Source organism: Monodelphis domestica, chromosome 5 (genome assembly GCF_027887165.1).
Source record: "Monodelphis domestica isolate mMonDom1 chromosome 5, mMonDom1.pri, whole genome shotgun sequence".
Classification (NCBI taxonomy): Eukaryota; Metazoa; Chordata; class Mammalia; order Didelphimorphia; family Didelphidae; genus Monodelphis; species Monodelphis domestica.
Genome location: NC_077231.1, coordinates 263,251,160 through 263,379,825, shown reverse-complemented (window position 1 = coordinate 263,379,825; position 128,666 = coordinate 263,251,160). Strand labels below are relative to the sequence as shown.

Below are 128,666 nucleotides of genomic sequence, written 5' to 3'. Positions count from 1 at the left end.
CAAATACCATCCTTCCTTGTAAAGTTGAGCAACAGCTCCTGACGGAGGAAGCTTTGAGCCCCAGTTTCTTGAAGAGCTGCGGAGAGAGGGAGAGATAGGAAATACCTGCTGAGGGCTGAGCCTATGGTGCTTAGGGAACCAAACGCAAATTGAAACTAGGGTCTCTCTCAGAACTTGACAGATCACCAAAGAAGCAAGTCTGCGAGAGTTACTCAGACGTCCGACTGCTTTCAAAAGTTGGAAAACATACTCAGCCCCGACTCTCGGGGGCAGAGAAGGATTTAAGGCGTGGAGAGAATGTAATTCCCCTAAGCCTAAGTGGAGAAGAAAGCCAATGTCTGCTTGTGAGTGTCGAAAGTCTGGGGGGATGGGAAGAGCCCCGGGTGCGGAGGAAAGGTTCCTATCTCAAGGGAGGTTTGGGGATGGAACGGGGTGGGGGTGGGGTGGAGGGTGGTTGGGGTGCATGTGTGCGTAAGAAGTCAGGAAAGCTGCAGAGCTCGCCTTCTGGCTGAGGGCTCCTTAGCTATCAAGGACCCTTTGTAGCGAAAGCAGCCCCTCTTTGCTTTTGTCCCTCCTGTCTTCCCTTCCCCTTCCTTTGCAAACTAGAGATTCTCTACAGGAGTGGAGATGGAGGTTCGTTCGGACAATGCGTGCGGCTTCAGCTTTGCCCAGTTCTCACTGCCCAGCGTTCAAGGCTGCAGGCTAAGACTGCACGGAACGGAGGAGGCGCAGGAGGAGGCAAGAGGAGAGGCCATTTTGCGCGTGCGCTGCTCTACTCCTTGGTAGCCTTCGGAACTTCCGATTCGGGTCCCGCCAAATTTGAACGGGAATTTACAAGGCTGCATCTGCAGCTGGAAGATGGGAAATCGAAGTCGCCTGGCAGAAACCCCCTTTGAGGCGGCCAGAGAAGAGGGAGATGGGGTTCCCTAAAGTGGAGGGCGTCGACGGGGAGCTTACCTGCACTTCCACCCCACCCAGGAGCGCCAGCCACTTCAAGCCAAAGACAAAGAAGAAACAGACAAGAAGGGCTCACCTTACAAAACCCCTTTCTCTTATCTTCCTGCTGCCGGGTTCTAGGTTTCCCTGCTAAGATTTGTTGGCCGTGGTGCTAAAAAAGACCGTGCCAGTAAGCCCTAGGGGCTAGCGGATCTCCCTCTTCCTAACCCCTAAAGCGTATGGTGGACTGCAGGAGGTCGGGGTAATTCGGCTACTTGGGGAGAAGAAAAGTCCAGTGTTATAGATCTCGAAAGTGCAAAGGAGATTTGGTCTGGCACCCGCAGTGCTTGTTCCCTTCGTAGTTACCCGCTGCCCCCATACAGAACGTCAGAGAACTTCAGGAAAAGAATCTTGTCCCCTCCCTGAAAAGCAGATTTTTCCTAGGGAAAAACGGAGAGTCAGGCGATTTTCTGCGGAAATTAAGCTGTGAAGATGATTAATCTGGACAATTGCTACAGTTCATCCTCCCTTTCTCGCTGCTCTCGAATTCCCATCACGGCTAATAACACCCACCAGCTTTCGGTCTTGCATAAGCTCTCCTTTACTTTTTTGGCTCAAGAGTTGGGCGTTTGGAGTTTAGGTTCTCTTTGGTTATTGGCGGTGTAAATGTGGGATAGTTCTTAATTTTTTTTTTTAAATGTAATTGCTGGACTGCGACTCGAAGTGGTAGAAGAAACAGCCTGCCTGCGGGCAGGTTTCATTTAGCCGAAGCTACCTTTCAGGAAATTGGCTTAGTAGGACCTCAACAAAGAGGTGGAGGACAATAGAAGTATTCCCACGGTGATGAAGGGTGCAAGGAGGTTGTGGAGCCCCGAGGATATTTAAACGGTTGGAATCTAAAATTTAAGGAAGACAAATCCTGGCTTTGTAGACTGGGCAGGCACAAACGGGAACGTGGAATAAGAGGATGCCGTATATATCTCTTTCTCTTCTTTCAGCCTCACACAGTTTTCTTTTAATCTTCTATTTACCCGAATGGGATTTTCACTTAATGAGTACTACAGGAGCCGAAATACCCTAAGAGACGAGAGGCAGACAGATTTGGGAATGGGTAGAGGTGTAGATAAGTCAAGGGAGACAGCCATGTCCAGAATTAGCGTTGCCAAGTTCATGTATAGACTAGATCTTAGGGCCTTTAGGATTACCAGATTCCCAAGAGCAGCAAGTCATCAACCCCACATATGCGTACCTGGAAAGCGGGAGAAGAAAGGCTGGAGGGAGACCAAAGACAAAGGGAGAGGGAAAGTAGCCTAGAGTCGGCTAATGCTCAAAGGCTGTACATTTCTTTTTCCTTGGCTCAAGCTACTGAAGCCGCCATTTGGTGGCTGGATGATCGTGCCGTAGTTGGGTACCGCGCTGCTGAATGTCACACCTCCCACACCAACACGGAGGTTTTTTGTTTTTGTTTTTTTCTCTTTAAATGCTGTTTAAAAACAAAACAAAATAAAACACAGACTTTCCTTTTACTTCCCTCTTCGACGATTTCTGATGTTCGCCATAATTAATATTCAGCTGCCTGGGTGTTCCTTTTGCTCCCAGTTCCAATCTCCCTTTTGTAGTCCACCTATTTACTCCAGAGTCAGCAGGATTCTATAGCTCCGATTGCGAAACTAACGAACCAAACTTGATCTCATAGGGTGGGCTTGGGAGAAGGGGAAGATCCTACCTACTCCCTTTCTCTCCCCACAATTCCCCAGGAGCAGATAGAAGTGCCAACTTTGGACCATATTTGGAATCACAAGCTACTATAGAGCTATGTTCTCTTTTGCTTTTCTTCTGAGGGAAGACACCAAAATTTACCTTTTTCCTGGTAGCTTAGAACCCTTACTTTCCTTAGGAGAGTCTATTGCAGCTTGTTGCCTTTCCTTGTCTCTCTCTGCTTATTACTCCCACTTTTACTGTCCCTTCTAGTCTATCCCCAGCCAACGCGTTGTAAGTCTCCCCACCACGATTCTACCCCAAATTCATGAAAAGAACAATAGAGCCAATAAATCCCAAAGACTTGGGGGGAGGGGTAGCGAAGAAGCACGCACGATGTGAGCAGGATGGTTTGAAGGCTTTCCTTTCTGCCCTAATGCAACCAAGATACAGAAAACCCAGATAGACCCCATTCTGCAACAGTCAAGCCAGGGGGCTGTTCCCGTCTATTCACAGCTACCTAGCCTTCCTTCTCTGAAAGTCTTCTAGGAGATTTCCATCAAAATCCCTAAACAAAGAGGAGTCGAGGGCGGTGCAGAATCTAGAGTCTGAGGCGGGATATGGGTAGGTAAAACCGGGGAGAGTCTTCAGGTTGGTTGTTCTTTGGGCGGGAGAAGCTAGAATAAGGCTTGAGAACCGGGAGGCATCAGACCTCTCCCGGAGCGCGCAAAGCGGCCATGTTGCAGAGGCCGCCAACATCCATCATTTGACGCCTAAGAAGCATTCCACACCCCAAAACTAGGCCTTTGTCCCGCCTCTGCTGCTGAGAGACCGTGAGGAAGACTGAGCCTGGGAGGTGGGTAGCTGCTACCCCTCCCAGAGCCCTCAAAGTAGCAGAGGAGACTGAAGCTGCAGAGCCTCAGATCTCTCCTGCTTCCTCGCTAGCTCTAGGCGCAGCCACCTTCACGCTAGGTGCTGTACTGTTGCAGGCTCTTCAGCTGATTTGTTGCCAATAGCAACCATGCGACGGCGATTTGTAGTCAGGGCTGTAGCGACAGACGCCTGTTCTAGGCAACACCTCAGGGTCGAAGAATCTGATGCTTTTGGGGATGGGCATCTCCTCCTTTTCCCCTTCTGCGCCCACCCCCCATCCCCTGGCACCTTCAGTTTTGCTCAAAATCCAGCCCCATCTACTTCGGCAAAGCAAAAAAGGCAGACAAAGGAGCGGGCGAGCTGGTATAGCTGCAGCGCTGTTTGCGCCAGGCGAAGAGGCTGCAAGCTCTTGGAGAGAGGGCGAACCTAGTCATTGTCACCCCCCAAGAGCCCTTGCCCTTGTTACTCTAACAACAGAATTGCCTTTTTAATTATCTACTATAGAGAATGTTTGGTTTGAATATTCGACATAAGGAGTATGGCGAGGAAATGCGTCAAGTCAAAACGCCAACTCCCTTTTCATGAAGCATAGACACAAAGGCAGAGTACTATGTCTTCGCCGGCGCTGGAGAGCTGGGGCTTTCTCTTGGTTTGGCAGCACACGGATTGCTCTCCCTTCTCCCTCTCTCCCTCCCCAAATCCTCCCTCTCTCCCAAACATTTTACCTAAAATCAAAAGGGGACCCTTTTGCCATTGTTATCAGCAAATACTCGACAAATTTCATCCATACTTAGCTCCCCGCCCCCTTCCCTTCCCCCCGCCCCCCACCGAGTGATGCATGCCTTTGGTACAGTGACTGACATTAACACTTAGGGAACTTTCTGTCTTTTCTATACCCTATGATGCTTTCAGTCATTTACAGGACAAGAACTCCACCTCGATCCTTGTGTCAGATGGCTCTGGCATTATTGTAATTAATTTTAGAAAGATTGATTTAAACTACAATTACACCCAAATTCTGTGGGTTTTTAGAAATTATTGATTATGACACTCCTGCTACCTGCAAATCATTGGAATTGGCTATTAGGATGCCAGAGAAACTACAACTGCATTGCTAGATGACCTTCACTCTTAATAATTCCATATGGTTTAACAATCATTGTAAATGTGCTTCTTAAGAAATAATAGAATGTTCCATCAATGACACATACATATGACTAATGCCCTTTTATGGAATGTTTTCTGGTCATTTCAGAAGAATGGCCAATGATAATAGACATTCATATAGAGATTGGAGGCTTCCAAAGCATTTTACAGACATTATATCATTTGTCCCTCACATCCATTCTGAGGTAGGTGCTCAGGTATTATTATCCTCATTTTATAGAATGAAGAAATTGAAGCTGACTCAAGGTCTCATAGTAATTGCCAGCGGGAGGATTAGAACTCGGTTTGCTTCTCACTCCAAACCCAGAATTCTTTCTATGCTGCTTGTGCAGATTACAAAATAGTATTTAATTCTATGATTTTAAATGATTAAAATGATTTTAAAAATCAAGCAGCATGGTGCTTTGAGATCTACAAAGTCGGCTGTGACCTGTGCTAAATTCTTTTCCCCTCAGTAGCATGTATCACAAGTATCTTCCTCCCTACATAATTTCCATAAGTTTACATTTAAACTCAGTGTCTATGTTAGGTGTAACTGAAGCGTATCTGACAGATGACAGATGCTTTCAGAATCCTAAGTAGAGGAGTTAATGTTACAGGAAAAAAAACTTAGCAGAGTTACTCTGCCTTTCCATACAATAAGCGAACAAAGAGTTAATTTACCTTGGACAGTGATTTGAGAATTTAAGATTTCTATTTCTATTATTTTTTTTTATTTCTGTGACATAAACTAGCATGAAGTTCAATTGACAGGAGGAACCTAGCCCTCAGTGCAGGTTATTGTAAATCCAACACTTGGGAGTGGAATGATACACCTTAAACATATTTTTAAAAGTATAAAGATTGAGAATGGACACTGTGTCAACAAAGCAATGATAATTCTTTAAATGGTCCAAAATTGAAGTAAAAAGTCATGCTCATGTGATAAGACACAATTTATCTAAAAGAAGAAAGGTGTTACTATTATAAATTTTCAGTTAGAATTATATGAACACCTTGTTGCATTGTATCTCCTAGGGACATATACTATAAGCAAAGCTAAAACAAACAAACAAAAATTCTCTCCCTTTTGAGAAAGGAAGAAAGAAAGAGGGAGAAAGAGATTAAGAAAGAGAAAGAAGTCCAGCAACTTTCTTGGGACTGAGTTTAAAGGATTATCTGACTGGTTTTCAATGAATTGAAGAATAAGATCAAAGTGTACTCATATTCATGTGAGTTAGTACTTAGTTAGTAGTTAGTAGACTTGAATGACGGTTGGTTTCATTGTTTTATTTTAATTTCTACAGCTTTTAAATCCACAGCCCTAAGTGTGCAGATTTTCTATTCTATTTTGTGAAGTCAAAAGGCAAGGAACTAGATCTGACAACTGTTTCTTATCCATTAGTGAATTTCTATTCCCTCGACTTTTATCAGAATAAATTACATTTCTCTAGATCCATAACATGATTACTTTTCTCATCTCTCTTCTCAAATCTCATCCCATCAAACCTCTCCCTTAAGTAAAACCTACACTAGATTCAGGCAAAAGATTCTAAAAATATACACAAATGAATTTTTCCAGTCAGCCCTGGTGATGTTGAGAAGGTGGTTTGGCCATTAATGAGCCATACTAACTTATGTTGTGAGTAATTAGTTGATGAAGTATGTTTTTCTTTTAACATGATTCATCATAGTATGTTTTCTAAGGTAACTGAAGGTCTTAGAGTAAGCTTGGGAAAATGTGTTTACCAGCTGTTTCTAGGTGGTAACTTGCATCTTGACAATTTTCCCAAAATATTTTTCTTTAACAAGGGTTCCCCTCACAATCTAGTTTGATTACTCCCATAATTTTTTAAAGTGATGTCAGCAGCTTAAACATCTCCCCTCCTTGATTTAGCGTTCACTTATTTAAATACTTGACTTTTAGAGATGTCCAACCTTTAATGGGGTCTATCTTACTACTGAGAGAATTGATACTATAAGTACAGGTTAAATTTATGAAAATTAATTAAATTTAGGCAAACTTTGAAAATGATTGAAAATGATTGAAGGACATTTAAATGAACTTTGAAGCTGTGTGAGCAGTTGACATTACCTATTCACTGAAGCCTGATGCAAGCAACAAAGAATTGTTACTTTAATGGTGTTCTATGATAAATTTGTAGAATATCCTCTAGTAAAACCAAAGGTTTTAACTCTTAATTTCATTAGACTGGTGCTATCTCTATTAAACTGTCTTGCCATAATTCATATTATGCTTAGTAAATATTAAGTCAAATGAGATGCAATGAAGTTCCTTGAACTGAAACAGGGTCAATTTTGCATACTGCTAGTATGTATCTTTATGTATCTGTGTTATACTCCTTAAGCACAAGTATGTATTCATTAGTCAATTTGTTTAGAATTAATAACAGAAATATTTCTTGCTATTAAGAAAATGCATTCAGGGACTTCAATATTAAAACATAACTTAAGACCTTTAGCCTTGCATTCTGATTTTAAACTACTATGTAATACCTAACCAGAGCAATCCATTCCTTTGATAAACAACAATTTCTAGAACCATAGTCTTTTCCTTCCACAAAAGCAATTCCAAATCTGTGAAGTCATTCATCACATTGACCTCTGAAAGCCTTTCTGTCATATAGTTATCAGTCTTTCCTTATATATTGTCCCAAAGAGAAATTGCACAGCTTCATTCTTTTTAATACCAGTATAAGTTGACTTTGGAAAGAAGTAACATTTTAAAAATGGAATTCCAGTTAAAGGGCTAAGGAGGTGGGAAGCAGTAAGTAATCCATATATAATTTTCTTAACTATTTCCCCTGTAGGAGCTGGAAATGAGGATAGTGTAGGAAGGAGTCCATGTTTTGGAGATATTAAAATCAACCCAAAAGTTAGGTACAAGCATTATTTCCACCTAAAGAAAAAGAGACATGTGTGTTCTAGTAGATCTTGGTTTACCTTTAGAAATACTTGAACCCTTCCTATTTCGCTGAGGTAGGGGTGAGGAGGTTGACAGGGATGGAGTGAGATGCAGGGAATCATTTGGTACCTAATGTTCTTTTGACATTTTTGAGGATAAGGTAAGTAGAAAGCTCAGAAGCTTTCCCTTTGCACATTGGAGATAAGTTCACCAAGATAAAGAGGAGGTGATCGATTATTCTGCACCGGGTAATAAATCAGCCACAGTGCGTTTTCACTTGGGGCTCAACGTAGCAACTCACGTCCAAAAAAAAAAAATTAAATATTTAAGATCCGCACATGCGCACTGAGCAGCATCGGATTGCTGCTCTCTCCTCTTTTCTTTCTTTCTTTTTTTCCTTTACAAATTGGATCCTGGGCTCACCTTCCTTGCTCCCTCACCCGCAAGCTCAAAGTCTGTGGGGTATGTCCCTTGGAAAAGGAATGTGTGACTCCTCTAATAGAACGGACAGTTTTAAACAAGTGCACATCTTGCTTTCCCGAAGAGCAAGAGACTTCGCAGTACTCCCTTCTCTCCGACCCCAACCCCGGCCCCAAACAAAAGTTTCTTCAATTCTTGGGACAAAGTGTTTTTGGGGAGGAGGGGTTATGTTGGCGGGGTGAAGGGAAACCCGCCAACTGGAGGGCCGCTCAAGCTGACAACTCAGTCAGTCTCTGGGGTAGCAGCCAGCGGCACCTTCTCCTGGGCTCCCCTGGGGCCTCGGCTTCCGTTCACCCAGCCACGCCTGGAACACCCATAGGTTTTTAACCCGGAGTTTCCACGGGCCCGGGGAGGCACCTACCCCCAGGGGAGCCTCCACTCCTCTCCCCGCTCCCTGCCCCCCAGCAACCCGGGGCTTTCCGGCGGCCGACTTCGGAAGTGCCACGCTCAAGGTCTTTCTCCGCCCCAGGAGGGCGGCCTGAGCCTGAGCCTGAGGCCCAGGGTGGGGAAGCTGGGCCCTGGGCAGAGCTGTTTTCTGTGACTCACCCGAGCTCCCCTTCCCTCCCCCCAACCCCCAGGTTCGAAAGAAAAGACAGCACAGCTGGAGGGCAGGGGTTCCAAAAGACCCCCATCTCCGGGGTTGGACGCCCCATAGCTCTTGTGCTTCTCTTTCCTCCCCCGGCCGGTCCCGCTCCCCTTTCCCCACCCCACCCTCAGTTCCCCGGGCCCCGCTAGACCTGCAGGGTTGGGAGGAAGGAGGAAAGTCGCATTTCCTCCCCAGCGTGAACCCCTGAAAGCTGGGGAAGCTGCTGCTTCTCCGAGTCTGAAGGCCGCCCAGCTGACAGCGGCCAGGGCAAACCAAGCGGGAGCTGGCACGGACTGGTTGCTTGGCGGCTACGGCCCGGGCCCAGCCAGGTTGGATTTCCCCCAGGCTGTCTAATCCACGCAGTTTTCCCCTAGTATGACCGCGAACCTCAGGGAAAGAAAACCCAGCGCTGGGGAACGGATCCTTCTCCTCCTCACCCACACCACCCACTACCTGGGTCCCACTTTGCTGCCCTTTCTGAAGGAGCTAAAGTCAATTTCCAATAACTTAATCCCGGTTCTTCCTGCTCCTCGCCCTCCCTCGAGCTCGGTCTTCTCCCTTCCCGGTCCCCGAGAAAACTTTTCACTTCAGGGACAGTTAAGGAAGGCGCATAGAGGGGAAATAAAGTCTTCCTCCTCTTCTCCCGTTAATCCAAGAATCTATGGACCCCAGAATTCAGTGCTAGGGAAAAGTAACGCTGGGAAGCTGCCTTCCTGCAAAGGCAGCAACTGGCCCAAGGCTCGCAGCGCCGCCATCCTACAAGGCTCCCCTCCACTCACACGCAAACGTATTCCCCTAGGTCCACACTCTTGTTCTGGTGCAGAAAGTCCCCATCCCTAGTCGCCTGCGCAGTAGCCCCAGGACCCAACTTGTTCCGAATAGTGACCCGCTCTGGCCTCCAGCTAGGCATTCACTTACTGAAGCCAGGAGACAGGAGGTGGGAAGTGGGGGCGTGGGGGGGTGTGGATTAGGGTGGAGTACACAATCCTCATTTAACTCCAGGCATAGACTGAGGTGCTTAAGGCAGGGTATGGAGTGGGATAGGATGGGGAAAGAGGCCCACATTTAGGCCCTCTTTAGACGTAGGGAACTTGTTCAGGACTTCCGAACAATGAGGTCTTGATTGGTTAGAGCTGTCTCTATAGCCCTGAGAGATTTTCTAATCTGGCAACTTTTAGCTATGGTTTTTTGCCTTGTACAAATAAACAGGTGGAAAAGGAAAGTGCATGGCAGGGAAGATGTATTGTAACTTTTCTGAAACATTCCCAACAGCCCCTAGGTTTTAAAGCTAGCTTCACTTCTTTTCTCTTCTGTTTCGGTCGCTGTCTCTGTCTGTCTAGCTCCCTTCATTCCACCTCTTCCTCTCCCTCCTTTTCTCCCTCTCTCCTCCCCCCCCCTCCCCCCCCCCCCCCCACACAGAGTCTCTTTCACGCATCCCTCTACCTCTGCCTCTGTGTGTGTGTGTCTTTGAGGAAGAAAGCTGGAATCGTGGAGGGGCGGAGTTGGGGCAGGATAGAGTGGTGGACAAGGGACCTCTTTTGGAAGAAGTTTCAGATGACTTCAGTGTTCAATGTTTTCCGACCTGGTGATGCAAGGTTTGGCTTTAAGCTTTAGCAGGACGTTCAAACACTTTAAAAGAACTCACATAAATACACATTCACATTTCGGAACAGACTCTGGAAAAAATGAGACGTGTGAATTTTAGCAGTGTTCACCTTTGAAGAGGCTAAAAGCATTAGTTTCTGTTCCCTTTAGGCGTCATCACGTTTCATGTTACCGTCTATGAACACATAGTATACTTCAAGTACAGCCTCTATACATTACCCCCAGTTCTTAGCACAAGATGATAATTTTTGGAAGGGAAATTAGATCAATATAAATATGGACTTTTCTGGAAGTTGAAAAGAATTGCATTAATCCCGAGTCCCTGGAAAGAAAACGCTGAACAGTTACATTCCTATATCTTCACCCTTAGTCCCACCTGTCCCCTTCTAGAGCTCTACTAATGGGATTATTAGACCTAATAAAACAAATTGAGCGTTACAAGTGTCTGCTTCTATGTAAGGATTTTCGAATGACACAGGACTACCCAATTTAAAATCACCGGCAAATCCACAATTTGGGTGCTTGGAATCTCTTCAAATGAAATGCCTAGGCACCTTGATATCTTCTATTATATCTAGTCTGAGTCCTGTTTGAATCACATGATCATTCATCACTCATTGTGGCTTCACCTAGGTATGATTTGGTGACCATTAATTTGGCTATTAAATGTCTATTTTCAAGTTAATAAACTCTGCTATAACTTATGTGGGTCTTTCCTAAAAATATTTTTACCTTTTGGGGGGGCAAACCAAATACTTAATTACCATGATTTTAAATATTTACACATAACTATCAATTGCATAGTTATCTAAAAGCTATAATACTGTTTTTTTTTTAACCTAGTGTTACCTATTTGATAATTTAACCCTATGGATTAAAATCTTCACAGAGTTGATTTAAATTCAATTGATTTAAAAAAAAAAGCTTGTTGAAGTCTTTTAATCAATTTTGAGGAATGTCACTGAAAAAAAAAAGTACACACTATTTAAAATGTAATTTAAAATATGCACCAAGGCATATCCAAACAATTGTGTTTTAAAAGTAGAAAATTTTAGTGTGTCAAGGTCTTAGATAATAATCTTTCTTGAAAAAATTGAGGGGGAGGAAACTTCAATATAAAAGCTACTACAAATTTATACTGAATATATGCAGAATTTAGGGACCTTAGACAATAGACTTAAAAAAAAAACTCACCATCTTTTGATTTGAGAGCAATGATTCATATTTGCTTGCTAATTAGGAGGACAAAGTTTTATGCTTTTATTCCCATTTTAAAAATAAAGGCAAAGGAATTAGATGGAATATATATATACATATATATATTAAATCAAGAATGGCTAGCACCTTGCAATAAAAATCAAAATCCTCCAAAAGCAGGTTTTCATAAAAATACTCCTTTTTTGGGGAAATTGGTTATTTTTTATATTTCATTAAGAATTTATTCAATTTACATTTTGCATATGTAAAATCAGTTGTTTATTTCACATGTGGTACACACATATGATACTCCACATGTGGACTAAAACTCAACTGATATAACAAGAATCCACAAACATTTATTCATCATCAGCTCTTGGCTAGGCACAGTCCTAGGTGCTGTGTTGCAATTTTCCCTAAATCTTGTGAAGGTGATCAAATTTGAAAACTTCAAATTTCATTGTCAAACCTTTTTTTCTTTGATATTTAACCATTCCTGTAATTATTTTCCCTTCATCATTGACTAAATTGGCAGGTGACATGTATATCTAAGGATATGCACAATGTATATTCTTATACAGTTAAGTCTAGAGGAAAATGGTCAATTGAAAAGCAAGAGTATATATAACTTTTAGCAGAGTTAATTGGCTGTTGAATATAGTCTCTTTCCAGACTATAGAAGTTCTATATATGAAATATCTTGGTGTTTTACATTTGAATTTGCCAATATTTTAACTTTTAAACACATGGAGACTAATACATGAAGTTTTTGTACTTAACTTCATTTTTTAAAAGTAAAAGTAAAAAATAAACATAAAATTTTAAGTGTTCCTGTATTTCCAAGTTAAGTAGATAACCCATTAACAGGATAATGCAATTTCCCTAGAGAAATAGTTATACAGACATTTCTCAGAGTGCCATGTTTATAATCTATAATAAAAATTTAAATATTAATAAGCTTTACTGTTTTGAACTTGAGTCTCAACTTTATAGAAGAACTTTTCCACTTTATGTAGCCTATTTGCTGCAGGTATGATTGTAAGAGAAAGAATTTTCATTCCTTGAGTTTTAAATAACCTCAGATGTTTTGGGATTTTTTAAAGGAGATGTATATATTTTCCCAAACAAGTATTAAAAACAAAATGATAGACCAAGTTAGCATAGTATTTATTCAAGGTCTGAAACCAAATATGAAAAATTTTAGTTTAAAAGGGGATTTATTTTCTCTTTCAGAATACAAGGAACTGAAAATAGGATGACAATGATAGTTGTTTTGAAACCTTATTATATTCATTGCTGAGGTTTTCTCCCCCCCCCCCCCCATATCCCTTTTTGACACAGGGAACAATTTTATTTTATTTTAGGGGCCTGTTCCCTTAGGGATGGATGTTAAGAGGTTCATTGTGAAACATAAGCCTGGGAGCTGTATAAACTAGTTATGCAGTGTACCACTCTATTCTAAAGTGGGAAAGCTAAAGAGGAGAGAAGTGCACCTGCTCTGAGGGTGGCAGGTGCACAACTGAACACATTTACCCCCTTCCCTGTTTTCTATTGCCAGTCCACTTAACTATACTCCCTTGAGGGCTCCATGCAATGTCAGTGTTTCACCAGGTTAGACAAGAGAGATATCAAAGATCTTTATCCCAAATATAAAGAGTGAGTGGTGGTGGTGGCAAAGAAACACTCCCTTTCTCTAGCAGGAGGAATATCAAGAGACTTCCTATACTCCATTATTTAAGGACAGCTGAGGCTACAGGCAGACTTCATAGCAGGTATAATTTTCACTGGAAATATATGGTAACTACAAACACTGTTTGCTTTAAGAATTCACCTTTTCAATAAAATATATGCTAGTTTGTTTTGAGAGTCAAGGCAACCTACAGGTGGTTGGATTAAGACTTTTTTCTTCTAAAAATTGGACTTAAGAGTTGAGGTTATATGAACTAAAGAAGTCTTACATAAGAATAAGTTGACAAAAAAGAACTGAATAAAGACATTCTTTTGGGAAAAGATTTAGACCTTTTTCTTCTTCCCCAATATTTTTAACTTTTTCTTTTACAAAAAGTTTGCCAAGGCAGGGTTTTAAAGAAATATTTAAAATGAGGAAACAGCAAATTTAAAGGTTAGTAGGAGCAAGTCATGGAAATTCTTGCATTTATTGAACTCCATCTTCTTGTCTTCATTTCTCTAGGAACCCTCAAATACTTAAAAACAACCCCTCCCACAATTTATATAAAGAATATAGACGGATTACTTTGACCTTCAAGGAAACTTGTAGCCGGGCTTATAAAAGTTGTTATTTTGAAAGGGATCCTGAACATTCAATTAGAAATACTAAGTCGTTAGGCTAGATAACTTGGCATAAGACTTGAGAAGTTCATCTCAGAGTCAGGATGACCTGTGTTCAAGTCCTGCCTGTGACATATTGACTATGATTTAGGGGCAAGTCATTTAAATTCTCAGCATGTCCAGCCAATTTTCTAGTCCTTACAGAATAGGTGTCAACCTGCAAGGTAGATGGAATTCCGAATTCTCAAAAAAGAAATCGTCAAATAACTTATGGGCACATGTGATAACCTCAGGAAGGATTATTGTACATTCTCTCATTCTTACACTGAACGTAGTTGCTGCAGTTCATTTGTTACCTAACTTCATATGTATTTTGGGAGGGACAGGAGTCTTTTCCCCTATAGGTTGATTTAAGGTAGATGCATGTGTCAGGAAATCGCCGCTAAGCTTGGCTCTGTTCTGCAAGAAACCCTCCGTTAGCATACACTGATAGATCCACGCCCATTTGGGCTGGGAAGGACAGTCCTCAGCAACTGATTACCTTCGGTCCCTCTTTTGCTTAACTTATTCTACTAGATTTGGGGGAAATCCTTGTCCCTTCAGTCGTGACTTCCTAGGTACGGGGTAAAGAATGGATTTCCTCCTTGAATGAAGCTGATTTTCTTCCTAATGCCCGGGGTGGGGTAAGAATAAACCCCTAGGATACTGGAATGGGCAGAAGTTCCACTCCGAAGGACACAAACGAGCTCTTCACTAGTGACTTATGGAGGGAGTGGTGGCGGTGGGACCAGAGAAGGTCTCCTCTGTGACGTCAGAGCTCACGCTGGCTCGGAGTTGCCCCAAGGCCCAGCTCATTCCGTTTCCGGCCGGTTGCCCCGGAGACTGGGGTACACAAACTCGCCCACACAGTCCGGAGCTAAGTGGGCAGAGCCTGGGGTCCTGGAAGAGAAGAGCTTGGCAGTCTTTAGTCCCGAAATTCCAGGGAAGCAAAGGGCACCATGAGCCAAAGGCAGGTGCTCCAAGGTATGCCCCTCCCTGAGGGGAGTGTGCTTTTGGGGGAGAGGGTTGATGAGGGATGCAACAAGATCGGGGGTCTCCTGACGTTCGTAGCCTGGGCTTCTCGTGCAGGAAAGAAGTAGGGGTAAAGGAGGGGAGAAAGAAAGAGAGTAGGGAAGTGTACGAGTCAAGAATAGGAAAAAGTTTTTTGGTTTTTTTTTTTTTCGGGGAGGAACAGGAAAGGTGAAGGGAGGGACTTTATAGGATTGGTAAAAAGTTGAGAGACGCCGGAGATCGTAATATAAAAAATCGGGGGAATGGAATTAGGGCAGGGATAGGAAAAAATTGAGGGGATAGTCTGGAGACAGGGAAAAAGTTTGGAAAGGGCTGGGAGAGGGACAGGAAAACGTTGGGGAAGATGCCATGAAAGATAGGGGAAAAAATCTGAGGGGCCTAGAAAAGGACAGGAAAAATTCATTGAGGGGAGATGGAAGAATGGACCAGAAAAAGTTTGCGATGAGGAAAAGTGAGGGCTGGGAGTCTCACATTGAGGTACCGGCGTACCTCCGCATCCCCACCACCTCATCTCTTCTCTCACTCTCTGGCAGTGTTCGAACAGTACCAGAAGGCTCGGACTCAGTTCGTGCAGATGGTGGCAGAGTTGGCAACCAGACCCCAAAACATTGAGACGCTACAAAATGCAGGTGAGTTGCTGACTGTCATTCCAGTCCTGGAGCCTTCCCTGATTTGTATCTTGAGGCTGGATCAGGCCCCATCTACCTGCCTTACTTGCTATCTCCACTTAATGCTGAGTCTCTCTCTCTCTCTCTCTCTCTCTCTCTCTCTCTCTCTCTCTCTCTCTCTCTCTCTCTCTCTCTCTCTCTCTCTCTCTCTCTCTCTCTCTGTCTCTCTCTGTCTCTCTCTCATTCTCTCTCTCTCATTCTCTCTCTCTCTCTCTCTCTCTCTCTCTGTCTCTGTCTCTCTTTCTCTCTGTCTCTCTGTCTCTGTCTCTCTCTGTCTCTGTCTCTCTGTCTCTCTCTCTGTCTCTCTGTCTCTGTCTCTGTCTCTCTGTCTCTGTCTCTGTCTCTCTCTCTCTCTCTCTCTCTCTCTCTCTCTCTCTCTCTCTCTCTCTCAACTACTATTTGTAGGTGGAAAGTGACCTCTAAAATTTCCTACTTATGTCCTACAAGGCTTAAACAACTCCAAGTCTAAAAGTTTGTACACACAAAGAGAACATTATTGATTTTTAAAAATCGTTAGGATGGATAAAAGTAGAAACGTAGAATTCCCAGTCAGACTTTAAAGGTCGTTTAGCTTGCTTATCTCAGTCTTGGTGCAGTAGATAATTCTTCAGGTAAAATCAAGGCCATAAGAACTGGATGGAAGTCAGTTTCAAGGAATCACTCTTATCCAGACTAGGTTCTTAGAATATAGAGGTATGAGTCTTAGGAATCTTTCAGTCTTTGATCATCTTTGACTTTTCACAGAAAACAAAAACAAAACAAAAAACACCCCTCCAAAATCTTCCTATTCTATAAAAAAAAAGGCAAGCAAAAAAGGTAAAGGCAAGCAGATATTAACTCCAAACAATTCCAAATATAAAATGAATAAGCCCAATGAGCTCCTGGCAGTATTTCATCTTTTCTTTCCTTTTCCAATAGCCTCACTCTGAAATCCATGTGCTTTCTATACTATAGACTATGACAGAATCTATAGACTTCTCTTAAAAGTTTTGGCTATTGGGTATTGAAATTTTGTGAGAAGTTAGACAAACTTCTCTTTGTATTCTTCAGCTATATAACTCTGGGCATGTCTCTTAACCCAGTTGGTCTCAGTTTATACATCTGTAAAATGAACTGGAGAAGAAAATGGCAAACCACCCCAGCATCTTTGCCTAGAAAACCCCAAAGAGTCGGGACATGAATGCAATGACTAAACAACAACAAAAACTAAAGATAATCTCATTGCCCCTCACTTTGCTTTTTTGAAGTGATGACTCTTCTAGGTTAAAAAAAAAAAGTGTATTTCTTTTAGAGACATTTCCAGTTTAAGACACTTCTATTTTTTCCTGAAGAGAAATTGAAGAAAAATTGATAGTGTGAGAAATTTTTAAAGTTTTCTGATCCTGTTTCTAATTTTTTTTTGCGGGCAACTGGGGTGGGGTGGGGAGGGGAACACAGGGATTGGAGTAGTTACCCTCCCTCCCTCCCCCCTTTTAGAAAACTTTCCTCCCCGATTTTTGTTTTTGTTCTCAACGGAGATACCTGAAGGCAAGATTTGGAGAGTCTTGCACTAAAATCTTTTGTTCTCTGTCTCTTCAGTGTTAGCTTTGTCTCTCCAACCCAATTGTAAGCTTCTGCAGTGGGGTGAGATGGGTGGGGAGTAACTTCTAATGTTTTTGTATCCCTCACAGTGCCAGGCTGAAGAAGGTTGTGCAAGAAATGCTTGTTGATCCGATGGATTTAAGTTTTTACAAGCATATATGTTGCCTTATTTGAATGTAATTTTGTTTCCAGTTATTTTATTCAATGTTACCCCCCAAAACTTTTGGGGATAGTCACTAATGAAAACTATTTCAGGAAAATGTAATATTTACTTAACTTAGTCTAATCATATTTTATAAACAACAAGGTGATATCTGGTGTCTGAAGAAGGAAATGATTGAACATTATGATTTGATTATGATATGAACATTAAGATTGGTAATAATAAATACATAAACACCATTTGAGGAATGATGTAACTGGCTTTAAATGCCTTTTATGTAGTAGAGTTAGATTGCCTTTGGCTATTACAGGCTCAAAAACATATGATAGGATGTCTAATAGGTTATTACAGAGTTTAATGAATCCAGATAGTCAGGCCGAGGAATTTATAGTGTTTGTGTGACAACTATGATACCAAATAACTAAGTCAATTAATTGTTACTTATTCAAGATTTTTCAGCTACTTTGTCAGTGAAAATAATAAAATTAATTAAAAATTATTGTTTAGAAATGAAATGATATTGACATTTTTCTTGTATTCTTAAAATGTACTCAGGTTTTTCTGGTGTTTATCTTCTGTAGATGGTCCACAATTGCTAAATTTAATATATGAATTTAAAGTTGGTTTAGAAACATTTTTTTCAAATTTGTTTAATTTGTCTTTTTTTTAAAAATCCAAGCTCTTGCTATGCAAATTTTTATCATGATTAGTTGACAATAATATTGAACAATATTTTTATAAAGGTAGCATGGCTTTAAACAGTTTCCAAGTGTCATTTGTGTCTTGGAGTTGGTACTAACTAATATAAATTTTTTAGAGGGACTAATGCAATTCACTTAAAACTCATGGAATAATTTTAATAATATTTACTAAATAGATCTGCAGCTCTATTGCAGTTTGACAATGAAATAAACATAATTTTATAACTAAAATCTAAGCAAGGAAAATAGTTATTAGGTAATTATAATTCCTTTCACATTTTCTACTTAGGTATCATGATAGAACTATTTTTTTTCTAGTTTAGAAATTTTTCAACATGGCAACTCTGATTGGAAATGCATAAAGAAAAGTAAACCTGTGAGAGGCAATGGGATGTAGCAGAGTACTATTAGACAGATTTCAAAACTTACTTATTGTTATTTCTCCTTTGTAAAAAGGGAACAGTGTTTTTTTCATGACCTCCCTTGTGGGGTTGCTCTGAGAAAAGAATTTTGTAGCTCATCATTATAAGTTGCTATTAGTAATAAGCATACTTTAATTGAGAAACACTGTGGCATATTATTAAGAGTGATAGCCTAGGTACCAGGAAGATCTAAATTCAAGTATTACTTTTGTGCATCCTGGCTGTTTGATCCTAGGCAAGTTTCTTAAGCTCTTAGGCAATTTTTGGAGTCTAGAAGTTTATAGAGAAGGTATTAATATATATATTTTAGAGAACATTTCCTCACACTGGGAGTTCCCTCTATCAATGAAATCAGAATTCCAGTCTCTATTCTTATAATTTAATAGAAATCCTTCATTTGTGGCTTAGCTTTCTTTATGCATATAATTATTATAATAAATATGGAAACCCCGACAATCTGTATTTAATAATATTTGGACAACAATAATTCTAGTATCACTACTTGAGTTTGCAAAGCTTTATTGTTTCATTATCACATGAACACAAAGCTACTTTATTTTACATTCTTGTGCAGTATCAACCCCTAATATTTCTCCCTATGGCTCTCTTTGAATTTTTTTTTATTTTGCATCTAATCCTGATACTTCTCCTCTCTAAATAATCAGTAACAGATGACCAGAACAGCATAGATAACATATTGTTTACTAGTTGTGGGATTTCTGAACCTAGGAGAGGTAGTTATCACACACAAAAAACTGAAAAATAAACCACATGTTTCCTAGCCTATTGGCATACATGTTTGGTGGTCTTTCTAATCTAAATTAAACTAATAAAAACTCCAGGAGAATTCTTTTAAAACCATTTACTTATAAGGAGTAACTGTTTGCAAAGTTATTATGGTACTGTTCCAAGGAAAGAAGGGAATATCTTTTAAAATGGGACTAGATATTTTACATCAAACTTAATGTAATAAAATGATGAAGTGTATTGAAAAATAAGATGTACACATTTTTTATTGAAGGATGAAATAAAGAAATATTATGTAATTACTTTAAGTAATTTTGCAAAACAAAATAAAACAAAATCAAACTTGCCTTTGGGACCAAGTAATGCCCTTTCCCCAGCCTTAATTTATAAGATAAACTGTCTAGGATATCCAAATAAATCAAACCAAATTAACAAATATTTATTGAATGTCTGTTCTGTATTTTAGTATATTCTGTATTCATGGGGATAGCAGTAAAGAAATATCATAATTATTCATTGCATTTGGCATAATAATTTCTAAATAGCTGACACATATATAGTTCTTTTCTCACAAGAGCCCTGTAATATAGATATAATATAGATAAAAATACCCTCATTTTATAGGTAAGGAAACTGATTCTTAGAGAGGAAAAAGAGTTTGTTTGGTCACAAAGACAATAAGTAACACCACAGTCAGTATCTGAACTCAAAATTTTGACGCAGAATAACTCAAATGTTAAAGAATTTTATGAAGATCCTAAAATTAGTTACTTTATTTAACCAGTTATTTTGTTTAAAGTGATGATCACTGGGAGTAGGACATCATTCTTGTCTATCAATTGACTTTAAAGTGATTACTTTTGGCTAAAATAATCACAGAGAAAAAAACTATATGATTAAGAATATTCTGATGGGAGAACTACAGAGACATTTCCCCCAGCCATCTTCTTTCACAAACCCTGCCCTTCCTCCAGTAAGCACTCATAGAATGTTTTTCAGATATACTGGTCTGTCTTGATGATATTCATTACTCTCAAGGACAATGAAACTTTAAAAAATATCCATGTTAATAAAGCAACTCCAATAAAATCTATCCAAATAATGCCATTTAAGTTTTGAAATTTATACCAGTCCTGCAATTTGAAGATAACTGAAGCACTATTCTTATACTCAGTAGTAGAGTTCTCAAATCCATAGTACCTGGAGAAAAAAAAACAAAACAAATAACCAAGCGGATGATATTCAGTTTGTGAAAACATGCAAATATATATTTTCTTAATTTTTTGGACCAAATTCACTTAACTTAAAAGGATTTTATTGTGTTGGTTTCTGAAGTATTTATTGGTGCCAGAATATGTTGTTTGCTTTGTCAGAGATAATGCAGTTTGATAGTCATCCAGATTGCCCACAGAATCTACAAAGCTATAAAAATGTATAAGCAGAGACTATTATTGTTCTTTATCCAGGCCAGGATTATTCAAGTCAACAAATAGCATTTTAATTCTTGAATCTCATTTCTCCAGTTTAGCATTCTATTCTTAGTGATAGAAATATCACAAAAGTCTCTGAGTTTTTCATTTGATCTCTTTTTTGTGAGTTTTTAGAGGTTTTTTTTAATCAGACTAGTCTTGCCTTGGGTTTAAATTAAACTTGACATACACCTAGAGGTCTTTTGTTTTTCAAACTTCAAGCATTGAAATGGTTCTTGAAAAAAAAGATTACACTTATGTAAATAATATATACACACACATATAATTCTTGTCCAAACCTGTTTACTTTAACAACCTATGATCTTTCTCCTATCCCGCAAAAGGTTGATTATTTTTGTACAGTAATTTTTCTTAATTTGGAAGAAGTTTTGAAAATATTTTAAATCTTTTACAAAAGGAAATAATCTTGATCATTCTATTTGTGATCTTTAAAAAATGTTGGAAAAGACCAATCAGACAGAAGTATAAGTTGAGAGAATTTTATAAGTATATAAGGAAGGACAGAAAATTGTAGGTTCAGCCGTAATGCCTTTGTTTTTTATTAAATAATCTCAAGGAAATCTTTTGACATAAAGGATTGTATTTAATTGCACAAAGAATAAAATTTTATAATGCATTAAATACCACATCTTATTATAGCTGTTACAAATGTGGAGATGGGATGAAAAAAAGATAATAATTTTCTTTTTAATGACATTACATAACAAATACATTGAAAAATATTCAAATATTATGTGCAGATTTTAGAACTCAATGTTTCCTGTAATTTTGTTCAACTAGAATAAAATATAAAACAAGAAGGCCTTATGGTTTTAAGTCCCAAACTTAGATCAGAGTAGAAAAAAATCTTTAAGATTTCGATCACAAGTTTTTGTCCATTAATGCTTGTAAAACCACCACATTTAGATTCTAACATCATAGACCACTTAAAAAATTTCATGAAGGAAAACAGAGATGGGAAGAGCAGCTGGACTGGATCAGTTATATACTTTGAGACAACAGAATTTTGAAGGTGTTGAGGCCCTGTTTTCAAAGTACCTGACAGTGGAAAGAATATCAAAGGTTTGGAAAAAATCTCAGACCTCATTGTTGTGGAGAAAAGGTTACTGAAAATTTTTCATTAGCTACAAACCCATAAGCTTACATTCCCATTTCTATAATTTTGTTCAATAGCTCAGTGAAAATATGAGAAGGGAGTAAGCAGGCTTTCAGAAGTGATAATTTGTAGCAGACCAATCAATCTATATTGATTTATTATGAGATTATTAATACTCAGGCTGGACCTGGAAAGATAAAATGAAATGGTCCCTTTCCTCAAGGAGCTTAAAGACTACAAGTACCAAACAATAGGAAAGAATATGTTAATGCCAAAAAAATATGCAAAGTTAAATATTAGATACTTTTGGATAGAGGAAGCTGGGATTGGGGTGGATTAGGATAGACCACATGTAAGAGGTGGCCCACGTTTTTATTTAACACAGTTAACTAAAAAGAATTCACAAATCCTTTGTGCTCATTTTTAATTGACCATCAAAAATCAGTAGATCCAGTAGAGCACAAATCCATCTAATATGCCCTTCGCAACCTAGGTATCATCCACAATCTGTCAAAATCATTCCTCCAAAGATACAGTGACAGAGATGATATTTTCACTGACCCTATTATTAGCAATATAAAGTGACATACAAAATGGGGAAATAGATGGTTACAAAAGGTTTTTGCAGCCCTCTTGAAGGGGGTCTTCTGCAGGTTGCCATGAGAAAAGGGAATTCCAATAGATGATAGGGTCTTCCAGATGCTTCTTTTTCTGGATGATGTCAGACTGATTAAATGAAGGGTCTAAGATGTTTTTGTTTGTGGATGACATATTATTTGCATCTAATCCAAGGGATTAGAACTTCCTAAATAAGATCCATAATTACTCAAAAGAATTTGATCTATCCACACAGAGAAACAAACAACCTTAGAAACCAAAACAAACAAAAAAGGCTTATTGTGAATTATAGTTGGATGGATAACCTATAGAGTTGACCTATCAGTTCATATATTTTGGCATACATTGCAAATAGATTATATCCTGAGGCCCAGAATTGTATGTTGGAGAGTCCTTGGGGAATCATACAGAACTCCCTCCCCCCAATTCAAAGATATTTTCCCATTTACATGTAATAATAGTTTTCAGCATATGTTTTCCAAAATTATAAGATTCGAACCATCTTGGGTCCTCCCTTCCTTTCCCTGATTCAGAGGTTGTAAGCAATCTGATCTGGGTCACACCATGTCTTATCATAAAAAGCCCACTTTCACATTGGCCACTATATATGGAACCTTTAATGTTCCCCTAGCTTTTCTTTGCAAAACAAATGCATATATTTTTGATAAAAAATAATTTATGGTGATGCTACATGGCTGAAAATCACTAAATGTCAATATTTACAAAAAATTAAAGTTAAAAATCAACCAGATCTATGGAAAGGTATAACATACACAAAAATAGATTAAATGACATTGTTGTTGCATTGTTTTTCAGTTGTCTGCTTCTTTGTGACCCCATTTGAGGTTTTTTTTTTTTGGCAAAGATACTGCAGTGGTTTTCCATTTCCTTCTCTGGCTCATTTTGCAGATGAGGAAACTGAGGCATAGAGGATTAAGTGACTTGTTTGGGTTCACATAGCCAGTATCTGAGGCCAGACTTGAACTTTGGGAGATACCTTCCTGACTCCAGGTGCAGCTCTCTATCCACTGACCCTATTCACTGTTCCCCCTAAATAACATTATCAATATAGAACTGTGCCTTAATAGGAATGTAAAGTATCACCACCACATAACAGAAAAGTGATAGGAGTCACAGTTAACTCACAGAGGTTTTAAATTTGTGTGACTTGGGGAATGATTATATTATTGGTAAAAAATAGGATAGTTAAACCATTTTGTAGGGCAAAACCTTGCTTAGTGTTAGATGTGTTGAATTTGAGGCAACAGTTCCTGGCCAGAGTATATTAAAACCATCCTAGAAAGGGAGTTGTCTTTTTTATTAAAAATTTTCCAAAAGTGATAATCTCTTGATATCAAAAATTGGGTGACCTGTAAATACTAATATACAGGAAGGATTATTTAATTGTTTTGCACATTCTAGTGTACCTGAGGACCATCATAAGAGTTTAGATCAGCATCCCTTTGGTGGGTGGGAAGAAGTATTTTTAGTTTAGTTGCAGAAAACCTCTGAGCAGGCAGAAACCTTCTCCATCCAGATCTATATTCCTGACATTTGACAACTCTTGAGAAAAAATTACTTGTAACTTTTTTCTTACATCAACTCCAGAACCTAGAAGAAGGAGGGTTCTCCCTTTATCCTCATCTGCAGTGATGTCTTGTAATGGAGTCAGTTGTTTGGTTGGAGGTGATGTGTCCATCAGTGAGTCCAGTTGAGACTTGATCTGGGTTTGAAAGTCAGCCCTGGCAATTAAGGGTTGAGTTGTGATGAGAGGTAGGCCCAGTAGAGATGATTCACTTAGGAGGAAGAAGCATGAGAAGAGAAAGGAATATTGAGGCTCAGAAACCCTGAAGGTGTGATTTATGTTGGCTACCATGGTTCCCCCAAGTATCTGCCTCTGCCACAGTATGTTCTCTGTGTTGTCCACTTTGTGCTTTGATGTGTGTTTTGGGGAAAGAATACTCTTTAATTTTTGAGGAGAATATTTTATAACTCTGATTTGTGTCTTGCCATTTTTGTAACTATCTGCCAATTTACTGACTGATTGATGGTTGAAATGAGTCCATTGGTAAGGGTTTATGGAACAAAGTTTTTGGAGTGTAAATATATAGAATACACAAAATCCTAGGGTAGTCACTTCCTATGGGACATAATCCATTGGTTCAAATTATCAATGTAGGAGCTGCTACATCAGTACTAGCATGATTAATTATAACTACTATTTATATAATTATTTGAATTTTGCTAAGAAATTTACAAATATTATTCCATTTTATACAAAATTTCACTGAGCCTAAATGGTTCTGTAGCAGCCCTGTAAGAGAAGGGCTATTAATAATGATGATAATTATAAAAACAATCATGATAGAATCATTTTTATGTAGTTCTTTAAAGTTTCCCAAATAGACATGTCAATTTCTTTTGTTCCTTACAACAATGCTGTGATATAGGTGTTGTTATTAACCCAATTGTGCTGATGAGGAAATTAGGAAAGAGAAATTACATGACTTTTTCAGGGACAGACAGCTAGTAAGTGTCTGATGCAGGATTCAAACTCAGGCCATCAAGATTCCAAGTCCATTGTAGAGAGGGAAGTTACAAAGTGCACAGAAGCTGCAAAAGTTTGATTGACAGCCCTCAAGCCTCAGAATTCTCCATGAGCCATCTGGGTCAGAGTTCCAAGCTGTTGAAGGTAAACTGTTTGTATGGAGCTGAAGGTCAAGCCTGACCAGTATGGATCTGGACTCTTCTGGACTCTCCTGGACATCTTTTTTTTAAAAAATATATTTTATTTGATCATTTCCAAGCATTATTCATTAAAGACATAGATCATTTTCTTTTCCTCCCCCCCACCCCCCATAGCTGACGCGTAAATCCACTGGGCATTACATGTTTTCTTGATTTGAACCCATTGCTTTGTTGATAATATTTGCATTAGAGTGTTCATTTAGAGTCTCTCCTCTGTCATGTCCCCTCAATCGCTGTATTCAGGCAGTTGCTTTTCCTCGGTGTTTCCACTCCCACAGTTTATCCTCTGTTTATGACTGGTGTTTTTTCTCCTAGATCCCTGCAAGTTGTTCAGGGACATTACACCGCCACTAATGGAGAAGTCCATTACGTTCGATTATACCACAGTGTATTAGTCTCTGTGTACAATGTTCTCTCCTGGACATCTTTTGCAAGCTGCCTTGAATACCATCAAACAAGGGTGAGAGGAATTTCCTCGTGTGCTCTGGTGAACAGAGTGGAAACTTGGAGGAGCCTTTCTTTCCTGGGAAATCTGAGGACTCAGCTGGATTCCTGCACCTGAACCACAAGAACTCTGTGTGTGAGAAATCTGGTTCCTTAAAAGGGATGAAGGGAAATGGTAAAGGGGAAAGGGTTGCATCTGACTCTTATTAAACCCACTATCTAACTGCACTAAAACTCAATACCTAAGTTTCCTAAGGATAAATCCAACAGGAATCCAGCTGAGTCCTCAAATGTCCCAGGAAAGAGGCCCCTCCAAGTTTCCACTCTGTTCACCAGAGTGTATGGAGAAATTCCTCTCACCCTTGTTTGATGGTATTCAAGGCGGCTTGCAAGGTGTCCAGGAGAGTCCAGAAGAGTCCAAATCTACATACACCCTTCAGGCTTGACCTTCAGCTCCAGACAGACAGTTTACCTTCAATAGCTTGGAACTCTGACCCAGCTGGCTCATGGAGAATTCTGAGGCTTGAAGGCTGTCAGTCAAACTCTTGCAGCTTCTGTGCACTTTGTAACTTCCCTCTTTACACCATAGATATAGATCTCTGAACTTTCACACCCGAGTTCCTCTCATTGAGGAAAGTGAAGGTGAGTAGGATTTTGTGCCTTGTCTTTATCACACAGATAGTAAGTATCGGAGTCAAAATTTAAAAAAAAAAATCAAGATCTTTCAGACACAATGCCCAGTGCTCTCTCTGGAATGGGCAGATGAGAAGACTTTGTTCCAATGGCCATGAAGGTGGCTGAAGCAGGCGCTTCACTTCAGCCCTTAGAGCTTGGCCAGACACTGAAGATGCCACAGTCATCTGTTGCATCCAAGGCCATCACCAGTCACCTTGACTTTTGTCTTGCTGCTGGACTTGGATGACTCTGGAAGAGAGAATGGGGTAGATGACTCTGTGCAACTGTGCTTCACTTAAATTCAATTTGCATGCAAGTCAAGACATCACTTTGCAATATCACTGCTCCCCTTGAAAATACTGCCTCCTGACCTAGGGATACATGGGAGCTATAAAAAAAATGGAGATTTATATGTAGAGAAAACTAAGGGAAATCAGCTGGGACTAGACATTGTCTCAAAAACTTTAAAAATAATTTTATAGATTATCAGCCATTTGTGCCGTTCAGCTGTGTTCTTGTTCATAGACAATGAAAAGAATTAATAATCTATCTAGCTTAATGGCTCCAGGAAAATAATAAGAGTACTATAAATATATATATATATGTGTGTGTGTGTGTGTATAAAAGCACTACACATGCTCATTTTATCAACTAAACACTCAGATTAAAAGGTAAAGCAAATTATTAACACATTAATCTTTTAAAAATGTTTGCTTTATTGAACTTAAAGAAATAGCACCATATGGAAATTATTTCCATTCAAACCTGTTTTTATATTTTTCTACATAATAATTACAAACATAATTTGTAGCCAGTTCTGGAGCAAAACATAACTGAGTGTTGAAGAATGTAACTATTTAGGATTTAAGTCTTATAGCTACTGAAATATTTTATGCAGTTATGAAAGATTACCAGTTATAAAGATCATGTGATTAGACTGATCTGTTCAAGAGATGGAGAAGAGGAGTAAGGGGTTTTAAAATGTTTAATTTCCTACAAAGATAATTTAAAATGATATTGAATAACTATATTAATAGATTCAGTAATGTGTAACACAGTAGAATATAGTAGGTGCCAGAAACTTTTGGCACTAATGTTAAACATGTTAAGCTAATTTTCATTGGCAAGCAGGGAGTTGGCTGCCCTTAAGTTTCTCGCTCTTCTGTTTGTAAGAACATTTGACCACTCTCGGCAAGAGCCAACAGTATCCTCCTGACCTATTCCCCAAGAAGTATGAGTGTTTCATTAATATATGCCAAATCTCTGTCTACCACCTGACACATTATAATGATACTACTAACAAATGACATTTAGAAAGTGCTTCATACACATTATTTCATTTGCTTCTCATAAGGAATCTCTTAAGGCAAGAGGCAGAAGTAGGATTATTACAGATTTGTCAATGTGGAAAAGTGGCACTTATAGATAAAGTGACTTTCCCAAAGTCACATAGTCAGGTGGCAGAGTGAGAATTCTAGCCCAGCTATCTAGTGGCACATCCCAAAGCTCTTTCCACTATTCCATAATTGCCACTCTGACCCAGTAAAGGGCAAAATGATGTGCTAATGCTTCTAAGATGGACCTAGGCACCAGGGCAGAGTTTTACAAACTCCATGATACATAATAATCAGAAAATAAATCTTGAAAAAAAACTAGGGAAAAAATTCTTGAAAAAATGGCTGAATGAAGCCCTTATCAGCTAACATGTTATTAGTAAACAACATGTTGGCAATCCTTATCTACAAACGTGTTATTAGCAAACACACCTTGGAGGAGATTAATAAATAATTGACTGAGAATGACAAAATATAGTTTGGAAGATTTGGGGCTGGGGGATAAGTAGAATATGGAAAGAGAAAGGGAGAGGTTTCATCAGGAAGGGAAGAAAAGGGAGAGGCATTGATAAGGGAGGTGGGGAATATGAAAGAACCCCCCTCCCCATTTTATAATTTTGTATGAGGCTGTGCACTTCACATACCAAATATTAATAGATCTACAGCTCATAATCCAAATTCTGAAATGTGACACATAAATACAGAAGAAATTCAAAGAAGAGCATAGGGATAAGAGAATGGAAGAGACCTTGAGCAGCCATCGAAGAGTATAGAAAGACATTAATTTCTATTTGAGGGAACAGGCATAAAGGAGCCAGCACTTGAGGTGTAAAAAGAGATAAATGAGGAGTCAGGTTTTTAAGACTGAGATGAGGAGAATTATAATGCTTATTGAAATGAATAGAAAGAGGCAGGATGACTTAGAGAAGGCACAAGACTTGGAGTCAGGACTTGGGGTCAGATATCACCTTGAACACTTAACTGGTTATGCAGTCTTCTTCTTTCCAGAAATTACTTACCTCTGCTCTTCTATCTGATGAGGTTAGACTTTGTAGTCTTTAGAGTCCCTTCCAGTTCAAAATCTATCCAGTTTTAGACCCATTGAACAGAACATAATGCCTCACAATAGGTCAACTAAGTAGAGATGTCATGTAGACAGTTGGAAACAGAAATGTTGCTGTTCTTCATTTTTGAAGAGGATATTAATGTCTTAACATATTCATGAATTAGATTTAAGTGGGGCAGCCATCAAAATCCAGTGGCAAGACAAACCTGGGGGGAAGTGGATGATTTGGCTTCAATGTTTAATCAAACTCTAAGCACTCCATAGAGCCTGCTTCGATTGCCTTCATGGTAATTGGAACAAATTGTTCTTATCTACCCATTCAGCTGGGGGAAATCTTCACATGCTTGGGGGGGGGGGAAGATACCCTCTAAACTCACCAGTGGGTTTGTGGGTGAGAATTGAGTTCCCCTAAAGGTGGATAAGCAGTCCAGAGGGGCTAGTTCTCCTTGAACACTCATATTCCCCTAAAAAGCTAGGTGGCACAGTGGATAAAGTACTAACTCAGGAAGACCTGAGTTCAAATCCAGTCTCTGAAACTTACAAGCTGTGTGACCGAGTGAGTCACAATTCAGTTTGCCTTAGTTTCCTCACCTGGAGGAAAAAAAAAGGCAAACCACTTTATTATCTTTACCAAAATCTGCCCACCTCCACAATGACTGAACAACAGTTGTTGGAACCTTAGATATAATCAGCTTAGATATAACAGAATTAGAAAGAATTAGAGTTTAAGTGAATCCTCAGTCAGAGAAAAATAGGCAATCATCAATATAGAAGAAATTAATTGAGTGAACGAGCTCAATTAGGACAAGGTTCTTAGAGAGGGAAGACAACAGGTTTGAAAACAAGCCCTCAAATTTAGAAGTCAAGAAGAGGAACTATCAGAAGACAGGTTAAGAGAGTTTCAGAGAGAAGAATCAGAAATACAAAATGTCAAAGTAAGAAGTAGTAGGCTAGTAGGCTCTTGGGGGGATTTGAATTAGTGACCTTAAAAGGGTGCTTTCATAGGACTATTGGAAGCAGAAGTGTAATATTTTACAGTAGGGTAAGGAGAAAAAAAAGTGAATGGAGCAGAATATTATAAATATCTCCTGACTGAGGAGTTTAAGAGCGAAAGCTGGGAGGTCTTAGGAGGGGAGCTAAATTGCAAAATGAGAAAGATTTGTTGTGTTTGAAGGCAAGAGCAATAAGCAGATTTAAAAGGAACAGAGAGGAGGAGAAATTGAAGGCTCTTGAGAGAGGGAATAAGGGTGAACAAGTAAGGTCTCTCTGGATGCAGTGGGTGTGGGAGTGGTTTCAAAACAAGGGAGGAAAAAATCTACTGGATGTGGATAGACAAATCAGTCAATAAGCCTTAATTAAGCACCCCACCATATGCCAGGCCTTCTACTAAGTGCTGAGGATTCAAGGAAAGGTAAACTTGTGAATGCATGTGCAAACACACACACACAGTCACTACTCTCAAGAAGTTCATAAATGTGTTTCTTTTCTCTTACACATCAAGGAATTATCTACAAGCTACCACCTAAAGTATCTTGATGTGCTCATTGTATATCCCTGTAATGAGAACTTGGGAATAAAAAAATAAAAACCTTCATTTGAAAAGTAGAATTAAGTCCAACTTAAGATAAATGGGTGCATCAATGGGAGACCTTGTGGCATAGTGGAAAGAGCATTACATAGGGAGTCAGGAGTGGTTGGATTTGGATCTCATGCCTAACAATAGCCATACGATTATGCACAGCCCACTTAATTTCTTTGACCTTCAGTTTCCTCATCTATATAATGGGGATGATAATATCTGGTGTTACATTATAGAGCTGTTACGACCCGTATATAAATATATAGTGAAATCTATATAAAAATCTCAAAGTGCTTCATAAATGTTGGCTATTATTATTTCCAAGGCTCTCTGTTGTCATTTTTATTTGAAAAATGTGTTAATGTGATTAACATACTTGAAAACAGCATCGTTTTCTTTTTAAAATATTGTACATATTTTTAAATTTTTATTTAGAATATTTTCCCATGGTTACATGATTCCTCATTTTCCCACCCCTCTTCCTTACCCCCTCCCAGAGCTGACAAGCAATTCCACCAGGTTATACATGTATCATTGTTCAAAACCTATTTCCATGAAAAGAGCAACATTTTCAAGAGTATCTGACTATGATCAAATCTATTCATTGCCTGCAAAACATTGACCATCATTTATTGAGTATAGTAAAAACACTCATAGAATTGTTTTCGCTTGATAGAATTATTTTTAGTTTTACATCAAGATATAAGGCAGAGTTCTTGCCCTCAGGGAACTTAATATTTTTGAATGAAAAAAAAAGCTAATTGACCAAAAGGATAAGAATGCAAGGGATTTTATATTGTTGAATTACCCACCTGTCTTCAATTTATTTGTTCTCTTTTCTAGGGTAATACATTCTTATTCACAGTGGGAAGCAGGGGGCTGTGGAATCCTGTGGCAGTTAAAGCCTCAGGCTGTTTGTGTTGATTAATAAGGAAAAAAGAATAATGCTATCTACCTTCTATATGGGACTTTCAGTTTACAATGCACTTTCACTAGAATTATCTCATTTGATCTTCACAAGGACACCATGGGCTAGGCATATTATTACTGTCTTGTCCAGATGTGTCTCCAGTGCTCAGTCTCAGAAGGAGGTAAGCCTGGAAAGAAAAGCTAAGAATGACAAAGAATTTTCTTTAACTATGTTACAGAAAAGAGGAGAATCAAAAAAGGGATCAGATCACTACTCAGGTGAATAGGAAAATAACTGATATCATAAGTTAGAGCTGCTCAGGGGAATGCTGCCAGACAATTTACATAGATTTAGCTGAGCATTTATTTGATAAAGTCGTTCATTCTCTTCTTATCCAAAGGATGGTGAGAGGTGGCTCAAATGAGAGTACAGCTACTTAGGTTTAGTGATAGTTGGGCTATTGGACTCTATCATAATCATTAATTGTTCAAGGTCAACGTGGAATAAAGTCTCCAGTGAAGTACCATTTTCCAGGAATCTCTGCTTAGCCCTGTTGGCTAGGCAACATGGTGGATGCATTTGACATCAGTGTCTGAATTGGAATCCTCATTCTGTTATTTACTACTTGTGGCAGAGGCAGGATTAGAATTCAGGTCTACTGACTCCTCCTTTCATGCTCTTTCTGCTGTATCACAATCCTGAACAATGGTCAATTTGAAGTACCAGTTCCTTGAAGTTCCTTGAAGGAAAACAAGTAGAGTGTCCGGAAAAAGATAATCAGAATGAGCAGCGTCTTATGCTATATGAGGATCACTTGAAAGAATTGGGAATATTAAGCCTGGAGAATAGCCATTTTATTTTTTATGGAGGCATAATAGCTTTCTTCTAGTATCTGAAGGGTTGTTGCCTAGAAGAAAAACTAAAGCTCTTCTGATTGGGGTCAAACAGCTCAAACAGCTCAAGAGCAGAACTAGAAGTAATGAGTAGAAATTCCATTGACATAAATTTAGGCTTACTGTATTGAAACAACTCATAACAATTGATTCCAAAGAAGAATGGATTCCCTCATTAGGTAGTAGATTCTCCTTTATTGGAAATCTTTGAGCAATGTTTAAATGAACATTTTTTAGATGCTTTGGTGAGAGAGTTCATTTTCCGGTATGAGACTATATGGTCCATTGAGATCCATAGCAACTCTGAAATGCTATGATTCTAATCCCACTTGAGTGGTCCCCCTTAAGTGACTCACCTAAACTATATAAGTAGTAAGTGGCAGAGACAGAATTAGAATTCAGGTCTATTGACTCCTCATTCTAGGCTCTTTCTACTGTACCACAATTTTGAACAGGAGAGGGTACACTGCTGGATTTGAAAAGATAAAAGGTGCCTGTTCAAGCTTTGTGGGATGGCTTATGGAAAGGTACAGAAATAGATTTTTGAGCAGAGGCTGCTGCTGATGCAAAGGGCCTCTTGGCTATAGGACTAGACAGGGGCAACTAGGTGACTCAGTGGATTGAGGGCCAAGTGTAGAGATGAGAAGTCCCAGGTTCAAATCTGACCTCAGATACCTCTAGCCATGTGACTCTGGGCAAGTCATTTAGTCCCAGCTGCCTAGCCCTTGGCACTGTTCTGCTTTGGAACCTATAATTGGTATTGATTCTAAGACAGAAGGAAAGGTTATTTTTTTAAAAGAAATAAATATGTACTCTTATTTTTAAATCTTCAAATTTCTTTCTTTAAAAAAATCTTTTTGTTGTTTTTTTCTTTAAATCATTGTCATTCTTCCCCTTTCCCTCCACACCTATTGTATCCTCCATGATAAAGATAGCAAACAAAAAATCTGGAAGTTATATTTATTTAGAAGTTGTGTTATAATATAGAAATAAATGGAGACTACTCCCAGTTATTAAAAGACAATTTAATCCTCTGCATGATTAGTTATTAAATATTGATGGTTATGATTATAAATATCAATAGTATTAAAATTCATCTGATCCTAAATGTTTTTAAGGTATCCCTGGAATATGAATTAGGAAAAAGTGGGATTTATTCAGTTGGCATTAAAAGACTTTTGTATGCAAATCTTTCCATGATTTTTATTTTCTCCTATGGTTTTTTAAACATTATTTTATTTGGTCATTTCAAAACATTATTCATTGGAGACAAAGATCATTTTCTTTTCCTCCCCCCCACCCCCACCTCTCCCATAGCCGATGCATGATTCCACTGGGTTTCACATGTGTTCTTGATTTGAACCCATTTCCATGTTGTTGGTATTTGCATTAGAGTGTTCATTTAGAGTCTCTCCTCAGTCATATCCCCTCAACCCCTGTAGTTAAACAGTTACTTTTCCTCTGTGTTTTTACTCCCACAGTTTATCCTCTGCTTGTGGATAGTGTTTTTTAGATCCCTGCAGATTGTTCAGGGATCTTCTCCTATGTTTTTTAACTTTCTAGGCTGTGCCTCTGGTGCAGTCTTATCATAGAACTTTCCTTAAAATCTGGAACTTTCTCACCCTGGAAATTCCATCCATTATACAAACCCTTTCTCCCATCAGTGAGTTCCTCCTGAGGTCCCCATTTTGTGGAGCTAACCTTAATTCCTGTAATGAGTCTGCTTCTGACTTTTTGGACATTGATCACACTTCTCCATGGGGATATCTGCTCTCTTGCCTCCCACTTTTAGCCCCTTTTTGTATGTTATTTCCTCCCATTAGTATTAAGTTCCTTGAGGATAGAGATTCTCTTTTTGTTTGTATTTGCCACCCCAGTGCTTAACACAGTCAGTGCCTGGCACATGTTAAGTACTTAATAAATGGTATAACTTTGCAAATGTTTATTGCCTTGTTCTTATTCCTCATTTTTATTTATATTCAGTGTAGTAGTACCATACTACATTCATGAATTGAAATTGGTCCAGCCATTATCATGAATTGAAGAGCACCCACTTCGTTTATACTTTTTTGCTACCACAAAATGGCCCTTTTCCCTTTCCATTTAATCGTACTAAACCTCATCGGACATATACTAAATGCTTACTATGTGAAAGGAATTGTGCTAGGAAATAGGTCTTAGGGTCCTATTATTCTAAGGAATGATCCTAGAGAATAAAAAGATTAAGAAATAGATATCCAGGGAAATCATGAAAAAAAATGCAAAGGAAGGAGGACTTGCAGTCCCAGATCTCAAACTATACTATAAAGCAGGGGTTATCAAAACAATTTGGTACTGGCTAAGAGACAGAAAGGAGGATCAGTGGAATAGACTTGGCGTAAATGATCTCAGCAAGACAGTTTATGACAAACCCCAAGATCCCAGCTTTTGGGACAAAAATCCATTATTTGATAAAAACTGCTGGGAAAATTGGAAGACAGTGTGGGAGAGACTAGGTTTGGATCAACACCTCACACCCTACACCAAGATAAATTCAGAATGGGTGAATGACTTGAACATAAAGAAGGAAACTATAAATAAATTAGGTGAACACAGAATAGTATACCTGTTAGACTTTTGGGAAGGGAAAGGTTTTAAAACCAAGCAAGACTTAGAAAGAGTCACAAAATGTAAATAATTTTGACTACATCAAATTAAAAAGTTTTTGTACAAACAAAACCAATGTAACTAAAATCAGAAGGGTAACAACAAATTGGGAAACAATCTTCATAAAAACCTCTGACAAAGGCTTAATTACTCAAATTTACAAAGAGTTAAATCAATTGTACAAAAAACCAAGCCATTCTCCAATTGATAAATGGGCAAGGGACATGAACAGGCAGTTCTCAGCCAAAGAAATCAAAACTATTAATAAGCACATGAAAAAGTGTTCTAAATCTCTTATAATCAGAGAAATGCAAATCAAAACAATGCTGAGGTATCACCTCACACCTAGTACATTAGCTAACATAACAGCTATGGAAAGTAATGAATGCTGGAGGGGATGTGGCAAAGTAGGGATATTAATTCATTGCTGGTGGAGTTGTGACTTAATCCAACCATTCTGGAGGGCAATTTGGAACTATGCCCAAAGGGTGATAAAAGACTGTCTGCCCTTTGATCCAGCCATAGCACTGCTGGGCTTGTACCCCAAAGAGATAATAAGGAAAAAGACTTGTACAAGAATATTCATAGCAGCACTCTTTGTGGTGGCCAAAAATTGGAAAATGAGGGGATGCCCTTCAATTGGAGAATGGCTGAACAAATTGTGGTATATGTTGGTTATGGAATACTATTGTGCTAAAAGGAATAATAAAGTGGAGGAATTCCATGGAGACTGGAACAACCTCCAGGAAGTGATGCAGAGCGAAAGGAGCAGAACCAGGAAAACATTGTACACAGAGACTGATACATTGTGGTACAATCGAAGGTAATGGACTTCTCCATTAATCTCAATGCAATGTCCCTGAACAATCTGCAGGGATCTAAAAAACACTATCCACAAGCAGAGGATAAACTGTGGGAGTAAAAACACTGTGGAAAAGCAACTGCTTGACTACAGGGGTGGAGGGGATATGACTGAGGAGAGACTCTACATGAACACTCTAATGCAAATACCAACAACATGGAAATGGGTTTGAATCAAGAACATATGTGATACCCAGTGGAATTGCGTGTTGGCTGTGGGAGAAGTGGAGGGAGGGGGGGAGGGAAGAAAAGAAAATGATCTTTGTTTCCAATGAATAATGTTTGGAAATGACCAAATAAAAATTAAAAAAGAAAAAAAAAAGATTAAGAAATTGATTCTGCCTTACAAAGAGCTTGCAAACAAATAGGATGTACAGGAATAATCCATACAAGGTAGAAAGTAGAAAAAGTCAGGAGAGATGTAGGTAAAGCATTATGAGAATAATAATATTAAAAGCATTAAGAGGGAAGCTAATTTTCAGCAAAGAAGAGATTAGAGAAGGAAGGTTTCATGAAGAAGATGGCCCTGAAGGAAAGTAGGAGGAGATGTACTGAAGGACAAAATATTATGAACAAAAATGGACACAGGAAAAATGGGGCATTGGAAAAGAGTTGAATCAACATATTAAAGGGTGTAGTGTAAAATAAGATCAGAAAAAATGGAGTTTTTGCTTTGGCAGTACATATTTTTAAAATTGAAATAATGAAGAGAAAATTATCCTGGTTCCTAAGTCAGAATGTTACAAGTTTTTGAGCATTTAACATTTTTCTTTACTGAAATATAGGAAGAGAGATAGAAAACAGAGATAGTTATTGATTGTGGTTGGGTCATGCCAATACAAAAGAAATGATAATGCCACCTGAATTAATTTCAGTATTTAGTGCTATCCCAATCAAACTACTAAGGGTTTTTCCATATATAATTAGACTAAAAATTTAAAAATTTATTCTCAGATCAAAAGGTCTAGAATATATAAGGAAAGAGTGGTAAAGAATCAGCATGTTTAAATCTCAAATTTTAAGTCAATTATCATCAAAGCTATTTAACTTATTAAAAAAAGGAAAAGTAGATTAGTGAACAGTCTCAATAAGAATCAGATATAATGTAAATCAGTGACCACAGTTTTCAATAAATCCAAAAGTATTAGCTACTGGCAGAAAGCATTCCTTATTTGATAAGAATTGAAACTTATATTGCAAAAAATAGCATTAGACCAGCATATTACACCATGTACCATAAAAAATTCCAAATGGAAAAACAATCTAAATAAGAAATGTTAGAGCAATTCTTAGTGGAACAATAGAGGTGATCATAAAAGAATAGAGGCAATTTTGAATATACAAAATTGAGAAGCTTTTGTGTGAACAGATTAATGCAGCAAGTATAAAAGGAAATTTTCAGTTGAGAGAAAAATTTTCATTGAATATATCTGATAAAAGTCTGGTATCCAAAATAAATAATGCATTAACACAATAAGTGTTCCAAAAGTTTAAGGGAATTTTAAAGTTTTAATAACTAAGACTTTTGGAAAAATCTGCGTATATATAAGGGGAGAGGTGAAAACTTATGATTCAGAGGGACTAGACTTCTTGATTGATTCAGCCTATCAACTGGTGTAAATGAGGAAAGGGAGTATGTGCTTGATCAGTGGATAAAATAGATGATATGACACAGGGGATTTGGGACTTCATTGAAAAACAAAACAAATCAAAATAAGATATACCTCTGGGTCTGTTTTTTTCAGTATTCCTCCAAGGCACAGGGTTGAGTGATTGTGAAGGGAAATGCCTTGGAAAAGGGAAGGTCCGTGTTCTCTCTCCCTCTATCTCCTTGCCTTCTGTCTGTTCAAAGAACAATTTTAGACATTTAGAAGAAAGGTCAGAAAATCTGAACTTCCCACTGGGAACAGTTTACCTTTAGCAACAGTAGTGAGTAGTTCATGAACTGAGAGACACAGAGGACAAAGTAAATCCATCAAGGAGAGGCAGCCTTAGGACTCTACAATGGAACTGACCCTCAGAGCCCAACAGAGTGCTACATCTCAGTAGAAAATGAGGACTCTTCAAGGAGAGAAAAGGATTTCTAATACACAGGAGCTGTTAGCCCTTTGGACATTTGCTGTTCAGTCTTTTTTTTAGTTACTCTTTGTGATCCTATCTGAGGCTTTCTTGGCAAAGATACCAAAGTGGTTTGCCATTTCCTTCTCCAGCTCCTTTTACAGATGAAGCAAACTGAGGCAAACAGGGTTAAATGACTTGCCCATGGTCACACAGCTAGGAAGTAATTGAGGCCAAATTTGAACTCACAAAGATGAACTCACTGGCATGTTAGCCACTGTACTACTAACTGCCCCCTTGGAAAAAGGTGCTTTCTAAGCTTGAGTCTACTTTCTCACCCATGTGTAATTGTCAGTGTCCAGACCTTTGGAGAGATTGTTTTTGTATCAGCTGTTTTTCATTAAGCCACTTTAATATATGCAAGCTTCTAGAAGCCAATTAACCCTGACTAGGCCATTAATAATCACTAAAGAGTACCCAGATGGGTACGATAGTATTAGAAAACTTGTCAGGGTTATCCCATAGAACTCTGAGGGGAAAAATAGTTGACCTCTCCTAACCTGCTGATATGTTTCCTCACTCAGAGTTCCCTTTATCAATTAGATCACAGTTCCTGTCATAATCATAAAAAGTTCCAATGGACCCTAAATATCTATATCTATATCAACACATATGTAGAGAAATCTTTTGACTATGTATATATCAGAAAAAGTGATATTGCTATTGTGTTCAAATAAAAGTATTAGGACAGTCAGGAGAATATTGTAAGCATTAACATTTATTTCATATTATGGTTACTGTCTTATAATAGTTTTATGGCTTTCTTAGCTGAAATATTAGTTTGATGGGTACTAGCTAGTTATTTATGTCATGTTAAAATATACTGAACAGTCAATAGTATTTTAATTTTTTGGATTAGATTTCATGAACTTTTATATATTCTCCTGAAGTTCTTATGTGTTATGCAGTAGATAGAATCAGGATATTTATTAACTGCATGACCCTGAGCAAGTCACTTAACCTCAGTTTTCTCATTTGTAAAATGGGGATATTAATACCACCTTCTTCAGTGGATAGAGAGTAAGGAGGACTTGGGTTCAAATCTGATTCTTAATCCCAAATGCTTAGCCCTTACTGTTCTTCTGTCTTGGAAATGATATTTATTATCATTTCCAAGATAGAAGGTGAGAGTTTAAAAAAATCTACTTCCTAATGATTTTGGAACATAAAATGAGAAATTATGGGATGACCATTAAAAAAATTTACTTAGAATACTTTTCCATGGTTACATGTTTCATGATTTCTTCCATCTCTTTTCTCTCTTCCTTCCAGAGCTGACACTGGATTATACATGTATCATTGTTCAAAACCTATTCCCATGTTATTCATATTTGCAATTGAGTGATCTTTTAACACCCAAATCTCAATCACATCCCCATCAAACCATGTGATTGATCATATGTTTTTCTTCTGCATTTCTGCTCCCACATCTCTAGATGTGGATAGTGTTCTTTCTCATAAACTCCTCTGGATTGACCTGGATCATTGCATTCCTGCTAGTAGAAAAGTCTAATGCATTCGATTGTGCCATAATATGTCAATTTCTGTGTACAATGTTCTCCTGGTTCTGGTCCTTTCATTTTGCATCAATTCCTGGAGGTCTTTCCAGTTCACATAGAAACCCTCCAGTTTTTTTTATTCCTCTCAGCACAATAATATTCCATCACCAACACATATCACAGATGAGCCATTCCCCAATTGATGGATACCCCCATTTTCCAATTTTTTGCCACTGCAAAGTGTGGGGCTATGAATATTTTTGTACAAGTATTTTTCCTTATTATCTCTTTCAGGTACAAACCAGCAGTGGTATGGCTGGATCAAAGTGTGGGCATTCTTTTGGACCATTCACAACTCCACCAGCAATGTATTGGTGACCAATTCACAACTCCACCAGCAGTGTATTGGTGTCCCAATTTTGCCAAATCCCCTGGGATGACCATTGTAATGAATTTAGCAGAGTGTCTGGAACATTCTGTTATATAAATGTTAGTTGTTATTATTAAAGTGCCATTGATGGTATATTTTTATTTTTTTAATTTAAAAAATGTTATTTAATTGATTTAGAATATTTTTCCATAGTTACATGATTCATATTCCTTTCCTCCCCTCTTGCTCCCCTCTAATAGCCAATGAGCAATTAAACCGGGTTTTATATGTGCCTTGATCAAGACCTATTTCTATATTATTAATATTTGCACTAGGGTGATCATTTAGAGTCTACATCCCCAATCATATCCCCATCAACCCACATGATCAAGCAGTTGTTTTTCTTCTGTGTTTCTACTCCCACAGTTCTTCCTCTGGATGTGGAGAGCATATTTCTCATAAATCCCTCAGAATTGTCCTGGATTATTGCATTGCTGCTAGTAGAGGAAGTCCATTACATTTGATTGTGTCACAGTGTATCCATTTCTGTGTTGTAAGAATGATATTAGAAAATAAGTATTGTTTTTATTAGTTTAGGGATAAAAAGTAGAGTGGCTGGCTTGAGAAAAAGAACTGGAGTTTGAAGCAGAGCTGAGAGAGCAGGCTAACTTAAATTGCTGACAGTTATAACTGTTTTTCTGTGTCAATTACTCTCTCTGGCAGTTTGGCAGAGACACACTCTCAGAGACTCTCAGGACTGGAGGAGGTAACATTTTTGTCTCTCTCTCTCTCTCTCTCTGTCTGAGGGAAAGACCTGAAGGAGCTCAGTGTTTTCCTTTCCCAACTTGGGAAATCTATTGAATATCTATTGTGGTTTTTATAGATTGATTTAACTCTGAGAAGACCAAAGAAAAACCTGGTCTTTGGTTGGGACTCTGAGTCTGTTAAGGTTCAGAGTCCTAATTTGATTCTTGTTGAGACTCAACCAGTTAGCCTTTGCTATTTTATAATTTGAAGGCAGAGTTAAGAATTATAAGGATGATGGTGGTAGTTTTTATTTAGATAGTATAAATTTGGGTTAGTTAGATTAGGGAGGAGTAGTATAGCCTGTGAAACACAGTAGAAGCGGTTCCTTGTGGAACCAGGTTGTTTATTTGGGTGGATTTATAATCCCTTAGAATTAGAAATCCTTTTTTTATCCTTATATATTTCAATAAACATTTTATTTTTATAATTAGAGTCTCTTAAGTGTCCATGCACCTGGTCTTGAAGGGAAGTTCACATTTGAGCTTCACTTCATCACTGAGGACATTTGTGATTATATCTATCAAATGTATCTGACCAGTTTTGAATCTATATTGAACCATTTTTCTATCTATATTTATATAGCTCGCCATCGTCATTTCTTTTTTCAGTGTATGATGCTCTCCTGCTTCTGCTCCTTTCACTCTGTATCAATTCCTGGAGGTCATTCCAGTTCTCATGGAATTCCTCCAATTCATTATTACTTTGGGCTCAATAGTATTCCATCACCAAAATATACCACAATTTGTTCAGCCATTTCCCCAGTCGAAGGCCATCACCTCATTTTCCACTTTTTTTTTGCCACCACAAAGAGTGCCGCTATAAATATTTTTGTACAAGTCCTTTGGGCCTAGTTCCAAATTGCCATCCAGAATAGTTGGATCAATTTACAACTCCACCAACAATGCATTAATGTCCCAAATTTTGCCACATCTCCTCCAACATTTATTACTTTCCTTTGCTGTCATGTTAGCCAATCTGCTAGGTATGAGGTGGTATGATGGTATATTTAAAAAAATAAAATCTCTAAAACAGTATAATTTAAATTTTCTGGATTAGAATTTATTAACTTTGGAATCCCGTGTTGAGGTTCTTATGATTATGATTATTATATTTGTATTTTATTAACACAATCTGATTATATATGATTATTTATTATAATGAAAGCAAATTATTATTGTTTTGGTAATCAACTTCAGATTTCTCAACTTTGGAGGGTTTAAATTTACAATATAAGGCAGCCGTATAATAGTGAATTCATACTTGAACTTAAACCTGATTTTGCATTCCCACTCTGCTATTAGTTTTCTTGTCATGGTCATGTCATTCTCTTACTCTTGGCCTTAATTTCCTTATTTGAAAAATGAAAGAATTGGCTTCTAAAGTTTATTCCTATGTTACTATAATGACTTCACCTACATATGCTATACAGACAAGGAGATCTAAAGTTATTTTCTAGTTATTGTCAATTATGTAACAAACATGCAACCCTTCATATGTGAAAATTAAATGGAAGTATGGCATACGTTTTGAGCTGATATTCTAGAAGTGGTGGCAGATTTACTCCAAAAATCGACATCTTGCTACTGTGATCTATTTGTGACTGTGGAGATAGTCTGTGACTTTGGAACGGAGAGGTCATTCTGAAAATGGTGACCACCTTCCTCTTCACTTCAGTATCTAAGTAAGAGAAACAAGACATAGAAAAACCTCGAGAAGTATTCATTCCATAAAATAGTGAAATAAATAGAAATCATGAGAATAGTAGACAAGTGAAGTATCTCATCACATATAAACATGAATCTGAGAAGTAGTTCTCTTTTTGCTTGGATCATCCCACACACATAGAATAGTCGTGCCATCATCTCCTCTTGTTGTAAACTTCTCCTTCCCTTAAGACCTAACTCGGGAGTCATGTTCTCTATGAACCTTTTTCTGGTCTGTTTAGAGGCTGTGACCTCTCTTCAAATTTTTCCCATAGCCTTTTGCTTGAACATTGTTTTGAACTTCTTACATCTGCATTGTACTGTGATTATTCCTGAATGTGCCTAATCCTCATCCCACATCCAATGGTATACTCCTTGAGGGATAGCATTTATGTCATATTTCATTTTTATTTCTTAGGATCTAGGATAGTACCTTGCAACACAGTAGGTTTCATAGGTAGTATTTGAATTAGAGGGTAATGAATTGCTGTTGAGAGGATGCGGGTGTAATAAATGGAAATAGAATTCTTCATGAACAAAGATAATTACAACCCATTTGCAAAAAATGTTGAGAAGACAAGCTAATATATGTAGCGGAAAAATACTGTAATGACAAAATGTTAATTAATAATTTCCCAGGTTCCTTTCTTCCCCAAAGCAACATACATTGTTTTACACCAATTAATTAAATATTTATTGAATGCATAGTATGTCCCCAGCATTATCCTAGGTACTATGTGGAATACAAAATAAGACCTTTTCCCCCCCAGAAGGATATTAAAAATCTGTTTGAAAAAATTACACTAACAGACATATCAGTAAGTATATAGTTAGGATCTAACTGTGTGGAATAGACCATGGGTGTTGTAGAAAATCAGGGCAGGTACTGATCAGTGTGAGTTGGAGTAGTGACTTCTATTTATAACCATTTAAGATTTACAAGGCATTTCTCTTATAATATGTAAAGTAGGTAAAACAAATATCATTCTTCCTATTTTTACAGATAAGGAAACTGAGCCTCAGGGAGGAAATGACTTTACCATGATCATACAGATAGCATGAGGTCTAGAATTAGTGGACCTTTAAAGTTTGGGTTGGGGAGGGGCAGTGAGACAGTTAGGACTTGAAAAGGGTGGGGAGGAAGGTTTGTTTCAGTTTCTTATACTGAAGCTATAATTTTACTAAGATATGGCTAACTAGAAATTTGAAAATAGTCACCCCCCCCCAAGTAGATCCTTGTGAATTCTCCCCTACTTCTTTCTTCAAACAAGAGATGTAGTTTCATATTTTGAGATGACATATAAAAAAAGATGAATTTTTGCTGATGTGAACTTTCATTCCCTCCTTTCCCAATGTTACTCAGGTGTAATGTCTTTGCTGAGGCCGCTTCTCTTGGATGTTGTCCCAACTATTCAGCAGACTGCTGCCCTGGCTCTTGGGCGACTGGCTAATTATAACGATGACTTGGCAGAAGCTGTCGTAAAGGGAGACATTCTTCCGCAGCTCGTTTATTCATTGGCGGAACAGAATGTAAGGATGTTACTGTTAAAATAAGCAATGTATACATATGTTAAGGTCACTGGGTATTTGATTATCCAGGTCCTATTTACGGAGGGCGAAGGACCTAAGTGCATATGGAAAATGAATTGATGAAAGTTGTAGGGTATTCTAATTCTTAGGTCACCACCACTTAGCCTTCTCTTCTCTATACTGTTAGTCATTGTCTTTAAGCATATGAAGGGTCATCAGCTGGAGGCTGGGGAGTCATTTTTCTCCATTACTATTGAGTGTGGTAAGGAAATGATTTTAAATTGCTGTAGGAAGTTAGTGAAGTAGGACTTCCTGAGTGTAAGCAGTGAAAAAATGATTTCCACTCTTCCAAGGGCATTAGAAGTCCTGGAGCAATCACATGGTGTGCCTGGTGAATGTTCAGCCTGGGATAAGTGACCATCAGGGTCATCAAAGTAGGGGAAAAGAGGCAGCCAGAATGGAGAAGATATTACAGAATGGTGGTCACATGTGCACAAAGTGAGAGAAAGAGGGTGTCTGTCATTCATAAGCAGGCAGCCTTCTTCTAGCCCATCCTTCACTGGCAACAATGGTAGGTTTAGTTGCTGATAGTTTGGAAGAGAGTTCCAGGCTTAAAATAGAGGATTAGATAACAGTACCACCTCTTTATCCTATCTTCCTTCTTTGCATCTCCAGATCACTGTGAATTCCTAGCCTGGTGCAAATAGCAGTGGAGAACTTTCCCAAGGCTCTGACTTGTTGTAGTATTCCAGATACTATAAAGAGTTGGTCTTCATTTGTCTGAAATGGTTTCAATGAAACATGCCTTCTAAATACAGATGAAAAGAGCCCTAAAGGTTGCTTCACCTCTCTAAATTTCCCCATAGAGGGGAGAGAAAGGACTAAAGAGGTTTTGCTTTCTATATTGGTTCTCATATCCCCAAATTTGCCAAGGCCAGAAGAAAGGGGAGAAGAAAGGTCAGAAAGAAATGAAAAACAGAAATACCATCTTACATTTTGTTCAAACCCTGTGGCATTTCTTAAGTGGGCTGAGGGACTCTAATTCTGAGGTCTGTTGTCCCCTGGTTCTATTTCAGAGGGAAATTCAGTGTAAAAGGGGCTAAAATGAAAATTAAGAATGTCGGGAAGGAGAAAGAAATGAAAAAGAGAATCAGCAGTCATATAGGTATTTCAAGTATAATCATGTGCTCCTCTGTTCAAAAAAACTGTTAGCTGGAGGATATGAGCACTGCAGTCAAACGGACTTATTCTCATACTATGAAATGTACCTTCAATTCTCACTTTCCAAGTTGGTAGAAACTGAGCAATGTTCTATTTAAAGCTTTAAAAAATGCCCCAAGTTTGTTTTCTACTAATAAATCAGTAAGAATTCTCCTACCTATACCAAGTATACCTCAAATTTAATTTATTTTTGTCATAAATTAATATCATTAAACATAATCATCTAGGGAATTGATATGCAAAATCCACTTATCAATACCATCACTCTATAAAACATATCAAAACATTTTGGTTTACATTTTTTGTTACCAATGCATATCTAGATATTTGTAATATCCACATTTTATATTTTAAATTTCATATCAATAGTTTCTAGATAAATTCAATTTTAGTATTCTCACCTAGGAAAATGGGTATATTTTTAGATACTTTAAAAACATTTAGCCATTATACAAATTACAGAAATTTCGAATCTAAAATAGGGTTGTAATTCACCTTCAAGAGAAACAATTAAAACATCATTATTGCCACTATTTTTATGATACCAAGTATTATTTTCTAATTAAATATTATCTTCTCTATGAGTTTTCACTTTTTAATGAAATGTTTAAAAGTGTGTTTTTCTGGCTTGTTCTATTTTGTATTTTCTCAGTTGAAGTATACTTTATTCAAGAAAAGAAAATAGCAATAGATACCAAGTCATAAAAGAAAAGGCAGGACTATTTTTTAAACAAGCTTAATTTAAATCATTTGGGTATCTTTTTCTTTGTAAACCCCTACCCCCCCACCATTATTAACAACAGAAAATAATAGTTGTATCTCATTCTTTAAGCAATTTGATTATAAGAGATTCAAAATAGTTTTAAAGGTTTAAAGTGGGGCTGTAAACTTCAGAAGATTAATTGATTGCTGTGAGGAAACTTAGAAGTTATTGAACCAAACCTCTTGACTTTGCAGAAGAGGAAACTGAGGCTGGAAGAACTTACATGATTTTCCCAAGGTTCCATAGGTTGTAAATAATGAGTTAAGACCCAAACCTAGGTTCTCTAAATCCAATCCAGGGTGTATTTCACTGTATTGCACTGTGTTTTGTCTATTTTTTAAAATATATTTTTATTTTATATTTATATATATTTATTATTTTATATGTGTTATATAAAAACAATATAATATATAATAAATATAAATAGATTTATATATATTACATATATAATATATATTTTATATTTTATATATTTTTTCAAGTCATGTGAGAGCATCAGGAAGATTAGTGTGGTACCAGTGAAAGGCTTATCATATCTAGGGAGACTGGGGCCAAGTAAATTGAACTCATTAACGTCAGTTAACATAGTTTATCTGTACATGTAAGCAGTCTCTTTGTTTCTTCTTATATTCTTCATATAAATATAATCTTATTATTGTATTAAAATGTTGGAAATACATCTTATGTCACAATTCACTTGTAAATAATAAAACACAAACTTAAAAGATAATATTATTAACTTAATATTAAATATTAAAACAATAAAACCTAATAAGAAAAACTTACATTTTTCTTAGTTTGGTTTTTGGCTAACGCTAGCTTTAGCTAGAAAACTGTAGTATTAAAATTACACTACTTCTATTGATGGAATTGTAGCATAAATTCATGATTTTATTTTTATTTGTTTCAATGTGAAATTCTAATAAAATATACATGTTTATTTATTTCTATTCCCTTAGCGTTTCTACAAGAAAGCAGCAGCATTTGTACTAAGAGCTGTTGGCAAACATTCTCCTCAGTTAGCTCAAGCAATAGTTGATTGTGGAGCATTGGATACATTGGTTGTATGCTTGGAAGATTTTGACCCAGGAGTAAAGGAAGCATCAGCTTGGGCCCTTGGGTACATTGCAAGACATAATGGAGGTATTGAAATACTTTTAAAAATGCTTAAAAAAAGATGATTAGTTGTGCAACTAGAATTGGTTTGGCCATTTTTCAGTCAATCAGTGATAAAAGTATTTAATTATTTTATTACATGTTTAAAATTTTTAAAATTTATTTTATCTTATTTATACATTAATATTTACACTATTTTGTTTTTTATTTACATATAATAAAGCATATAATTTCACCATATATTCTGGTCTTTATGCCAGCAAAGGTGCTTTTGGGAGATAGAAGAGTAGCTCCTTCCTCATCTCCCCACAGAAGACAGCCATTGTCTGCTCTTCCCCATAATATTCAAATTCTTACTGATCTTGCTATTGGAATTGGAGAGAGCAGATAGTGGGCTCAGAACTGGACAATGTTGGACAAAGGACATGGAGTTCAGAATGATATATTGTAAGATACAATATACTGAATGACGAACTAGAATGACAATCAGAAGGATTTTGATGGCCAGAACAATAAGGCTGTATCTGATAGATGAAATGTAAATGCCTGCATTTGTATATAGTAAACCAAATGTTCAAGTACAAGATGAGGGGGCTATGGATAGGAGTCTTAGTGGACTGTAAATTCAAACGAAGCCAGCAGTTTGATGTGGAAGCTCCAAATGCAACCGTGATCTTAAACATTTGTTAAAAGCACAGACTTTGTGTCAGGCTCTATGCTCAGCTCTGGGGATACAAAAAAAAAATAAAAACAAACAAACAAACAAACAGCCCCTGCCCTCCTTACAATGTCATGCATTAGTAGAATCATAGATCCAGAAAGAGGGATAAAGGTTAGAATGCATTCTTAGGAGTCCTAGTGGACTGTAAACTCAAACTGAACTAGCAATTTGATATGGTAACGAGAGAGAGAGAAAGAGAGAGAGAGAGAGAGAGAGAGAGAGAGAGAGAGAGAGAGAGAGAGAGAGAGAGAGAGAGAGAGAGAGATTGATTTGAGCATAGTTTGGATTGGTAGAAGAATAGTTCCATAAAGGAGGTAAGAGTTCCATTGTACTCTGACCAGCCATAAACTGTAGTATTTTACCTATTTCTGAATGCCATAATTTAGGAAGGATATTGCCAGGTTCAGAGGAAGGTGACAGGGAGAAAGCAGGAACTAAAAAGTGCATGTGAAAATTGGTTGAAGGAACTAGAAATTTTCATTGTAGAGAAAAGACTTGGGGTTTGGGGAGAAGGGACATAAAAGATTTCTTAAAATAGATAGGTTCTCTCCATGAAATGATGCAGAGTGAAATGAGCAGAACCAAGAGAACATGGTAAACAGAAAGGGAAACACTGTGGAATAATCCAATGTAATGGACTTTGCTACTAGTAGCAAATGCAATGATCTAGGATAATCCCAAGGGATTTAGGAGAAAGAAGGCTATCCACATCCAGAGAAAAAACTGTGGGAGGAGAAATGCAGAAGAATATATGGGTATGTGATTTGGGATTTTTGTTTTAAAAGATTACTCTATGGCAAAAATGAATAATATGGCAATAGGTATCAAGTGATAACATGTGTATAACCCAGTAGAATTGTTTGTTGCCTCTGGGAGGGGAAGAAAAGAGAGGAGGAAAGAAAATGAATTATGTAAACATGGACAAATATTTTAAAGAAAATTAAAAAGTTAAAAAAAATTGGTTCTCTACTTGATTCAGTTTGACCTCAGAGGGTAGAGCTAAAGCTGATGAGTAGAAGATATTAAGAAGATTAATTTTTGCTCAATACACAGTGAAGCATCCCAACAACTAGGCTTTCCCAAAATGAAATGTTGCTTCCATAGAATGAATTTCCCATTACTGTATAGTTTCAAGCATAGCCTGCATGACCACTTGTTGTTTATCTGGAGCAAATAAACTGAAGTGTCTCTATAGAGTTTGCGTGTTTGGATTGTGGTTATGGCAGCTCAAAAAACAAGGAAGATTCTGTGGTGTGTTTTGTATTTTGTATGTCTATGGATCTTACAAAGCAGAGAGTAGTATTAAGTATTTCAAAGCATTATGCCAGAGAGCTTTGAGGGAAGGCAATCTCTGTAGCACATAGACAAAACACACAGATGCATCTTCAGGCAGGCACCCACCAATAGAACCCTTCTTCCATCTCTCCCTCTTTTGAGGTCTGGGGCTAAATGATTACAGCTCATAAATAGACTCTGTCTTAGAGATCCCATTCCAATTTCCTGCTATAATCTGGCGCCCACATGGAATTCCCACTGTAATTTCAATATTTCACAGTAGTTAGGGGTCTGGGACCCAGAAGCTCCCAGAAGAGATTACTGCATAGATTTTTCAGAAGGAAAGGAAATTGTTATTCAGTAAGATAAAAAAGAGGACATCATTCACATTCACCCCAGCTAGGATAGAGGATTTGCCTCCAAATAATCTGATTTCCTTCTTAATGGTTTCTCAAAAAGCAGGAGTGTGTGTATGTTGGTCTATGGCAAGATATTTTATGAAGATCTTCCCATTTATTAATAATAGCAAGAAGATGGTTGGAAACACAGTTGTCAAACACTGCAGATATGGAAGGGTTAGTGCTGACCAATCTAAAACTCCTACCTACAGAAAACAAAAAGAATTAATGTTTGTCAAACTAAATTGAGAGGAAAGGCATAGGAAATGATAACAGAATAGGTAGATGCTAAGCAGAAAAGGGAATAGTAAATATTATCTGAATGTCTTTCCCTTAATGTTTGAAAAACAAATATTTTTACAATGATTTCTTTTTGCAAATAATGAAAGGTAATAAGAAATTGAAAACCAGAAATTCTGTATTTTTATTTCCAGCACTATATAATGTATGCAAGCCACTAAATTTCTGGAAGTGAGTCACCAACTGTCAAATGACATAATAATATGTGCTTTGTAAAAGGTATTCTGAAGATTAATGAACCATTCTTTTTCATCTTACACCAACTCCCTAGGGAGAAGATAACAAAGGTGGCAGTAAGTATAATTCAGCAGAGTGGGTGCTTCCACCCATGTGCTACCTGCTCCCATATTTACAAACACTTTTTATTCTACACACATTCAAATAGCAAGGGCTAACATCATATTGAAGAGGAAAATGATGAGAAGAGGGGATGGATTTTTTTTCAAGTTTTAGTTAGTATTTTTTCTCCCCAACACCAAGCCTGGTGTTCTATCCACTGTGCCACCTAGCTGCCCCATGTTACATTACTTTATGTAAAGAACCTCGAGGAATCTATGGAGAGTGTTTATAAAAGAAAGTAAAATATAAAATGTAAAAGGATGAAGAGGTGTGCATGATGGCAAATTGATCTTTCCAATTCCAGGTCTGACTTTGGTTTTCTCTTACCTCCAGGATCAAATATAAAATCCTCTCTCTAGTATTCAAAGCCCTCCCACCTTTCTAGTCTTCTTATACATTACTCATTGCCCTCCACCCACTCACTCTTTGTAATTAGTCTGCAATCCTCAATCACTGAGCTATTCCTAGAACAAGACATCTCATCCTCTGACTCCTTGCATTTTCACTGGCTGTCCCCCAGGCTTGGGATTTTCTTACTCTTTCTCTGTTTCCTGGGCTCTTTTTCCAAGCTAAAATTCCACTATCTTCCAGAAGTCTTTCTTTATTTCCCCTTATTAAAACCTAGTGTTTTCCCTCTATGGATCACCTAAAATATATCCTCTACATATGTTTAATACATAAATGTTTGTGTTTTTCTCCATTAGACTGAACTTAGAAGCAGGAACTTTAATTTTTGGGGGTCTTTCTTTGTAATCCTCTGCTTAACACATAGCAGACATTTAAACGAATGCTTTTTGGCTTGAAAATGCCTTTACTATACCCAGAATGACCCAGTTGACCATGTCTAATGATTGGTCTATTTAGCTAAGTTTTTGATAGGTGAGCAATTTCAACCAGTGTCTGCTGGTCAGTTTCAGCAGCAGCAGAAGCACACTGTCCAGAGCCGATGGACAGTGAAATGAGCAGCTTTGTGGTGTGTCCTTGCCTTCAGTTAGCACTTTTTCTTTGGGGTAACTGACCCCCAGCACAGCTTGGGGAAACTCCCAGTGTTCTAAGGGATGCTTTGGGAAACACTAATTTTTGGGCTCTTTCATTCTCTTACCAATGGCCAAGTCATTGAAAAGAGCATATATAGCTATGAGTGAACAGAATTAAATAAAACACAGCTTGATCTTCAAAAGGAGTTAGTCTAGGATAAGAGATCCTTCACCTCCTTAGGAAATATATACTACTTGAGCTGCTTATTTCCATGCCTACACTTTTCATTTGAAAATTCTTCTCAAATTTTTGTTTTAGTTGAGCATATTTGGCTAATGCCCAGCTATCTTTGTCCACTTAGATAAACTTCCCAAAGAAACTAATATGAAGGAAAAGGTCCAATGGCCCAAGAAATCTCTCTATGGGCCTCACTTTGGGAAAATTCCATAGAGACTTCATTATACCCAGAGGGAAAAAATGCTCTTTTGTGTCAGAGATTTTTTATCATCTAACTAAAATAAGATCCTAAAGATTTTTATATAGTTTATGTTGCCAAATTAGGTGGCAAATCTTTGCTTTTGTCAGCATTGGAGGATTGAGATTGAGGGGCATTTACTTTCTGAATCAGCTTTTTTAGGGCTGTTAAAATAGAATCCAAGGCTAAATATCAAATGGACATTTCTTTTTATTTGCTTTTAAGTTATCCTACCTTAAGAACCAGAGTAGGCATGAGCTCTCCCATCTTTTTTGATCAATTCTAGGCTGATTATAGGAAGGAGTGGTGTGTGTGTGTGTGTGTGTGTGTGTGTGTGTGTGTGTGTGTGTGTGTGTGTGTGTGTTGGGGGCAGTTTATAGTGTTATTGCATTTGCCCTAAATGATTATAATTTATCACTTAGTGTGATTTATCCAGCATTTCATCGAGGAATTTTAAAGGTGTTGGGGCATCTTGTCTTCAAACCAAGTAACTCAAAAAAAGTTAAATCCTGAAAGGGAAAGGTTAAACAAATACAAAGCAAATTTATTTATGGCCTCAATTGTATCTAAATAACAAACAATGGGCTGGGATGTTCAGGCCACAACGAAGTATGTAAATTTTGATTTAGTTATTGTCGTTATACTTAGATCACAATATGATTTCTTTCAGTTTGGAAATTATAGAAAACAATTATATTTGCTTTTCTTTAGTAATTATAATTATCTGGGCTAAGTCTTTTTAAAAAATCATAAATACATTTTGCCCATCACAGACAGCATCAGACAGAACACTGACTTAAGTTTCCTGTTCTAAGAAGTGACCAGATTTTTAGAAGTCTATACATCTATGCAAAAACTGGCCCATCCTTTAACTGGTGGATGGAAGCTACTTGAGTACAAAAAAAAAGCTTGACTCATGAATGGAAAAACACCAAAATGAAACAACTTTTATAGGATTTAGAAATAGGGAGCATAAAACAAGCTAATTACATTTGGAACTGATATTAAAAAGTAACGAAAACAATAAACTTAAAAAATCTGTAACCATTATTTTTAAATTCTGTGCACTTATGATGTGATACATAATTTTCTCATTTTTTATAAAAGCATATAGATTCTTAAATTGGAATTTTTTATCTTTAGAATGAATCCTTTCTGTGAATCACCTATGTCTCTTTCTCTCAGTCCCTTTCTTATGGTTCCACAGGCACAAGATGTAAGCAAAGTAAGCTTTCTTACCCTTTCTCAGGTCAATTTTTAGGTTTCCATCTTCAACATTTATAAGTGATCTTAAAATATAAAAATGCTTCTAGAGCCTCCCTTTAATTTTTGTTATCCTCCCATTCATACAGCCTGCTCTTGTTTACTAGGTCTAGGTAGCTAGCTCTTTATCTGATCTGATGCTATAAAAACATGATGCCAAGGCCTGGAGGTAGAGCATAGGATTCTAGACCAAGTCATCACAGCTAGGATTGAAGGAGAAGGTCATTACCAGGATAGTAAAGGCAAAGTCACTTATTTTTTGCCAGAATTGCTTTGTTTCCACAATTATACCCTTTCAAGGCATTGCTTCTTCCTTTTCATTCATCTCAGGGTCAATCTCTTTCCATTGACCCTAACAAGCAATTTGTTAGAATGTATGGCTGGCTGGTTAGTATTTATGCCTCCAATCATTATAAATGTCATTTTCTCATCTCTGGTTTGTGTGTCGTCTTTAGTCTTCCCTTCTCTTTATCTAGCTGACCTAATTTTTATCATGAGAGTGTGTTGTTTAGACTTGTCTGACTCTGTGACTCTATGGACCATAGCTATCCATGGGGTTATTTTCTGGCAAGGATACTGGAATGGCTTGCCATTTCCATCTCCATCATGAGGGTACTGTGAGTCAATTTTCCATTAGTAAATAAATATTTGGAATCTGAACCTGAGCTAGAACAGACTCCCTTTAACTTTTTAATTTATAATTCAAATCACTGTTAACTAAAGATAATTGCAAGACATTCTACTAGAATCTGGAGGAGAGGAGGAGGAGGAAGAAGAGGAGGAGGAGGAGAATGGATACAAAGGCAAAAATGAATTCAGTTGCTCTGAAGGAGTCTGTATAACTAGGTAGCACAGTAGATAGAGCACCAGGACTGGAGTCATGAAGATTTATCTTCTTGAGTTCAAATCTGACCTGAGGCACTCACTAGCTGTGTGACTCTGGGCAAGTCACATAATCTTATACACATCAATTTCCTCATCTATAAAATGAGCAGGAGATGGAAATGGCAAACCACTCCAGTATCTTTGGCAATAAAACCCCAAATGGTATCATAAAGTTGGACACAACTGGAAATGACTGAACAACAACACACAACAAGGAGTTTCTATTCTATTGAGCTTTTGAACTTGAACAAAAAAGTTACTATATGGAGCTCCAATAAGCTCCCCACATGTAATACAAGATAAGTACAGCATTTATTATGTTAAAGAAAAGTTTTAAACAGTAGCTATATTAGAACCTAAGGAAGGGAGAATACTCAACACATAATTTTCTCCTATCATATATATTCAAAGAGCCATATCTATATATGTTCCATCATGCATTTTCTAGAGGAATTATAGATATTATCAGAAGGATTAAAAAAATACAAGGTGAGGGAAACAAAAGGGGAATGTGATTAGCTGATCTTTGTTTCCGATGTCACATTCTCACCGAGGAGGCTGGTTCAGTTTCGCTGCTCAACAATGAGCCATTCATGGGGCAGAAAGGCACCAGTTATTCCTTTACTGACATGGTCTAGTATCAAATCTGAACACTGTATGTTCACTTGTCTGTGAGCATGCAATGAACAGCTTTCATGTTTTCCATCCTTTCTGGGTAAATAAGATGCCATTCAAATAAGTTGCCTCTATTTCTGATAATTAAATTATTAATTATTAAAATAGGTTAAATGTTTATTTTTCAAGATATAATACTTCTAAAAATAGATTTAAAATAACAGCAATACAGTAAGGACATGATTTAAGGAAATGAGGGAAAGGATGAACAAGTAAAGAAAGACCTTTTCTGCTTGATATTGAGTAATTGATTATGCCTTCCTTCTCTGCTATTTTGTTCACGTGAGAGATGCAATTGCTACCTCCTCAATTGCCGATGACCTCATAGGCCATGAAAATGTGTCATTTTCTTGATATAATAAACCTTTACACTCTTACCTCTTTTGTGCCAAAATTATCTTCAGGTCTATCATAACATTTTATATTTATCGACTTCTTTATGATTTACAAAGTGCTTTACATATATTAACTTGTTCGAACTTTGAAGTGACCCTGTAAGGTAGAATGAATTTTATTTAAGCTCCTTTACATGAAAAGTAACTGAACGTCAAAGGTTAAGTGGCTTCAGTAAATGAATGGAACCCCCAAATGGCCCCAGTGGCAGCTAGGGATCTGAAACTGGGTGCTCTGATGACAAATCCAGGGTCTTTCCACTTCATTTTTCTGTTTCTCATTTTGAAGAACAAAAGTTGCATTTTGAAAGAAAATAATTTGTCAGTCTGTCTATAATTTAAAATAGTAAATACTCAACATCTTTATCAACATTAATCATGAGTTCATCATTCACTGCTTTTTTTAGCTTAAGGCATTCAAGGTAAAAAATGCTTACGCACTCTTTTCTTTTAAAAATCTGAGTCAAATAAGAAGGCTGATGAAGTATTATGTAGTTGTCTAGCTTCCACTTGATCACCTGCTAAAAGGTGAACTCCTTACCTCACAAGGCAACCCTTTCCACTTTTAGATCACTTCAGTGTTATATAGTAAGAATACAAAAGAATATGTACCTTCTGGTACCAGGTCTCTGACTTGACCTATTTAGGGATTCCCCTATTTGGAAAATCCTTTCTGCAATATGAACTTTTCTATAACCTACAGTTTTAGAGAGTTACTTGGGGGAACTGAAAGGCTAAATTATTTTCTGGTGGTCAATCAACAAACCTTCAATCCCTAGGTGCCAGATATTGTACTAGAGACCCAAAAATCAAATAATCCCTGCCCCCGAGGCCAGCTGGAAGAAATGAAATATATACAGAATATATACATAATTTTATATATATATATATACATACATAAATATATACATAAATACCCAATTGAGAGACTTTTGGGAAGAAGGCACTGGCAGCTCAAGAAGGCAAGAAAGATTTTTCATAGAAAGTGATTCTTTAGTTGAGGTTTACAGGATTCTAAGAAGTGGTTGAAAGGAGGCAGGCATAAAGTATGGCATACCAAGGCACAGAGGTGGAAGGAGGAGGAGCTCTTGGTATGAGGAACAGGTGCTTGCTTCAGCAGCACATACACCAAGAAAGCCAGTTTACCTAGATTAGTGTGTAAATGAAGGCATGTGAAATAAGGCTGGAGATTTTAGCTTGGGATGATTGTGAAAGGCTTTACATTTCAGAGGAATCTATATTTAATCCTAGAAGCAATAGTCAGCCACTGGAGTTAATAAGATGAAACTTCTTTTTTCTTTTAAACCCTTACCTTCCATCTTGGAATCAATACTGTGTATTGGTAAGGGCTAGGCAATAGGGGTCAAGTGACTTGCCCAGGGTCACACAGCTGGGAAGTGTCTGAGGCAAGATTTGAACCTAGGACTTCCTGTCTCTAGACCTGACTCTCAATCCACTGAACAACCCAGCTGCCCCATAAGATGAAACTTGCACTTTGTAGGAGGAAAAATTAGAAGGGACTTGAGAGAGGAAGATCAACTAAGAGGTTATTTTAGTAGGTAAGATAAGAAGTGATGAGGGTGTGAGGTAGGGTAATAGCTCTGTAAGTGGGCAAAGGGGATGATGTGAGAGCCATGAAGTGGTGATGACAAGATCTGGCAACTGATTAGACACGGGAAGGGAATTGTGGTCCCAAAGCTACTACTATGTATAGGGACAGGATTTGGATCTGACTCTTCCTGATTCCAAAGCTAGCCTTCTTTCTATGGTGCCATACTACCTCTACCATTAAATGATATACACACACAGAAACATCCACACACATAATAAGAAACAGAATGACAGAGAGTAGAATCTCACAGTGTGGTCCAGGGACCCCTAGGGAACTCTGAGACTCTATTAAGGGGTCAAAAAGGTCAAAACTATTTTCACAAAAATGTAATATGTTTTAATATCAATAAAGACAACCCACATAAACAAAAGCTCTCTTGGTGGGGGATCCTTAATAATTTTCAAGAGTATGAGAAAATCCTGAGACAAAAAAGAAGTTTGAAAATTGCTAAAAGAATGGATAGAAGATTATCTTGGTATCTACCTCTGACTTACACTGGCTTTATGATGGAGCAAATTTCTTAACCCCTAATCCCTTAGACATATTCTGTAAGGATATAAGTGAATGAGATGTTCATCTCTATCAGTGGAAGGATTTTTTGAACCTGAAACTGAGTTTAAACAACAAGAAATTAAGTTGATCTATAAAAGGTATATGTGTATATAAGTGCAATATTTTCTATTTGATCCCAAATCATTTCTGATATTAAAATAAATGTGTACTTCTCATGTCTATCCATCATTCTTACTTCTGCCCTCTACAACTCTCCAAAGTCTAATCCTTCTACTGTAGGAGAGCTCTTTAAGCATTTAAAGACAACTTGAAGATTCTGCCCCTCATGTTTAGCCTCATTCTGTGTGCTCCAGGGGATGTCAGTGAATGGAGTGCTTAAAAACAACCAGAGGAATTCAATTTAATATCATTTATTATCTCCATAATGTATATTGGCAAAGATAGGAAGATAATAGGAGACATAATCTCTGCCTTTATGGAATTTAGTCATGTAACAAAGTTTGATTTGAGCTTTGTAGTATTTGGGGAAGGAGTAAATGTAAGCCTAATGATTTCACAATGGAAGAAAAAGTACATGTGGGGATTGTGAAAATGTTCACAACTTAAATATTAAACTTTATTATTATTTTTATTTATTTTAATTTAGTTTAATATTATGTATGTTATATATAATACATATAACATAATATTATAATTATTAATTAAACCAAACCTAAATATAATGTAAAAGGAGAAACATGAGCTGATGGAGTAATTTGGTGTCCCCTTTGAAGCAAATGGGTTCAGTCCATTTTATTATATATATTTTGTTAAGTTTTAATGTGACCTAGCCAAAAAACATCTATTTCAAATAAAAAGACTATCTGGACTCTTGAACAGTCTATATACTTTAAATTGTATATGTAGCGGAAATATCACATTATCAATTGATAGAGGATCAGAAACATATAAAGTTCAACTTTCTATGTAGTTCCTGCTTTTGTTCTTTATGAAAGGTGAATATTGGGAAAAGATACGAGCTGCATTTCCACTAGTGATAGATAGTATCACTTGCCTGCTCCTCAGTCTTCAGACACTTGCTCTAGCAGCTTTGAAGCTGCCTCAGAGGGATCTGTTAGATGGTTAACTTGATACTCCAGTAGTCTGTTGTCTCTTTTGTCTTCTGTCTTCATTTTTCTTTTACTTGCTTTTAGTTTTGGAGAAAATTACATACTATCATCGCTTCATGTTCAATAACCAGATGCATTTCTAAGTGAGACAATTTTTAAAGAAATGGTTGAATTCTTCATTTGTTTTGTAGTTAATGTATCTATAAGCCATAACAGTTCCTACAGCCTATCTAAATTGTTGTAATATCATGTGATAGAATCTAAGTGCATCTGTGCTCTTAAAATAATTTAAAGAAAAACACAAAGTTGGGGCAAACAGCAGCTGCCATTTCTAGCATTATTTTCCATAATCTCTACATTTTTGAGAGATAGTAAGGTTTCACTAACAGCTCATTCTTCTCTTTTTTGAGTAAGAATTAGACAACATTTAAATGAAAGACATTGAATAAGATGCTCCATGAAAATTTAAGCAACTGAGATATAACAGTTTTAAGTTGAGCAAAGGACATGGGAGAGGCCACTTTGGAAGGAAGGCTTGTAATACTTTTTTTAAAGGGCTTTAAAATTAGTTATGTATCAGTATAGATATGAATACTGTTCAAAAGAAAGTTTAAATCTATGGTACTTTTCAAAGTCTTCGCGTGTCAGCCTTTCTCCATTTATGTAACATTTAAAACTTGATGACTTCTATAACTGATATCACTAAATAGGGACATGAATTGGTATATCATATAGTGAAAAACTTTTGATTTACTTAAAATATTGCCCTGATCCCTGATCTTTCACATGGCAAAGATCAACTGATTAAACATTAACATTAATTAAATGTTTTGCATGTAGATGTATCAGAGAACATGGTTTTTAATAGCAGACCATGTTTTAAAAGTTCTTTAATATATAGCATAGACATTTGTGTTGCATTACAAAATAAAAACCATTTTTGATAAATGATTTCAAAAATGGAATTTGAAAAAAATCCTTTCTTCCTGCATTGACACATGATCCATGCTAATGTTTGCTTACATAAATCAGACAAATACTGCCTAATTAGGATGGTTGATCAAATTTTAGTACTTTAATTTTCTCTGTTATTGTAAACCGTGCATAAAATGCTTGCCTATTGATAAACGCAAAATAGTCAGGGCTTAAACAGCTGACATCTGCTTACTCTGTCTTTCTCTCTTAAAAAAAAAAACAAAACACCAGAATAACAAGCCATTTCAGCCTAATCTACCTCAAATGTGTGCATGTAAATGGAGGTCCATCGATTGACCTGTATTCTTTTCAGCTCAGGATTGGTCCACATGGTTTATGAAAACCAGGAGGGCTGATTTGAAATGCAGATGTCGAGACAGTGCAGTTCACCCTCCCCTTTTTTTCTTTGCTGTATCTGTCAGGGTGAAAAATGGCTTATACAAGGGTCAGTCACCCATACTCACTTAATTACTTTTCTTGGACCCACAGAACTGTCGCAAGCTGTGGTGGATGCAGGAGCAGTTCCCCTTTTAGTACTCTGTATCCAGGAGCCAGAAATTGCTTTGAAAAGGATTGCTGCCTCAGCTCTCAGCGATATTTCCAAGCATTCTCCAGAGTTAGCCCAGACAGTGGTGGATGCAGGAGCTATTGCTCACCTAGCACAGATGATCCTGAACCTTGATGCTAAACTGAAGGTACTTTAGAAATAAGGCGTTTGGGTGTTTTTTTTTTATCATCAGAAGATATCCATGAATAATATTAGGAAACAAAATGCATATGAATTGAATTGTTAAATGACAGTTTCTAAAGATAGCCACTTAATTTCCATTGAGAACAGATGTTACCTTGCATAGGTCTTCTGTTGTTTAAAAAATAAGACATTAAATATATTTTTAAAAATAGAATGATAATTAGGGAAAATCACTTTGTGATAAAATAAAATATTACAAAAAGAGCATGAATGCATCCATGTTGGGAGTATTACTAATTAAAATATTCCTACTAATGCAAATTTCTGTTTTACATAGAAAATCCTAATGCCATGCTAATATGATTGTCTTTTGTTTACAGTTATTGCTTTGAATGAGGTTTTAAAAATTAATATGGATGTTATAGATTATACAATGTCCCCCAAAATCTTAGTGCTAAAGTCACACTAAGACTTTTGGAACGTCCTGCATATTTTGCAATGTTTAAAAGTCCTAATATTTATATGAATGGAAAAGTAGAATTCTTTGAGACAGTGTTGATGTTATTATGACAAAATTAAATCTTGGGCCTGTAACATCAATTTCAGCAGCTGTAATCTAAATACATCATCATTTTCTATTTTGGATGTTTTATAATTATGGAATTTTGTTAAATTGAAGGTAATTTTTGGTACTATTTGATCATTTGCTATTGCATGAAACTTTAGTAAAAAGAAAAGAAACCTTTGCCTTTGGAGACCATTGAGCATTTTTAGTGAAAACACATGGATGTGAATGAAACTCGTCAGAAGAATAGTACGAATATGTGCTTGTTTTCCTTTATTTCACAGACTGTGAAAGTCTGTGTAGAAAAGTCTATGAAGTCATGAGTCTATGAAGAAAATTGTTTATAAAGCCTCTCTAACAGAGTCTAAATAATTATTCTTGTTTGATAGCGTCAAGTGCTTTCTGCTCTTAGTCAGATAGCAAAGCATTCGGTGGATCTGGCAGAAATGGTTGTCGAAGCAGAAATTTTCCCTGTGGTTCTTACATGCCTAAAGGACAAAGATGAATACGTCAAGAAAAATGCTTCAACTCTAATTAGAGAAATAGCAAAACATACGCCTGAGGTAAAAAAGCAAATAAAAAAATATCCACAAATCCCTTCTAAAGAAAATGTAGACAGTAACTACATTTTTGCTTCTGAACAAAACATCAGTTTATTTATAGGGCACAAGATTTGTGGCATCCATTGCACACTTGGTTGGTTAGATTGATGGAGTTGGAGTCAGAAGTCCCAAGTTCTCCCCTTCACAAACTCTCTATTAAAATGACTTTTGGGCAAGTCATTTAAATTCTCTTGTCCTTAGTTTCCCCATTTCCAGAGTGGGAGAGTACTAGTCATTATCACATTTTTTTGTCTTTTTTTTTTAGTCAGGTATGCAGAGTTTTTCAGAATCACTTGAGATTCTTGCATAATAGACACTGTATTTGTATAAAGGTTACACAGAGCAACACTATTTCCTTCCTGGTACCTTTTACATGAATAGAAAATATGAAATAATAAGATACAGAGACTGAATAGAATGAAGTAGTTTCTATGTTTCTTTATGCTTATTTTCAGTAATAGACACATGGATTAATCACTCTTCATTGCTTTAAGGTATATATATTTTCATCTTTATTAGACCTAGAGTCTTCATGATGGAAATAAAATCACTTAAAATCAATACTAGCAAAGGAAGAATAATTAGATTAGAATATTTCCAATGTGACAATGTATTTTCTACTCAATGATTAATCATCCTTATACCCCCACATTAGGACTGTTAGTTTCAATAGCTAGCTAGTTATGAACTAGCCCTAGGCTCAGAGTCTAGGTGAGGAATTTTGACACCCATTATAATAGGGATAAAAGTTGTGCCATCAATGTATGAAAAATTAAACCACAGAATAAGTTGCACAGTGTGTGTGTGTGTGTGTGTGTGTGTGTGTGTGTGTGTATTGATCCTTTGAAGCAGCAGGAATGAAATGCTACACTTAAGTATTTTTTCAGTAAATGTGCAGAAAATTCATAAAATGTTTTTCCATATATTACATTTTACTTTTTAAAGAAGTAAACCATGATTAAAAAATCTTAATTTTACTAAAAAGGTATATTTTTTGGATCCTAAACAAAAAATGATTGGAGGTACCATAAGAATGTATCCAGATAAAGTGACCCTGTTGTCTTCTGCCTAACACTTCTAGATTGTTCCTTTTCTTGCAGCTTTCACAACTAATAGTTAATGCAGGAGGAGTTGCTGCTGTGATTGATTGTATTGGTTCCTGCAAAGGAAATATAAGGCTTCCTGGCATTATGATGCTTGGTTATGTAGCTGCTCATTCTGAGAACCTCGCCATGGCAGTGATCATCTCCAAGGTTAGTTCTCTATTATCATGACAATGAAATTCCAAGAAAGATCTATAGACTGATGTTGCTCCTCAGAGCATAAAGTGTGTAAAATGGTATTTGGGCTAACCAGAGTAAAAAAAAATGCCTAAACATTCATCTTTTATTAGCCATGTATTTAAATAACTTTCTTAATGCAGTGGCCCAGGATAAGGCTTCCATTTCAATGAGGTTAAATAAAGTGTGCTTAGTTACAATAAAATCTCCATTCATTTGAACATTTTAAAAATCAACTGTCTGAAAATGTCAAGGATATTTGAAGCCTTTTGCTTTCATTATTTTGGCTAATATGAATTCACTAACGAGATCTTGGCGGGGGGAAGCTTTTAAAAATTAGTACTTTTTTCTCCATGAAAAACTTACATTGCCATTTTCATAACTAATGTCATTTTCCAAGCTTTGGAACTTCCTACTTTGGTCAGGAGTTGGGGAAGAGGATGGCAATGAAGTTCATTTGTTTATATAGCCTTCATTTGTCATTACTTTCATCTTCCAAATAAACTGACTCAATAGAAGGAACAGACTTATTTTTGCCCCTTCAGCTTTGGGTTCTTTTGTGTTGTCTGGGTTCACTATTGTCACCAATGACCTTCTAAAGGAAGAAAATATTAGTCAAATAGTCATGGTGGCTACGAGGACCCCTAAGGTGTGGGCTTCTTATCAGTGTAGAAAACCTGCTTCTCTGCTTGAGCAGAAATGTGGATTTTTCAATCCCTTGCTAATCCTCAGAACATTCTCTCTGCCATCCATCCACATTTGCTATGGAGTTCACAATTTTCTCTTGCTCTGTTTCCCTTTTTTGCCCATTTCTTTCCTATCTTTTTTACTACTCCTATTCATTACTTTTTAAAAAACACACTTTTCCAGTCCTCTTCCACTTCCCAGAGGTGGACCTGAAAGATACCATGTGAAGTTGAGAAAGTTTGTTTAAGCCTCTGGTCATAGTGATGCCTCTGTTGATGGTAGTAGTGATGGTGGTGGGGATTATGTCTGGGCCAATAGGATTAATGTTTCATGGCTTTGCCTGTTTCCTAGACAACCAGAAGGAATAAACATAGGAAGAGGGGGAAAGGGAAGGATTACCTATGACCTCTACTTTTTCCTTCTCAGACTTACAAGGTGACCTGACCCTTTTCCAGTCTATATCTAGGTTGGTCTGAAAGCAAGCCAACCACAGCAACAAAGCCAATGTTTTTCTCACCACTGTATCTCTTCTACCACTTTCTCAATGCTGTGAACTCATAATAGCAAGGTCTCACATTTTTTCATCCTGTTTTAATAGTTTGGAAAACACTTTTTATGTATTTGAACTTGTTTAAAATTTTGTAAGGGAGGCAGAGCAATGATACTTCCAGGATTTGGAATAGATTCTAAGAATTATTGTCTTTCCCCCCTCTTGCTTGCTTTAACACTGAACTAATTCCTGAAATGTGGGCTTCCTGGGTAGAAGTCTCAGTCTGAGAACAAGTATGACTTTTTATGCTGTCAGTCATATTTTAATTAAAAGAATGTCAGTTTAAATTTTCCTTAATTCTATGTAAAAAGTTTTCAACATTTTAAAAAGAATTTTGAGTCCTGAATCTCTCCCTTCCCTTTTAATTAAAAAAAATCAATTATATGGTGTGATAGGTCTTTTTTTAAGAAAATTAATTCCAGCGGGCAAGATTTGAAGGGTTGGGACCAAAAGGAATAGAAAATAATTCCTCCATTTCAGTAGCATGTGTGTAGGGATGGGTTCCTACAGTAATAAATTTAAGATCATCATAATAATTATGACTATGAAATGGCTTGAAAATAAGGTTCATGCAAATTCTAGTAGGACAATTTGTTTTTAGGAATATAAACTAAAATATATTTGGGTTTCCTGCTTTCAGCGATGAATATAAAGATTAATTGGAAGGGAGAGGTAGGTGGCTCAGTAGATAGAGAGCCAGGCCTGGAGATGTGAGATCCTGGGTTCAAATTTGACCTCAGATACCTCCTACCTATGTGACTCTGGGCAAGTCATTTAACCTCCATTGCCTTGCCCTTACTGCTTTACTGCCTTGGAACAGTACTCAGCATTGATTCTAAGATGGAAGGTAAGGGTTAAAAAAAAAAAAGATTAATTGGGAGCTCCTAGTTAAATATTTAACCACAGATCACATATATATATACATACAGATATATAGTAATCATTTATATTTTTAAAAGTGAACATGACAGTTAAAATAGTATAAGATTATATTGAAAAATTGATCATATTCGTGGAATAATGTATCTTTACTGGGAAAAATTGTTCTGATACATTATTTCGGAATAGTTATTTTGAAATGTAGTGCAACTTAGCTTACCTTATAGGATTCTAGCTGACATGATTAGCCACATTGATCAGTCTCAATTGTATTTTATTTGGTGAGAAATGACAACTTATTTAAAGATAGCAAAGTAGCTATTTAAAACAAAGGAAAACTAGAGATCTCCAAATCCTCAATATTTTCAGATTCTGTCACCCTGAAAGCTTTTCATTTCATCCACAATCTGGTCTGTGCTGCCTGTTGTTTGATTAAATGAAGGCTGATTTGGAGAATCTAGCCGAGTTATTCTCCATTTAGTTGGATTGTTACAGATAATTAAAGTAAATTAGTTCTAGTCATTTTATTGACTCCAAAAATGACAGCCCCTGTGATATGCTCATCTACTGAGCCGTTTAGTGGGAACAAGATCAAGACGAAAATGATTTCTTCTAATGTTTCGGAGCCAAAGAAGGCTCTTTAATCCTGCTCGGGATTCATAACCCTTGCTCTTTTGATCCACACTGCAGGGAGTGCCCCAGTTGGCAATCTGCTTGTCAGAAGAATCAGAAGATCATATTAAGGCTGCTGCTGCTTGGGCCTTAGGACAGATTGGAAGGCACACTCCTGAGCACGCACGTGCTGTGGCTGTGACAAATGCCTTGCCGATTCTACTGAGTCTCTACATGTCACAAGACAGTTCAGAGGATCTTCAAATAAAAGTAAGCAATAGTCAATTCATCTCATGACAGCGCGGTAGGGGGAGAATTTGTTAACTTCAATTGCTTAGAAATTAGTATTTTTGAATATTTATATTTTAATAGGAATACTACATCTAGTTGATAACTAGTTGCCAAAATTGGTAATTTAAAAATATTTATTTTTAATAGGAATACTATGTCTAGTTGATAACTAGTTGCTGAAATTGGTAATTTTAAATGTTTATATTTTTAATAGGAATACTATGTCTAGTTGATAACTAGTTGCCAAAATTGGTTATTTTAAAATATTTATATTTTTAATAGGAATACTACATCTAGTTGATAACTAGTTGCCAAAATTGGTAATTTTAAATGTTTATATTTTTAATAGGAATACTATGTCTAGTTGATAACTAGTTGCCAAAATTGGTTATTTTAAAATATTTATATTTTTAATAGGAATACTACATCTAGTTGATAACTAATTGCCGAAATTGGTAATTTAAAAATGTTTATATTTTTGATATGAATAGTATATCTAGTTGATAAATAGTTACCATCTGGTGTACATACTTGAGTATTTCTAATTTAGAGTTAAAAGCTAAATTGATGTAACTTAAAAAATATTATTAGTTGACTAGGCAAAGACTTTCTGAAGATTGTCCAAGAAAGGAGGACTTCACACCACAAGGATTTATGACGTTATAGTAATCTTTAAAATTATGTAATCTGGTCTTTTCTGATTATTCCATATTTCAAAAATACCAGCTGTCTAGAACAAGTCTGCCTAATTCATTAGAAATTCAAATGATAACATTGTTAAAAACTAGGAATTCATTTACTCACTACTGCTTGATTTGCATATTGAAAATGTCTAATATAAATTAAGGCCCTGTCCATCCTAGATTTATATGAAAGGTCTTTGAAATTCAGAATACATGGTAAATAAATGAACAATAATTACTCTTATAATATATCCTTTTGGTCCAGGTTACTATAATAGATCTAATTTTTTTTTTTTTTTGGTAATTGATGTGGAACTAAAATGTAAAGGGAAATGAACATATAGAAAGCTTGACTGACCAAGTAAAACTTCAGTCTGTTCTATTAGCCAAAAGATTTGTGCTGTTAGCCTAGTGGAAAAAGTTATGCTTAGAATTGATTCCCTTATTGAAAATCCTTTCTTCAGGTCTAGAGATGGGAGGGTTCAAATTTGGCCTCAGACACTTCCCAGCTGTGTGACCCTGGGCAAGTCACTTGACCCCCATTGCCTAGCCCTTACCACTCTTCTGCCTTAGAACCAATACATAGTATTGATTCTAAAATGGGAGATAATGCTTTAGAAAGAAAAAAGAAAATCTCTTGTTTTCTGTATCTAAAACAATAACAACAAAAACAACTTGTGGAAAAATTCAATGAATGTACAACTCAGAATGAATAATCATTTGCAAAACTATATACTTAATATTTCCCCATTAACTAACATCATAAAATGAATGTATTCATTCAGAAAGTTTTATCCAGAAGATGTAATAAATCACAATTTAAAACATAGTAAACCTGTTAATTATCTATTTAAAAAGCAAATTATGATATTCTATTAAAATGTTACCAAAATGAAAATTTGTCATAAAGGGAATATAAAAGAGTAAGAGTTGTTTTGTATTTGTTTTAGTTCCCTACTGGATAGACCATTAACTCAACATTTCATAAATACGAATTTATTAAAATCTTCACTGAAGGGCAAAGGCTAGACATTCGGGGTTAAGTGACTTGCCCAGGTTCACACAGCTAGAGAGTATCTGGGGCCACATTTGGTCCTTCTGACTCCAGGCCACACTGTGCCACCTTCTTGCCCCTCAAGAAATATTTATTAAAAGTGTAATATATGCTGTTCTTAGTAAGGAGACATTTTAAAAAATGAGGTGGTTCCTACCTTCAAGGAACTTAGATTCCACTAATAAGCATGAAAATTATCTTGAAAAGCTATAATACTGGACAGAGTCTTCTAAAATGAAATGTAATAGATAAAAAAGTAAAATCTTATATATGGCTTACATAAACTGACCTAGGTGGTACAGTGGTTAAAGAGCCTGACTGGGATCTTCCTGAGTTCAGTCTGGTCTCAGACATTTACTATCTGTGTGATCCTGGACAAGTCACTGAACCTTGTTAGCTTCAGTTTGCTCATTTGTAAAATGAACTGGAAAAGGAAATGACAAACCACTCCTGTATCTTTGCCAAGAAAATCCCAAAATGGGGCTAAAAAAAATCAGACATAACTGGAAACGGTGACAACAACATAGAGTTTCAGAAATCAGTATCTTAAGTAGAAGACATGAATAGAAAGCTATTCTGAAAGAAATTTGTTGATTTTAGTGGACTGCAAGCTCAATATGTCAACAGTGTGACATGGTAGTAAAAAGAAAAACAAAACAAAAGGAATGTGGTCATATGCCATATTAAAAGAAGGATAATATTTAGGACCAGAGGAGTAATCATCCATATACTCTCTGTGTTGCTCAGACAACACCTAAAGCATTATCTTTCTTTTGGGGCACCTCATTTTTGGAAGGCACCCAGAAGAAGCCAACTACAGTTGTGAGGGGTTTTGAGACCATGATTTATGAAGAGTGATTATCCAGGGGAAGAGAAAGTTGGAGGAGGTAGTAGAGCTATGTTTTTTGAGCATCTGAAGGACTGTTATATGCTATATTTCTGCTTGGTTTAGGCAGGATGAATGAAAGTTAGAGAGTGGAAGATTTTCCCTTCCTAACCATAAGCACTATTCAAAAGAGGAATGGTTGAGAGAAAGAACTGTGGAAACAGAAATGCATTAGAAAAATATGTGATCAGATCATGTAGTGTGCTAAGGACATGCTTGGGGTTTTGATGTTAAAGGATCACGCTACTGCAGATATGAATAACGTGGAAATAGATTTTGAACAACGGCACATATATAACCCAGTGGAACTGCTTGGTTGGATTTGGGAGAAGGGGAGGGGATCATGAATCATGTAACCATGGGAAAATATTCTAAAGAAAAAAAAAAGAAAAAGAAAAAATGTGGAATGGTTGCCATTGGAAGGGGAGTCCTTCACAGGAAGTTTTTTACATGAAAGGTGGATGAATACATATTAATGATGTTATATGTAGAGGGCCTCTGAATTTTGTGATTGTACAAAATGCTCTGATACCTCCCATTTTACAGATGAGAATAAGCTTGGGAAGTTTTCAAAGACTTACCCATTTCACATATCTGGTAAGTGGTAGAGTATAAATATCCAGATCTTCTGACTCTTAATAGAGGGTTCTTTGTGGCATTCCAAGAATTATGGGAAATTGGGATATTATCCCCAGTTGTCCAATTCATTTCCCATGTATTTGACAAAATAATTGACACAGGACACATGTCACATTTCTGCTAACAACACTTTCAGTGGTTTCCTACTGCCTTTAGGAGATAATATATACACCTTAGCCAGGTATTGAATATTTACAACTCTGTTACTGATTCTGACTCTAATCTGCCTTTCCAGCTTTCTTTTTTCTCTGTCTCTCACTCTGTCACTGACTCTTTGTTTTTCTATCTCACTCTTGTCTTTATCCCTGTCTTTCTGTCTGTCTATCTGTTGGTCTCTCATTCCTGTCTTTGTCTCTGTCTCTTATCTTTAAATCACCACCATCTCAGAATAGACAATTCATCTCCCCTGAATTGAACTCTTCCGTGAAACAAAGGGAAATACTTAAGCAATGTCTGGCAATGTCTGAAATGTTTGCCATCACAGGCCCTCACTGAACTGTGGAGGGGAGGAGGTATATTTCATCATTTGTTCTCTGGGACCCATATTTCCTTTTGCTGTCTCTTTGATGCAATTCATGTCGCAGCTACACTGTAACTTCTGTTTCTTGAACCCCCTCAAACCATTTCAATTTCCCATCTCATTGTATTCATGTGGATCATTCTCCTTAAGCCTGGACTATACTTTCTCTCTTTTTTTTTTTCTCAATCATTTTTCAGTCTAGTTCTACTTCCTGACCCCATTTGGATTTTCTTGGCAAAGATACTAGAATGGCTTGCCATTTCTTTCTTCATCGCATTTTACAGACAAGGAGCTCGGGCAAACCGGGCTAAGTACTTTTGCACAGGGTCCATAGCTGTTATGTGTCTGAATCCAGATTTGAACACAAGATGAGTCTTCCTGACTCTGGACCTGATACTCCATCGATCTTGCCATCCTACTGTCCCTTTCCTTAGTTTTGTTTCCTCAAAATACTTAGTTTGCTTCATTATCCAAGAACCACATTTTTTCTTCTTGTTAAGACATCCTCAAATTAGATGATCTCAAATTAGGTTATATTAATCTGCCTTTGTACATGTTATTGCTCCCAGCAGAATGTAAGCCCTTTGAAGGCAAAGGACTAGTGTACTTGTTTTGCCTTTTATCTCTAGCACCAAGCACAGTGCCTACTGCATATCAGACCCTTCATACAACATTAAATTGGATGTTAATTTGTAAAATTGAATTGATTTAAGTAGGCTTTTAACAGCTTTTCATTTATTATTATTTTTTTAGAAAGTTGGGGAAGGGGGGAGAGAATAATAAGATTAAGCTAGAACATCATTTTTATGAGATAACAGTAACTTTAGTTTCTATCTTCCACAAACCCTCATGCACAACCCACCAAGATAGTACTATACTGCATATGAACTTCCATCTAAAAGGGGCATCCTCATTAGTCATTCATCCTGCCAATAGTCAACAAGCCCAATAAAATATTTTGTTATATCATTGACTTTTTAAAAAATGGCCCTTGGGCCCTCTCAGAAGTTGTTTTAAAGACATCAGAGTGCCCATTCAAATCTGTTTGATGTGACATCCTCTCAACCAGGGAAAAATTGTTATCCAGGAGAGTTGAGAATTGTCTCTCTTCCTCATTTGCTAATCATTGGTGGACTTCAAATTTTAAGGCCAAGCTGAGATTCATTCTGTCCTCAAGGCATGTCAGCTTCCATAACTGTTTTCTAATTGATTCTAATCATGGAAGTTATTAGGCAACATCTTAGAATTTGTGCATTTTCAAACAGTTTTACTCTTAATTCATATTTATTTCATATGAAATATCTGATTGAAATCTAAGGAATATTATTATTCATAAATTTTACCTTTGTGATCTAAGACATCTATATTGTTGGAAATAACTCAGATAACTGACTGCAATTCCATTTTTATCTGGATTTTGAGCATCACAGTCATCCTATTTAGCCAGCATCAGTTCTTCAGACTGCTAGTTCAGTTACAAAGAGACAATTCTTTGGTCTGATATAGCACTGTTGACTTTAAGGATTTTTCCTCTTGTTTGGGGGACCAGAGCATGCCTCACTTAGACTAGGTTGACCTCAGAGCAAATAGAAACTTTCTGACTGCAACATTTTTTTCACTTTCAGGCATCTAAAAAGGAAATGAATGAGAATAGCAATTAATAACTTTGTTATCCCCACCCTCCTCTGTGATGAAAAAAAATCTCACCAAAGCCAAACATTTGAAGTGGTAACAAGTGCTAATTAAATGTTGATAATTTAATGTTGATCATTTATACTTGTTGAAGTTGTTAATTGCTGCTCTTATCATGTAGGTTGTTTAAAAGTAAAAACAGGGCTTCTAAATTTATAGCATCTGCTAATTCTAAGTTTTGACAGTAAAAGCCCAGTGTTCTTTTCACTAAAGCAATTTGTTAGTGAAATAGAAGGTATCCCTCAATTGCAGGTATTAGAAGAAGGTAGTATTGGCTGAATTCATAATTCTGCTTTGGAACTCAAGCATTTTATTTTGCTTAGTGCTACCAATTGCTTTGAATAGTGGAAAAATACTTGAAGATCAATAAGTGATTCCATTTTATAATAGGAATGGATTAAAAATAATGAATTGATTATTTGATTATTTTCTGATGCCTACACTAAATGGGAGTCTGCTAGTGGTTCTTTTGACAGAGATTTATGTAAATACCTCTAGATATATGCCTAATATGTTCTCTTTGAAAAGAAAGACAAAGAAATCTTTCCAAATACCCACCTGGGTATCTGATATCATGAGGATAAAATTTCTGGATAAGAGACTGGCATTTTCCTTTTGTTGAGAGACACAGGCATTGATGGATTGATAAGGAACAGTATTTACATTTAAGCATGGACAGCAGGCAATATAGAGCTCAAATTCATATTATTCCTGCTGTATATGATTTCTTATAATCTTGATCTGTTCTGGTTCCTTAGTTATGTCTTCTAGATTCCCCTTCTGTAGGGCATTCTGATTTAGCACCTTTGTTTTCCTCTGAGTGTATTTCTAGGCTTTCAAAAAGATAATTGGTTAGTGTCCTTTTAGCAACTCTGCTGCAAAGACCATGGTTCTACTCACACTATTCTTTAACAACTGGGTAGACTATATAATATCTCCAGCTTTGCATTAGGAGAATTACAGTGAAGGGTACAGGTGAAGTAGTAAGTGTGATCTTTGATTTATAATCAATAGATAGAGTTCCAATTAGATCGTGTAATGGATAGAATAGAGGGCTTGGAATCAGGAAAATCTAAGTTTAGATCTGTCCTCAGAAACTTACTAGAGGAATGACTAGGGGCAAATCATTTAATCTCTGCCCACCTTAATTTTCACACTGGTAAAATGGGGATAGCCTTTTAAAGTGATTAACATAGTCTGTGGCACATAGTAGGAAAAATGCCTTTTCCCTTCTCCCATTAATGAATAGCTAAATTATTTATTTTTTTTGTTTTTGTTTTTTACTTTCTATGATCTCTAAGATGTCAAAATTTTCTCATGATGATATGGCCCCTTATTTTGGCATTGTTGATTTCTTGTTAATGCAACTTTATCATTATTGAAGAGAAATGAAACTATATGTTATGACTAAGTTTTTAGTCAGTATATTCTGGTGGAATATTACACGAGGACAAATACAAGAAATAGTGTTTACTTCTTTAATCCTCTTGAAAATTTAAAAATTAATAGATATCCTTATATTTATCCCATCTATCTTCCCAAAATTCAGTTTATTATCAATTGTAAGTCAAACTCAATGTTAAGTGAAAGCATCATTAATGAGATTTCAGAGGGAAAACTCTCATTGAATTAGAGCTTTGTACAGCACAAATCTTCCAGACTATACAAAGAAAATGAGATCATACCCATAAAATTTGCAAACCTTAAATGATTATTAGCTATCATTATTAGCTAGAATGTACAGAGAACACAAGAGGAGAAAACATACCCAAGGATCTGCTTGTGTTATGAGCTGAAATTGAGTGACTGACTATAAACTGATGGGTCAGAATACATTATGGCCACACTGAAGCACCTAACCAAACAATAAAAAGGAGATCTGGATTTTGGGGACAAAACAGTGGCAATCCAATTACCAGATGGCATTATTCAGTGAAAAGAGGCCAAGCATATAAATGGTATCAGAAGACTGAACTACAGACAACACTAATCCTTGTAAACCATAGCTATGGTTGTAGGCCAAAGGGCAGTTTTGCAAAGTCACCATATATTGATCACACATTGGCTATTTCCAGACATTTTTGTTGTTCAGTTGTTTTGTGATGACTCCATGCAGGGTTTTTCTGGCAAAGATGCTAGAGTGGTTTGCCATTTCCTTCTCCAGCTCACTTACAAATGAGGCAAACAGGATTGATTGAGTGATGTGTCCAGGGTTTACACAACTAGTAAGTGTCTGACATAATTCTAGATGAGAGTGAAAAGCATCCCAGAAAGTGAGATGAGAGATGCTATTGCTACCTCTATAGAACAGCTTTTTAATTCCTATGAGAAAACCTGTCTATTTGTACCCTCAGTTGTTTTGTAGGTCTAAGTGCCACCTGAAGGTTTTCTACATACATCTTTTGGCACAGTCCATCTACCTATTCTGTATATCCTAATCTCAATTATCTTTAAGGACTCAGCGGGGACATCACTTAGAGTTGGCTAGGTGGTAAAGTAGACAGAGCACAAGGTTTGGTGTTAGGAAGACCTGAGTTCAAAACTAGTCTCAGATTTTTACTAGCTCTATGACTCTGGACAAATCACTTAACTGCTGTCTACCTCAATTTGCTCATCTGTAAAATGGGAATAATAATAGCATCTGCCTTGAAGAGTTGTTGTGAAGATCAAATGAGATAATAGTTGTAAAGCCCCTTAGTACAGTGTTGGGACACAGTAAATTCCATAATAATGCTAGTTGCTATTACCATTATTATTACTAATGCCTGGAATATGCTTCTGTCTCCTCTCCTTTTGAAATTTTCCTCTTTCTTTGAAATTCAATATGAGCTCTATCAGAATTTCTCATGAAATTTTTCCCTGATCCCATATAGTTTCAAGTGTTCTCTCCCTCTTCAAGTTTTCCTAGAACTCTTTGTTTTGATCTTTTCTTCTTTCTCCTTTCCCCCAATCATTGCCTGTTTTATATCATACAATACTTTATATACATTCTATATCCCTTCAGTAGAATATAAACGCCTATAGGCAGATTGGAGAACTTCATCTTGGTATTCTAGAGCATGGCTACGGTGATGTTAGAGATATGTATGGTGGTGAACCTATGGCACATGTGTCAGAGAGGGCGCATGCACCATCACCCACCAAAGTTTGTTACTAGAAAACCAGAAGGATTCAGGGTGAGCTGCTCTCTTCCTCCTCTCCACCATGCCTGAGGACATTTTTTTCATTTCACCTGCCTCTCTGCCCAGCATCCCAATGGGAGCATTTCCAGCCTCCCCTCTCTGAGGTAAGGAAGGGGTGGTGGTGCTGAAGTGGCACTCAGTCTCTGGGGTGGGGCAGGGCACAGAACTGGATCTCTAAAAGGTTCACCATCACTGACCTAGTCCAACCCACAGTCAATAGCAGAGTGAATTTGAATCCAATCTTCTGATTCCTAATACTTTCCTTTGCCATGTGTATATTTTTCCTCACTGTCTATCATGATTTTTGTATTTTCAATGAATGTTTGTTGAATTACCTAATTAAATTGGACAGGTTCTTGTATTTGATCCATAATATAAATGTGTCTACACATTTACAGTGTGTTCTGAACAGTGGAATTTTGCTTAGTATGTAAAACTGAAATTTTAAAATCATAAAATATTCTGATTCTGTAAAATTCTAAGTTAATATTTTCTTATTTTCCTTAGTTGTCAGGGATAGGGTTGATTACTTCCCATTTTATTTTTAACATAAAAGTCTATCAATTTAGAAATATTTGAGGGGGAATGATGGGCAAGCCATTTAAAATTCATAAACTTCTTTCTTGTAAATAGCTTGGGAGGATCTCACTGTGCTATAGAGTTTAAAATTTAACAAGAAATAAATCGGTCAGATGGTTTCATGTTAAATTCATCTAATACAACTCATGCTTCTTTCTGACATCTATTTTAAAAAAATGAAACAACCCCATATTAGATAAGGAAATTGATCTCACTTCCAAATTCTAAGAAAATGAAACATGCATTCTTTTTCTTTTTTTTTAACCCTTACCTTCCATTCTTAGATTTAATACTGTAAATTGGTTCTAAGGCAGAAGAGCTGTAAGGGCTAGGCAATGGGGGTTAAGTAAACTTGTCCAGCATTACACAGCTATGAAGTGACTAAGGTTAGATTTAAACCCACTACCTCCCATCTCTAGGCCTGGCTCTCAATCCACTGAGGCAACCTAACTGTCCCCAAGACATTCATTCTTGTCAAGATTTCATTGATTGCTTACTCTCTCTGTTTTGTTTCTACCTCAACAGAGTAAAAAAGCTATTAAAAATATTCTCCAAAAATGCACCTATTTGCCAGCCCTTGAGCCATTCTTGTATGATGCTCCTCCGAATATTTTGAAGCATGTTGTTGGACAGTTCAGTAAGGTAAGTAAAGTTAAAGTCTCTTCTTGCATTTGGAAGTGGAAAAGGTCTCAATGTGTTGACTTGTTTCCTCAACTGCATTAATATTTACTTTCACAGACTGAGGGACTTTTTAAACATTAACCTGTCAAATATGTGTAATGGGGGACACAAGGATAGAAAAGAAAGGTGAAACTGATATCTAGTCACCAAATTCATCTTTATCCATCACTCTACTTTTCACCAGAGCTATTGTAACATTTTTGTTAGTCTCCCAGGAAATAGCGCACACATAGATATAGAATAAAACTTACTTCCAAATCTATGTTCTAAGTACTGTTTTAGGTGCTGGGGATAGAGAGCCACAAATGATGAAAACAATTCCATCCCTCAAGGCATTTACATGTCTTTGGGAACAAGAGGAGACAAGACGTACATATATGAGTATACACAAAGTAAGTAGCTTTATATCACACACACACACCCACACCCACACCCACAATGCAATGCAATTTAGCAGCTGTGAGGAAGATTGATTAGAAAGAAACAAAACAGACCAATTAGGAAGCTACTGGAAGATAATACTTTTAGGAATCATTTCTATAGGTGGGGAAGGGAACAGGAAATTATTAAGCACTTTCTATATGCCGGGGTTGTTTTTGTGGTTGTTTTTCAGTTGTTTTAGTCATGTCTGATTCTTTGTGACCCCATTTGGGATATTCTTGGCAAAGATACTGGAGTGATTTACTGTTTCTTTAGTTCATTTTACAGATGAGCAAACTGAGTCAGTCAGGGTTAATTAAGTGACTTGCCCAAGGTCACATAGCTACTAAGTGTTTGAGGCTGAATTTGAATGATAAATTGTCCTGACTCCAGACCTAGCATTCATCTATTTCATGACACAAAGTGTAGTGTGGCTGAAAGGATATCACTGAAAAGCCTGATATAATGCCCAGATGATAGGCATATGAGCAGAGGAAAAGGGATGGATGTGAGAGAAGTTGTAAGGATATAGAATTGACAAGATGGTGACTGATTATATATTTTAGGTGGAGGATGAGGAATTGAGAATGACTCTAAGGTTCTGAACCTGTGCCCCAAAGAGGATGGGGGGGGGGACTTACAGAAAGAAACTTCAAAAGAGAGATGGATTTTGAGAGCAAGATAATTTTAAGAGACACATTAAAGGAGGTCTAAAGGACATCTAATTTGAAATAAGGAGCCCAGATAGGATTCAATCTGTCAGTGTACTAGACATAATGGATTTCAGAACAGAAGCTAAGTTTAGATATGGATTAGGAGTTTAGATAGTAGATTCAATATAGAGATGAGAGTTATGTTTGTAGACATGATTATTTAACCATCTGGTGGAGGGAGGAAGACAGAGACAGAGACAGAGACAGAAACAGAAAGACAGAGACAGAGAACTCAGAATAGAGTCTTAGTGTATATTTTACAGTTGGGAGAAGGGATTTGCCTAATACTTCATCAAAAAGGATCTGAAAAGAACAATGATACAGGTGGGAAGAGAGAACCAAGAGTCACAAAGATCCAGAAGAGTCACCCATCCTGCCTTTGAAGATCTTCAGTACTTGGGAACTTAGTACTTCACAAAGGAGTCAATTTGATACCTGATTCAGGATTAGGAAAATTTCCCTTATATCCAATTGTAATTTGCTGACTCCTATCCTTTGTTCTTATTTTTGCTCTTTGAGATCAACCAGAATGAGTGTGATTGCTCAGTTGCTCATGATGGCCCTTCCAATAATAGTTCAGTACAGTAGAGAAACCCTTAGGTTTCACTTCAATTTTGTCTAGCCTAAAAATATCCAATCCCTTCACCCTTTTTCTCATATAGTAGTATCTTGAGTCCCTCGTGCTGGTTAAGTAATTAATCTTAGAGTGCCATTCCCATACTTGAAGACTGTGCTCTAGATATGATCTGACTGGGGCAATATACTGTAACTATTGTCCCCTTTATTCTGGCCATTCTCCTCATTTCCTCATTTTGTCTATGGCAGCCTTGGCCTTGTTGGCTTCCACTATGCTTATTTCTCTTATACTTGTGATTTCTCTAACCTCCCCACTCCATAGGATTTGACAGATTGAACACAGAACTGGTATTTAAACTGGGAAGTTCAGCCATATCACTTTAGGGAGAGTGACATAAGAGGAAGAGTAGAATGATGGATATTGGTAAGGAAACTGCTTCCCAGGAGAAATCAAAACAGGTTGGTGGTGTTTATATAGACCACTGCTGTCCATCTAACTAGTTGTAGAGACTTAAAGAGATGTAAATAAAAGAGCAGCCAAACGTATCAATGGCAGAGAAATGTACAGAGTAAAGGGCAAAGCTGAGTCAAAAATGACTTGGTGGTTTTTTGCTTGGTAGCATTGTGGAAGGAAGATTTTGAATGATTAGTCACTGATGCAACATTCTGTTAAAGAGACCAGGGGGAGCACTGCCCTCACCCCCATCCCATAGGAACAGACATCTTCTTTGTCTTAGGGATAGCTTTTCGTTCAGCAAAAAGCATGTATTCAAGAATAGAATTTACAAAACTTGTAAACAGACATTTAAAATATTGCTTTTGTTTCTTCCTGTATAACTGGAGTTAAATCACATTTGTTTTGGCAGGGATAACCTTAGTGATATATTATTGGCCTGAACAATGCTCCCTTCTCGCTCTCTCTTTTTTTTTAAAGGAGCAACTTCTTTAAATCTTCTCAGACAAACATGGAAATATGTTTTGTCTGACTACACGTGTGTGACAAATATATTACTTGTCTTCCCAGGGGATGGTGTAGAGGCAAAAGGGAGGGAGAGAATTTGGAACTCAAAGTTGAAAAAAAAACATTAAAAAGTTAAAAGCTGGAATTGGGAAATATTTAATGAAATAAAATAATATTTTGAAAAAAAATTCTTATCAGCAAGATTAATCTCATTATGCCTCAGGAATATTGTTTTTGAGTCCATTTTACCTCATTTTGAACACTGGGAATAGTAATAACTTCTTAGTGCTTAAAGTTCTTGAGAAAGAAGAGCTGACATTTTATTTTATCCCTCTCTTTTTTTAGGTGCTGCCCCATGATAGCAAAGCACGGAGACTTTTTGTTACAAGTGGTGGTCTTAAAAAGGTTCAAGAGATAAAGGCAGAACCTGGTTCTCTTCTTCAAGAATACATCAACAATATTAACAATTGTTACCCAGAGGAAATAGTGAGGTGGGAAAGATGGAATTCTAGTGATTTACAATTGCAACATTGTTATGTTCTTTTCAGACTTATATTTTCTATTCACTGCTTCCACCTGGGGAATCTGATATGTTGTGTGTGATCTATGTATGAATCTCCTTCCTCTTCTAACCCCTTCTTTTATTTGTCAAAAATATTTTCTTTAAAAATCATTCATATGGCAACGTGATCATGTGCCTATTTAAACAGACCTTGACTCACTTAGTGTGTGTTCCATAAGTAGTACCCTGAACGTATCATGAAAATTAAATGAATAAAGGACATAGTAGGGTGAATTTAAATTGCCTTAAATTGTCATTGTCTGGTTGCAAAAAGTCCAGGGTATTTAAAATTCATTTTCCTCTTTGCTCCATATATCTCTTTTCTGCGTAATGTTCATATTGACTTTGCAAAGAGAAAAGAGATGTTGAATGTAGGAAAGTGCAGAGCTATTTAGGTACTGAGAAATTAAATGCTGCTTCTGACTATATGTAAGACCCCTTGAGCAATGTAGCAGGAAGTTGTTTCTAATGAATGCAAATGTAGTGTAATATTATTTGCACTTCCCATTTATTGTTAGTGATAATTATCTTCAGTTACCTTAGAATCACATTGGTTTTCATAGTACCCAAAATTATCCTCAATATTGTAAGTTATGCTCTGTGTCATTACATTTTCCCCATCATTCCCCCAAAGCAAAATGTGAATTTTGGAGGGTTCTGTTGAGTAAAGGCCTGTAAAGGGTGTGAAGAAATACTCTGAACTCAAATCAAAGGAGTAAACGAGCAATAAAATTTTAAATACTTATTGGCAAAAGAAAAATAAGGAAAAAGAAGTTGATGGATGAAAATTAAGCCAAACCTGAGTAGTGAACTTTTTTTTCCCTTTCCTGAAACTGGAGAATCAATGAATATGAAGTAAAAACAAAAAATCTAGAGATTTGTGGATTTATGGTCATAAAAAATATTGTGTGCTAAAACCTTTTTTTTTTTTTTGGTTCTAAACTGGCCATTTGATTTGTTTAGGAATTTCTTTATGAAATCCCCTTCATCAATACACACTGGTAATTTTTCTTAGGGATTTGCTTGGGCTACTGGAAAACTGAGCTATCTATAGCAGAGATAGAACTACCACATGCCTGGCAAATAGTAAACATTTAAAGATAGCTTATTTATTGATGGATTAACTTGAAACCAGGCCCTCTTAGTTCCAAGATTTACCTCCTACATTTTCTTTCATCAAAATTCATGTAGAATAAAAATTTGCCAGGACTTTTCAGTCCAGACCTGTGATTTCATTGGTGTAGAGAACTCTTTGGTGAAGAAACTATTTTCTACTACTGTATGTTGGCAACTGTTCTACAATTTATAATCTCAGAGTACTCGAGGCACTAAGAAATTAAATGACTTATCCAATCACACAAGTTTATATGTGTCAAAAGTGGGACTAATAATAATAACTGACATGTGTTTGAGGAAGAGGAGAGCCAGAATAACATATCATATTATTTATATTATATAATACTTTGCTTAAATAATATATAATAAATAATAACATATATTAGAATAATATATAATACATTTAATATAATAAATTAAAATGGAGATGACCTCAGATTCAGGAGGGCCTGGGTTCAAGTTGCTCCAAGAGTTATGTACTTGTTGTGCCATCACAATCTGTTAATGTGATGATGGTTAATGAAGAGCAGATTATGAGTTTTTGAGGCTTCTTTTGAGGAGAATGCTGGAAAGTGTGTGAAGGAATGCCCTGAATTCTTTCAGAGTCGAAGAACAGGCTTGAACCTGCATTGGCAGGAACATTTCCCTCATCAGCACTTCTCTAAACCAATGGAATCACAGGTCTGGTAAAAACTGCTTCTCAGTAACACAAACATTTTTAAGACTGTCATAGGATCCTAGATTGAGAACGAGAAAGGACCTTAAAGGCTTTCCAATCCAGCTTCCTCCCTTTTTCTAATAAGGGAAGCAGACAAAGATCTAGTGATTCACACCAGGTCATACAAGAAATAAAATAATAGAACCAGTCTAAGGACCAAGGGCTCCCAAGACTCTTTGCACAGGGGCAGAGATTGATCTGCAAGGACCTTATTCTTTAGGAAGAAGTGATGAGCTTTGGGAGTTCTTGAGTACAAGCCGGTAATACTGAGATCAATGAAAAATCAAAAGGAAAAGTTGTAAAATAGAAAACATCTGTCAAAGAGGAAAATAAAGAAATTGTTATCATTCTATCTATCTAGAATTGTGCCTGTTTCTGAAGCCCTCTGAAATGCTGCTTCCAAAAATAACTTGACCCCAAATCCCATTTGTCTTTTGGTGCAATTTACCACTATTACTGCTGCTGCCACTGCTGCTAAAGCTACTACTACAGTAGCTACTATTTCCACTGCTATAGCTGCTGTTACTCCTCTTCTTACCATTACTACTACTAGTGATTGATGTTAATATAGTTCCTACTATGTGCCAGGTCAAAATGCTAAGTGCTTTGCAATTATTTTCTCATTTGATCCTCAATAATAACCCTGGGAAGTAGGTGTATTGTCATCCCCCATTTTACCCATGAGAAAACTGAGGCAAGCAAAGGTTAAGCGACTTGCCCAGTGTCATTCAGCTAAGCCTGAGGCATCATTTGAAGTCAAGTCTTCCTGACCAGCATTCTACTGTGCCACCTAGCTGCCTATATAAGTATAAAAGTTTAAGTATAATCTTGAGGGAAGACATCAACTGAAAAATTTGTTTTATACTACTAATACAGGGAGAAGGATTTTTAATTCATCCTTAGTTAAAAAATGACAGTTGACTGGCATAGTAGAATTTAATTTTTGTCAGTGGATCATTGTTTATCATCAATGTTTTCTATGCTCTGAGCTAGGATAGCATTTGGACTTTTACTTATTTGTTATCAGTTAACTAATTGATGATCATCTAACTCTGTAACAAGGGAATCACTTTAAAAGACTGATATATATTAATTTAAGGTCGCCAAGGAATTCAGCTATGTAATTCCTAAATGAAAAACTCAAGTCAGCCGTCAGCCTTTTTTGGAGTTTAATTACAATAGGAGGAAGAAAGGAATTAGAGATAGAGAGAGAGAAAAAGGGAGAGAAGGGAATAGGGCTTAAATACCCCTTCTTTTTAGGCTGGGCCAAAAGGCCCAAGCCCTTAGATAGCTGGGGCAAAGAAAAGAGATCAGTCCCTATCACTCACGTGACAAAAATGGAGAAACAGTCTCAGGGGCCCCCACCTTCAGCTTCCTTCAGGGCAAGCTTCTCCGAGTCCATTGCAATCCCTCCATCCAAACTCCTCCCCCCCCTCAAGTCTCCAGCTCCTCCTATCTTTAAGGAAATCATCCAAGTTCCTCCTCTCAGTTCTCACATCTACCAATCACTGTTCATCAATTTCCCTGTGCCAATGGAGGCTCTAGCTTAACCCAGGACCGCCCAGAGGTTTCTGGCTTTTGCACATGTCTGTTGAAGGTCATATTTTCAAATGATTAAATCTTTGATCTAGGCTGCAGCCCTTACTCAATCCTGTTAGGGCTGAATAGGGTGGAGATTTATTCCAAGTATCTCCATTGTATCAATTCTAAAATCAATCATGATTCAAAGAAATTCCTGTTCTATGCTTAAGCATAGGTCAAAGTCCTTTCCATTGTTCAGCAAAGGGTTTCTGTCCTAAAGTAATCTTAAGAAGGAAAGAGAAGGAACCTCCCATGCCAATGGGGTTCCCATTCCAATAGACTATCAGTAAGAAATTTTCCAAGTACGAAATATCCCAATGGTGAAATTTCCAACATTTATAAGTCTAAGGAATTTTGAGGTTACAACTCTTAGAGATCTGAAACCAAACATTGAAGCTGACAAAATGCCATTTATCAATATACAAAAATTATATTATTAACCAAAATTAACAAGCCAAATCAGAAAAGCGCAACATTCTTACATTGTGCAATCATGTATTGCTTAAGAATTATTTAGCAATAGAAATAATTATGAAAGACTAAAACATTTAAATGTTTATATGTGTTAAACTAACAAACTTGGGAAGCAGCTCTGAATTTTCACATATTCTACATGACATGTTGTTGATAAATGCATTTCCTAACCGAGATGAACTAAGATTATTTTCATCCCACACATTTGTCCTTCAAAAAGACTAAAAACTGATGAAAAAGCCCCAACAAAGGTCCTTATTAGGGCTTATTCCCTAATGTTCTCCTTTTGTTTTTATTACGTTCTTTTTTTTTAATGAACACTTCACTAAAATCAGCATATGCAAATTAGAATATGAAAAGTAGATTTGCATATGAAACCATGATTATTCCATACAGCTCGTTTTTTTGAAAATACAGAAAAAATTCAACATGTTACATTAAAAAATTGTCGTGGTTGTCTTTGCTTCCTTTTGAACTTCTTTTTTCTTCTGTGTGTTTAAAACAAGAAATTTCAACAGGCTTCTTTTTTCCTTTTGGCATTACTGTTGCAAACTTCTCCCTCCCTCACCAATTTCTCCCCTTAAAAAATAAAACAAATGAAAACTCTTCTATCAAATATGTGTAGTCAAGGAAACCAAATTGTCTCTATGGTCATATTCAGAAAATGTATGTTTTATTCAGAATCTGGAGGCCATTGCCTCTCAATCAGGTGGCAGAGAGGATCCTTTATTATCAATCCTCTCTGGTTATGGTTGGTTATTGCTTTGATCAGATTTCTTAAGTCTTTCAGAGTTTTTTTTTTCTTTACAATGTTGTTATCCAAGCAATTAGGTGAACAGATTGTAAGACCTAGAATCAGGAAGACCTGAGTTCAAGGTCAGTCAGATTTTTACTAGCTGTGAGACATTGGGCAAGTCACTTAACTGCTGCCTCAGTTTCCTCATCTGTAAAATAAAGATAATTAATAGCACCTACCTCTCAGAGTTGTTACAAGGATAAAATGAGAGAACATTCATAAAGTACTTTGTAAACCTAAAAGTGTTATATAAAAATGTTAACTATGAAGTTGTTCTTTTTCTACTCACTTCACTATGCATCTATTCATGCAAATCTTTTGATGATTCTCTGTAATTATTCCTTTCATCATTTCTTAAGATTTTGCAAATCATCCCAGCATAATGCAAAAGTGTTGTATTGTGTTCATATACCAAAATTTGTTTAATCATTCCCCAATTAGATGGTCAGCCTCTAGTTTCCAGTTCTTTGCTATAATTAAAAAAAAAAACTCTGCTAAAATATTTTTGTACATATGGGTCCCTTTCCTTTTTCTTTAAAATTCATTGGTGTATAAACATAGTTGTGCTATTGTTATATCAAAGGGTATTCACAATTTAATGACTTTTTGGATATTTCACATTGCTTTCCGGAATGGCTAAGCAAATTCATAGCTCCCCCAACAGTGCAAGTCTTCAGACTCTTCAAAATTATAAATTTCCATTTTTGTCATCTTTTCTAATCTTATACACTTCAGATGAGAATGAAATTCATTTAATGCCTGCTTTCTCTGCCCCTTCCTCCAAGCTTGCATATGCTTCATATGTGCCTTTGAGAAATAATAAGTTCTACTTCCTTCTTCATGCTTTCTGCTCTTGTACATTCCTTTTATCATCCATAAGAACCAAATCCAATATTATATGATTCCTCCGATGCCCTTTGAAGATGTGGATTGGACGAGACACTTATTTATTTTTTCTTCTAATATTAGAATGTTAGCATTTCCTCATTGTTTAGTCACTTCAAATTGCTCAACTAAATTTATCATTCTAAATTTCTTTTGCCTAATGCTTACATTTCAAAGTCTCTACTCACTTTTTGGTCAGGAAGGCTTAAAGTTCCATTTTATTTTCTTCTTGAAAGATTATACTCAACATTGTAGGGTAAATTATTCTCAGTTGTAAGGCTTTATTTTTTGGAATACTATATTCCAAGATTTATTCACAATTATAAAAGATAATGCCAGGTCTTTTGAGATATTCTGATGGTATTTCCTTGTTTGAATGATTTTTTTTTCTGATTGCTTGCAATATTTTTTCTTTGACCTGGAAGCTCTGGATTCTGGTTATGGCATTCCTGGAATTTTTCCTTTGGGGCATTCTTTCAGGATATGATTGGTGTAGTCTTTCTATTTTTACTTGCCCCAGTTTGTTGCTTCCCTTCTAATGTTGGGTGCATTGGTTTTGTTTGTACAAAAGCTTTTAAATTTAATATAATAAAATTATTAATTTTATACCTTGTAATGTTCTCTATCTCTTGTTTAGTCATAAATTCTTCCCTTCTCCATAGATATGACAGGTAAACTTTTCTATGTTCCCCAATTTATTTCTAATATTACTCTTTATGTTAAAATCATATACCCATTTTGACCTTATCTTGGTATAGGGTGTGAGATATTGATCTAAACATAATTTTTTACCATCCTGTTTTCCAATTTTCCCATAAGTTTTTGTCAAGTAATGGGTTCTTATCCCCAAAGCTGAGATCTTTGGGTTTATCAGACACTAGATTTCTGAGGTCATTTACTTCTAATCTATTCCATTGAATCACCCTTCTATTTCTTAGCCACTACCAGATTGTTTTGATGAATACTCTTTATAGTACAGTTTAAGATCTAGTACTTTAGGCCACCATCCTTCATGTTTTTTTTAATTAGTTCCCTTGATATTATTGACCTTTTGTTCTTCCAGATGAATTTTCCTATTATTTTTTTGAGTTCCATGAAATAGTTTTTTGGTAGTTTGATTGGCATGGCACTAAATAAGTAAATTAATTTAGGCAAGATTGTCATTTTTATTATATTAGATTGGCCTACTCATGAGCAATTAATGCTTTTCCAGTTGTAGGTCTAACTTTATTTGTGTGAAAAGTGTTTTGAAATTGTGTTTATATAATTCCCGCGTTTGTCTTGGCAAATAGATTCCCAGGTGTTTTATGTTGTCTAGAGTGATTTTAAATGGAGTTTCTCCTTTTAACTCCTGCTGCTGAGCTTTGTTGGAAATATATAGAAATGCTGATGATTTATGTGGGTTTATCTTGTATCCTGCAACTTTGCTAAAGTTATTGATTATTTCCACTAGTTTTTAGTTAATTTCTAGAATTCTCTAAGTATACCATCATGTCATCTGCAAAGAGTGATAGTTTAGTTTCCTTGTTGCCTACTTTAATTCCCTCTAATTTCTTTTTCTTTTTTTGCTAAAGCTAGCATGTCTAGTACAATATTAAATAATGGTGGTGATAATGGGCATCCTTGCTTCACTCCTGATCTTCTTGGGAATGCTTCTAACTTATTTCCCTCAATTAGCTTTTAATCTATGCTTCCATGGGTCTTTATTAAATATAATTTTATTGTATTATGGTCTGAAAAAGTTAAATTTAATTTAAACAATTGTTTAATTCCTTTGGTTGTGATGCTTTTAATGTCCTAATATATGGTTAATTTTTATGAAGGTGTCATGAACAGAAGAGAAACATTATATTCCTTTCTATTCCCATTCAGTTTTCTCCAAAGGTCTATCATATCTAACTAACCCTCCTAAGATTTTATTCATCTTTTTTACTTCTCTCATTTATTTTATGGTTAGATTTAGCTAGCTTCAATAAGGGAAAGTTGAGGTACCCTATAAGTATAATTTTACTATTTATTTACTCCTGTAATTAATTTAACCTTTCCTTTAAGAACTTTGATGCTAGGATATGTGCTGAAAATCTGTTTAGCAAGTGACTTGCCAACTCTCTTACTTATTGTTAAGTAGGGGTGTTTAAGTTTTTGACTGATTAATTGAAAAAGTGCTGATTGATAGACAAAGAAAATTTCATTCACTCTTCACAATCCCCTAGTGATTCTTTGGAAGAATGGTCCCCCCAATGAATCATTTAACATAACCAGTTTATACCTCTACAGCTCTTCTAGCTGAAGGTGCATACAATAATGTACTTTCTAAGAGGAAACTACAATAGTTAGAGATAAGAGGGAAATAGAAGAGAGAGAGCAAAACCAATGTTTGCTAGGTGCATTGAAAAAAAGCCAATTGGGGCAGTCCCCTTTAGTACAAGAGTTTATATTCAGAATAAATATGTTCAATGTCTTTCAGTTCAATCAATTTATACCCCAAAGTTTATTCTGGACCTTCTGATGCAGTGGAGGTTTCTTTATGGCACTTTATGGCAAACAGTTCATTTTCTTGATTTGAGGAGTTAGTGAGCTTCTTTTCCTGAAAAATTTTCTTAAAAAAATGTAAGTCTTGGATTTTACAAAAATTATGCACACCATAAAAGCTCTTCCTTGTATGCTTCTTTTATGTGAGGTGATTTCCCCCATTCTTCCTCTCCCTTCCACCTTCTCCTAGGGCATCCCTATTTTTTTGCCTATTTGTTTTTTTTTTGCATCATCCCAACATAATCAACTCATTCCAGCACCCTTTTTCTATGTAGACTCCCTCTAATTATCTAATAATGATGGTTTTTAGAAGATACAAGTACCATATTAACATATAGAAAGATACACAAGCTATCCTTGTTGAATTCCTTATGTTTTTTTCTTCCGTTTCCCTTTTTATGCTTCTTTTGAGTCTTGTACTTGAAATCCAACTTTTCTATTAATGTTTTATGACATCATTAGCTTCCACTTACTTAATTCTAATTTTTAAGAAATTTTTTTCTTCAGTGAGCTTTTGTACCACATTTCTATTTGTCCAATTCTGATTCTGAAGGAGTTATTTTCATCAATGAATTCTGTACTTTTTTCATTTGTCCAGCATTGATAAGGTACCATTTCCTTCAATCTCATTATATGCCTATTTTACTAAGCTGTTGTCTTCACAAGTTCTTTCCTCTGTCTTTCATTTACTTGCCTTATTTTTCTTCTACCATTCTTAATTGATTTTGAAAATAATTTTAACTCTTTCAGGAATTCTTATTGGACTTACAGCCAATTTACATTTTTCTTGGAGGCTTTTGTTGTAGATATTTTGACTTCACTGTCTTCTGAGTTTCTGTCTTGATCTTCTCTGTCACCTTGAATATTTTTATGGTTACGTTCTCTTTTTTATTGTTTGCCAAATTTCCCACCCAATTTCTTGATTTGGAACTTTGTGTTAATGTTAGGCTCTGTTCCTGGCATGAAAGGATGGAGCTCCATTTTAAGCTTCAGGCTTTTTCACACTGCTGTTCTGCATGCTTGGAAGTTTTCATGGCTTCCAAGGTGCAATCTAGGATCTCAGAGCCAAGATGGAAGATTAAGGAAGAACTCTCCAGACCTTTTTCAAAATGACCTCCAAACAATTAACAAAAAATACCTCAAAATGAATTCTGGAATGACAGAACAAACATGGGATGAAATAATTCTTCATCTCAAGACAACATAGGTCAACAGTAAATATCCATCTCACTGAGGTGAGAGGGGAACACAATCCTCCAGTAGTAAAATGGATATTTAATGAAATAGCTGCCTTTTAAGCATTCCTTATGAAAAAACAAAACAAAACAACAGAGCTGAACAGGAAATTTGATGTCCAAATACAAGATGCAAGTGAAACATAAAAAGGTAAATAGAAAAGTGAAAACTTGTGATTCAATAAGATTGAATTGTTACATGAAAAGATGATACTTCTTAAGAACTCTTAAGAATTTTATCATTATTAGGTTGGTTTAAAAGGAATATGCAAAAACAGAGGGCATGAGAATAAGTTGAATAAGATGGGATAATATAACACCCCCCCCCCCCCCGCAAAAAAAACAAAACAACAGAATTCAACAGTGGGAAGTAGAAATGCATTGGTAGAAGAGGGAAAGAGGTAGAATGGGATAATTTATCTCACATGAGGAAGCATGAAAGAGTTATTACAATGGAAGGGAAGATGGGGAGTGGTGGCAGGCAACACTCGAACCAATGTACAGTATGGCCAGGGGATAGGTGTGTTCATTGCTTCCTTGGTCTGCTTTCTGGTCCTTACCCAGGAAAGACCTTGATCTTTTGGAATTACAATCAATACTGCTCCTCAGGGACCTTCTTCTCTTCAGATCTCTTGAGATTGTTCTTCTAGGTCTTTGGCCCCTTGGAACTGAAAGTGACATTGCCCCTTAGGGCTTCCACTTTCTCTTGAACTGAAAGTGCCTTTCTTCACTTTGATCTGTGACTCACAAATGGATATAGGCAATGGAGTTGCCAAAAAAAAGGTCTGGTCCTGCATGGAGGGCTGGCACAGGAGTACCCTCTAATCATACCTTTCTGACCAATTGGCATGTTCCCATACCATTACTGGCTTGGGAACTCCCAAAGCTGCTGCTGCTGCTTTTATTGCCACCACCTAGCCCCACTAGTCCATGTATGTGGACTCCAGGTCAGCTTCCTCCCATATGTCACAGTTCTCTCTTTCCAATTTCCTATATTGTTTTAGGATACAAGAATGTCACACTCTGACATTTTATTAACTCTGTTATTCCAGAATTCAATTTAAGACATTATTTTAAAATTCTTTGGAGGGAAATGTTGGGAGTTTGAGTGGTTCTCCACTCCAGAGCCTCTGGGCTCTGCCTGCAGAAGTAACCTCATTGGATTTCTTGATCATTATTCATTTTGCTGTTCTTTTTAGTGTAATGGGTAGTGGAGCATGCACAGATCACCTAACATGAAGATACTTTGCAGCCCTTAACATACAAGTAGGGAGGGGCTTCTTTTGGTTGTATGGCCAGAATAGGATATGTCTTTATAATTGAAGGATGGTTTCTTTAAGCTTGCACTATTTCTTGCCCTTTCTTTCCTGCTGTGCCCAGAGGGTAAATGTCATGATTCAACCACAACATGGGTACCATTAACTGAACCAAAGAGCAAGGAAGAGACTTTCTTTAATCCCCATCACATTAAAATTTTTTCTAGTATGAGAACTAGCATTTTTTTTTTGTGGGCACTAGGTTATCTGCCTTCTCATTATAATTTTTTAGTACAAATTAGTTTATGGGTTCTAGGTTATCTGCTTTTGTTCAGGTAGATCATCTTAATGTGAAGCACAGTCCTCATAGCTGTCATTGAGAGAAAAATTGCTGTGAAGAAAACAGCCTTTTCCATCACTACCATCAATAGTTATCAACTTTCAGTAATGGTTAGATAAGTATCAGTGGATGGCAACACCCCAGCAATCGCAGACTACCAGTTTTGCTCTTGGTTCAGCTGTCATAGCTATGATTCTCATGGAAAAAAAGCCAGCCTTTCACACCAGCTGCCACTCATAGGCAAGCAAGCCTACCTATCTGAAGCAGCAGAGAACCCTAATGGTAAAATGGGAAGTAGCATGTGCCCAGCAAGTTGAACCACCACCATCTTGACCACCGTCACCCTTTAGACTCTGATGGAAATAGCTCAGGATCCTGAATCCAAGAGTTTTAGGAATAGCAGTGTCTCCTAAATCACCAGATCCACTTCTAGCTCACACCTGAAACCATTACTGAGTAGAGAAATCATTAAGGAGAAGGGTCTCGCCAGCAACAATTGCTATTGAACAACCATAAACGGACAGATGGGCTAAAAGTGGGGCAGTATCCCTAGATCAGTCTTCCTCCTTCTAACTCAGTCCTCATAGTCATCATCTGGGGAAGGAACTCCAATGAAGAAGATGACAGCCATCTTCACCAACTGCCATTCATTCACAGGGTAGGTAAGCCTGTTCAGCTAAACCAGCAAAGCACCCTGAGGGAGAGACTGGAGGCAGTGAAGGCCAGGTAGATCAAACCAACACCACTACTTGGACCATCATCTCTCATTATACTCTGATGGAGAGAGCCCAGGACCCTGAACCCAAGAATCTTTGTGGTTTTGGAATAGTATTACTTCTAGTCTATGGTGTCAAGTGTTTTTGCATCAGAAACTATAATGATTATATTAGTGGAGGTGACATTTAAATAAGAAGCATTAATATCTATTTAACTGCTGTACTCTAAGAATCATGGGACCTTTCCATCTGACTTGAAACTGAAACTTTCCATGTGTGTTGTCTCCTTCATTAGAATATGAATTCCTTGAGAGCATGGATCATCTTTTCTATATATTACATCTCTAGGATTTAGCACAGTCCTTTGCACAAATTCTTCATCCATTTATTTTGCTTTTCCTGACATTTGAAAGGATATATTAGATTGGGAGTACAGAAAATGGTAATAGGTGGTAGGGAGAGAATACTTAATTTTTTTTTTTGCCTATGTACCTTCCCCTTTTTTCTTTCAATTAATCTAATTAATTAGTATTTGATATCTGTGGGAATATTCTAAGGTTCTGCTGAGATGACTTGTTATAATGTGGAAGTGATCTCAGTTTCTCAAAGTCTATTTCTGTGGAGTATGAAGTTTGACAGATGCTATCAAACTAGAAAGATTTGGACTAAAAGATTATTTATCTGTCATTAAATAGACCTAACTAAATACAGAGAAACTTATTACCTTGAGGCTGGTCATTTAGGGAATGATAGAATTCTTAAGGTGATGAGGGGTCAATTCCCAATTTGTGTTGGTGAAAGGTATGTCAATCCAGAGACAAAATCATTGCTTTAAAATAAAAACAATGGGAATGGAAATATAAATCAGAATATTAAATTTAAAGACTCTATCAAAGTGGTAGAATGGTCAAATGATACCTCTTGAACTCTTGAACATTTATAGTCTTTCCATTAGCTTTATTTTGGGGACAAAAATTTCTCAAATGTTTAATATATATTTGTTCATATAAATATCTATCTTTTTAAAAAGTTTATGAAAGATGGCTTTTTAAAAATTCAGATTTTTTTTTAGTTTTGAAAGCATGATTCTTCCATGTTTCCCTGGGGGGCTAATTTTGATTTTCTCAAAGTTCTGGAGGTAATGGTTTGGGGTCTGAAGTAATGTTGACATTACAATCTACCCAGAGAAGTGGGAAGAAAGGTTACCAGTCACACTTTTTCCCACTAGGGATTCTTGAGACTCATTGGGGCATGTGAGCAGGTAATTGGCAGATGGTTTGGGGACACATGAGTCAAGGCTACAAACCTGACCAATAGATTGTGATTACATATTGGAAAACTTTCATTTTAAAGAGGCCCCCCCCCCCCTCCCTGTCTCCTCTCTTCCCCATTACAAAATAAAGCTATTGGAATTTTTCTATTGTTTTTATTCTTGACAGACAGATGGAGTCTAAGAGCTGAGAGTACATTTTAAATGCTTTGCCCAATATAAAAAGAGAGAAGTCAGATAGTTGTAAATATCTTAGAGTGCATACTTCAAAGGAGCCTAGTGCTGTAGGAAACTTTTTTCTAGGAAAAGGTTTTAAGAATACATCCCCCAAGGGAGACCTTTTTTACAATTGATGCTTTTAGGCATTCTGTTGAGAAAATGTAGTGATGTTTTTGTGAACCTTATCTTGAAAAACTGTTTAAAAAAACTGAAAATAGTAGACAAATGTAAATGATGTGACTTTTAAAAATTGGGTTATACATCTGAGGCTACAAACAGGTAAAATAGAGCAAAATATATCCACAATCCTTAGGTTTTGTCTAACCAAAATAATCTAATAAGACTTGCCTTTCTTGCATTGTTGCTATTTTAAGAGTTAATCTCTTTTTGCAGCCTCTTACTTTATATGTTCCTCTGAGTCTCCCATGTCTTGAATGAGACAATGAGATGGAGCAGTGGGCAGAGCAGAGGCTTGGAGGCTTGAAGACCTGAGTTCAAATCCAGCATCTGACATTTACTAGCTATGTGACCCTGGTCAAATCACTTAACCTCTGTGTTCCTTAGTTTCTTTATTCTGGGATGCAGAGAGGTGTAGAAATTTATAGAGCTCAGGACTTGGAATCAGGAAGAATCTTGCCTTACTAACTCTGTGATCCTGGGCAAGCCATTTGATTTTTATCTGTCTCACTTTCCTTATCTGAAATACAGGGATAATAATAGCACCTGCTTCAAAGCGTTGTTGTGAGGAACAAATGGGATAATATCTGTAAGGCTAAACTTAGCACAATGCCTGGCACATAGCTGATACTTAATAAAAGCTCATTGAAAACAAAACAAAACAAAACAAAAAGTTCCTACCATAGATCTATCTTCTAGTTAGCCTGCCAAGTTTTATTTGCCTGTTTACTGTGTATATATGTTTCCTATGTCAGAAGGATTCATTTTTATCACAAATAAAACATCAGGTTTGATATATTAACTTAAAAAACCCAAGTATATATATAACAATTGTTCTGTAAAAGTACAAATTCATAGTGCCCTAGAGGTTTAAGAACTCGTAGAAATGGGATATTCTCTAGGGTTTATGAGATGAACTCTTTGCAAAGTAGTTTTTTAATTCTTGCCCTTTTATCTCAGGACCTTTGCAAATGTCCATTTTTCATTAATGATAAATTTTAAAGTGAGTTGAGCTATTTAAAAGCAGCTTCTTAGAAGTAAAGTGTACTCCCAGAAATATTTGGGTTTTCGGGATGAGCTACTCTCTGATTAATTAAAACATGGCTTGGGAATCATTTCTAGGGCCAATGAGAATGGCCAAGTTGGTGAGCAATTGTACACTGGACTGTCTCTTGCATGAAAAACAGCCATTAGATAAAACAAATAAAGTCACATAAGTCATTTGTTATAGGAAAAATAAGATGCCATAATAAAATATTGTCATTGTATCAAAAATCTCTTGCTTTGAAAATAAATATCTCCTCTTCGCTGTGAGATTTATTTTCTTTTTTATCTGGCACATTTATCTGGCACAAGTCAGCCATTATTCTGAGACAGTGTTTTATTTATTGATGTTCTCTTAAGTTATGCAAAAACATTACCAAAGAATAATTATGCAAAATTCTTCGGGGTATAGTTGAGGTTTGACTCAAGGGATCATTTCAGATAAATACACCTGATATGGATGAATCTTTGTCTACTTAGCATATTAGACATATTCACAAGACCCTAATAGGAAATTTTCTTTTTCAGGTATTATTCCCCTGGATATTCAGAGACACTTTTGCAGAGAGTGGACAGCTATCAGCCTCTTGTATAAGCAGGATCATACTGATGCTTACAGGAGAACGTTTATGGATGATAAATGTTAAAAGTGCTTGTTAAATGACTGTACCAAGTACATTTCAGTTAATTCATTTAAAATATATAGTCTCTAGGATTAATTTTTTTCCTTGTTTTTCTAGAGTCATAGAATTCTGCTAAAAATGGAATTACTATGTGATACACAATTAATAAAAAGGCATAAGAAAGCCTCAAAGCTTCTACTGATATTGAGATGAAAATAAAACCGCCAGGCTCTTGGTTTGGTAATTGCTTTATCAGATTCAGAAACTATGGGCAGAGTTATAGAGATTGCCCCCAAAGCTCTCCCAGGTGACCTGGAGAGAGGTTAAAAATCCTGGAAGTAGAAGTAGAGGTAGAAGTTTTTTTGTTTTTGGTGTGTCTGTGTCTGTGGATAATATATATATATATATATATATATATATACACATATATATGTGTATATATATATTTTTTTTTACCACAGCTTAAAAAAAGAAGAAAAATGCACATTCTTAGAAACAAATGAATTAAAGGCAAACATTTATAGGAAAATATATTCCAAAAGAACATAGGGATAGGAAAAAATGTTCTCTCTTTTTGTTTTGTTTTTCCTCTTCATATTGCTATTGTTCCTAGGAGTAAAGTCAAATGATCTGCTAAACTTGGGAAGAGAAGTGAATAAGCCTTTCTATAGTGTCTGTTGTATAACTGGCACTTGATACAGATATGATCTCATTTGATTTTCATATTAACGCTGTGAGGTATATGCTATTAATTCCTCATTTTATAGTTGAAGAAATTGAAGGAAACGCAGATTAAGCGACTTGCCCAGGGTCACATAAGTAGGAAGCATCTGGGGCTGGATTTAAGCTCCAGGGTTCCTGACTCCAGGTCCCAGAGCTCTGTAAGATAAGCTACCCCCTGAGGCTTTAGTTTCCTTATATGTAAAATCAAGGTTTTTAATCTTGATTTAAGATCAGGTTCTTAAATCTTTTGTGTTCCTTTGGAAACAGTCTGGTGAAGGCTAGGGATGAACTCCTCAGAATTATGTTTTTGGATGCATAAATAAAATCCAGAGAATATCAAAGGAAACTAATCACTTTGAAATATAGCTGTAAAAACACTGAAATCAGATCACAGATGCCTCAATCACAGATATCGCATATCATTAATCTTGTTCATAGACCCTCAGAAATCTATTCTCAAAGCCCTGGGGTGGGTGGTATGATGATCAGTGGTGATCTATCTGAGAGTCACACTTGAAAGTGGATTTAGTTGCTGGCTTCATAAAGGTAGGGCAGACTTAGGAATATGGTATACATATCTTCAAGTACAATGTACCTGGTTTCTGTACTCTCCTCTGCCATAGCTGACTCCCTCTTTTCTCTCTAGTCATTCACCTAATGTTTCACCTATGATTCTTTAATGTACCTGCTCTACTCCTATGAAAGAAAAGGTGGAATAGGAGAATTCAAGACTGGAAATTGTGTCAATAACCAGAAGCTTTCGACATCTCTTTTTTTTTTTAAACCTTTGCCTTCTGTTTTAGAGTCAATAAGTACTGAATCCAAGACAGAAGAGAAGTATGGATTAGGTCAATGGGAGTTAAATGACTTTCCCAGGGTCACACAGCTAGAAAGTGTTTGAGGCCACATTTGAACCCAGGACCTCTTACCTCCAGCCCTGGAGCTCTCTCCAATGAGCCACCTAGCTGCCTTGCTTTCTATTATTCCTTCTCAATCTGCCATGGTTATTGAGCCATGTAGGCAAGGAGAAACACATTTTAGAAATATAGAATCTTGTCATGGAAATGGCCTCAGAGACATCTGGACCAACATTTTCCCCTAATGTGTAAGTCCCTTCTAAAAAGGCACCAAGAAATAGTCTTCCAGAAACTTCTTCAAAGCTTGAGGAAAGGAGAACTCATTACTCTCCAAAGCAGTCCATTTCATTTTTTGATAACGATGGTTGCTAGAAGGTATACAAGCACACATGGATGTATACATACATATATATTTGTTTGTATTTATATATACATATTTATTTATTTGTATGTGCACATATATATATATATATATATATATATATATATATAAAATGTGTGTGTGTGTGTGTATGTCCCTATATTGAGGCTCAGATGAATCTGGAGTTAGGAAAGTTCACAAACAGTATCATATCAATGATTTGTGCTATCTGTGCCTGGGGTATTTCTGATCTGATTTCAATGTTTTATGGCTCTATTTTGGATTGGCTTGTAATTCTACAAATTTTATTTTAGGCATTCAGAAACAAATCTGGCCTCAGCTAATTACTAGCTGTGTGGTCCTGGGCAAGTCACTTAATCTCTGTTTATCTTAACCCAATCGTGAAGGAACTGGCAAGCTACTTCAATATCTTTGCCAAGAAAACTCCATGGACTGTATTGGCATGCTATGGTCCACCAGGTCATCCAGAGTTGGATATGACTGAATGACTGGACAATATGTACATATGCATGTACGTATACCCCCCACCCCCATCTAAAATCTACCTCCCGGTACCTTCAATCCATTGCTTCTCATTCTCTGTAGCTATGATAAAATTAAATTCTTCTTGCATACAAGCCTTCCAAATAATGGTGGAGAGATTCGAAGGGTTTTCCCAAGTCTTCTCAGTCAATAAATTGCAAATGCCTAATCTTTGCCAGTCAATGTGCTAAGCACAGGGGTTACAAAAGACCAAAAAAAAAATTCTTGTTCTCAAGGAGCTCAGGGTCTAAGTAAGGAGACAACATACCGCACTTCCCCCCCCCCCCAATGTAAAAAGGATACATTAGGAATAATCTCAGAGGGAAGGCACTAGCAATGAGGGGATTGGGAAAGACTTCCTGTGGAAGAAGAGATTTTAGCTTCTTTAAGTTAGTCTCAATTCCTCTTGAGTTCCTCACCATCCTGGTCCCCTTTAAGATTAATCCCAGTTCATCAATGCCTCTTTTAAAACATAGTATCCAAAGTGGAGTACATAGACCCTGCCTAGGATCCATCTGAGAGACTCGAGGGCAAAGTCCATAGCATTCCTAAACTTCTGGTGACCAGAACAATGCCCTACATGAAGTAGGGCATAGACTTAATTTGTTGAATCAACCATCATCTGGAGTCTTGTACAGGCAGCATAGTAGAGTGAGAGGCATGGCAAACAGGCAGTTGTGACTGGCAGCAGAGGGACGAGACAGGAAATGACTAATTTTAAATATATCTGCTGATTGTGACAACTGAAATTTGTTGCTGAAAATTTCAGAGGGTAGTTTTTCTTTTTCAAAGCTATAGAAATTTAGGTTTCCAAGGATGTAGGGAAAAAGACAACAACAAACAAACAAAAAACAAATACTGGGATTATGTTGGAAGGGAGAAGGAAGGTGAAAATGGAGAGGGCTGAGTTTACAATGATTATTTTTTCCCCACAGGGACAAAATGTCACACCAGGTATGTTTTATTTACAAAGAAACTGAAGAAATGCCATATTATGACATGAGAACTATTTATGAGAAAAGCCCCAAGTTGACAAGAATGGAAGCCATGTTATTATTATTATTTGTTGTTGATAGGAGTAGTAGTAAAATAATAATATTAATAATATCTTTCTACAACCACCTTTTAGTCTATGAATTGCATCCCTTTATTGATGTTGTATTTTGTATTCAGAGAGGACACTAATGATCATCTTCTCTATCAGCTGTGGCTGCCTAGATGGCTAGGGGATTTTTTGTCCCTTCTACAGAAGCCCAAAGTTTGCTTGGTGTCCTCAGCCATCTCTTTCTTCTTTCTCTACATCCCTAAAGGAATAAAAAGGAAAAGTTATATAGATTGTTGATGAAGGAGAAACACCCTAACTCGAGTCAATGCATTCCATGCCGTTCATTTGAGGAAAGTTTTCCTAGAGGAATGATCTAAGAGAGATAATACTTTGCATGTGGGTTCTCTAAACAAGTTTCGCAAAAACTTTAAAAGCTGGCATTTCCTGATTAAAAAGTCAGCTGACTGTAAATTAGGAAAGAAAATTCATGTCCAGCAGTGTTAAAGAATAGTAGAAGTTGGGAGCAGCTGGGTGGCTCAGTGGATTAAGAGTCAGGCTAGAGATGGAAGGTCCTGGGTTCAAATTTGGCCTCAGATACTTCCTAGCTGTGTGACCTTGGGCAAGTCACTTAACCCCCACTGCCTAGCCCTTACTGCTTTTCTGCCTTGGAACCAATACACAGTATTGATTCTAAGATGGAAGGTAAGGGTTTAAAAATAGTAGAAGCAATTTACGGATTGAGTTATTTGCCCATAGGAAAATGGCATGAGGGTGAGGTGGAGAATCTTGGTAAAAAAAATCAATACATCTACAGGATTATAATGGTCATTCCCTCCCCTTGTTTCTTTTCTCCCTCCCCTCCTCTTACCCCCACACTGAGTGCACTGTCCTTTGATACATCCCTGACACTGGGGAACTTTGTTGAGCTGAAAGTGTTTCAGTTTATATGAGATGCTAGATAAGATGGTGTGTTTCTTCGTGTATTGATGTGGTTCTGTGGGCAGTACGTGTACATGGATGTCTCATTTTGTACTCAGAGGGGACACTAATGACCGTCATTTCTATCAGCTGCAGCTGCCTAGATGGCCAGGTGACTTGCTGGCCCTTCCACAGAAGCCCAAAGATTGTTTGGTGGACTCCGCCATAATGCCAGGTCTGATCCCATTTCCATTTCTGATACTTAGATTCTGTGATTTTCTTTGCTTTCAACCTGGTCTTTCTGTCCTTGTCACCAACCATTCTGGCTTCTCAGCAGCAGCAGCAATTTCCTTTCCAACATCTTTTGAAACTGGGCCTCAGGGTGTCTTCTTAGCTGTCTCTTTTGTTTGCTTCACTTGTGGTTATCCCCACTTCCTTTCCCCACACAGCAAGTGTATCATTTATAAATTGTTCATCTCTTCCTTGAACTTGCTTTGGTATTCCTCATTAGCAACCTTCCATTCTCTGACCCATTGCTTAGGGGAGAATCCTTTGGCTGGGCCAGCGTCAGAGCACCTCTTGTCCTTCGTCTTTGGGCCATTGATAGGAAAACTCTAAAATAATGGAGCTGGTCCAGGTCTTGCCTGACCGTTTTATCAATTTGGCCCAGAACTGTCTGATCTTTTAAAAATAAAGGCAATGATTTGTTGGAATAACTCCCATTTACAGAGTGATTGAAGGATAGAGTGCCAAGCCTAGAATCAGGAAGACCCGAATTCAGATTTGACCTCAGCCACTTATTAGCTATGTAATCCTGGACAAGTCACTTAACCTTGTTTGCCTCTGTTTCTTCATCTGTAAAATGAACTGGAGAAGTAAATGGCAAGCACTTGATTCTCTTTGCCAAGGAAACCCCAAAACGGGATCACAAAGAGTTGGAGACATCTGAAATGAATCAACAAAAATCTAGTGATCAACACTTTACAAAGGGCTTCCTTCATCACATTGTGGGAGACAGATAATTCTAGTCATGTATCTATTTTCATAGCTGGACTCTTGAAGTCTGGGAAAAGTTCAGTGACTGGGAAAAGTTCACTTTGGGAGTGATCTTCCCAAAGTAAGTACCAGAACTAAGACTCCAGATCAGGTGTTCTAGTTCAAGACTCCTGACTTGAGATCTCTTTTGACAAATCATTTTCTGTTGGATATTGGCTTGGTAATGATGTAATCAATGTATTTAAATTCTTAGAAGTAAGAAGGAAATTTCTTTTGGTCCAAACCAATAATTTCATTGGTAGAGGAATTCCCAGGTGAGGAAATTCCCTGTACCAATGCAGATCACCACCTTGGCAACTTAATTGTCTTCGTTACTTGTGGAAATAGAGTCCATCCATAATAATTTATTAAGCTCCAGTTATGTTCCAGGAACTCTGCTAAATCTGGGGGGGGGGAGACAACAGACCCCCAATCTCAAGGAGCTTATAATGGAAACGACATGCAAACTATCTACAAACAATATTTACAGACTATATTGTAGGTAGTTAGCAAAGGGAAAGCACCAATATTAAGGGGGTATCAGGAAGAGTTTCTTATGTTTGTGGGATTTTAGTTGGGACTTGAAGGAAGTCAGGGAAGTCCAAAGATAAAGATGAGGGAGGAGGGAGAGAATTCTAGTAATGGAATCGAAGGGAGTGAAATGTCAGTTTTGTGTGAAAAAACCATAAGGAGACCAGCATACCTGGTTTGTAAAGAACTTGGAAGGGAGAAGAATGTAAGAAGTTTGGAAAAGGATGTGTGTGTGAGGATAGGTGATGATGGGCTTTGAATGGCAGAGGATTTTATAGTTGATCCTGGAGATAATAGGGAGCCACTGAAGTCTAATGAGTAGGGAGGTGGCAGGGTCAGACCTTCTATTTTTTTAAATCTCATCAGCTGCTGAACAAAGAATGGATATGATTGGAGAGATGCATGTGGCAGGGAGACCACCAAAGGGCTCATGCAATAGTCTAGGCATGAAGTGATAAGGGCTTGTATCAGGCTGACAAGCAGTGACATGCCAGACTGATGGCAGAAGTTTCCTAACTTGCCCTGGGTGACACAACTAGAGATGTCAGATGTGAAACCCCAAACTAGGTTTTGCATCCTCTGAGGTGAGCTCTGTGTCCCTTATACTCGGCTTCTCTCTGAGAAGGAAAATTAGAAAAGAAAAAAGACAACCCATTTTATAGGTTGTGGAGACAGGCAGGTTAATTAGCTCATTTCCCGTCATATATTCCCTATCATTTTTGTGTTTACAAAATTTTTCATATCACATTCCATTCTTTTATCCAATAACAATAAATTAATTTTTATGCAGGAGTGTTTCTGAAAGTAATGAATTATTCCCTGGTGCCTGGAGGGGTGTTGTTATGTTGAGAATCTGTGATTTGGAAAATATATGCATGGAAGCTCCCTGCTTGATATGAACTACTTAGTGAAATGAATTTTATTTTACATTTTAAAAACCTAACAAATAAAATTAAAGAAGAAAATCCACTCAATTTGGCCAGAAGCAAGACAATATTTCTAGGTGGTCGTAAGCAATAGAAAGTAAATATTTTCTGATATATCTTCACTTCTGAGAGGCTGTAGCAAAGTATTGTGATAGAGAGCTGACCTTGGACTTGGGATGGCCTTGGTTTAAGTCCTGCCTCTGATACCCCCTTGCTTGAGTGACTACTGGCAAAACAATTAGCTCTCTAAGATTATAACGTGTACCAAGGGTGCTCATGTTTATTGTGGAGGGTATTTTCCCCACCTGGGAGTTCCCAAACCAGGGAAATCACAGGTCCCAGTTCCTATCTCTAGAGGCTTGAATTTCCCTTAGGACCCTTCCCACACCCTTCTCCATCTCCTTATTCACACGAGATTCACAAATATTGGTGAGACTTTAAAATGAACTCAGTACACATGGGCTTGTTTTAAGAAGTTGGTTTAGAAATGGAATGAGTTGAATGGAATAGAGTGTGTGCCCAAAGAGCTTAGCAATCAATACCTGCTCCACACCGGGAACATACCTCTTCCCCATCACTGCCTGTTAGGATTCTGCTGCTTCCTATGGGAAGCTCTTCCAGTTTCCCCCTCCCTGCAAAGATTCCCTTTCTCCCCAAATGATCCTGTGCATACTTTTCGTTTTCCATGTTCTATCCTCCAGTAGAATTTAAACTCCTTGAAGGTGGGAACTGTAGACACAGTGCCTTGCACACAATAGCTACTTACTAAATTGTCCCATAGGCATCTCAAACACAAAGTGTCCAAACATTAAACCCTCTCCTCTTCCTAAATCCCCTATTTCTTTTGAGGAGAGCACCATCATCTTTTAGCACCCCAGGTTCAAAGTCTAGGAATCATGCTCAGTTCTTCTTATCCTTAAGCTGCTTGGTCTTGTTGCATTTGCCTTAACAGAGTAATCTTACATTTCTTTCTTTCTCTATGCTCCAAAAGTTACCTCCCTACACCCAATTTTTTCACTTGTAAAATGGCTAATAATGCTTGTACTCCTCCTTCACAGAAAGGTTGTGAGGAAAGGACTTTATAAAGGATAAGGTATTAAACAAACAGACATTATTATTTTTTAAACCCTTCCCTTCCATCTTAGAATCAATATTATGTATTGGTTCCAAGGCAGAAGAGTAGTAAGAGCTAGAAAATGGGGATTAAATGCCTTGTTCAGGGTCACGCAGCTAGGAAGTGTTTTAGGTCAGATTTGAACCCAGAACTTCTCATCTCTAGGCCTGGCTCTCAATCCACTGAGTCACCTGGCTGTTCCCATAAACAGTTATTATTAGAGGACATGTGTAACTGGATTGTGAAAATCTAGCCGATAGATAGATAGAGAGAGGAATAGATGGATAAATAGAAAGACAGATAAAGCAAACATTTTTAAATCATTATATACCAGTTGTTAAAGATACAAACAGAATAAGACAATATGCACCCCATTTTGAAGGAACTAACATTCTAATAGGACCATTGCAATGGCAGATTAAATGGGAGCTGTCTCAAGGTGGTGAAACAAGTTTCTTTCCTGATCCTGATTTTGGAAATTATCCTCAGTTTTTGCTTTTATTCCCCTACTTTTCCATACCTCAGCTTGACCATAAGTTGAAAGCAAGGAGGAAGAACCTCAATCTCTTTTTCATGAAGCCCCTGACATTTCAGCTCTTGGATCCTTCAATTTAAGCCCAAATCCTCCTAGTTTCTTCTCCCACCTCCTCCTTGTCTTCTTTTTCATCCCCTTCCCTCAACTCTTTTCTTTCTTCTCATCTTACTATCTGTGACAATTGCCATCTTTTAATGAATATTGTGGATCATAGATTTACTTAGAAGGAGCTTAGAGTTCTTTAAGTCCTACTTTTTCATTTTATGAGGCAACATATACAGGGAGGTTAAATGACCTACCCAGAGTCATACAGATCTAAACTATCTGAAGTAGAATTAGAATTTAGGTCAATTCTTTTCCTCATTAAATACTTAGCTATAAGAGGCTAATTCAAAGTGAATAGAATTCATTATCATGGAGAACTAGCTTCCAAGAGATACCTGGCCACAGGATCATAATTCGGAGCTAGAAATAATATTAGAAGGCATTAAGTCTACTCAACCTCCCCAGTTTTACAAATGGGGAAGTTCACATAGCTGGTCAGTATCTGAGGCAGGGTTTGAATTCAGGCCTTAATGATTCTAAGACTAATGCTCTATTCACTACACTCTGCTGCTTCTGATTGCCTTGGTACTCTAGACAACTCTCTGAGACTTTTAAGGTGTAAAAATGGTGACCTCTTGTGAGTTTCTTCATTTGGAAATTCCCTATACCAGTGAAATCACAGGTTTAGTAACTATCCCTATCCTTCCCTATTCCTAAATATTTAGTCACTAAATAATAATTTATTTATAACTAATAAATGTTTAAGAAAGTGACAGCTATATCAGAGTAAGATTTAAAAACTTTAAACAAGTTACTAAATCTTATTTATGTTATTAGTCATTTAACTTAAAAAGGGCCCTTTTGACTTTTTCTACAAAGGCAACTTTAGACTTTTTCTCACTTATGTTATTTTGGATAGTACTCCCCCCCCAAAAAAAAACCCCAAGCAACAACAACCTACATCTTATCTAGGGATTTGCTATAGTAACATTTCATTGCTTTTGTTGTTATTGAATCATTTTTCAGTTGTCTGACTCTTCCTGGAGAATGGTTTGTCATTTCCTTCTCCAACTCATTTTAGTGATCAGGAAACTGAGGCAAATAGCTTTTAGTGATTTGCTCAACTTCACATAATTAGTGTCTGAAGCCAGATTTGAATTCAGGAAGATGAGTCTTGGGCCAAGCACTCTCTCCATTTCCCCATCTAGCTGTCCTTTACATCAGTTGACTTGACTTCAAGGAAGAGTCATTATCAGGTGGCCCAATATGTGTTTAAGAATCATTATCTTAATCAAATTTCTGATCTTATAGGGCCCATCCCTTCCTGGTTCATATTGTATTGGAGATAATGAAGGGAAGTTCTTAGCCATACATGATAGGGTCATATTGGGTTAGTTTTACACCAATGTGTTCCAAGTAGATCTTTATGTGATAGTAAAAAGATGGAAACAGAGTAGCCCATGGATGGATTGGTTGAACAGACTAAAGTCCAATGTATAAATATAATGGAATTTTATCGTGCCATAAGAAATGAGGAATATTGGAAATTCAGACACATGACAAGTCTTATAGAAACAGATAGGGATGGAAATAAGCAGCAGGAGGAGAATAATACATACGCGGATTACTGTAATGTAAGGAAGCTCTACCAAAAAAGGAAGTCAAACTCGAATTACTTGGAATAACTAATTTTGGTCCTGAAGAACAGATGAGGAAAGAGCTGGGGAGTATGGGTATAGAATGTAGCACACAGTATTAGAGTTGGTTATTTTGTTAGTTGGTTTTGCTTAACTTTATTATAATGAAGGATTAATGGGAAGCATGCTAGGAGGTGGATATTGAGTAAAAGAAGACATCAATAAAAAGTTTTTTTTTTTTTAAGTTTAGGGAGGCAAATAGGAAATTAGTTTTAGAGAAAAGATCTGTAGCTGTTTGTGCTAGGTACAACTCCATCAATTTGGAACTATGTGAACCATAGGAATAATTCACATTATCATGGATTTGTTTTGTGTTACTTGGGGCTATAAAAATTAACTCATTTAAGTCAAGTTAAGGGTTAAATAACCTATGTCACCCAATAATATTAATGATACTAAAATTTTTAGCTAGGGGGGAAGTCTACTATCTCTTCTCCTTTATGTCAGTTGAGTGCACTACACTCATACTCCACAATCTTGTCTACCTCTTCCCTTTTTAAAAAATAAAAAGGGCAAGAAGGAATGGAATTAAATTTAAAAAGAAAAAAAAATAAAGTGGGTTTGATGTTTTGCCTGATTGCTCTGACCTTAAATTCCTAGGTGAGGGCGATTTCCAATCTCAGATGTCAAGTTTGGAGTCTAACCTTGAAAGAAAGAAGTATTTTTCTGTGTTACTTTCAAATGGTCAACACTGATTAAGATAAATTTAGGCAAAAATTGGGGCATAAGGGCTATGGATTATGCTTCCGATAAAGGTCACCAAATCTTATTTGGAAAATTATTTATTTGTGGCCAGTCTCTTTGCTGTTGTCCTGTTTGAATTAAATGACTTGAGAATCATAAACATATGCAACTGGTGATGTAACATAAGTAAAAAGAAAGACTGCAGTTTCAAAATAGATTTGGCCACCTAACTAGCAATATTCATATGTGAAGTATTAATTTTTTAATTATTAAAGAATATATACATGATCAGAGATGGTTTAAGATTTAATTAGAATTCTATTTTCCAGCCAGCCAGTTTCTTCATGATGGATAATAGTGTTTTCTAGTGGTGAGTTTTGCTCTTTTAAAAAGAGAGGAGATATTTGGTTGCCACAGTTTTGTCTGGAGAATTCAATATTTCAGGTTGATGTAGAATTTCATTTTGCAATCTTATAATTTTTTCCTATTCCAGCATTACTTATGTGTGTTCCCTTTCTCCACTTATATATCTGCTACTCTAGTGCAGGTTTTCATCACCTCTAGCCAGGACTATTGCAACAGGCTGATCTCTTCCTACTTTATCCATCCTACTCAGGTGTCAAAAGGAATTTCCTAAAGTTCATGTCCAACTACATTCATCATAAATCCCAGTGTCTACCTGCTACCACCATGATCAAATATAAAATCTTTTGTTTGACTTTTGAAGCCTATTAATCTGGCCTTTTCTTATCTTTCTAGAATTCTCATACTTTATTCCCTACCATGTACTTGACAATCTAGCAACAGAGGTTTTCTTGTTGTTTCTTGGGCATGACACTCTATTTCTGGAATACATGTCTTTATTGCATGTTCTCTCTATGCTAGGAATGTTCTCCTTTCTAATCTTTGCCTCCTGACTTCACTGGCCTCATAGGTTCATATTTGACCTTCTCTATACCCATCTTCCTTTGCTCATTCCTTCTTAGATTACTTTCCATTTGTCATGTTTACATTTGTGTGTAACTAGTTATTTATGTTGTCTATCCATTAGAAGGTGAGCTCTATTTGAATCCTTTGCTCTTAGTACAATGCTTGACATGCAGTAAACACTTAAAAGTGTTTGTTAACTGACTAATTGGACAACCAGTTTGAGATGTCTAAAAGGCAGTTGGAGATTTGAGATTGGAAATCAACAGAGTTTGGGGCAGGAAAGGTAGTAGAGGTCTACTTCATTTTATTGCACTTTTATTGGAAGCCGTCCCTGATTCCTTTTAATATTCCTCCTTCCTCCTATAAATATTTGTTTTATTATGGTGATCTGGAACTGAACTTATAATATCTCTGAAATCGGCCTGTATAGAAAGAGAAGATTCAGGACAAAATTCTGAAGGATAGTTACTGTTGGAGGATATGATCTGGAGGAAAGTCCAGCAAAAGTAATAGAGAAGGACAGGTCAGATAGGTAGAAAGAAAACCAAGAGAGAGTGATCAATGGCTTCAAAGGCTGAAGAGAAGTCAAGGAGAATGAGGATAGAGAAAAGACCATTGGACATGGCAGCCAAGAGATCATTAGTAACTTTGGAGAGAGCAGTTTCAGTGGAATATGGTCTAAAGTCAGATTGTAAGGGGTCAAGAAGGGAATGGGAGAGAGAAAGTGGAGGCATTTATTATCGATGACCTTTTTGATAGATTGGATGCATATGATAGTAAAGGAAAGGAAAATGTGAGCACAGGCTACTGTCTTGGAATACTTGAGTTGAAAATGCATGGGGTCGAGGGCAGCTAGGTAGCTCAGTGGACCTAGAGATGAGAGATCCTGGGTTCAACTGTGGCCTCAAACATTTCCTATCTATGTGACTCTGAGCAAGTCATCTAACTCCTATTGCCTAGCCCTTACCACTCTTCTGTCTTGGAACCGATACATGCCATTTAGTCTAAGATGGAAGATAGGGTTAAAAAAAAAAAGAAAATGCATTAGCAATGCTCTGCTAATGTATAGATTTTCTCTCATTATTATATGTAATATTTCTATGTCACTTTAAGATTTGCAACAATTCCAAACATGCCTTTTCCCATTTAAGACTCAGGACAGCTAGATGAGTCAGTAGTTTGAGTACCACAACATATTATCATCTAAATTCTATAGATGAGGAAACTGTAGGTCAGAAGGGCTTAATGACTTGTTTATTACCATCCAAATAGTACATTTCAGAGTTGTGATTTTTAAAAAAATATACAATTAATCAACGAACATTTTAAGTGTTATCTATGTGCCAGCCACTGTTCTAAGTGCTAATGATAAAAAAGAGGCAAAAGACAATCTTTGTCCTCAAGAAGTTTAAAACAGGGAACACATGAACAAATGTAAAGCTATATACAGGATAAATGGGAAATATTTGACAGAAAGAAGGCACTAAAATTAAGAGGCATTTTTGTAAAAGCTGCTTGTAAAAGATAGGATTTTCACTGAGGCTATATTATAGGAAGCCAGGGAAATGAGTTGATGGAGTTGAGGAAGAAGAATATTCTAGGCTGGGTGGAGGTGTCAGCCAGAGAAAAGAGAGGTGGGATTAAAAAAATAAAAAAAATTAAATAATTTAGAATATTTCCCCATGATTACAGGATTCATGTTCTTTCCCTCCCCTCCTCCTTCTGAGAGGTGGGATTTTAACCTAGGTATCTCCTGCCTTCAAGTCCAGCAGTCTTTTTACTAAATTTCTGGAAAACAGAAAACAAAATGCTGAAGCTGAGAAGACCTTTGCTCACTCCAGAATATGAGTTACTAGGCTTTCAGGCAAATCTCTTCTCTAGGCAAAAGATTTCTGGCTGAAGGAGAGGATGACAGAACCCCATTGCACACACAAGGAATATGCCTCCCTAGATGAAGCTTCCTGGTAGTCTCTGGCTGTGGTTGGCTTCTTCAGCACCTGGGGACATAACTATACCACCCATAACTGTATTGAGACCCTCCAACAACATAGTAGAAGCCTGAACTAGATAAGAGTTGCCATACTGAGGTTGTAAAGGAGGAATACTATTGTACCACAAGAAATGATGAACAGGGTGAGTTCAGATAAACCTGGAAAGACTTATCTGAACTGATGCAAAGTGAAGCAAGCAGAACCAAGACAACACTATATACAGTAACAGAAATGTACCACGACCACCTGGGAAGAACTAAACTATTATCGACAAAGCAAGTTTCCACGATAACCCTAAGGGACTGGTAATGAAAAATGCTATGCTCAGCCAAAGAAGGAACCATTAAGCGTTTGAGTGCAGATCAAAGCATGCCATCTTCCACTTTATTTTCTTCAGGAGTCCTTTATTGTAGGTGCACTATGTGTGTTCTTTCATGGCATGGGGACTATGGAAATATGTACTGCATGACAGTGCTGTTATAACCTATTTTTTTATTGCCTTGGGAAGAAGGAAAGGAGAGAATCTGGACCTCAGAATGTCAGATAACAATTGACAAAAATTATTTCTAAATGTAATTGAGGAAAAAAAATTAAAAAGTAGCCACATGGTCTTGAGTGAATAGTTTGAAATGGAAACGAGAAAGACCAGGCAGGTCTCTAGAAGGTAAGTATCCTTGTTTCATACTCTTGCTAAGTAAAAAAAATATTTTTTATTAACCGTTTAATGACTCACGAGTGTCTTCATTTCATCCCAACATGAAACCCAAACTAAGATACTGGAGTCAGGCTTGCCCCTAATTCTTTCCCACTGAACAAGCTCCCATGGCACTTTATCAAGCATCAATCCTTTGTTTGGTTTTTGAGGCCCTTTACCTTTCTAGCCTTTTTATACCTCCCTCCGCTACCCCCAAACTCCAGTGATGTAGTAGCCTTGGTCTTCTTGCTGTTCTTTCCGTAGGACACCAACTGCCAATTTTGTCTGCTTTCCCAAGCTGGCTTCCAGGTCTAGAACCCTCTCCCTCCTCATCTTTGCCTTCCAGTTTCAGCTAAAACTCGCTTTATCCAAGGAGCCTTTCCCATCCCTCAATGCTAGCACTTCCCCTCTAAGATGGTTTTAGAGATACACCAGGGGCTCCTTAGTCAGGATTTCTCTTTCTGCTGTGGCAAGGTCAGATTGCAAAGCACTACGGGACCCCTCCAGCAGCAGTCTCTTTAAAGTGCTTTCACTTTCCCTTTTTGGGGTTGCTGTGTTTTGATGGGGGGAAGGTCAGGAGGCCCAGGAGCTCCTAGCTGAGGGGCTGGAGTGGGGGGGGGGAGGGGGAGGGAGAGAGCACGTATCCAGGCATCTCTTCCACATCGGGACTTTCCTCATCATGGTTTTAATATCTTAATCATGGGTTGGTCTAGAAAAACAAATGGGAATTTTTGGAGAATTTTGCCAAAGTTGCAGATGACACATAGAGACCAGCAAATGACACAGAAAGAATTTAGAAACTCAGAACTGCATAAAATAGATGGATTCTATTGGATAATATCTACATATTTTATTCTTTAGTGCTACAAGTATACACAATGTCTTTTGCTGTAAACGTCCCATAAAAGAAAAAGAGACAATTCAGACTACTTCTCTTGTATGAAGGGAGGGTCAAAAAGTTTACATGGATTTTCCAGACTGCAAGGGTGCCAGCCAGACCCCGAACCCCCAAGCTATGGAAGGGATGCTTGCATATGAGGGCAGCAAGTGTTCGATTCTATCCTCGCTTTCAGCCATCCATGGCAGGGCTTAGAATGTACCCCCCCCTCCCCAGGATATGGGACCTTCCCTATTTTGTGTGAACATTTTCGTTTATGTGCAGTTTATCCCATTCAAATGTGAATTCCTTGAACACAGAGGCTTTTTTCACCCTTCTTTTTATCCCCAGCACTTAATAAACTGGTGCTTGTCAAACTGGCTTTTTTCATATATACCTCCTTTGCCTCTTTTTTTCTTTTTTGATCGGTTTGGAAATATCGGCCTAGGAGTAGTATCCCCAGGTCAATTTCTATATTCAATTGAATAACTTTTGGGCTTTCTGGGGCTGATGACTCAGTTTAAAAAAATTCTGATGATTGTATTTTAATATAATTCATGGCTTCATTGTATTTCCATATAATTTCATTGTATCTCCATATAAAGTGTGGTTTCCTTTGCTATGTAGTTTATACTTAAATTTAAACATGGAGTTTATGAATTCATTTAAAAACAAGGATCTGAGAAAAGGTTGATAGGCTTCACCAGACTGACTGCCCTCTGGGTCAAAGACACACAAACAAGTCATGAACTCTGGATCTTGAGCTCCCTTCACTGAACTGGATGCCAAACCAAGTCTCCTGGTCTTCAGCTTTTCCAACTAATACATGTAAAATGACTTTGATTCTTAGAGTTCTTTGCCAGACCTTAAGTTTGATTTTTAAATATTGGCTTGGAGATGTTGGCTATAATGTATGAAATAAAGTTTGAAAGCATTTTATGTAAACCGTAAAGTGCTATATAAATGTTAGGTATTGCTGTAGTTGATACTACAAAGTTCTGTTACTGAAATAGTTTTATTAAATAGTAAGATGGCTTTGAGCTTATTATTTGTTAACATATTTATTATTAGCAATATAGAATAAATTAATATAAAATATAATACTTAATAAAATATATAGTTTTATTTTGTTAAATAGTAAGATATCTATAAAGCAGGATTTTGCTGGTATTTTAATTTATTTTTAATTTTTATTTTATTTTATTTTTTTAAAACCCTTACCTTCCATCTTAGAGTCAATAATTATGTATTGGCTCCAATACAGAAGAGTGGTAAGGGCTAGGCAATGAGGGTCAAGTGACTTGTCCAGGGTCACACAGCTGGGAAGTGTCTGAGGCCAGATTTGAACCTAGGACCTCCTGTCTCTAGGCCTGGCTCTCAATCCATTGAGCTACCCAGATGTCCCCTTTGCTGGTATTTAAAAAAAAGTACTATCAATTGACCTCTCTGCCTCTTCTTTCTTTCTTTCTCTTTCTGCTTTTCTTCTCTCTCCCTTTCTCTCTCTCCCCTTCTCTCTTTCTCTGTCTCTGTCTCTTACTTTCTCCTTCTCTCTCTGACTATTTTATCTGTCTGTATAAGTAGCTCTAGGCTGTCTCATCCCGACTGTTTTGGTTGCTCCCTTACTTCCTCCTAGATAAGGCCACTTACTCTAGCATCTCCAAAGTGAGATAGATTTTTCCTGAAAGCAGATGTGATCGCCAGAGCAGCCCTACTCTTTCCTGTTGGAATGGTACCAACCATTAACTCTGCGGATGAGCTGCCAAGTTACTTATGGGTTCCCAGTGTTCTGTTATCTTTATTTGTAGTACTAAAATTCTATTGCCTGATACAGTAAAATGCTAAGCTATAGAGTTGGAATTTTTTTTGAAGCTCATTCAATTATTCATTGATTCATTCACGTTGGGTTTCAGTGGCCACTATACAAAATATGGTGGAGGACACAAGGAATAGGATTTAATCCATTTCTCAATAGAGTTTAAGATGATTATTGTTCTCTTACAATAAGAGGCATCAAAGCCTAGTTGGTAAAGGAATGACTGGCATCAGGAATCCTGGGCTTGAATGAACATACTATGTGACCCTGGTCAGATCTTTCAGTGGCCTTGGGCAATATTAACAGCTGGCATCTAGATACACATTAACAGTACAAATATTATCTCACTTGATCCTTATTAAACCCCTATGAAGCAGGAAAACTAGAAGGAAATAATCATTTATTGAGGTCTAATTATGTGCCAGGGATTAGGCTTAATACTTTACAGATATTTCCTTTAATCTTCACAACCTGGCAGTTAGGTGCTTTTATTACCCCAATTTTACAGATGAGGAAACTTAAGGCAAAGAAGTTAAGCGACTTGCCTAAGATCATAGAGTCAGTACATGTCTGAGACTGGAAAACTCAAGTCTTGTTCCTACACCAAGTTCAGTGCTAAAGCATAAAAAACAAGTTTTCATTACTATTTAGGGAATTTCCATATTCCAAGTTCTTAATACCAGTGAAATTGTGGGCCCAGACTATAAATGAATAACTATAACAACAATCCTGCTTTATCTTTTCTAGTTCCCCAAGGCAAACTCAACATATGCTAGAACAATGGAGAAGAAAAAAACCTTTACTGGCACCCTATTGGGTCAGGAGGCTCTCCATTTCTCTATATCTATTGCTGCCTCACACTTCGTTTCTTACCTGGTTTGGGGCAACACTATAATATTGTCCAATGTCAATCTGAGAAAACAGATGAGGTTGGCTACTGAGCTCTCTTAGTCTATCCACACTCTTACTGAGACAATTTCAAATTTTCCCACCACTTCTATTTGGGCTTCCTTCCCTCCTTTCCTTCCTTCCTTCCCTCCTTCCTTCCTTCCCTCCTTCCTCCCTCCCTCCTTTCCTCCCTCCCTCCCTCCCTTCCTTCCCTCCTTCCTTCCTTCCCTCCTTCCCTCCTTCCTTCCTTCCTTCCTTCCTTCCTTCCTTCCTTCCTTCCTTCCTTCCTTCCTTCCTTCCTTCCTTCCTTCCTTCCTTCCTTCCTTCCTTCCTTCCTTCCTTCCTTCCTTCCTTCCCTCCTTCCTTCCTTCCCTCCTTCCTTCCTTCCTTCCTTCCTTCCTTCCTTCCTTCCTTCCTTCCTTCCTTCCTTCCTTCCTTCCTTCCTTCCTTCCTTCCTTCCTTCCTTCCTTCCTTCCTTCCTTCCTTCCTTCCTTCCTTCCTTCCTTCCTTCCTTCCCTCCTTCCTTCCTTCCCTCCTTCCCTCCTTCCTTCCTTCCTTCCTTCCTTCCTTCCTTCCTTCCTTCCTTCCTTCCTTCCTTCCTTCCTTCCTTCCTTCCTTCCTTCCTTCCTTCCCTCCTTCCCTCCTTCCCTCCTTCCCTCCTTCCTTCCTTCCTTCCTTCCTTCCTTCCTTCCTTCCTTCCTTCCTTCCTTCCTTCCTTCCTTCCTTCCTTCCTTCCTTCCTTCCTTCCTTCCTTCCTTCCTTCCTTCCTTCCTTCCTTCCTTCCTTCCTTCCTTCCTTCCCTCCTTCCTTCCCTCCTTCCTTCCTTTCCTCCTTCCTTCCCTCCTTCCTTCCTTCCCTCCTTCCTTCCTTTTTCCTTTTCCTTTCCTCTGAGTCATTTGACAATCTGATGAAGTCTACGGATCTCTTCTCAGAATAAAGTTTTTAAATACACAATATACAATATATAGGGTTAAAAAGAAACCAATTATATTGAATAAAAGATGTATTTTTTTCTTGTTCAAGTTCATGCCTCTCCCTCCCATCCCTGACATCCAAATCTATCTGTGAATCTTCAGAGGGCTAATAAGTCAAGTTAAGAACCCTTGTTCTAGGGAAAGGGATCTGTTCTAACTAGCTTTTCTATCAAGTTCATGTCAGGTATGGAACTAGAATTCATTTCTTCTCAGGCAGTTAGTGGTGCAGTGGATAAAGCACTGGACCAGGAGTCAGAAAGATCTGGGTTAACATGCAGTTTTATTTACTTCCTAGATGGGTGACCTTGAGCAAATTATTAACTTCTACATGCCTCAGTTTCCTAAACCTTCAAATAGGATTCATAATAGCACCTATTTCACAGGATTGTGGTGAGGGGTAATGAAATCTCTGTAAAAGGTTTAGCACTGTTCTTGGTACATAGAAACAGCTAATTAAATGCTTAGTTTCTCTCTCTCTCTCTCTCTCTCTCTCTCTCTCTCTCTCTCTCTCTCTCTCTCTCTCTCTCTCTCTCTCCAACACTCTCTGAGTGGCCTGGCCAATTACTCATTCAGCACCTACTATGTGGTAGTCATCGTACTAGAAGATGAGGTCACAAAGGCCAAAAATAGACAGTCCTCAGTTTATCTCTTGGGGAAGGATATATATGTATTATATATATATATATATAATACATATATATCTAAACAAACGTATATAGAATCTCATCTCCCATTCCATACTACCCCAACCTAATAATAAATAAATGATGTATAAATATAAATTCTTATATATGTATATATGTTTTATATTTATATATAACATAATATATGATAATATCTAATATAATATGAATATAAATAAATAAATGAAGACCCCCCCCAGTCTGGAATCACGTCCATAATGGGGGGAGCCTGGGAGCTCAGGGTTCTGTTCACCCAGAGGTTGCTTTGAAGGGAAGATTGAACTGGTTACACAAACATGTCCCTGTTGTGTTCTCTCCCCTCCCCAACCCTGCTCCCCAGCCTCACTGGGTGCACATGTTGTGTGATTTGGTCAAAGTGGAAAATGTTGCTGATTCAGATCATTGGACTGGTTAACCTCAGTGGACGCGCTCATGGTTGACTCATTCACCTAAAATGTCACAATTCTCCAGTCATTTCCTGTTCATCTGTTTACAGATCAAAGAGAATAAAAACATCTATAAATCTTTAGCCCTGCCTCAGTCAGGCTGAAGAAAGAAAAAAAAATCAGCTTAACAGACTTAGAGGAGGGGAGTCTGTCCATTGGTTTTAGCATCATTGACGAGGCTGACGTTCTTTGGGGCAGGCATTCCCATGAACACAGCAGGGTTGACACTGGCTCCTTGGGCTTTAATTCCAAAACATAACAAGACCCAATCTAGTCTAATCAGAGGAAGTATTCCTGCCTGCCTTCCCAGCAGCTCAGCTGCTCCTCAGCCCTTCCATAACCCCTCAAGCTGTGGTCCCAGGCTCAATTCAGTTCACGCTCTTTTTTGGTTTGACGTCAGCTCAAACTTCTGCTGACTTTTTCTTTTAGCCCCATTCCATTACTATTATTTGTATTTTTCGCCCCATCAGTCACTAACTCTTATTCAGCCTACCTTCTACTCCACTTTCCAATCAAGTTTTTAAAATATGCCTAGTTTCCATTTTCCTTCCTTTCTCACTCATCCTGCACACAGTTGCCAATTTAGATCTGATCATGTCATTCCCCTGCTCAAAAATCTTCACTGGCTCCCACTGATTTGAAGATAAAATATATCCTACGCAGCCCAGCATTTTAAGTCCTCCACAATCTGGCTCTCACCTATTTTCCCAGATTTATTTCACATGCCTTCTATTCATGCTGACTACATTCTAGCCAAGCTTGCCTTACACGTCATTCTCTGACCTTGACATTCCATTTTCCACCTCCTTGCTTTCCTATAGGTTGTCTCTTATGCCTGGGATTCACTTCCTCTTCCTTTATTTCTTTTCAGAATTTCCTTTAGTATCCTTTGCTTTCTTCCAAATCCTTCTTGGGAACAATTTTCTATGGGAAGTCCTTCCTAATATCCCCTACCCACATCAACCCAGTGAGTTATGTTCTTTCCCACTTCAAATTATATTTATTCTTGTATATATCTATTGCCCTTCTAATTTCCAGAGGAATGTAAGCTTCCCTGAGGTATAGTTTGTTCCATTTTTTGGGCTTTGTTTCCTCAGTGCCTACAGTAGTGCTTTGCACATATTAGATTCTTAATAAATATTAAATAATTTTGAATGGTATTCTTGTAAAGTTTATTCTTTATACTGAAAGGGAAGGCTTTATATTTATCTCTGTATTTCTATTATTTATTTTATAGTTATAATATATTTAATTTCATATTATTATTAATTAAAGCATATTATAGCAACGAAATTAATTATTTAATATTATATTTATTTTAGAAATATTTATATTATCTTCATATCTCTATTATCTATAACACCTCAATAACCAACCAATGAACCATTAAATTTTATCTTATTAGTTTTGGCCCATCATTGTAGCCTCTAAACATCTTTTGGAATGTTGATCAAACATTAGATCTCTCTAAGTGTCATGCCACGTATAAACTGAATAACTTTCCATGTATTCTTTCATCCAAGTGTTTGATTTAAAAAAATAAACAACTCATGTCCCCAAATAGAGCCCTGAAGCACTCCCCTAGAGACCTCCATATAAGCTGACATTAACTTACAGCTGCCTACCTTCGAGATTGGTTATTTTGATCAGTTCTGGATTCAGCTGGCTGTATTGTCTAGCTTGTATTTCGTGGTCTTGTATACATGGAGAGCATGAGGGCCTTTTGTCTAATGTTTTGCTGTCATCTAGTTATGCTGTATCTAAAACGTTCCACTCATTTGCTGGTTCAGTGACTCTAAGAGCATGGTCCAGGGACTCTCAGAAGGTCTTTTCAGGAGGTTCATGAAGCCAAAACTTTTCATAATAATACTAAGATATTTTAATTTCTTTGTTGTTCAGGCACTTTCATTTGAAGCTTTCTTGACAAAGACTTGAAATTTCCTCCTCCAGCTAATTTTACAGATGAGGAAATGGAGGCAAATAGGATTAAATGATTTACTCAGGGTCACACAGCTAGTAAATATCTGAGGCCAGATTTGAACTAAAAAAGAAGGGTCTTCCTGACTTGGGTTCTATCCACTGTACTACCTAGCTGTCCTATTAATTTCTAATATGGTAAATATATAGAATAATGTTGAATATAATTAACATATAGTATAATAATATAATTAATATGGGATCATAAATATGGCAACCATAATATTTTGTTATAATGTATATAAATTATACAGTGTCTATAATATACACAGTATATATTATATACTATAATATCATTAGATTAGATAATAGATAAATATATTTATATATAAAACCCACATAAAAGTTCTTGGGAGGACTCACTAATTTTATTTTTTTATATATTTTTATATGTTTAAATTTATTTTTTAATTGAAAATTTTTATTTAATTAATTTAGAATATTTTCCATGGTTACATGATTCATGTTCTTTTCCTCCCTTCCTCCCTTCCCCCCCCCTCGGCACCCCCCCCTCCCAGTCAACAAGCAGCTCCACTGGGTTTTACATGTATCATTGATCAAGACCAATTTCCATATTATTGATATTTGCACTAGGGTGATCATTTAGAATCTACATCCCCAGTCATATCCCCATTAACCCATGTGATCAAGGAGTTGTTTTTCTTCTGTGTTTCTACTCCCACAGTTCTTTCTTTGGATGTGGATAGTGTTCTTTCTCATAAGTCCCTCAGAATTGTCCTGGGTCATTGCATTGCTGCTAGTGGAGAAGTCCATTACGTTCGATTGTACCACAATGTATCAGTCTCTGTGTACAATGTTCCCCTCATTCTGCTCCTTTCACTCTGCATCACTTCCTGGAGGTTGTTCCAGTTCCCATGTAATTCCTCCACGTTATTATTCCTTTTAGCACAATAGTATTCCATCACCAACATATACCATAATTTGTTCAGTCATTCCCCAATTGAAGGGCATCCCCCTCATTTTCCAATTTTTTGCCACCACAAAGAGCGCAACCATGAATATTCTTGTACAAGTCTTTTTCCTTATTATCTCTTTGGGGAATAAATGCAGTAGGACTCACTAAGTTTTAAGAGTATAAATGTGCCCTGAAACCAAAACATTTGTGAATCTTTTTACTAGTTTAGGTTCTCTGGAAGGAAGTGGAAATGAGGTTAATATTACATGGTCTGTGATCATTGCTCTCTTTGAGGTAGTTAGGTGGTGAAATGAATAGGGCACAGGGACTTCAAATCAGGAAAACTTAAGTTAAAGCCTGACCTCGGACACTTAATACCTGAATTCAAACTACCCTCAGACACTTACAAGCTAGCTAAATGCTTTGCAAGCCTTAAAATACTATACAAATGCTATTACTATTATTATTCCTTTTAAATTATTACCAACAATATTTTCATTATTAGTTCACTGCTCAATGGTTTGTAGACTCCACCATCTTCCCTCTTTGCAATTGATGAAGTGACATTTGAATAGATATGTACTAGCAGAATCATCTGATAAAAATAGAGAGGGGAAAGTCTAGAGACCCAGGATGGGATAGCCTGTTAAGAGTCTTCTAGGACTGTCTGGGGAAAATTTGAATTAGAATAGGGGGAGTGGAAAAGGAAAGAATAAAACCAAATTTTTCTTACTCTTCTTTTAAAATCCCTTTTCTGGGCTGAACATAAGCACTAAATAAGACAAGAATCTCCATATAAAAAGTAGAACAAAAGAAAAAGATTGTATATGAAACTATGGATCTTTATTACATACAGCTTGCTTTCCTTTTCAAGGATATAATAAATTCAACATGTTATTTTCAAAGCTGACCTGCTTGTTTCCTACTGACTTTCCCTCTATTCTCTTCTGTGCATTTTAAATGCTTCAATGATCATCCTTTTTCACATCCTTCTATTTTTTCATTTTGATAATTATCAATAGCCTTCTCCAACTCACACCCCTGCCCAAATGGGAAGAAGAAAACTCCTTGTATCAAATGTTCATGTTTAAAAAAATCTGCACACTAGACATATCCCCCAACGTGTGTTTTATTCTGCATATTCAGTCCAACAACAGGCAAGAAAGATGTGGGTAATATGCTTCATCACTGACCCTAGGGAATTGTGGTTAGTCTTTGTATTGGTCAGAGTTCTCCAGTCTTTTTTAAGTTGTTTTTCCTTATAATGTTATTATCTTCATTGTTCTCAGAGGTGTGTTTATTTTACTCTATATCATTTTACATAAGCGGGAGGGACCAGCATTCAAGAAATATTCTAGAGGTAAAATAGACTTGCAACTTACTATATATGGGCAGGGTAAGCACAGGAGGGAGTCATATAACTCTCAAGGTAAGGGTGTCTTTAACAGAAAAAAAGGAAATCTAAAGGAAGATGAAATTTTTTTGAGAGAAGATGATGAATACTACTTTATACATGTTGAATTTAAGATGTTGGCAGAGATGTTCACTAGAGCAGTAAACTAATACCATTTTATTCCAGAAACATTTTAACGACCTTAATGATATTTTCAGCACTGGGGATCCAAGGATTAAAGAAGAAATAGTTTTTGTTCTCAAGAATTTAACAGGGGCATCTTGGTGGCTCAGTGAATAAAGAGCCAGGCCAAGAGATATGAAGTTCTGGGTTCAAATCTGGTCTCAGACACTTCCTAGCTGTGTGACCCTGGGCAAGTCACTTAGTTTTAATTATCTAGCCTTTACTGCCCTTCTGCCTTGGAGCCAATACTTAGTGTTGATTCTAAGACAGAAGGTAAGATTTGTTTTGTTGTTATTGTTGTTTTTAAAGAATCTAACAGCTTAGCAGGGCAATGAGAGGCATGCACACACATACACAAACACACATATGAAAGTTATTTTATGATATGGTGCCTAGAAGTCAAATGAAGCATAAGAGATGGCAAGAGGGAGAGGGGACTTCCAATTTGGGGGCTTCAGAGGAGGACTTGACAGAAATTGGCTCTTCGAATCTAGACTGAGGAGGATTTTATCTGGTTCAATCATGGAGGAAATACAATCTAGGCAAGGAATGGTACCTGAAAGGTAGAGCAATTCAGGGAATAGATGGTAGTCCTATATGCCAGAAACAAAATGCATACAAAGCAAAGAACAGGTGAAAGAAGGCTGGAAAAAGAGAGGTGAAAGTCCTTATATGGAAGCTCTAGTGATGGAACTGAAATTTGTACTTTATTCCATAAGGAACTGAAGAATTTTGAATATGAGATTAGCATTCTAACCCATTAGAAATATTACTTTGACATTGGTAAGAAGGGTGGGGGAAAGAAGAGATAGAATAGAGGCAAAGAGACTAGTTAGTTGTGAGGCATCATATGGGATCATAGGATCCTATATTTAGGATTGGAAGGAACCTAAGGGTCTATCTGGTACAAGTCCCCCATTATTTAGATGAGGGAAATGAAGCTCAGAGACATAGTTACTTGCCTAAGGTCACACAGCCAGTAAATACCAGAGTTAAGAATCGAACTCTGCTTCCCGGACTCAAAATCTTGCCCTTTTCCCACTGTACCACACTGCCTCCTAGTGGAGAACAGTCCAGGTGGGAAGTGTTGAGATCCTAAACAGGGTGAATGAGAGAGGAATTAGAAAAGAAGGAATGAATACAGGAGAAATTGTGGAAGAATGAAAAGGGCTCACCAAATGAATTTGTGTGTGTGTGTGTGTGTGTGTGTGTGTGTGTGTGTGTGTGTGTGTGTGTGTGTGTGTGTGTGTAGCAAAGTAAAGGAGGGGGAATGTTCAAATGTCACTGACTTGAAGAATGGAGGTATCAACAGAATCAGAGAAGTTAGAAAGAGAGCAATTTGGAGAGAAAGACAAGTTCTGCTTTACAGATATGTTTGAGATCCTAGCGGAACATCTAAGTGGAAAGAAATGTCTAAAAATTCAGGTTTAGAGTTCAGAGAAAAGATTAAGGCTAGAGAAGTAGATTGGGAGTCTTCCCCATAGAGATAAGAATTGAAGCTTTGGGAATGGATGAATTACCTAAAATAAAAGGCAGTGAGAGAAGAAGATAAATGACATAGCTCTGAAGAACGCCCAATGGAAAAGGAGAAGTGAAACTGACCAAGAAGGTAGAAGGAACACCAAGAGAAAACAGTGTCATGGAAGCCAAAGGAAGAGGAAGGGCATCCATTGACAGTGGAATGCCAAACGGTGTCAAATGCTGCTGAAAAGGTTAAAGGGACTAAAACTGAGTAGATTCTACTTTGCAAGAGGCTTTGGGATTTGACAACCAGGAAGCATAGTAATTTCAGTAGAGCATGGGAATGGAGGTAGAGTATCAGAAGGTGATGGAGAAAGGTGGTGAGTACAGCATCTTTCTAGAAGTTTGATATGAAAGGGAAAGAAAGAGATAGACTTGAGGGGGTTTCTGAATTAAGGGAGTTCTTCTGTTTGTTTTGAAGACAGAAGAAACCTGAACATATTTATATGTAGAGAAGCCAGTAGAGAAGCAGGGGAGAGGGGAAGATTGACAATAAGACAGAGAAAAGATGAAGAAAAAATGTTCCAGCAGAGACAAAGTTCAGGGGTTGGAATCAAAGGCTCTATGAAGGGTTAGCTTAGGGTAGGAGGAAGACCATGTGCATTTGTGACTATGGGTAAGGAAGGATTTGAAATGACATAGGGCAGTTTTTGAGGACTGAGGATATGGTAAGAGAATCCTCTTCGGATGGATTCATTTTTCTCAGTAGAGTAGAAGACAAGGTTCTCTGCTGAGGGAACTGAGGGTAAGGGTGTAGTTAGGACCTCATGAGGAGAGGCAGTCTGAATTAGCTTCAGTGGGGAATATTATATTGAATCAGTAATAAATTAATAAAAGAATAACTGTGCAGCAATGAGGGTCTAGTCAAAGTTAGCTAGCATTAATTTGTAGTGGGCCAAGTTAGTACAGTTTTTTTGATTTCCTCTAGCAACAATGAATTGCTCTGTTCAGGAGTTGATGTAATAATCTAGGAGTTAGGTAATGAGGGCCCGGACTTGGATGGTGGGGACTGATGACAGAATGGATATGGAGGGTGAAAGGGAGAGAAGAGTAGTAGATTATTGGATCCGTGGTCAAGAATATCTAGGTTTGAATCCTATATAATACACCAGGCAAGCCATCATTGACTTTTCTGAACCTGAGTTTATTTATAAAGTCAGGTTGGAATCAAACTTTAAATTTTTTTATTATTTTTGTCATTAAGTTTATTTATTTAATTTAGAATGTTTTTCCATGGTTACATGATTCATGATCTTTCTCTTCCCCCCTCCCACCTCCCTCTCATAGCCCACATGTAATTCCACTGGGTTTTTACATGTGTCATTGATCAAGACCTATTTCCATATTATTAATATCAAACTTTAAATGTATAATTCTGTGTTGTCAAGATTTCCAGGCTGGAGTCAGGAAAAGCAAAGATGCCATTTCTAGAAATGGATCCATTGGTGGCCTACTTGGTGCAAGTGTTTTACTAACTAAATTGATTTTGCATTGTTTTTTTTTAATAAAAAAAAACCCTTACCTTCCCTCTTGGAGTCAATACTGTGTATTGGCTCCAAGGCAGAAGAGTGGTAAGGGCTAGGCAATGGGGGTCAAGTGACTTGCCCAGGGTCACACAGTTAGGAAGTATCTGAGGCCAGATTTGAATCTAGGACCTCCTGTCTCTAAGCCTGACTCTCAATACACTGAGCCACCCAGCTGCCCCCTTGTTTTTGGTTTTTAAAAAATTCTTTGTTACACGGATCGATAACGAGGATTGAAGTATCCCTTCTTCAAATTTCCATATTTGAAAATGAAGTTGATGTAAAAAGTAAAATATAGTAATAAAATCTTTAAAAGGAATGAATGAGGACCCTAGAATCCTATATTTAGAGAAGGGGGATATTTTTGTTTTCAGTTGTTGTACAGTCGTGTCCAACTCTTTGTGACACCATTTGGGCTTTTCTCGGAAAAGATAATGGAGTAATTTGCCATTTTCTTTTCCAGCCCATTTTGCAGATGAGGAAACTGAGGAAAACAGGGTCAAGTGATTTTTCACATAGCTAGTCAGTGTCAGAGGTCAGATTTGAACTCAGAATGATGAATCTTCCTGACTTCAGGACCAATACACTATTGACTTATCTATCAGGTGGGGTGAGGGGAGGAGGGATATTAGAGGCCATCTTGTCAACCCTCTTCTTTTTACAAATGTCTAAGGCCAGTTATAGTTCAGCATCTAGATTACTGAGCCCAAGTTAAAGCAAAAATCTATTTTTGGGCTTTATTCCATATATTCCAATATATTCCAAAGCCTCCAGGTAGAAGCAATTTCTAAAGTGGTTAAAAGCTCTCAGAACTCTGAATCAAAGTCCTAAAATAATAAAAACCACACCATTGTTCATATGCAAAGGGCTCTCAGATACCTCCCAGATCAATCCATTTAGGAGTAGCAGAGTTAACCCATACTACTCCGGGTCTGCATTACAATTTCCTTGCTCTGAACAGTTCTGGCTGGTGTTTGTTGGAGTATTTCAGAGGAGGGCGTTACCTCCTACCTCCCCAGTTCCATTAGTATCCTGACCCACAATAACCAAGAAGTTAAGTGATTTACTCCAAGCTCATAAATACAGAAGAAATGGCATACAAGTGGGAAGGGATATAGATTTCATGGAGAGAAAGGTTCAAATACAGGCAGTTTAAAATGGTGGCCAGTGCCAACTCTGGCAGGCACACTATTTAGTAAAGGGCAGCTTATGTGCCATTGTTGACCAAATTCAGTTGGTTTTTAAGATGTGAGCTTTCAATCTTTCTCATTTTCAGTCTCTTCCTCTCTACTGGCTCCTTTCTTTTTGCCTATTTCTGTTATCCTAAGAAAACGATGCTCAAATGAATAGTGGGGAAAAAACAGAAGGGTGGTAAAAATAACATCGAGTTCATGACTTTTTCTAGAGAATGTCCCTGCATGCACAAATGGAGCTACATATAGATCAATGACTGGGTTTTATGTCTCAGAATGTCTCCAACAATCAGCAAAGTGCCCCTCTCCTTCCCTTCCCACTGAGGGATCCTTGCCACACACCAAACCCCAAGTAAATAATTAGTCCTACCTTAAACCTAGAGCTATCCACAGATGGACTGGAGCATCCTGTTTAGAAGGTACAATTACCATTCTTGCTTCTCTCCATTCAATCTTTCCACTAGTCTGAATGAATACAATGAGAGCCCTAACATACCTCTTAATATCACAACATGATATAGCAGGACTCTGTCTTTCCCCAGATAACGCCCAGATTATTCTCAAGGGCAGATCTTGGCCAGACTGGGCATTAGGGAAGAGACTTAGGACAGGGGCTAGGGGTAAGTCATAAGCCAAAACCAAATGAGGTTTCTATTTTTCCCTTTGTGAATCCTGGATTAACTGTTAGAAAGAAGCTGGATGTTGGATGTGATTCACCAACCATTCATAAGAATACTACTGGAGTTCCTCCTGACTGCTTTATCTTCAGACAACTAGAAAGCAATGTTAAAAGCCTAACTTTTATTATTTTTAATTGAAAAAATTTATTTATATAATTAATTTAGGATATTTTCCCATGGTTACATGATTTATGTTCTTTCTTTCCCCTTGTCCCCTTCCATTCCCCCATATCCCATACGCACTGAGTATTACATGTGTCCTTGATCAAAACCTATTTCCATATTACTGATATTTGCACTAGGATGATCATTTAGAATCTACATCCCCAATCATATCCCCATTGGCCCATGTGATCAAGCAGTTGTTTTTCTTCTGTGTTTCTACTCCTATAGTTCTTCCTCTGAATGTGGATAGTGTTCTTTTTCATAAATCCCTCAGAATTGTTCAGGATCACTGCATTGCTACTAGTAGAGAAGTCCATTACATTCGATTGTACCACAGTGTATCAGTCTCTGTGTACAATGTTCTCCTGGTTCTGCTCCTTTCCCTCTGCATTAATTCCTGGAGGTTGTTCCAGTCCCCATGGAATTTCTCCAGTTTATTTATTCTTTCAGCACAATAGTATTCCATCACCAACAGATACCACAATTTGTTCAGTCATTCCCCCAAAAGCCTAACCTTTAGTTCCCATAACCAACTATACCTTTTAAGAAAAAAAAAAAGAAATAAATGTCATTAACCTAACTTGCCTGGGATGAGGGGTTAAGATATTGCTCCTACTATTTTCTTGTTTGACTGGAAGGGACAAGAGTCAGGCATAGATATGTATAGTCTTAAATTTTGCCCTGTTGAGTTGAAGAGTAGGAAGTAGAGAAGCAAGTAGGGTAGCATATTCAAGCTCAATATGTGGCCCAGGCTCCAGTAACACTTAGAGCCATCTTTGGGAAAAACTGTGAAGTTCATGTTTTATCTACCTCCTTTCCCCCCATTCCTTCTTGTTTACTCTCCTTTCCTCACCCCCACAAGGTGCCTGTCTGAATTTGCCTTTCCTGGCCTAGAGCCCTCAAGCTTTTCCCTCTCCTTCCGTTCTGGTTTACTCATCCTGTGCTTCTTCCTCCACACATCATATTCTCTGACTAGCAAGGTGCCAACTAGTTAATCCAATAGACTAATTCATGCTAATGGGAGAGGATTAGAGGGATGTCTGTGGATAGCAGGTAATAGGTCTAGTCCTCGTTGATTAGCCCAAGGGAATGACTCAAAAGGTAGAAATTTCAGGCCAGGAAAGTGGTTAGTGCCATGATAAATCTATGGGTAGAAGGAGGATGATTTTATTTTTCAGCAAGCAGGGCCTCATGGCTGCCTTTTAAATGACACCAAAAGTGTAGCTAACTGCTCGTCTTATAACACAGAATTATAGGACCCACGATTAGATCTAGTCCAAGGGCTCTTAGACTTTGTTTGTTGGGAGTATGTGTGTGATGATGGACCCTTTTGGGAATCTGGTAAAGTGTATGGATGGGCTCCTTCTCAGCATTATGTTTCTTAATCCTAAAATAAAACACACAAAATGCTCCATTTCAGTTTCATTGCCATTCAGTGCCATTTTTTTTTTCATCCAAGTTCAGAGACTTGTGACATCTGTCTATGGACTTATGGTTGAGAATGCATGGTTTAGCCCTTTAATTTTATAGGAGAGGAACTTAAAGGTCAGAGGGGTTATGTCAATTGATCAACATTTATGAAGCACCTACTATGCCCTGGGTATTGTGCTAAGTTCTGAGGATAGAAAGATGAAAATGAAACAAAGAGCCTCTGATAATCAAGAAGCTCCTGAGAGGAGCAAGAAAGGCGTCATATAGGAAGTGGCTTTGAGATGTGCTTTGAAGGATGCTGGGGATCCCAAGAGGGAGGGAGAGGTGAAGAGGGAGTTAATTCTAGGCTTGGGGGACAAACAGTGGAAATATATGGAAGTGGCTAATGTCAAATGTGAGTAACAACAAGAGGGTCAACATGGATAGTAAAGATTAAAGGTGGTTTTGAACCTAAGTACGGGTCAATCCTTTTGGGGAATCTCTCTCCTCCGTCCTCTCTCTCCATCCATCTTTCTATGTATCTATTTATCTATGTATCTATCTATGTATCTCTCTCTCTATCTATCCATCCATCTATGTATCTATTTATCTATGTATCGCCATCCATTCATCCATCTATGTATCTATTTATCTATGTATCGCCATCCATTCATCCATCTATGTATCTATCATCAATCTGTTCATCTATGTATCTATCTAACTCTCTGTCTGCCTGTCTGTCTGCCTGCCTGCCTATCTGTCTGTCTACATCAATCTATGTCTATCTACCTATCTACCTATCTACTTATCACTTTTTCTGTCTGTCTGTCTGTGGATAGATATACATATATAGCCATACATATGTATATGTACATATGTATTTCAATCTATACTCTCAAAATGGATCTATATCTATATTCATACAAGTACATATACATATGAGTGTGTTTTAAGCTGTTAAAGTTTAAAATTGCCCTGCATATATATATATACATGTATACATATGTATGTCTAGATAAATACATATTATATGCATAATTATATCTCCTTACTAATTTTCTTTATATTGGTAGTAGTGAGTTAACAAACATGTATGAGCTACCTGCTATGAGCTAGGCTATGTGCTAAAAATTCTGGTGATACCAAGAAAGGCAAAAAACAATCCCTGCTTTCAAGGAGCTCACAGTCTAAGGGCTGAGATAATTATGTACAAACAAGATACACGGGGTATCCCAAAGGTCTTCATAATTTAACATGGGACTAAGACTTTTGGGTCATGCTCTGTACAGGTAAATCGTATGTAATCGACAGAAGGAAGGGGCTCATCTCGTATGACTCTCTTCACATAACAAGTGTGAGAACATTGGCACCAAGACCTTTTTTCTGCTTCTCTGGGTGTATCTTCTGGGTGGAAACAGGGGAGGGAAATGATGCAATTAGGAGAAGAAAGCTGTTATAATAAAAAAAAACCCACACAAAATATTTGTAGGAGGGAGGAAGGGAAAGGAGAGGAAGGAAGGAATTGGGAGTGCACCTTACTGACAGTTAAATACAGTAGTTTCTTCTGCTTTATGCTGGGAGCAGGGGACAGGAATTACTTAATTACATTCATGGCCAGGGATGCTAAGCCGCTCCATGTTCAAAATAATTGCTTCTCTGTCAGTCCGAAGCAAAGCCTGGATTGATTTTCCCCTGGCTGATAGCTCGCCTTTCTGAGTCATGAATGTCATCTCCAGCTCACGTAACTTGAGCTCTGTATTTGATCCCTATTTAGTCATACACTTCGCTAAACAGATGTCTGGGTAATTAAAATCCCACATGGGCACAATCTTCAGTGAGTTACATCTTTTTAGTAATGCAGCCACCAAATTTTTCAGCCTTTGCTTTTCTTTCATCTTGGAGTCATGTGGTTCTGACTTTCAGTATTTTGAGACTTGACCTCCTCCTTGCACTGCATTACTCCTCCTCCATTCTCAGATGGTATTCTATTCCCTATGACTCCAATCAAGACCCTGGTGACTTCCTTAGGTAAAACATCCCTCCCAGGTCACTACTATTTTATATGTGTTATCTTCTCCTATTAGAATTTAAGTTCCTTGAAGACAATACTATATTGATTTTCTTCTTGCTATCTCTAGGATTTAGTGTAGTATCTAGAACCTAGTGAGCACTTCAATAAAAGACTTTTTCATTCATTCACTCTCAAACAGACTTCCCCTTTCTGTCTCTGATTCTTTCTTCACCCCTCATCTTTCTTTTTGATACCTATTAATACCATTGGGGTTGAAATGTTCTTTGCTTGAATCATTCCTTATTTTATTCACACAATAATCACAAAATTTAAGAGTTAGAAGAGATCTCCATCAACATTCAGTACAATCAACACCTAAGAAAGGAAGCTCTGGCATAAAAATATCCAACAATTGGTCTCCAGCCTTTGAAGATCCCCAAGGAGGATCAGTATGCTATTTGCCAAGGAAAGGAGTTTCTCCTGACATCAAACCTAAATAAACCTCATTGCTTCTGTGGTTCTGCCTTATGGCACCAAAGAGAACAAGTCTAATCTTCTTTCCACTACAGCCCTTTAAACAGAGCTCTCACGATCCCCCTAAATCTTGTTTTCTATAGACTAAGTATGCCTAGATCCTTTCACCAATATTCCTATAATAGATTCCAAGGCCTTTTACCACTCTGTTGCTTTCCTCTGTAAACTGTCCATTTTAATGATGTACTTCGCAATTATGGGGGCCAGAACTGAAGAGAGTACTCTAAATATAGATTGACCATAAGGCAGAATAAATAGGATCAGCAATTAATAAAAGAATCAGAATGCTACTACAGCTTTGAATTACAAATGCTTTTTCACCTTTTTTTCTGAGATAGGACCAAATATTCTTGTTTGAACAACTTTTTTTTGGAAGGAGACAGGTAGCTAAAATACTCAAAATCTATTTGGTAACTATTTATCTCCAGCAGGACTCACCAACGAGTGAGTTTGGATCGAAAGGATAGGTCAGTTCTGGGCACGAAAATCAAGTTGCAGAAAACAGCCTTTTACCTGAAACTTACTCACTTTCTTCAAATATTTTTATTGACATCTTTTGTTTTTATGTCACCTTCATTTTCCAAGCTATGTCTCATTTTTCTCTTCCCCAGAAAATTGTACCTTAAAAAAGAAAGAGGAAAAAAATTAGTTCAGCAAAACGGACCAAGAGGTCAGCCAAAGTTGACAATGCATGATAGTGCCCAACTTCTGCCAAGAAGAGATTGAGGGCATTTGTTCACTTTCTTTTAAAAAGTAATTTTATGTTGTTGTTTTTCTTTTTTTTCCCAACTTGCAACTTGGCACAAATTAATGAACATGGGCATATGTTTATATAAAGAACAGAAAAAGAGGATTGCATATGAAATTCATTATCTGTATTACAAACAGCTTGCATTTCTCTTCAAGATTATATGATAAATTCCACACAATTTCAAAGCTCTATTACTTATCTATGCCTCTTTATAGACCAATTCTAAGATTTGCTGTTACCCTATTAGTGTGATGGTCTCTTTAACAATTGCCATTTTCTTTTATTTTGTCATCTTCATTATTTTAATTGGATGTGAGGTGACTCTCACAGTGATTTTAATGTTAATTTCTCAGATTATTACTGATTTGGGCCATTTTCTTCATATGGCTGTTGAATGCTTGAATTTCTTCCCTTGAAAATGGCTTGTTAACATCCTTTGATGATGAGGAGGTGGTGGTGTGTATGGGGTGTTCAAAGAGGACAAACACCTCTGGTATAAAGGCTTGCTGCTTTTCCATCTTTTCAGGACTGCTCATCCATCTTTGGTGTCCAGCTTTCATCCAACTCTCACTTGTGGCTCCAAGAAGCTGTAGCATGATTAGTGGCCACATCCAAATCAAATCTTCTCAAAAGATGGACTAAACACAGTTGACTATAACAAAGTGGTCTCATGAGTGAGTTAGGGGGATGTCTACTCCATCATCAGAATGGAAAGATACTAAGGGCATCCAAGACATCCTGGGCTATCACAAGTCATCCTGACTTCTGTCTTGACTTGATGACCCTGGAAGAGAAAGTGAGACTGATGACTTTGTACATCTCTGCCTCACTTAAATCCAATTCAATTGCAAGTCAAGATATTGCCCTGCAATAATACTATGAGACCTCTTAAAAGTGAAGGATGAACAGCAACAATATTCTTTGATCATTTATCAATTAAGTAAAAGAAGAAAGAAAGAAAGAAAGAAAGAAAGAAAGAAAGAAAGAAAGAAAGAAAGAATGGAAGGAGGGGAGGGGAGGGAAGAAGGAAAGGAGGAAAGAAAGGAAAGAAAAAAGAAAGAAGGAAGGAAAAAGGAAGGGAGGGAGGAAGGAAGGTAAAGAGGGAGGGAGGAATTATTACATGTTTTCTATGTGCCAGGCACTGAGGATGCAAAAACAAACAAAACCCTCAAGGAGCTGAAAAGATATGGAAAGAGTCAGGGAAATGATTCATCAAATTTTTTGGGAACATTTGGAAAATATGAAGTGAATAATACTTATGCCCAAATTGTAAGAGATAACTGAAAAGCAAGAAATAGGTTGGGAGATTAACACATTACCATTTCT

General features: G+C 37.2%; 1 protein-coding gene across 2 annotated transcripts; it reads left to right on the top strand.

The window, feature by feature from the left end:
- The first annotated feature begins 14,515 nt into the window (after positions 1-14,515).
- On the top strand, positions 14,516-92,964 carry SPAG6 (sperm associated antigen 6). Of its 2 annotated transcripts, XM_001367754.4 has the most exons (11): positions 14,531-14,759; positions 15,341-15,436; positions 43,310-43,476; positions 46,420-46,603; positions 58,976-59,181; positions 60,132-60,305; positions 61,445-61,597; positions 64,431-64,622; positions 74,404-74,520; positions 77,575-77,720; positions 92,679-92,964. In XM_001367754.4, exons 1-11 carry the CDS (start codon positions 14,735-14,737, stop codon positions 92,743-92,745), a joined length of 1,527 nt encoding a protein of 508 aa, XP_001367791.1. In that variant the 5' UTR covers positions 14,531-14,734; the 3' UTR covers positions 92,746-92,964. The 2 variants fall into 2 exon arrangements, with proteins under 2 accessions (XP_056656105.1, XP_001367791.1); XM_056800127.1 differs by lacking the exon at positions 92,679-92,964 and having other exon boundaries at positions 14,516-14,759; positions 77,575-78,025.
- The last annotated feature ends 35,702 nt before the right edge of the window (positions 92,965-128,666 follow it).

What these genes read in the sequence shown, in the direction of transcription:
- SPAG6 (XM_056800127.1), top strand. Translation starts at nt 14,735, where the DNA reads ATGAGCCAAAGGCAGGTGCTCCAAG. An exon ending in CATTGCAAGACATAATGGAG is followed by an intron (nt 46,604 to 58,975) that starts GTATTGAAATAC and finishes TTGGACCCACAG; the next exon opens with AACTGTCGCAAGCTGTGGTG. An exon ending in TGGCAGTGATCATCTCCAAG is followed by an intron (nt 61,598 to 64,430) that starts GTTAGTTCTCTA and finishes TCCACACTGCAG; the next exon opens with GGAGTGCCCCAGTTGGCAAT.